Below are 108,851 nucleotides of genomic sequence, written 5' to 3'. Positions count from 1 at the left end.
GACTACCAGCAAAGTCTTCTCAAGTGCAACTTTTATGTGTCTATTTATAAAGCTAGCACATTGATTCTTCTCCCATCCTTTGATAAACTCTCCTGGAAAAATCGTTTTATTGCCATAGAACTGAACACGTAGGCAGCCCTTGCCTTTTTGGGTCGCTCCAAGAATACTGGGAAGAAAGATGTCGCTTCAAAGTTGACATAGAAGACAATCACGCAAGTTGGGTCTCATTTGAGTAAAATCTTCAGTGGTATATATACTCACGTACTTATGCAAGGCAATTTGGCTTTCAGCTGTAAGACTGATAACCTAGTTGTCTCTGATCTGTTAGGAACAGAGATTATGCCAATGCACAAAAACAGCAGTTCTTTCACTGCCCAAAAGCATATCTTGTTTCTATATCATGCTCAAGAGATAAACAAAGTAGACTTCGTTTAAAGTAACATATTCTGGTTTACTCACAACTTTCATGTATTCAACATACAGTTACATAACTTGTCAATCCAATTACATACAGGTTTGAAGTCTATCTGTGCAGATAACACAGGGTGTCTTTCTTACAGTCTTAACAGTGCATAGTCTCATGGTGTCTTATGGAACCTGCACTCCATGCAGTCTGAAGTCAAAAGCATCTCTGTGTTAGTGCTCTAATGAAATCTAAGGCACCTCTTAGTTCTCATGCTCTAATGAAGTCTGTAGTCTAAAGCATGTTTGAGTTATAAAATGCAGTCTGAGATCTTATCATGTGGTCTGCAGCCCCTCCCACAACCTTAAGAAACGGGAAAGCTGCATATCGAACCATGCATATACAATACAGTAAACAAACAGAATAGTATACAAATTACTAGTGGAGGCTTGAGAAGTTGCTATTTCCAACAATATATGCAGTGTGTGTGTATAGTATGCACCTCTGTTCCTTGTATTTCAAAAACATTTTCTACCACTTGAACAAAGACATAGCATGCCAAAGCTCCTATTCTAGCAGTATTTTTAAAACCAATGTATATTCTTTGATTTTATGGGATGGATCAATTCTGACCCCTCTAGTTGTTAATACACTACAATAGCAATCTCCGGCTGCGTAACAGCTTTCATTTTAAAAAAAACCTAAAAGTTATATATAAATATCATTCATACCTACAAATCTATGCTGTCAGAATCTAGCCAGGATATATGTGTTTCTACATCCAATCAGGCTGAATGTGATGGTAAATAACTATAGGGTTTAACATACCAAGTTTGAGCATGTTAGATTATACAAGTCACATGATGGCTGTGTGCTGAACAGAAACTATTCCAGTTTTGTTTTCCGTGTGATGCCACATTTCCGACAGCAAAACGTGCAGCATTTTACAATGATGAACATGAAAAGTGCCACACAACTGATCAAAAAGGCAATGACATCAAGGCAGTGATACTGGTACCAGGTCAAGTCATGGGCAGCTACTCTCAAATGCTTGGCACCTTTGTGGCGCATGACAAACTCAATCCAGAAGACAGCTCGGTCTAGAGGCTTCATAGGTTGATCATGATGAATCTTCGACAGACGTACTGCATTTTCCTTATATCTATAGGGTTGAGGAAGAAAGAACAACAAACAGTAATGGAATCAGGAGAAAAGATGACCCACCAGTTCTCATTAACATCCTTATTGTCTTAGTTTCTGTGGAACAGCTGCTTAACTGAAAGCTATTTACTATTTTGCGAAATATTTGCGAAAAATTGCACAAACATTTTAAATGAAGTGAAATTAAGTAAATTGTACAGTTCATAGAATCATTGAATCATAGGGTTGGAAGAGATCTCATGGGCCATTCAGTCCAATCCCCTACCAAGAAGCAGGAAATTGCATTCAAAGTGTTGGGAAATCATCCTGGACTACTCAAGTCCAAATGTAGTTAGATAGATGATAGAGTTAGATTGAGGGAATCCTTTCCCTGTTTCCAAAGCATGCCTAGACAGGCTTTACTGTGTTTCACTCTATCCTGTTTACGTCACGTCCCTTACTTTGAAGTTGGTAGAAATGTGAATCTTTAGGGACACTAACTTCCAATTGGTCAGAGTGTCTTTTATGGCCCCAATAAACTGGACCATGAGGTTGGAACCATTTTGGTTCTCTCTCTTCTCCCTTTGTTCTTCAAACTAACAAGCAGCATCTTGCCATCTCTCCTGGCAAGATGTAACTATGTAGATGTTTGTTATTTTTCCTTACTTATTTTTCCTTAGAATCCAGTCTATAGTAATCTAGACAGCTCCCAAGGCTTTCTATCTACAATGGAGTTCCTTTTACCTGAATAAATACTTTTTGAACTTTTATTGAGACTCTGCAGTCCATTGCAATCCTAAAAAGGCTTCTCTTGCTCGCCAGTGTAAGTAACTGTTGCATTTGAAAGCTTTGCTTTTGCTACTCTGCTGATTTTGGTGGAATCTCCCCCAGAGAGGGTTAAATTGAGTCTAACCGCTCAGAGATTACCACAACAAAGGGTTATGGGCCCAGACACTGCAAGCTGAGCAAAAGGGAAATAGCCTGTTTTTTAAAAGGATTGAATTGAAATAAGGAGCAGAGGAAAGTTCTCAAAAGATTTGAGACTTAATTTCAAGATTTTTAATTTTTTGATTTTTCTGGATTATTCCAAATATTTTGATTTTTTTGGAGATTTTTAATTTTTTTGGAAATTGAAAGGATGGAGCAAAACAAAGAAACCTCTTGGAGCCTACCCAAGCTGCAGGATAATGGAGAGAACTACCTGAACTGGAAAAGAAGACTGGAAACCATGCTCAAACCAGCACAACTAAAAGTGCTGCAAGAAGGCGGGCCACCAGAAGGAGCCGGGGAGGAGGCTATCCAGACGTGGCGGGAAGATGATCGTTTGGTGAGATGCATAATAATAAATTCCCTATCAGAGAGAGTTTTTCAATTTGTAAGAGATGCTTCTAATGCAAAAGAGATGATGGACTATTTGCAGACTAATTACAGTAAAGGGTCGGAGGCAGATATTATATTGGCATATAAAAGACTCTTTAATTCAAAAATGCATTCAGAAGATGATTTGAATGATTACCTGCAACAGATAAGATCTCTAGTTGATCAATTGAGATCTAGCGGAGAACCAATTACTGAGAGAATGTGCATAGGATTAGTTGCATGTGGGATCCATCCATCTTACAAAAGTATTATTACAATTTTACGTAATACACACAGACTTGAAAGTGAAGAGCTTACTCTTAAATCTATCACGGCTGAGTTGAAATCGGAATATCTCGAAAGAAATGGATCTGATTCCAAAAATAATATGCAATCTGAATCTCAGTCAAAAAGCATGGCTCTGAAAGCTGGGCACAAATTTAAACTCAAGAATAAAGTGATTTGTAATCTCTGCCAAAAGGCAGGACATTTGCAAAGGGACTGCTGGTTTGCTAAAAACAATCAAACTAGTTCTACAGCTTCTCACAGCAGGAGTCAAGGATCAAAGCCTAGGGTTTTCAATACCCAGGTCAGAAGACAAAGCCAGTCCTTTGCCAGTGAAAATGCAAATGAGAGATTAGGTCAGCACACCTCTGCAAAGCATGCAAATTTGGTGTTACCAAGTGACACAGCTGAGTCAGAAGGAATTAATGATTTCTTTGGAAGTCTTGCATTACATGTGACCAATAAGCTTGTTAATGAAAAAGATATCTTATTAGATTCTGGAGCGACGGACCATTATTTTTGTCATTTGGATTATTTTATTGAAATCGAGAAAGAAAAATCTACTGTGAAAGGAATTGGATGTCAAAAAGTTAATTGTACAGGGCTAGGCAAAGTGAATCTTGCATGTGCAGACTCTGGGATCAATCTAACTCTCAGCAATGTTTACTACAGTAAAGACATTGGAACTAATTTGATTTCTGTGGCAAAGCTGATGCGTCATGGATGTAAAATTGTTTTTGAGAATGGACTATGTAAAGTGCTGAAAGATGGAAAACTTGTTTTAAAGGCTGAAGAATCTCATGGGATATTCAAAGTTATGTTTGAGCCAAAGTTTTCAGGATTAGCCTTACCAGAATGTGAGAAACGAAATTGTGCTCGTTTATGGCATGAAAGATTTGGTCATGCAAATGAGAAATATGTCTGGAATGCAAAAGAAGTATGTAGAGATATGGAAGTAAATTCATGTTGTAAGGAGATATGTGAAACTTGTATAAAGGCCAAGGCATGTGCTCCAAATGTTCCAAAAGACAAAGAGTTTGAAGCGCAACGCCCTCTGCAGGTCATATCCAGTGATGTATGTGGCCCCATGTCTACATCATTGGGGGGGTCTTTGTACTTTGTGGTTTTCAAAGATTCGTTTTCTGGATATACCAAAGTGTATTTCATGAAGCACAAAAACGAATTATTTAACAAATTAAAGGAATATTTGGCCATGGTTGAGAATCAATTTCAAAGGATGCCAGAAATTCTGAGGACAGACAACGGAGGAGAATTTTGCAATAAAGCAGTGGATGATCTATTGAGGAAATATGGGATTAGACGCCAATATTCTCTTCCCTATTTTCCACATCAGAATGGCATTGCAGAAAGAAAGAATAGAAGTTTGATTATAATGGCAAAATCCATGATTTATCATGCAGGAATTCAGCGTAAATTCTGGGCTGAGGCCATTAATACTGCTTGTTATTTGCAAAATAGAATGCCCAATGCAAAAAGTCATGTAACCCCATATGAATTGTGGTTTGGTCATTCTCCAAGTGTAAAGCATTTGCGTGTGTTTGGATCCAAAGCCTATGTGTACATCCCAAGAGAAAAGCGAAATGGGAAGTTTGATTGCAGCTCTAAAGAATGCCTACTGGTTGGTTATTCTGATGAACATAAATCTTACCGACTTTATGATCCAGAAAAGAATATAATTTTTGTAGGAAAGACGGTTTACATAGATGAAAGAGTTGGAAGAAATTTACAGCCTCCTGTTGATGAGCCTTTGTTAAGAAATGACTCTGATGACTTAACATGCGGTCTGCAGAGTGGAAATGAGCCAATTGCGCCATCTGCTGGAAAAGTCCTGCCATCGCTGGTCAGAAGGGCTGATCAAAGAAATGAGCCAACGCCACCCAGTGGAGAGACCCTGACATCTGAGGTCGAAGGACCCGATGAAAGGATTGACCCACATAGTGGCATGGCAGAGGAACATCAATGGCACCCTCAAGGACCAGATGAAAGTGCAGAGACACCCGATGGACAAAATGAGCAATTACCACGCAGATCTCAAAGGACAAATTGTGGGGTCCCTCCCCAGAGATTTGCTTATCTTACCAATGAAGCTGAACTACAGGAACCATCATCCTGGAATCAGATGCTGAAGTTTCCAGAGGATGAAAAAGAAAAATGGCTTACTGCTGCATCAGATGAAATAGAGTCATTACATAAAAACAAGACATGGACACTTGTACCACCACCAGAAAATAGGAATGTAGTTGGCTGTAAATGGATTTTCAAACTGAAACGTGATGAAAATGGACAGATACAGCGATACAAAGCCAGACTTGTAGCTAAGGGCTACTCACAACAATATGGAGAGGATTATGATGAAGTTTTTGCACCTGTTGTAAAACACACCACCTTGAGGACATTGCTTGCAATTGCAGCCTCTAGAAAAATGAATGTTGAACACCTTGACGTTGCTACAGCTTTTCTTCATGGCGAATTAGAAGAAGAGATATTTATGCAACAACCACCTGGATTTGAAGACAAGGCACACAAAGGATATGTATGCAAATTGCAACGATCTCTCTATGGTTTAAAACAAGCAGCAAAATGCTGGAATCAGAAATTAAATCAAATGTTAATTGAGAAGGGGTTTGCACAAGGGAAAGCTGATCCTTGCCTTTATTCTAGATTCAAAAACAACAGATGGACATATGTTCTAGCCTATGTAGATGACATAGTGTGTTGCTTTCAACAGAAATCTGACTTTGATGATCTTGTACAACATTTGAGCCGTACCGTTGAAATCAAACAACTTGGCAATTTGAGTCATTATTTGGGAATACAGGTTGAAAGAGAAGAAGATGGGAGCTTTCTCCTGAATCAGAGACAAAAGATTATTGACTTGCTAAAACATCTTGGACTCTTAGAAGCAAATACAGTGACTACACCCATGGAAGTGAACTATTGGAAAAACACTTCAGAAAGTGAACCATTGAGTGACAACACCTTGTATCGAGAGGCAATTGGGAAAATGTTGTACATCTCTCGAATCACAAGACCAGATATTTCAGCAGCGGTTGGGATACTATGCAGGAAGACTAGTAAACCAACCAAATATGACTTAATTGCAATCAAAAGAGCTGCTAGATACCTAAAAGGCACACTGAACTTCAAATTGAGACTACAAGCCACCAGCAACCCTACACTGACAGGGTATGTGGATGCTGACTGGGCCAATGATATTACAGATCGCAAGTCTACCAGCGGCTATCTATTCTTCTACGGAGATGCACTGATAGACTGGACAACACAGAAACAAAAAGTAGTAGCTTCATCTTCAACAGAAGCAGAATATGTTTCCGCATCAGAAGCGTGCAAACAATTGAAATGGCTACATATGATGTTATTTGATTTTGGAATCGAAGAACCAACACCAATACAAGTTTTTGAGGACAATCAAGGTTGTCTGAAGTATACTCAAACAGAGAAGATCAGTGCATTGCTCAAGCACATTGACACAAGATACCACATCGTGAAGAATGCACACGAAGAAGGATTTATGAGGTTGGAGTTTTGCAGATCTGAAGACATGATTGCCGACATTCTGACAAAACCCCTGCCTAGACATGCTCATGATAAGTTGAAGAAGATGTTGAACCTGATGGACATGAGCAGCCCAGGCTGAAGAAGGGGATTGTTGGGAAATCATCCTGGACTACTCAAGTCCAAATGTAGTTAGATAGATGATAGAGTTAGATTGAGGGAATCCTTTCCCTGTTTCCAAAGCATGCCTAGACAGGCTTTACTGTGTTTCACTCTATCCTGTTTACGTCACGTCCCTTACTTTGAAGTTGGTAGAAATGTGAATCTTTAGGGACACTAACTTCCAATTGGTCAGAGTGTCTTTTATGGCCCCAATAAACTGGACCATGAGGTTGGAACCATTTTGGTTCTCTCTCTTCTCCCTTTGTTCTTCAAACTAACAAGCAGCATCTTGCCATCTCTCCTGGCAAGATGTAACTATGTAGATGTTTGTTATTTTTCCTTACTTATTTTTCCTTAGAATCCAGTCTATAGTAATCTAGACAGCTCCCAAGGCTTTCTATCTACAATGGAGTTCCTTTTACCTGAATAAATACTTTTTGAACTTTTATTGAGACTCTGCAGTCCATTGCAATCCTAAAAAGGCTTCTCTTGCTCGCCAGTGTAAGTAACTGTTGCATTTGAAAGCTTTGCTTTTGCTACTCTGCTGATTTTGGTGGAATCTCCCCCAGAGAGGGTTAAATTGAGTCTAACCGCTCAGAGATTACCACAACACAAAGCACCTATGTTCTATGGTTTCACTTTGATACTTGGCATTTTTTCTCATTTTCATGAATATATTGTTACACTTTTATATAAATGTTATATTTTTCTGTAAGTACAGTACCTCCAAATATTGGTCTCCAATTTCTAGTCAACATCTCACTATCATTCATGCTGAGTGTTGATGGAAGAATAGTTCAGAAACATCTAGAGCAGTGGTTCCCAACCTGAGGGTCTCCAGGTGTTTTAGCCTACAGCTCCCAGAAACCCCAGTAAGTTTACCAGCTGTTAGGAGTTGAAGGCAAAAACATCTGGGGACCCACAGGTTGAGAACCACTGATCTAGAGGGCCAGACAAATGAGTTGGCTGTAGCTTAATTTGACATTCAGTACTTTGTTGTGAACACCAGAATGTGAATGTGACAATTTTTTTAAACTACCCAATAAAGAAACGACACAATTTCAGAATTCTTTTTAGTTCAGAAACCGAAACAAGATTTCGGTCCACAAGGTTCAGTCTGAGATGCAAAGTGGAATGATGCTAGCTTTAAATGTCCTTATGGCGATAAGATAAATATTTGACGGGATAGAAGTGGATACTTGGTAATCAGAGAGGACATTCACAAGAGCAAATAAAAGAAGATGTAAAAGAGGCAGATCAAAGAACCTCGATATGGAGTCCACATTTTTCTTCTCCAAAATACACGGGCAAAATACTTTCCCCCAAATATTTCCTATAAGATTTCTCTTTCGGAGAATTTCCATTAAACTTACGTTGCATTATGAATAACGGTATTAACAGCATCCACTAAATCTTGTGCTGTCATTGTGTGGATATTCAGCTCTACAGCCATTCCCTTTGCACGCATGTGAGCAATGTTATCAGGCTGGTCTCCAAACATGGGAGTTCCTACCATGGGAATCCCATGGTAAATAGCTTCATAAATCCCATTTGTTCCACCATGAGTGATAAAGGCTTTTGTCTTGGGATGTCCTGGAATGGAAATATGAAAATAAATGTGTAATACATGAGAAGGGTGATAAAAATTTGTTATTGCAACTACAGTAGAGTCTCACTTATCCAACACTCGCTTATCCAACGTTCTGGATTATCCAACGCATTTTTGTAGTCAATGTTTTCAATACATCGTGATATTTTGGTGCTAAATTCGTAAATACAGTAATTACTAATAGCATTACTGCGTATTGAACTACTTTTTCTGTCAAATTTGTTGTATAACACGATGTTTTGGTGCTTAATTTGTTAAATCATAACCTAATTTGATGTTTAATAAGCTTTTCCTTAATGCCTCCTTATTATCCAACATTATGCTGGCCCATTTATGTTGGATAAGTGAGACTCTACTGTATTTACTAAAGTATTTCTACTCCTGAAGATTTGATTCCTGAAGATTGTCATGTACTCTAAATATTCATGTTTCCAGAAATGGAAATATGGTGTAAGATGAGCACAAATCAACAGTAGGAAAAAATACTGACATGTTTTAATTTCCAGGTCAAAAATATTTGAAATTACTGGTTATCAAATACCGTATTTCACTGCATGATAGTCGCCCATACACAATAGTCACAATCCCCCTTTTAGGGTGCCCTTTTTGATAATTTTGTTTTCCTTGCATAATAGTCTGAGATAATTGCTGTGACTATAAGCGAAGGCGGCAGGTGCTTGGATAGCTGAGGCTTCACCCACCAGCACACCTGTCCCACAGGAGCTATGGAGCTTACCTTGACTACCAGCCAAGGCAAGACTCATAGCTGCAGAGGGGAGGTGCTGGCAGGCGTGCTTCTCCACCCTGCATAACAGTACCTTTGCAAGTCTTCATAGCTTGGTGGGGAAAGATTGAGGGCAGGTGAGTTCACCCAGAAGCCTCTAGGTTGGAAGGGAAAGGCAGGCAAGTTCACCCTCCCTCCAGCCTCTCTTCTGAGCAATGGAGGCGACGGGCTTTGAGACTTCACCCGCCTGCACAGCTGTACCCCCAAAGGTACTGTTATGCAGTGAAAACGGCCCTTTCAGGTGCCTTTTTATCACATAATACAACTGCATAATAGTCCCACTCCCCCTTTTTTCCCCAAAGGGGGAAAAGTGTGACTATTACGCTGGGAAATAAAGTTCCACTTGAGGTCTAAGCTGTCCTTTATAACTAGTTATACCCTTATCACCATCCTTTCAAAATATTTAGAATTTTCAATCGAACATCAAGGTTTCCAACGCTGCCCCTTGCTTTCATTCTTTCTTTCTCTTTTTCCTCCCTCATGCTTTTCCCCATTTCTTTTCTCTTCCTTATTTCCTTCCCTCCTTTGTCTTTCTCCCTCTCCGTTCTCCTTTTCCTTCATTTTCTTCCTTTCCTTTCTTCCTTCTCAAAGAGGGCCTCACAATGTCTCCATGGCAACATGGCTCTCTTTGTGGCCCTTTCCTTCCCTCCTCTCTTCCTCTTATACACCTTTCTTTCCCAGAGACATCACAAAGGGGCACTTTGCCTAGCAACCTCCAATCCAGACAGAGTGAATGTGATGGACAAAAATGAGAAATAGTGAAAGCTATTCATCCTTACTACCCATGACAACCATAGGGATGGAAGTGATACATTTTCCAGTAATTACTTAAGCAGTTCTACAAACCCAAATTTCTCACCAAGTAGATCATTTTGTGGGATCCAGTCATAAAGTCTGGTATTAGCTCCTAGTGTTTCTGGCCTTTTCCCTTGGTACCGCCAAAAAACCTGAAGAAAGAGAAAAAGATTCCTTGTAATACAGTTTGCAAAGAAAACTATCCCTTTTTAAAAGTATGGGCACCAATGGCAATGCAAAAGAGTCAATTTACAACCCTATGAATGAGTGATACTTTTTGTTATTAACCAACTCAAAGAGGTCTTGCAAATTCAGAAGCATGGCTTCCTTTATTCAGCCTATCCACCTGGAATATAGTCCTCTTTTGCTGTTGTCCTCAATACTATTCCCTGTCATGTTGCTGTTGCTGTTGCTGTTGTTTCTTACCCACCTCTCCTTGTGGCTTGAAGCGGGTTACAGCATGATAAACATTGTAAAAATTCTATAAATACATATTCATATGTATTTCTATAAAATGCATATTAAAATGTATCTCTATAAAATACATATTAAAATACACAAAACAGAGAATGCTGGAAGAGATAGATCTTTAGTTAGTATTAAAATTCCAACAGCTGATCTAGCTGTCGGAACTCTTTGAGCAGATCATTCCCCAGTCTTAGGGCAGCGGATGAAAAGGTCCTCTGGGTGATGGTTGTTGGTCAGGTTCTGGCTGGTTGGAGTAGCTGCCCCCCAAAGGACCCCAGTGTTCAGGGCAGATTGTACTGGAGATAGCGATCCTGTAGGTAACCTGGGCCCAAACCATATAGGGCTTTAAGGGTCAAAACCAACACCTTGTACTTTGCCCAAAAACTAATTGGCAGCCAGTGGAGTGGCTTTAAGATAGATCTAATATGCTCACTCCTGCATGTTCCCATAACCAATCTGGCTGCCGTATTTTGAACCAGCTAGAGTTTTCAAACTTAGTACAAAGGTAGCCCAATGTAAAGCACATTGCAGAAGTCCAACCAATCTTCAGGTCCTCAAAATCTAAGAAGGAGTGCAGCTGGCGTATCATCCAAAGATAGTAGTAAGCACTTCTGACTGTCGCATCTACCTGGGCTGACATTTGGAGAGACGGATCCAAGAGCACTCCCAAGCTGCGGACACAGTCTTTCACGGGAGTGTAACCCATTTAGTACTGGTTGACATACCTCCATCTCCAGATTAGGACTGTTGATGTCAAGCACCTCTATTTTTGTCTCAATTCAGTTTCAATTTATTTTTTCCTCAGCCCATTATCTCCTCCAGGGATTCATTCTGAGGAGACATGCTATCCTTAGCTGAGGTTGCTTTTGAAGGCATGGAGAAATATATTTAGGTGTCATGGTACATCCAAAGTATGTAGCCTGAGTTTAGTCATTTTGAAGAAGAGTTCAAGCATCATTTGCTCTTGGATCCCATTGTTTGCCTTTTTAGTCCATTATTTGTACAACTCCTTTCCAAAAATACATTTTCAATGAGTTGATTTTCTTCCTGTCATTTATATTATTGTTCATATTTTAGAGCCATGCATAGAAAAGGCACAGGTGACTCAATTGTTTTGGCATCAAGAAAGGAAAAAAGCAAAAACAAAACAAACACAACTCCATTTAACTTTAGCTGCAGGAGGCAGAAGGACACAAACCCATTAACAAAATATTGCTCATGTTTGTTTTTAATTTTCTCTTGGGTATTCAACTCCATCATTAATAATAATAATAATAATTTTATTCTTATATCCCGCCCCATCTCCCCGGAGGGACTCGGGGCGGCTTACATGGGGCCATGCCCAGACACGACAGCACAAATCAGATAAAACATTAAACCGAGCAGTAAAACTTCAACATGATTAAAAACAGTCACTCCCTCCTCCTTCCCACCCATGCAAGTGAATGAGTGAGCAAGGCAACATACATTGGCCCAGCTACCACACCAAGTCAGTACTTTTTGTGTTATATATGTTTGGGGGTGGTGTCTTGAGATATTTATGTTTTTCAGGTTTCCTTGGGGTCCTGCTCCCCAAACCCCATAAAAGTGAAAGGCAACAACAAAAACCATTATGCATCGACACAATCATAATTCCACTTTTATTTAAAAGGTTGTTTTCAAATGTCAATGTCCATTCCTAAACATTAATTCACTGAGGATATGATAGTATAGGTTACTGGTTAGAGTTCAGCTACAGTGCTATAAAGGTAACTTGCTCAAGATCATGCAGCATCAGAAACAATTGTGAAGATGGAGCTCTGACATTATGGTTATGTTTGATATTGCCATCTCCAAAAAATAACTTTCCCACAAGTTAGTACCAACTGAAGGTTTTCCCAGGTGCTGTAAATCAAGGTGCTAGGAAATGTCTGCTGCACTCTCCCAGTCATAGAGCACACTGAGAACATATAGCTGGATAGACTCTTCATGGTCTCTTACAACATTTTCTCTCCATGTGCCCTATAATTGAGGGAGAACTACAGATGTCATTTCCAGTGTCTTGCTGAGCAGCACTTCAGAAAATGTAAGTTAAGTTGGCTACCTTAAGAGGTAGTATTTTGGGTCCAGATTCAGTTGGCCCCAAAACACTAGCTCTTTTTACAAGAAAGGAAAAAAGATCTAATCCCTCAAGTGATAGACCTTAAGTGTCTTCTAAGTGTTATCAGCAAATAATAACAAACTTTTTAAAACAAATGAATTTACATCCATCAAACTGACCTTCTGGGGAAGCTGGCTGAGTGCCAGGGCAACCATGTTACTCTTGTCGTCTGTTAAGTTTTTAATCATTGAACCGAGAGAAAATACCACAATGCCATGTTCTCCAGAACTCTTGACAAATTCTTCCATTTCCTATTAAAAGATAAAAACCAACAACAATACTAATGATAGCATAAAAAGCAACATGTGCGACATCATTTTGTGACCATTACAAAACATGGTACTGTTTGGAACATGCCATGTTGGCCAATATCTTGCTTTGGGGTGTATTTTGTAAGATAATGACAGAACTACCTTTCTCTCTTATTCCTTTCTACAGAACTTTCCTTTCTCCTGCATCAGTTTAGGACTAGTGGGGAATTGTAGAAGTATATGATTATGTCTCTGTGGCATCCTATAGGACCTCTAATGGACTTCAAGAGATGTCAGAGGACATCTTTGTCATTTGTCAAATCTAGCGATAGGGAAATAGGCAGATAATTTTCCAATGCCCCTCACTCTCTACCAATCACAAAATGGATATGAGAGGATGCAATCAGAAGGTGAGTCCTGCAGGGGTTTTTATTGTTGCACAAGGAAGGTAGTGAATTCTTCTTCTGTCACAATAAAAAAGCCTTATGTTGATGTAACTTTCAGTTATGACTTCATTGTCACTAAGGACCTCTTCACACTGACTGTTGGAATCGCCACACAATGTGGCAAATTTGGTGACTACTGTCGGAGGGTGTACTCGTAGGATGATCCCCTGAGTGGAAGCATCAATCATCTGACTTCTCCCTGTTGCTCCAAGGCAACATGGGAAGTCTTTCATGTTTATGCCACTGTGGCATGCTTCACTTCTCACTGGAAGTATAGCACTTTGTGTAATGGGAGCTAATGAGCTCCGTGCTTAAAGGGGCGGTGAAGTGGAGCATGCCACCGATTCTTCCCCCATCTGATGAGATTGTAATAGAATGCTAGTTATTATCCAATGATACTCCACACTTCCCAGATTTTTTAATAGAATTCAGTCCATTGATAACTAGGGGTATGCATGATTTCATTTTTGTGTACCAGATTTAAATAATTCAGAGGATTTGGTTGCCTAATGCATGAAAACGAGCCTAGCACAGTGCAGCTTAAGCCTTAGCTGGAACAGATCACAGCAGCTAGATCTGTGGGGGCTAATAATATTGTTGTCATATTCAAGTTGTAAGCTGCCCCGAGTGTCCACACGGAGATGGTGGCAGTGTATAAATAAAGTTGTTATTATTAATAATAATGGGAACCAATGGGGCTGAGCAGCATTCTACCTGAGGCTGCGGCAGCATGTGGGCAGAGCAGCCTCGTTAATCAGGAAAGTTGCTGCTCCTCCTTTGCTTTTTTACTTAGCAGGCTACACTGATGGAGTTTGGAGAATATAAACCTTGTCATTTTGGAGTTGTAGTTGCTGGGATTTACAGTTCACCTACAATCAAAGAGCCCCTTGAACCCCACCAATGATAGAATTGGGCCAAACTTCCCACACAGAAACCCCAAGACCAATACTAGAGGAATTTGGGTTCCTAAAACCATCAGAAATATGTGTTTTCTGATGGTCTTTGGTGACCCCTCTGAAACCCCCTTGTGACCCCTCCAAGGGTCCCGACCCCCAGGCTGAGAAACACTGCTCTAAAGTTTCCCCATTAGATCCAATGGACATAATTTTTCAAGCATGAAAAAGTTGGAAAGTTCCTTAAAAACTGAACAAGGGCAGCCAAAAACTGGATACCGAAAAGGGCATGGGGTTTTGCTGAATTTTACACCCCTACTGATAAGCCAAAATTGCAGTCAGTACCTGTGGCTGTAAATGAGAAAATAGTAATAATACTTTAAAAAAACATGCTTAGTTAGTCTTAAAATCATGACAGTTTACAGGGGAGAGAGTTGATTCATCCCTAAATGTTCTGTGCAAAAAGGATGAACTGCCATCCATATTTCGAAAGATTGGATAGCAAATGAGAGGGTGTATTAGCACACTGAAATGTATCAAATATTGCTTGGCTGGACAGAGAGAGAACATAGGGTGGACAAGAGAGAGTAGAAAAAAACAACTGAAAGGTGAAGATTAAGATCTGAAAGTAGGTAATTCATGTGGGCAAGAAAGTAGACTATACAGGGATTTTGAACAGGAAACATTGAACAAGAAACAGTTAATTTTATTATCAAGGGAGTGGCCCAAGAGAGAATTACCTTAGGCAAAGGCTTTGCTGGCTGGCAATGCAGCCCTCCTACAAATTCAAAATTTGGTAGTAATGGCCGTGGAAATTCAAAGTCCCAGTAGGTTCGGATCAGCCATATTTCTGCTTTGCCCATTGTTTCGCACAATGTTGTAGGTCTCCCTGTTGAGAAAACAAGTGGAATTTAATTTAACTTCTTTCCTCTTTGCAGATATGCAAGGACTCGGGAAATCCTGTTTCCACAACTGAAAAATAATTCAGATTAGTTAACTTTCTGTCAATGACATACAAATATATAAGCTCACTACACATGTGGAGTGTGGTTTTTTTTTGTTTGTAGAAAATGACACTCCACTGTATTTCCAATAGAGATTCAAAAGAATATAAATGAAATTGCCACCAGTTTCCCACAAAGCATAAATTAGTCTGAAACAAGGACACAAAAAGTTACTGACAGCAAATTCATGTCATGTTCAACAAAATCATATCACATATAATTATATTCCTGTACAATAAATCCATTGCAAAGTCATAACCTCTGATAGAAGGTTTCCAATTTTTTCCTACAAGATTCCTGGCAGAGGATGCACTAAATCACAGTATTCCTGTATTTCTTTAGGAATAGAATTGGGATAAGTTGAAAAAGCAGAAGTGTTCTTAAGTTAGCTTCATGGTGGAGTGAAGGCAGCATCATCATTATTTGGTGGCCTCAGTTGTGAACCCACAAATGACAGAATCCAATTTGATGCAGTAGCTGTTGTCATCTCACCAAATGAAATCATTTCTACTGGAAGCCCAACCCAAAAGCAATGCTATTAACACACGACCTCATCAGATGGGGTGAATTTGGTGGCATGTGCTGGTTTGCCTATCCTTTTACAACAGACAATGTATTGCAACTTCAGGCAGGGCTTCATCGTAAAAGAGAAGGTGAACCAGTGCATACCGCTGTGGTGGCAACATGAGAGGCTTCCTGTGTAGCCTTGAATCAATGGGGAAAGCCTGGTTGCAGACACTTCCCTCCGTGCAATGGGGAGTCAAGTGAGTTGGGTGATGCAGGGTGTGGGGTGACGGGTTCTCCATGCCCCCGATGGGCACTGCCGAAATTGCCATAATCCATGGTGATTTCAATGGGATGTTTGATTAATAAATAAATAAATAAATAAATTTTTCGTGTCAGGAGCAACCAGAGTTGCTTCTGGAGTGAGAGAATTGGCCATCTGCAAGGACGTTGCCCAGATGTTTTGATGTTTTTACCATCCTTGTGTGAGGCTTCTCTCATGTCCCCGCATGGAGCTGGAGCTGATAGAGGGAGCTCATCCGCGCTCTCCCCGGGTGGGATTCGAACCTGGCAGTAGAAATAAAATTTATTTATTTAATAAATAAATAAATAAATTTTATTTCTACCCCACCACCATCTCCCCGAAGAGACTCGGGACGGCCAACAAAATACAGCAAAGTGCTGCATATAGATAATACATAAATCTGAAATGATAAAAACCACAGAATTACAACCACACACATACATAATTATAATGTAAAACATTAAAAAAATCATAAAATGCAGTCATAGCTGCAGATAAAAACAAGTTGTTTCAATTGACATAGCTCAGTGCTGACGCGATGCCCACAGTAAGTCCTTGGACTAATCCTTAAAAACCTATGTAAGATGTAAGGCTTGTTTAAAGAGCCATGTTTTAAAGCTGGAACGGAAGGCTTGAAGCGAAGGGGCCAGGCCGATCTCTCTAAGGAGGGCATTCCAGAGCCAAGGCGCCACCACCGAGAAGGCCATCTCTCTCATCCCCACCAACCGTATTGGAGACAGTGGTGGGACCGAGAGAAGGTTGACGGAAGGCATGAGGACCCATTTCACAGACATTGTGCTGATTCTTTTCTCTGCTTGAATAGCGATGCTGCATTGCAAAAAGAAAGGCTGGGCTATAGCTTCCATATGAAATATTTCAAATATTTCACCTTTACTATTACTTGATATGGAGGTTATTAATTAAATGAATGTCTCAGTGCAAGAACAAAACCTTGTAATGAATTGCAAGCCTCATTATAGTCATACCAAGACACCAAAATATTTCACTTCCTGCCCTTCTTAAAATACCCCCCTGTTCAAAGCATAGCTTTGATTGACTTGGTAACAGGCTGCAACACTTTCTTGCATGTGAAAACGTGAACACTACATGTGGTTGATAGTTTCTAATTGACCAAAGAGCAGAAATCAATCTATAAGCTATATTAAACATGAGGAGCCCTATTCCACGGGGATAGTTGTGTATAACAGGACAATGAGTAAAATGCTTCCCTTGTGCCATCGTGTGTGATGGGTCCTTCTAAAAATGCAGTGTCATTGTGAATGTCAGGAGCTGAGGCTAAAGTTCATTTCTTCTTTGGCTCAGAAATACCTCGCATAATCTTACAGATAAAAGTGTGCTCATGGTTGTAATTTTAGTTTTATATATAAATGAAAAATATTTTTGTAGTGGTGGTTTTTTCCGTTATTTATTTTTGCATTCTTTAATGGTTTTGTCTTTTCTTTTTGGATATGTCTGTAATTTTATTGTATGTTTGAATAAAAATATTTTTTAAAGGAAAAACATAATATAACCCAACCTGAATAATAATCTGTTTTGGTCACCAGAAATCACAAAGGATGCAACTTTTATGCATTAAAATCATTACTATATTATAGAAGATTTGTTGGGAAATGAAACCTTGACTTAGATGCAATTATAAGCATTTAATGGAGGGAAAGTGTATATAATTTGTGGTGGCAGAGTCTGATCCTGGGGAGAAATAATTTGGCAGGTATATTTGTTTTTTTTCTTACCCCATTGCCAGCCCTCTACATTTGCTGAGGGTACGGGAGCAAAATCCTTGTTAAAGTGGAGGAAGCCACAGATTTAAGAAATATTCTCTATTTTGCCTGAGTGTAACTTACAAGTGCAGTTAATAAACATGGGAATTGGTCTCATCATACTAGAGCAGGCATGGGCAAAGGAAGATCCAGGGCTGGATGCGGCCCTCTGAGCATTTAGCTTAGGTCCTCCTAAATTTCCCTGCCCTCTTGGCGTAAGGACATGGCACCCGGACCTTTAGATCACTCTCAGCCACTGCATGTCTTGACCTCCTCCATAAGGATGATGCAAGTGGCCTCATCCTTATGCCAGGAGGACAGCTTGAGGAAGGCACGAGGTGGCTGAGTGCCCTCCATAGCACTTTCAGCCGCCGTCTATCTCGCTCTCCTCCCAGCATAATGACATAAGTTTGCCCATACCTGAACTAGAACATGTATCTACTTTAAATCCATTTTCAGCCTCCTGCAGAATTCTGGGGCTTGTAGTTTAGAGAGGGGCCTTTAAACAGCTCAGCCATGCAGGTTCCCAGCATCACTAAACTGCAAAAACCCAGAATTCTGCAAGACGCAGAAATGGGATTTAAAGTGGATCCACGCTCTGGTGTGATGAGGCTTGTTACATGAAAGAGTGATTAAATAAAAGAGTATTGCCAGCAATTTGAAGCAGATTCTTGTACAGGAAAAAATTATCTTGATACATAGGCTCCATTTTATGAGAATCTGTGCTGAGAAGAAACATCTTCAGTTCAGGTAGATCCACCAGAACAAAGCAACCAACAGACCACTTGCTTATCAAACATATTGCATTTGTCTTGTTTGTACTTATCTGTATGTGCTATAAGTCACCTATCAACTTATGGCAACCTCATGACTTTCATAGGGCCATTTGGGGGGGGGGGGAGAAATTCTCAGAAGTGGTTGTCAGAGTATTAGCAGCGCAGCAGTAGTTGGATGGAATCAGTGGAACACAGAACGAAGAGACATCAGAGACGATGGTAAAACTATATACAAGTTTTACTGTAAGCAGTAATAAGCAAGACAAACAGGCTTGTAGACAATGACACAGGACTTGACTCTCACTCTAGGCAGACAGCACTTGACTCAAAACAGAACTGAACTGATACAATCAGCAATGCACACACACTTGTGTCTGGACACTCCCTGGTTCCAGCCACACATCAAGGACATCACAGCTTCTCAGTAATTAACTCTTTCCAGACTATGTTACACTCTGGATGATGCAATCAGTATGCAAGACAGGCAAGACACAAATTTCATTTAAACACTACCAATACACAAATCCCACATTAACAGTGGTTTACTAGTTTTTACTTTGTAAAATATTTATTTATTTATTTACATCATTTTTACCCCGCCCTTCTCACCCGGAACGACTCAGGGCAGCTTACAACAGACGGCAAATTACATTGCCCAAAATACATTCAATAAACCAACGGCATATTAATAAACAATAAAACAGTACCACATCAATTAAAAGTCTAATTAGACTCTATAAAACCATGACTTATAAAATTTAAAATAGCCTACAGCACCTGGCATTCCTTGACAGCATCTCATGCAAATACTCTGCTACCATGAGGGTATTTAAACCTTTAAACTGGACACTTTGCTGAACAGAAAATAGAAGTGGCTAAGAAAATCCCTCACCTGAGCACGTTAACAGAGTACTTGACATCCACACTCCCATAAACTCATCTCCAGGTCAACATGCTTCTTGTCTAGATTAAGAATTTCTTAATTTGGCCCAATCCATTCCAGTGTCAAAGGAGACTGGTAGCTTACCCAGAATGCTCCATGTGCAGGCATTAAAAGGCTAAAAGAATTGTCTCTGTGTGTGTGTGTGTAAGAGAGAGAGGGAGGGAGGGAGGGAGATACAGAGAACTTTAAAAATCTTCTTTTCCCAGCTCTCCGACCTTAACATAACCATCACATTCTATTTGTGTGTTTACAGAAAGAACGGTTCTATTCCAACCTTTCATTCCTAAAACCTTTCTCTCTTCTACATAGGTAAGGTATCCTCCCTTTTTCTTATGCTATCTGAAGTTTATCTCTTGCTAGTCTAAACACATAACTGAATTCTTTTGAACCCTCTGAAAACATAGCCTCACAAGCCAGAAGTCTCCTTTGAAACTGAGAACAATCCTATCACTCCTAGAATGGTCGGTGGTTCGAATCCGGAGAGTGGGGTGAGCTCCCGTCTATCAACTCCAGCTTCCCATGCAGAGACATGAGAGAAGTCTCCCACAGGATAGTAAAAACATCCAGGCATCACCTGGGCAACGTCCTTTCAGATGGCCAATTCTTTTACACCAGAAGCGACTTGCAATTTCTCAAGTCACTCCTGACATACACAAAAAAATCTTCCTAAAATGTTCAACCTGGGAAAATAGTTACATAAAAAGAAAAATGATTATCAAAGAAGCAGGGCTGGGAACAAGCAGGGTATAAGGACATTATGAAAGAAATGCATAACTTAGAGACCATGTAGGTTTTTCAAGATTATCATTGGTTTCCATACATCTTCATAATCACCATGCAAACACTGCAAAGGGGAATTTGATCTCAGACTGGGCTTATGGATGTGGGCATTAAAAACACTGAAAATGGAAACAGGTTCTTACCTAGGACATCACTAAAATATTGATTCCATTCTTTGTACAAAAAATTATGGACCACCATGTCCATTACAAGGTAAGTGAGCATGTTTGCCGTTCTCTCCATGAAAGACATTTTGTCCGTTAGCCCTCCCATGCTGGCAGGTACATATGATGGTGGAGCTGGGGTATTGCCACAAATACGTTCCATTGTGTTTCCAAAAGAAAACCGTAAAGAATATAGAAATGGAACATGAAGTTTCTCAGCTAGCAGTTCCCCTCCTGGCATTACTGGGTCTGAGATAAGGACATCAAACGCAGCAGACTCCAACTTTTGTAGCAGCTTCTCATTCCAAAAAAGATTGTCACAGAAACTCTTGTATCCATAGAAGATTTCCCTTACAATGCCATACAACTTGATGAAAAATTCCCAGAAAGGTATTTCATGCTTCTCAAAAGACCATAAATTGATATTGTCCTGCATCAAAATGTCCATGTCCTTCCTTGAGAATGGTACAGGTATCACTTCCAGGTGGAAGTTGGGAGGTCCACTTGATTCAGATGCCTGGTAGAATGAAGGCATTATGACTGTCACTTGATGGCCCCTGGCTGTAAGCTCGTGAATTATAGATTTCATGTTCATCCAATGGCTATAATCAAATGGCCAGACCAAAACATTCCCACCGGAAGCTGAGTCTAAGAGGAACATCATCATTAAAGGTACAACCAGCATCCGTTTCATAGACATTGTTCTCCTGATTCTGTTCTGCTTGATTAATGGTATGGCAAAAGGTAAGACTAGGCTCTTCTGGGATACGCTTGCATTTCAAAACCGTTCAGAATGGTTAACCTTTGAGACTGGCATGAAAACATTGGACTCTGTGCTACAGCAAAATCCTATCATTTGATTTTTCTCCAAAGTCCAAAACAAAGGATATATCAACGAATGAACTCTTGTGCCAGAGGAAAATCCCATTTGGCTTTCTTCCCTCATGAGCAGACCACTGAAAATCCCGGCTTGCATATGCCGTGAAGGCATGGACTCCCAGGGAATGGAGAATAAAAGCTGTATTGGGAGAAAAAGATTCTCCTAAAACTATTCACATCAGAAGAGCAGGCAGATAACTTGTTTCCTTTTTTTTCAGTTCTTGTAAATATGACTGCAACAATAATATAGGAGGACACTAGATGGTATTAGTGTCTATTCAGTTTCCTCGCTTCTAAGACTTCCTGGAAGGAATACCTGGCTTCTCTATCTTTTCCCAAGATCAGTCCCAGGAGCGCAAGGCATTCCTTCTGCTAAGTCCTCCCCCTGTTAGAAGCAGTCTAGTTCTCACCACATCCTTTCTGTCCTTCTGCTCCCTTTCTGTGCTGCTTTGTCCAGTTTCCTTCCTTTTCAGACTCAGTTTCCCAGTTTGTCAGCCCCACCCTCTCTCACACTAGGGCTTTAATGGGCAGCCCCACATTTTGGGCTTCTTCTGCCACCTGCATAATTCTGAGAAAAGTAGTTTAGGTTGGAGTTTTTGAATTCTCAGCTACAAGAGGTCCTTGTCTTCCCAAACTAAATTTCCCAGAATTCAGCAGGCGGCAGAACACACAATAAATGTAGGGCTGTCCTCTTAAACACACCCTCTGAGCACACACACTGCTGACAATTAACTCTTTCTTTCCTCTTGCACTCTTTCCCTTTCCACTGCCTTCCTTGTCTCCAATTTCCTCTAGTCCTTGACTGTTTGCACTGTAAGGGCAACTCTCGAGCAACAAGTTAAAACAATAAGCTAACAATTAATTCCTTATGGGATAGAACATTCTTCATGAATTTGAATGAACATGCATTCAAATATGGAAAACACAAGAAAGGCCATCAAATTGGGAAAAAAATCAACGGATATCCCCATACAAAAAAGGGAAAACACTAAAGAATGCTCAAGCTTTTGTACAGTGGCACTTATTTCACATGCCAGTAAGGCAATGCTCAAAATCCTGCAAGGCAGATTCCAGCAATACACGGAGAGAGAGCTGGGTTTAGAAAAGTCAGAGGAACAAGAGACCAAATTGCCAATATCCACTGAATAATGGAGGAAGCTAGGGAATTACAGAAAAACATCTATTTCTGTTTTACTGACTATTCTAAAGCCTTTGGCTGTGTGGATCATCATAATTTGTGGCAAGTGTTAGGGAGTGTGTATAGCGGAACCAGCAGCGTCCAGTTAACACCATGTGCAAAAAACTCACACCAAGCAGAGGAATTGAAAGAACAAAGGAACTTTACTCTTGCTTGTTGAGTTGAAATATAAAACAGTTCTGTAATCGTACAATGTCCATGTAGTTGCATAAGATCAATAACTAATCAATCAGCATTCAATATATCCAGCATAGCATATTCAAACTGCTACTTGACTGTAGCTGGAGAGCCTGTCTTTTCTGTGCTCTCCCTGGAAGCCCAGATTCCCAACTGACAAACCCAGCCATCTGCCAGCAAACCGATACATTGTTTGAGGCGTGGCTTGCCTCTGCAAAAGCTTGACTCCCTTTTTGTAGAGATCTTTTGCAAACAACTTTGCAAGGATTTCTTTACACACACACAGATAGCAATTTGGCGCAATAGCAAGTTCTTGGTGGTATGGGGAAACCAAGTCATCTTGTCTGTCTCCTGAGGAATCTGTATAAGACCAAGTAGCAACAGTAAGAACAGACCATGGAACAACAGACTGGTTCAAGATTGGGAAAGGAGTACGGCAGAGCTGTATACTTTCACCCTCCCTATTCAACTTGTACACAGAACACATCATGCGTACTCCGGGCTTGACAATTCCAAGGCCGGAGTTAAAATTGCTGGAAGAAACATTAACAACCTCAGATATGCAGATGATACCACTTTGATGGCTGAAAGCAAGGAGGAGCTGAGGAGCCTTCTAACCAAGGCAAAAAAAAGAAAGTGCAAAAGCTGGGTTGCAGTTAAACATTAAAAAAAAAACCCCAAGATTATGTTAACCAAACTGATTGATAACTGGCAAACAGAGGAAAAAAACGTGGAGGCAGTGACAGACTTTTTATTTGTAAAGCTCTTCTAGTGTGCTTTCAACAATTGATCACAAGAATTAATCTCCTCAGAATCTGATATGACCGGGCCAGATGCAATGTTTCTACTACCCTTATTTGGTAACTCTATCCTCATTTATCCTACCTCAGATTTTCTCCTTCTACTACAGCACCTTTTCTCCTTCTACTACAGCACCTTTTCTCCTTCTACTACAGCACCTGCTCGATTTTAAACCGATAACTCTTTGTAACACTGCCCAGCCTTTTTACTATTTTAACCTATTGTATTGTTTTTATTGACTGTCCTATCCGCCATTTTATTGTTGTTAAAATGCTTATTTAATATTTGTAATGTTAAATGTTTATTATGTTCATTTTATTGTAAATGTATTTTATGTTATTTTGTGTATTGGAGATAATTGGGCTTGGCCCCATGTTAGCCACCCCGAGCCCCCGTGGAGAGATGGAGGTGGGATATAAAAATAAAGTTATTATTATTATTATTATTATTATTATTATTATTATTATTACTATTTCTAAGCTCAAAGATTACTGCAGATGCAGACTAATGCCAGGAAATCAGAAGACGTTTACTTCTTGGGAGGAGAGCTATGACCAACTTCAATTAAATAGTGAAGAGTAGAGACATCACACTGGCAATGAGGTCCGCATAGTTAAAGCAATGGTGTGAAGAAGTGTATAATTATATTTTGTTTATAGATGATATGTGTATTTGATTTTGTTTAAACAGCCAGGTTTGGCTAAGTTAAAATGGTGAGTATTTAAGTTGACAATATGTATGGGGGAAGGTAGCCATCTTAGAGTGCTAGAACAGGTTACCATAGCAACAGGGGCGGAGCCAACCGCCGCCTGGAAAGGAGAAGGGGGAATATTTTAAAACCCAGCAGTTGGTGATTCTCTAGTCACAGAGAAGGATCTGATTCTTGTGTGGAGAATCAGGCTGGCTTAAATAGAGAGATTTGAGTCAGATTTAGGATAGACCAGACTAGGCAAGTTAGGTGATTTGTCTAGGGTCAGTTGTAGAGTCTGTGGATTAGAGAACATTAATCCCAGGGGATCCAGTAGGATCAGGGTTTAGTGTAATCCAGAGAAAGAAGTGTTTTGAAAGTTTAACCACCTTATAACCGTTTGTAACCATTAAGCGAAGTGCCTTTACCAAGTTATCTGAAACCATCAAGCTCTGTACCTGCAATAAACTTGTTTTGATTTTATTCAAATCAAGCCTCTGTCATACTCTTATATTAAGTTAAGTAACATCAACACCTGAAGTGGAACAAATAGAGAAAGCTTATAAGAACCAGTACCATCTGCCTGACGTCTCCATTGGTGGCAGCGAAGAAGAAGATAATCAAACAAATAATTAATTAACATCATCTCTCATAAAACATCTTTATTAAGTGGTGGTATCTGTGTGTGTGCGTGTGTGGGATCAAAAGGGTTCCATCCCGGCCTCACATTCCTGTCAGACACCTCACCTCTGTACAATATTGGTGGCTAAGCTGAGGGGATTCAAAGGGGATTCCATCCTCTGCCCCATTAAGTCTCCACATAAATTGGTGGCAGCGGTGGGATTCAAAGGGGATTCCATCCTCTGCCACCTCAGCTCCTTACAATAATTGGCGGCAAGCGGCGGGATACGTATAACATCCCTAATTTGGTGCCTGAGATCGCTCATTAAAAATTTTCTGAGGTAAAAGTTATAAAGAATGGCCACCAGAAAGCAGAAAAGAGGAGCAGGAGAGGTAGAGGTGTACCAAGAGGGATTCTAAAAGGGACTCCATTCCCTGTCACCCTCAGCATCTCCACATTAAGTTCTTTACAAATGGTATTCTCCGTAGCAACTTATGGATGCGAGAGCTGGACCATAAGGAAGGCTGAGCGAAGGAAGATAGATGCTTTTGAACTGTGGTGTTGGAGGAAAATTCTGAGAGTGCCTTGGACCACAAGAAGATCCAACCATTTCACACTCCACGAAATAATGCCCAATTGCTCACTGTAAGGAAGGATATTAGAGGCAAAGATGAAGTACTTTGGCCACATCATGAGAAGACAGGAAAGCTTGGAGAAGATAATGATGCTGGGGAAAATGGAAGGAAAAAGGAAGAGAGGCCGACCAAGGGCAAGATGGATGGACAGTATCCTTGAAGTGACTGGCTCGACCTTGAAGGAGCTGGGGAACGGCCGACAGGGAGCTCTGGCGTGGGCTGGTCCATCAGGTCATGAAGAGTTGGAAACGACTTAATGAATAAACAGCAATGTTTACAAGAACAATTCAGAATGGTAAACCTTTGCAACTTCTTGGCATGGTCACTCTCACAAAAACAATGTGCTCTGTGACAAGCAATATTCTATCTTAAATCACACAGCCTGATTTTCATCCAAACTGTCAAAACACACAATTACTGTAAACTGAAAAACATCTGTGTTCAGAATACTACTTTATTGGCTATATATTGAATTATTGTAGGCAAATAATTAAAAAAGCTACCTATTGACACCGTAGGGCTCAGAACAGTCTTACATGAAGCAAATGATATTGTTTACCATCTAATGATTTGCACAATCCCACAAAGGTGTTAGACTTTGCCTGAAAGAAGGGTAGAATATGAAGATCAATGCCCCCGGCCTGGCATCCATGCTTATTTTCCAATTGATGGCTTGCTATATATTGAGAGTAATCAACATTGCAAAATTACTCTTTTTCTGGAGTAATATTTCTGTAATTTCCCCAAGAATCTCACCTGAGGACTCCATAAGAATCAGTGGGAAGAAATAGAAGACAATTTAAAAAAAATGGGAACAAGTGACTTCTTCCACAATCACTGAGAAATCAAAGGGAAATTTAATTCAGTTGGTGTAGCAATATATAAACAATAGTACACAATACTAGGCCAGGGACATCATCACATTAAGGCAATGTAGCAGCTCAGTGCTTTAACACACTTTGCCACCGGGGCTACTTGTAGTTCAATGTATACAGACCAAATAGATTCAAAGTTTAATCAAATATGCCAAAATAATGTTACGATTATTCCAAAATAATGGGCCCCTGGTGGTGGCTGTGACACCTTAGGCAGCGTGAGCACTGGGAATCAGACACGAAGGCCAATAAACAGTCTAATATCTTTATTAAGGAAATAAAGGAGACAACTAAAATAAGCAGAGTATGTAGTCCAGCAGTAGACATTTCAGGAAAGGTCAAATATAGTCCAGTAATATGAAAGGAGATATCCAGTATTAGAGTTCAAAGTTTTAAATCCAATAACCGAAACACACTCAACCCTTTAGGCTGTTTGAGGGGGGATTAAGGCAAGATCTGTCAAGAGTTCCGGGGCTCATTCCGAGGCTAGGATGCAAGGCAAGGCAAAGTTAGTCGTTGTAAAGCTGAATCGCTGTCCAGGCTTGACAGGGAGACGAGAGGCAATGCCGGTCTACTTGAGAGTAGCGCGCTGCAGAACTAGAGTCGATGTGAATCCCTCAACTGACACGTTGAACACCGCGAAATCTATCTGGTACCCAGATCTTTTATGGGACTTTGCTCTCCTCCTCAGCCAGGTGTCTGAACTCTTTCCCAAGGGAAAATGACCAAAGTCAACAACTTTGCCAGATGCAGTCTTCCCTGAAAACTCTCAAGGGAACCAGCTTAATTAATGCTTGCTTTCTCCGCTAAATGAGCGCTCCTTCTGGAAATCTGCTTTTCCGCGCGCAAAGCCTCCCAAAACAATCGGCGGTCAAAACTAACATTCTCTGGAGAACCGGGCTGAGAGCCAAGGCCCCTTTTAATGAACTGTGGGCTAGAACTGTCAACAGGGGACATCTGGAAAGGAACGGAATCAGGCGGAAATGGCAAAAAACCCATCTCTTCTTCGGTCTGCTCCGTAATGACAACGGGGTCATGACTCGGGGGTCTCTGAGACACTACAGTGGCACAGTGTGTTAAAGCGCTGAGCTGCTGAACTTGCAGACCGAAAGGTCCCAGGTTCAAATCCTGGGAGCGGAATAAGCGCCTGCTGTTAGCCCCAGCTCCTGCCAACCTAGCAGTTCGAAAACATGCCAATGTGAGATCAATAGGTACCGCTCTGGCTGGAAGGTAACGGCACTCCATGCAGTCATACCGGCCACATGACCTTGGAGGTGTCTACGGACAACGCCGGCTCTTCAGCTTAGAAATGGAGATGAGCACCAACCCCCAGAGTCAGACAGGACTGGACTTAACGTCACGGGAAAACCTTTACCTTTACTTTAATGTTCCAGAGACTAGAAATATTTGATATATTTTACAGTCACCAAAGAAAACAATGATTGGATCATTGCACTGATTGTCAAGGTTGTATTATCATATATGGAGCAGGAAACAGCACGTGTCCAAGCCGAATTCAGAAAGGGAAAGAGAAATGATATTGCAAACATGCATGTAATACAAGGAAATATTTTAAATATACAACTACACGCAGATTAATTGCGCAATATGACAGTAACAACATATCCGACATAAAATATTTGCTGATGCAGCGGCAGCATTTGGTTATAAGCTTGTCAACATATGTAAACATTATGATTTTTATAGAGTTTTCTGAGGCAAGGAATAAAAATCCGGAGCTGTCTTACCATTTCTTACTCTGAAGTAGTCTATAGCATCTGGTATTCATTGGCAGTCTTCCAGCCAAATAATAACCAGCCATGGCTGACCTCAGACAGGATTTGCTAACGTTATGGTTTTTTGCCATTGATGTATTGGTGAAGCCCTTCAGAAATCTAGCTTATTTATAAGTGAGATTAAAAGGACCTGTATCCATTCTGATTCTATTGGTTCCCCCACACACATTCTACACACATCAAAATAAGAGATCTTCCAGAGTTTTCCACATTCTTGGAAAATGTCTGTGTAATATTGCAATTGCAATAAGGTTTTTATGAAAAGTATGATATCTTTTTCCCCTCTTCCCCATACTCTTATTCTATTCTATGCATAATTCTATGCATCTGCCAAGATTAAATAAGACAAAAACAAACATGTATTGCGCCAAATTGCTATGTGTGTGTGTGTGTGTGTAAAGAAATCCTTGCAAAGTTGCTTGCAAAAGATCTCTGCAAAAAGGGAGCTGAGCTTTTGCTGAGGCAAGCCACGCCTCAAACAATGTATCGGTTTGGTGGCAGATGGCTGGGTTTCTCAGTTGGGAATCTGGGCTTGCAGGGAGAGCACAGAAAAGACAGGCTCTCTAGCTACGGTCAAGTAGCAGTTTAAATATGCTATGCTGGATATATTGAATGCTGATTGATTAGTTATTGATCCTATGCAACTACAAGGACATTGTACGATTGCTGAACTGTTTATTTAACTTCAACTCAACAAGTAAAGTTCCTTTGTTCTTTCAATTCCTCTGCCTGGTCTGAGTCTTTTGCACATGGTGTTAACTGGACGCTGCTGGTTCCGCTATACACACTCGCTAACAATATGCACAGGTTAACCAGACTTATTAAAACATTAAAAATGAAAAAAAGAATTAGGCTCTTACCTAGAACATTACTGTAATATTTATTCCATTCTTTGTAGATCAAACGATGGAACATGATGTCATGTGAAAAGTAAGTGAGCATGTTTGCCATCCTCTCCATGAAAGACATTCTGTCCGTTAGCTCTCCCATGCTGGCTGGCACATATGATGGTGGAGCTGGGATATTGCCACAAATACGTTCCATCGTGTTTCCAAAAGTAACCCGTAAAGAATATAGAAATGGAATATGAAGTTTCTCAGCTAGCAGTTCCCCTCCTACTATGGCTGGGTCTGAGATGAGGACATCAAACGCAGCAGACTCCAACTTTTGTAGCAGCTTCTCATTCCCAAACACACTGTCACAGCAAAGCTTGTAAATGGACATAAGTTGCACTATTAAGTCATACAACGTAATGGAAAACTCTCAAAAAGGTTTTTCATGCTTCTCATAAGACCATACATGGATGAAGTCCTGCAGAAAATTATCCATGTCCTTCTTTGAGAATGGAACAGAGATCACTTCCAGGTGGAAGTTGGAAGGTCCACTTGATTCAGCTTCCTGGTAGAAGGAAGGCAGCAGAACTGTCACTTGATGGCCCCTGGCTGTAAGCTCATGAATGATAGATTTGATGTTCATCCAATGACTATTGTTAGCTGGCCAGACCAGAACATTCCCACTGGAAGCTGAGCCTAAGAGGAGCATCACCATCAAAGGAACAACCAGCACCCATTTCATAGACATTGTGCTCCAGTTCCGTTCTGTTTGATAAATGTTATGACAAAACGTAAGACTGGGGTCTTCTGAGACACTCTTGCAGTTCAGAAAAGTTCAAAACTGTTAAACTTTGGAGCTCTTTGGCATGGACGCTATCAAGTAAACGATGCACTTTGTGCTGGAGCAAATGTCAAGATAATAAAAGTTAAAAAATTAACTCCTTAGAGTTCTGAACATTTTTATATGAAGCAAATTATATTATTGTTCATCTGTCAGATTTGCAGAATGTGTGAGACCAAGCATGGGCAAACTTTAGCCCTCTGGTTGTTTTGGACTTCAATTCACCCACAATTCCTAACACCCTCCTGTAGGCTGTTAGGAATTGTGGGAGTTGAAGTCCAAAATACCTGGAGAGTCAAAATTTGCCATGTCTGTGTTAGACCCTGATTGAGTAGGAATAGAAGTAGTTTCCAAGCAACGACAAGTGCACAGAATCGTCTTCCATTTGGATAATAAATAAATTGAAGTTTATTGCTATAATCAAATGGCCGGACCAAAACATTCCCACCAGAAGCTGAGCCCAAGTGGAACATCATTATCAAAGGTACAACCAGCATCCATTTCATAGACATTTTCCTCCTGCTTCTGTTAAGTTTGATTAATGGTATGGCAAAGGGTAAGACTAGGCTCTTCTGGGACACTCTTGCGTTTCAAAACAATTCAGAATGGTTAACCTTTGAGCCTGGCATGAAAACAATGGACTCTGTCCTAGAGCTAAATATTATCATCTGATTTTTCTCCAGGGTATATCAAAGGGTATATCAATGAAACGATGATTGCTTGTGCCAGAGGAAAATCCCGTTTGGCTTCCTTCCCTCATGAGCTGACCATTGAAAATCCCAGCTTGCATATGTCACGAAGCCATGGACACCCAGGGAGTGGAGAATAAAAGCTTTTCTAGGAGAATAAGATTCTCCTAAACCTAATCCGTTGTTATAGCACAAAATAAAATTCTCCTAAAAATGCCCTTGTTATAGCACAAAAATCTTATTGGGAAACTTTTCAGTCAAGATGACCTAAGGAGGTTGAGAAGTAATAAATGCCTTGAGTAAATAATAACCATATAATTGATGAACGAGACTCATTTTCACTTCTATTTTGGCCCTTCCTTGTGGCATTTGGTGTAGATGTTTGGATATTTTAGCAAAGAGTTCTAAAATGCTTAGAAACCCCTTTTTGGAATCTGACAATGAGATAATTATTTACTATGATTAAAGGCTGTATAATCCCCAGTATTTAGTTTAGTAGTCCTCATATGTGGTTCATAAATTTTCTGCCTCTTTCTTAAGAGAAATAATACATTGTGGGGCTGAGGGACTATTCAGTTGTGAATAAGAATGTCACTATGGCAACAAGGAACCCCAGTGGTGCAGCGGATTAAACCGCTGAGCTGCTGAACTTGCTGACTGAAAGGTTGGCGGTTCGAATATGTGGAGTAGAGTGAGCTCTTGCTCTTAGCCCCAGCTTCTGCCAACCTAGCAGTTTGAAAACATGCAAATGTGAATAGAGCAATAGGTACTGCTCCAGCTGGAAGGTAACGGTGCTCCATGCAGTCATGTCAGCCACATGACCTTGGAGGTCTCTACAGACAACGCCGGCTCTTTGGTTTAGAAATAGAGATGAGCACCAACCCCCAGAGTCGGATACAACTAGACTTAATGTCAGGGGAAAACCTATACCTTTACAACCTAAAACTACAGTATTCACATCAGAAGAGCAGGCAGATAACTTGTTTCCTTTTTCAGTTCTTGTAAACAAGATTGCAACAATAATATAAGAGGACACTAGATAGTAGTAGTGTTTATTCAGTTTCCTGGCTTCTTACTAGAGGGATACGACTTCCTGGAAGTTATACCTGGTTTATCTATCTTTTCCCAAGATCAGTCCCAGGGGTGCAAGGCATCCTTTCAGTCAAGTCCTTCCCCAGTCAACAGTCCTGCCAGTCTAGTTCTCACCACATCCCTTCTGTTCTGCCTTTTCAGACTCATTTTCCCAGTTTATCAGCCCCACCCTCTCTCACACTAGGGCTTTAACAGTCCGCCCCGCATTTTGGGCTTCTTCTGCCACTTGCATAATTCTGGGAAAAGTAGTTTAGATTGGGGTCTTTTGAATTCTCAGCCATAGAGGTCCTTGCCTTCCCAAACTAAAATTCCCAGAAGTCAGCAGGCAGCAGAACACAGAAAGAAATGTAAGGCTTAAACACGCCCTCTGAACATCCACACTGCTGACAGTTAACTCTTCCTTTTCTCTTGTGCTCTTTCCCTTTCCACTACCTTCCTTGTCTATCCTTTGTCTCCAATTTCCTCTATTCCTTGACTGTTTGCACTGTAAGGGCAACTCTTGAGCAAAAAGTTAAAATAATAATCGAACAGTGCATTTATTGATTAGCCCTTAGGCCATATTCACAGTACCAAACAAAACAAAAAGGCTTGAAAAAACATGATTGCACTCCATATACAGTAGAGTCGCACTTATCCAAAACTCACTTATCCAACATTCTGGATTATCCAACGCATTTTTGTAGTCAATGTTTTCAATATTGGTGCTAAATTCGTAAATACAGTAATTACTACATAGCATTACTGTGTATTGAACTACTTTTTCTGTCAAATTTGTTGTATAACATGATGTTTTGGTGCTTAATTTGTAAAATCATAACCTAATTTGATGTTTAATAGGCTTTTCCTTAATCCCTCCTTATTATGCAACATATTCGCTTATCCAACGTTCTGTCGGCCCGTTTATATTGGATAAGTGAGACTCTACTGTAGTAAGTTAAAGAAAACACTTATAACAATACAGTAAATAAATATGATAAAACTGAATATATACATCACCTTTCTGTGTCACCCCTGCAGTTTACCCCGGTTCGGCCCAACTAACCTAACAATTAATTCCTTATGGGCTAGTTTCTTACAATAAGAATCATAGGATCATAGCATCATAGAATAGTAGAGTTGGAAGAGACCTCATGGGCCATCCTGTCCAACCCCCTGCCAAGTAGCAGGAAATCACGTTCAAAGCACCTTATAATGTTTACAAAAACAATTCAGAATGATAAACCTTCGCAACTCTTTGGCATGGCCATTCTCACAAAAACAATGTACTTGTGCTAACCAATATCTTATCTTAGATAACACAGTGATTTTCACCCAAACTGTCAAAGCACATAATTGCTATAAACCGAGAAACATCTGTGTTCAGAATACTACCTTATTGGCTATATATTGAATTATTGTAGCCAGGTGAAGAGAGCCCAATTTGTGGTACTCAACTCAGGCAGGGGGAAATCCTTTTTTTAATCCCACCACTGCCTCCAATTGAGGAGATGTGCGCGCGTGTGAGAGGGAGGGATGGAGGATGTGTGAATGTATGACAGGGAGGATTTAGTGGATAAGGAAGGATAACGGAACTGATTGGGTTTAAATGAGTAAAGATGGTAACTTATATAGAAAAGTACGGTAACTTATATAGATAGGTACGGTAACTGCCACCAACGTGAGGTAACAGGCTTACAGAGAGGCAAGGAGACTTATCTTTATGAACAATAACAAAATGCAAGTTTATTTTGGTACATAAGCGTGTGTGGTTTCAATCAGTAAACGTTCCGGATCTTAAGTTACAATGCCGTCTTGTTTGAATGGATATTTCTTAAATAACTTCTCTTAAAACAGTATACTAAACTCCCGGTCAACTTATATTCCCAGCCTTTCCCCTGAGTGACCATAAGCTGCCGTCCTTAGCTGATTTCCCCAGCTCCTAATCTTTCCAAAACCTAACCGCAACTCTCCTTTTTAAACCCTCACAGCAACTGAACTTTTAAAAGGGAAATATGCTCCAACTGTCATCTTAGCCACGCCCCTTTTCTCCCAAGGGAAGCTGTGTTACCATGGCAACCTACCAAATGCTGCTTCCAGCTAGTTTCCATGTTAGGCTTTTCCTTGCTAATATATAACTCTTTTTTCCCTTAACAAACAAATAAATAAAATCATATCAATAATCTCTGTTTAACACATAACATCCTTACACCAGGTAATAAAAACAGCTAACTATTGACTCTGTAGGACTCAGAACAGTCCTACATGAAACAAATGATATTGTTTATCATCTAATGATTTTCACAATCCCACATAGGTGTTAGACTTTGACTGAAAGAGGGGTAGAGCATGAAGATCAATGCCCCCGGCCTGGCAGGCGTCCATTTGATGGCTTGCTACATATTGAGAGTAATCAACATTGCAAAGTTACTCTTCTTCTGGAGTTATGTTTCTGTAATTTCCCCAAGAATCTCACCTGAGGACTCCATAAAATTAGTGGGAAGAAATAGAAGACAACAACAAAAATTAGAACAAGTGACTTCTTCCACAAGCACTGAGAAATCAAAAGGAAAATTTAATTCAGCTGGTGTGGCAATATATAAACAACAGTACACAGTACTAGGCCAGGACCAGACAAACACACCTAAGAACTGTACAAAACATAAGAAAAAATGATAGACTTCTTCAAGACAGAACCTTTTAAAAATGAGCACAGAATTTTAGAAAGTAAAATGAAAGTTGCTATCAAATAAATAAATCACCAGGAACACACGGAATGCCAAAATATTTAGTTCAATGTATACAGACCAAATAGATCCAAAGTTAAATCAAATATGCCAAAATAATGTTCCAGAGACTAGAAATGTTTGATATATTTTACAGTCACCAAGGAAAGCAATGATTGGTGATTGGGGAGAAATCACCAAAGAAGAATTCAAACGTATAGCCAACACCTGTAGGGAAAAGGTTCGCAAGGCTAAAGCGCAAAATGAGCTCAGGCTTGCCAGGGACATAAAAAACAACAAAAAAGGCTTTTTTGCTTACGTTGGTAGAAAAAGGAAGAAAAAGGAGGCGATAGGGCCATTGCAAGGAGAAGATGGGGTGATGGCGACAGGGGACAGGGAAAAGGCAGAACTACTTAACGCCTTCTTTGCCTCGGTCTTCTCACAAAAAGAAAGCCATCTTCAACCTCAGCAACATGGAATGGACGAAGGATTGGGGGAAATCCAACCCCAAATAGGGAAACAAGTTGTCCAGGAACACCTGGCCACTCTAAACGAATTCAAGTCCCCAGGGCCAGATCAGCTACATCCAAGAGTACTGAAGGAACTAGCGGAAGTTATTTCAGAACCACTGGCAATTATCTTCGAGAGTTCTTGGAGAATGGGAGAAGTCCCAGCAGATTGGAGGAGGGCGAATGTGGTCCCTATCTTCAAGAAGGGAAAAAAGAACGACCCAAACAATTACCGTCCGGTCAGCCTCACATCAATACCAGGCAAAATTCTGGAAAAGATCATTAAGGAAGTGGTCTGCGAACACTTAGAAACAAATGCGGTCATTGCTAATAGTCAACACGGATTTACCAAAAACAAGTCATGCCAGACTAATCTGATCTCTTTTTTCGATAGAGTTACGAGTTGGGTCGATACAGGGAATGCTGTGGATGTAGCGTACCTGGATTTCAGTAAGGCCTTCGGCAAAGTCCCCCACGACCTTCTGGCAAACAAACTAGTAAAATGTGGGCTAGACAAAACTACGGTTAGGTGGATCTGTAATTGGCTAAGCGAACGAACCCAAAGGGTGCTCACCAATGCGTCGTCTTCATCATGGAAAGAAGTGACAAGTGGAGTGCTGCAGGGCTCCGTCCTGGGCCCGGTTCTGTTCAACATCTTTATTAACGACTTAGACGAAGGGTTAGAAGGCACGATCATCAAGTTTGCAGACGACACAAAACTGGGAGGGATAGCTAACACTCCAGAAGACAGGAGCAGAATTCAAAACGATCTTGACAGACTAGAGAGATGAGCCGAAACTAACAAAATGAAGTTCAACAGGGACAAATGCAAGATACTTCACTTTGGCAGAAAAAATGGAAATCAAAGATACAGAATGGGGGACGCCTGGCTTGACAGCAGTGTGTGCGAAAAAGACCTTGGAGTCCTTGTGGACAACAAGTTAAACATGAGCCAACAATGTGATGCGGCTGCTAAAAAAGCCAATGGGATTCTGGCCTGCATCAATAGGGGAATAGCGTCTAGATCCAGGGAAGTTATACTCCCCCTCTATTCTGCCTTGGTCAGACCACACCTGGAATACTGTGTCCAATTTTGGGCACCGCAGTTGAAGGGAGATGTTGACAAGCTGGAAAACGTCCAGAGGAGGGCGACTAAAATGATCAAAGGTCTGGAGAACAAGCCCTATGAGGAGCGGCTTAAAGAGCTGGGCATGTTTAGCCTGCAGAAGAGAAGGCTGAGAGGAGACATGATAGCTATGTATAAATATGTGAGGGGAAGTCATAGGGAGGAGGGAGCAAGCTTGTTTTCTGCTGCCCTGCAGACTAGGACACGGAACAATGGCTTCAAACTACAGGAAAGGAGATTCCACTTGAACATCAGGAAGAACTTCCTCACTGTGAGGGCTGTTCGACAGTGGAACTCTCTCCCCGGTGGAGGCTCCTTCTTTGGAGGCTTTTAAGCAGAGGCTGGATGGCCATCTGTCGGGGGTGCTTTGAATGCGATTTCCTGCTTCTTAGCAGGGGGTTGGACTGGATGGCCCATGTGGTCTCTTCCAACTCTACTATTCTATGATTCTATGATTCTATGATTGCCAAGGTTGTATTATCATATATGGACCAGGAAACAACACGTGTCCAAGCTGAATTCAGAAAGGGAAAGAGAAACCATATTGCAAACATGCGTGTAATAGAAGGAAATATTTTAAATATACAGCTGCACACAGATTAATTACGCAATATGACTGTAACAACATAACCGACATAAAATATTTGCTGTTGCAGTGGCAGTGTTTGTCAACATATGGAAACTCCATGAATTTTATAGGGTTTTCTGAGGCAAGGAATAAAAATCTGGAGGCAGCTTGCCATTTCTTATTCTGAAGTATAGTCTATAGCAGCGGTCCTTAAACATTTAAAGTGAAGGGCTGGTTCACGGTCTCTCAGACTGTTGGGGGGCCATACTATGCTGAAATACTAAAAAATTAGGATTGTTGTTGTTGTGTGCCTTCAAATCGTTTCAGACTTAGGTCAACCCGAAGTCTAAAGTTTAGGACAGGGGCCAGGTAAATGAACTTGGAGGGCCACATACGGCCCATGGGCATTATTTTGGGTACCCCTGGTCTATAGCATCTGGTATTCATTGGCAGTCTCCAAGACAAGTAATAACCAATCATGGCTGACCTCAGACAGGATTTGTTAATGTTATGATTTTTTGCTCTTTATGTGTTGGCGAAGCCCTTCAGAAATCTTGCTTATTTATAAGTGAGATGAAAAGGACCAAATCAGCAAAATTTGTCTTTTTTATATTTCCCTATAGCCATTCTGATTCTACTGGTTTTCCCACACGCATTTTACGCACCTCAAAATAAGAGATCTTCCAGAGTTTTCCACGTTCTTGCAATTTCTGTATTATGGAGCAGTACTCTAATATGGTTTTATGCAAAGTATTTTCATTCACTCCTTCAGAAACATTTAAGTGAATAAGAGGGATTTTAGAACCTTTCATCTTCTATCTCTCTCTGTTTGTGTCGGTATTTCTAAAACAAGTGGATCTTTTGCAACCTTCCCTTCCTTAATCTTTCCTTGCCTTTCCATTCACTCCCTTCTGCACAAATATTATGGACAGCCACATATTTGAAGTTCATTTCTTGGTAGTCTAAACAAACAAATGAATTCTATTAAACCTTCTGAAAATATAACCCCCACTTGACCTCACTATGGTGTACACTCCCGAAATAATCAATATAGTCAGTCAGTCAGTAGCCTTTATTTCAGTCAACAAACCATTAGCTAGGATCAAGTTACAGTACAATGATGGAATACAGCATTTGAGTAATTTATGACATTGCATTTGGCTTATGGTTAATAACAAGTATGTCCAATCTCTATTGGTTATTTGGCAATCTTTATAATCTAAAACAAAGACTGATTACAGATTAGTAAACTGTCCCCTAGATACTCTTTGTTATATTCTCAACACTTACAGATTTTTCATGACGCACTTACGGCTTTTAGCCGCTGAAAAGAGAAATTTAGCCACCTGCTCCGTTACCCTTTTGTCAAGATCAGACAGTAAATAACTGCAGTACCAATTTAGGGTTCTTCCTGGCTATTTAGTGAGTAGAGGGGATATTAATCTTAATCTATCATCTTTGTACATTGTACAAATAAAAAGTACATGTATTAGAGTTTCGACATTACCCTCCCCGCAAGGGCATGCTCTGTGTTCGTATTTAGTGCCTTTGTATCTACCCTCTAGTATGGCTGATTTGAGTGTGTTGAATCTTATCCAGCTAAAAGCAAGGCGAAATTTTGGTATATTTAAGTTTTCTAGATATTTAGCACCTCCCATAGAATTAAATGTTAGGCCTAGAGTCAATGGGGAGCATGTGGAGCGCACCCGAGTCATTGAGGTCTGTTTGTCTATGTCACTAATTTTCAATATAAGAAAATGGTCAGGTGAAAATAAATAAATTATCAAAGAAGCAAAGTTGGGGACAAGCAGAGTATAAGGCATAATTTAGAGACCATGAAGCAGTTACTCACAATCACCATTGGTTTCTATGCGTCTTCATAATCAGCATCATAATTCTATGCATTTGCCAAGCATTAGACAAGACAAAAACAGATATGCACAGGCAGGGCCGTAGCCAGAAAAAAATTTAGGGAGGGGTTTTGAAAATTTCAGGGGGGGTTTAACCCCTAGCACACACCCCTCCCCGCTACAAACCTGTCAATATCTGCTTGAAATAGTGCCTGGAGGGACTCTTAATGTTTTGTGTCTCAAAGACTTAGCATGGGGATTTGGTTAACCAGTTAAAATTCATGAGTAAACCAGGTTTTTTTATAACCTGAAAAATTTCAGGGGGGAGGGGTTGAACCCCTAACCCCCCCCCCCCCTCGCTACAGGCCTGTGCACAGGTGAACCAGACTTACAAATGTAGGTATTAAAACACTGGAAATTAAAACGGAAACAGGCTCTTACCTAGAACATCACTGTAATATTTATTCCATTCTTTGAAGATCAAATGATGGAACACGATGTCATGTGAAAGATAAGTGAGCATATTTGCAATTCTCTCCATGAAAGACATTCTGTCCGTTTGCTCTCCCATGCTGGCAGGCACATATGATGGTGGAGCCGGGATATTGCCACAAATACGTTCCATCGTGTTTCCAAAAGAAAACCGTAAAGAATATAGAAATGGGACATGAAGTTTCTCAGCCAGCAGTTCCCCTCCTAGCATGACTGGGTCTGAGATAAGGACATCAAACGCAGCAGACTCCAACTTTTGTAGCAGCTTCTCATTCCAAAAAACATTGTCACAGAAAAATTTGTATCTGGACATAAACTGGATTATAAAGTCATACAATGTAATCGAAAAATCCCAGAAAGATTTTTCATGCTTCTCATAAGACCATACATGGAGGAAGTCCTGCATAAAATTATCCATGTCCTTCTTTGAGAATGGAACAGAGATCACTTCCAGGTGGAAATTGGAAGGTCCACTTGATTCAGCTTCCTGGTAGAAGGAAGGCAGCAGAACTGTCACTTGATGGCCCCTGGCTGCAAGTTCATGAATAATAGATTTCATGTTCATCCAATGACTATAGTCAGCAGGCCAGATCAGAACATTTCCACTGGAAGCTGAGCCTAAGAGGAACATCATCATCAAAGGAACAACCAGCACCCATTTCATAGACATTGTGCTCCTGCTCCGTTCTGTATGATAAATGGTGAGCCAAAAGTAAGACTAGGCTCTTCTGGGGCACTCCTGCATTTCAGAACAATTCAAAACTGTTAACCTTTAGAGCTCTTTGGCATGGACATTATGAAGAAAACGATGGACTCTGTGCTAGATCAAATGTCAAGAAAAGTTAAAAATTAACTCCTTAGAGCTCCGAATATTTTTATATGAAGGCAATTATATTGTTAATCATCTGTCAGATTTTCAGAATGTGTTAGATCAAGCATGGGCAAACTTTGGCCTCCAGGTGTTTTGGACTTCAATTTCCACAATTCCTAACACCCGGTAGGCTGTGTTAGACCCTGATTGAGTAAGGGTAGAGGTAATTTCCAAGCAACGACAAGTGCACAGAATCATCTTCCATTTGGATAGTAAATAAATTGAAGTTTATAATTTGCCTGTGAAGAGATTAAATTATCAGTCTTTGTGGCCAGAGCAAAGCTAATTATAGCTGTTGAAATGTTGTGTGGGCCCTATACTACTGCGAACATTACTACAAGGGAAGTGTGAAAGGAGGATAATCCTGCCCACCAATGTCATGATGTTTACATGCTTCATCATTGGCTGAATACGTTAAAGCCAAAAGAATCCCCAGGGTGTAATTGATATTCAAACCTCCAGGTATGTTCAATCAAGATGAGTCTTTCAATCAGAAATGGGTGGCTATTCTTAATAAGTGCTCACAGGACTTGATGTTGTTACTCATTGAATATTTTCATGAAGAAATTGCCAACATCAAAAACCAGTCCCAATCTATATTAGATAATCTCAGTTCTGGGGAACAATTTAAAATGGAATTAGATACCCTCACTAACAAGCTCAAAGAATTATCTCAACAACTTAGATCCTTCAAACTAAAAGAATTTGAAAGAGATCGTAATGATTATAGTAACAATCGAGTATACAAATTGCTATTATTCAAATAAGTTCTACCCCAGAAAACAAGTCAGATTCAGTGACCATACCTCAGAAGAAGAAATTGAATCCATGACCGATAGCTCAGGCAGCAGTGTGACCTCTAGAAGAAGAGAATATACATTGGAACCAAGATGCACCGGTCGCATCAGAAGCAAACCCAACAGGTTTTTTCAAGGGGCTGCGGATGTGAGATGGAAGACCTGATAGTTAACTTGTCAAAAAGGGTGTTATCACCCATGAAAGATCTATAGTTAATAGAGGTTAGTTTTTTGTCCCTAAACCTAAGAATAACCCATTTAAGATGTGCATAGAACTGACGCAATTATTTCTTTCCATTAGGCTAATTATAACAGATTTTCTTTTTAAATGGTAGCTGCCACCAACCTAAAATGTCTTTAGGATTTTTGTTGTTAAATGTGTCTGAGGCAAACTTCATTCCATTTTCTGCCCACACCATTTTCTACCCCGGCTCCCAAACTGATGTTCACTATGAGGCTTTTCTGTGGTATTTTATTGTTGTATTGCTGGAACTTTTATTAAGACTTCTTGATGGAAAATATACACTGTGGAGGCTCTTAAAAGTTGAAAAATAGAATAAAAATTTATTTTCTTGAAAACAGGTAAATGATTACTTCAGAGAGGTTCATAAGCGTAATTGGTTACAGACGTTCTTCAGCTTAACTTAGTTGTATGTTTCAGGTTTACTTCACTTAGTTTCAAACAGTTCCAACTAACTAATCTATCTATTGGTCACAAAAACCCTCGCTCTATTTGCTGAGAATAGGCACGAGTTCCCCTGGGTTGTTAATTAACTCTAACCTAGAGTCCTTCTATTAACCAACCCAGTATTGAGAGACAATCCCTTGAGTTATCTCCCCCAAGAGATCCAAATTGCCTGACTTAGCCTGTCAGTTTCCATAGCTTTCAGTTCTCTCTCTCACACACACTCCCAACTCCAGAACCAAACTGCTCTTTTCAAACCCTCAAACAGAACTGCCTTCTTCAAACCAGAACTGCCTGGAGCTCTTTTTTTTCTGCACTCTAAGACTTGGCTCCTACCATCTGCTCTGGTTGGCCAATCCTAAGAATCTCTCTCTAAGCTCCTCCCCCTTTCTAACCACACTCAAGATGGCTGCCTGGCATTCCTCAACAAAATGGAGGCTGCATCAATCACTGTTACCAAGGCTTCATTCTAGGCCTAATAGGTAAGGTTCACTACACCCCTCCATTGCTACATTCCAATCATGGGTTTCAGTTATGCCCATTCCATCGTAATTGTTTTTCTGTGCTAAGAGTTCCAGCTCATCTTGATTATTCCCCATGCTCTGGACATTGATGTAAAGATATCTAAACTCGTGGGACATTCCCCTTAGCTGTTTATTTGAGATTATTGTCCCCTTGCTGCTTGGTACTTTTGTGTTTGTCCAACCCTCTCTTTAGCCTTTTGTCTGTTCACTCCAGGTCTCGATAAACTACTGTTCCCAAGGATAATGTCACCCTCCCCCACACAACCTAGTTTAAAGTTCGCCTGATCAGGATTGACAGTCTCTGAGCAAAAACATTCCTTCCTACTTCTGTGAGGTGCAGCCCATCCTGTGCCACTAGGCCATCTTCCTGGAAGAGCACACCATGGTCCAGGAAGCCAAATTGTTCTTCCTGACACCATCTGGGAAACCAGTAATAATAATAATAATAATAATAATAATAATAATAATAATAATAATAGTACTTTATTCTTATATCCCGCCCTATCTCCCCAAGGGGACTCAGGGCGGTTTACAAAGGGACCATGCCTAAACAATATAAAAATACAACAGTAAAAACAAATCCAAACACAGCAATAAATACATCAAGAAAAAGAATACAACAACAACAATTTAAAACAATTAAAACATGTCCAATGCCCTGGAGCGGTATAGTTGGTACTTCAATCTTCAGACTAAGGGCGAGGAATAAGGTTAACAAGGTGCAATGCATTATAACTTCTAGTGGAATGGTATAGCAATAAGGTGCAAAGTGTTGGAATAAAAAGCGGTAGGGGATCACTTTGATGTTCTTAAGTTAAAATGGTTTGAAAAAACCAGGTTTTCAGATCTTTCTTGAAGGAGGTCAGCGTGGGCACTAGTCTGATTTCTTTCGGAAGGGAGTTCCAGAGCCGGGGAGCCACAACCAAAAAGGCCCTTTCCCTCGTCCCCACCAAACGCGTTTAAGATGATGGCAGGAGTGAGAGAAGGGCCTCCCCGGTGGATCGTAAAGTTCGTGCTAGTACATAATAGGAGATGCGGTCACAAAGATAGGCAGGACCTGAACCATTTAGGACTTTATAGGTAATAACCAGCACTTTGAATTGGGATCAGACATTTATCAGCAGCCAGTGGAGCTGTTTCAATAGAGGAGTGTCCTTTCCCTATAATTTGCTCCAGATAACAACCTGGCCGCTGCTCATTGTACTAGTTGGAGTTTCTGAGCCGTCTTCAAAGGCAGTCCCACGTAGAGTACATTACAGTAATCCAATCTGGAGGTAACTAAGACATGGACTACCATGGCAAAGTCAGGTTTCTCGAGGTATGGTCGTAGCTGGCACATACATTTTAACTGTGTGAAGGCCCTCCCAGCCACCACCGACACCTGGGCTTCAAGTGTCAGTGCAGAGTCTAGGAGGACCCCCAAGCTGCAGACCTGTGTCTTCAGGGGGAGTGTGACCCCATCCAACACAGGTTGCCACCCAATACCCCGATCGGCCATACGACTGACCAGGAGGACCTCTGTCTTGTCTGGATTAAGGTTCAGCTTGTTCACCTGTATCCAATCTACCACAGCGGACAGACACTGGTCCAGAATGCAAGGGGCTTCCTTGGAATTTGGTGGGAAAGAGTAGTAAAGCTGGGTGTCATCTGCATAGAGATGGCACCCAACTCCTAAACTCCGGATAACCTCACCCAGCGGTTTCATGTAGACGTTGAAAAGCATGGGAGAAAGAATGGAACCTTGCAGGACCCCACAGGTCAAAGGCTAGGCTAGCAGGAGTCTCCCAGCTTCACCAACTGAGAGCGACCCTCCAGGAAGGACTGAAGTCACTGCAGAGCAGTACCCCCAATACCCATTCCAGAGAGCCAACTCAGAAGGATACCATGGTCGATGGTATTGAAAGCCGCTGAGATGTCCAAGAGAACCAACAGGGGCACACTCCCCCTGTCAAGTTCTCAGCAGAGGTCATCCACCAAGGCGACCAAAGCCATCTCGGTACTGTAACCAAGCCTGAAACCCGACTGTGATGGATCCAGATGATCCATCTCAACCAGGAATCCCTGGAGCTGTGAGGCGACCACCCGCTCCAGAACCTTGCCCAAAAATGGGAGATTGGAAATCGGGCGGTAGTTGTTCAGCACCAGTGGATCAAGGGACGTATTTTTCAGGAAGGGTCTAACCAATCCCTGTTTAAGGTTAGATGGAAAACGTCCCTGGTCCAATGATGCACTCACAATCATAGCCAGCCACGACGCCAATCGCCTGCTGGCAGTTTTATTAGCCATGAGGGACAAGGATCTAGAGAGCAAGTAATCACTCTCACAGCCCCAAGGATCCCCTCAACATCATTAGGGCGAAGAGTCTGAAACAAATCCATTAAAATCGGACAAGCAGATGCCTCAGTTATCTCCTCTGGGATTACACTCAAGCTGGTGTCTAAGTCGGAATGTATCCGAGCGACCTTATCTGCAAAATGATGGGCGAACTCGACGCATCGAGCTGCCGGGAGGTCGGTGGCCTCCCCCTCCCCATGAGGTTGGAGGAGCTCATCAACCACCCGAAACAGCTCAGCTAGTTTATTGATTGCAGATGCAATGCCAGCAGTCGAAAAAGCTTTTCTGGCTGCCCTCAAAGCTGCGGAGTAGGCTTTAAGTGAGGCTCTAGCCTATGTTCAGTCGGACACTTTCCGAGTCGTCCGCCAGAGGCACTCTAGTCTCCGCCTCGCTCGCTTCATCTCCGCCAGCTCCTCGGTGTACCAAGGAGTTGGGGTGACTCTGCATAACGAGAGGGGATGCTCAGGGGCGATCGTGTCTACAGCCCTGGTCACCTCAGTGTTATAGAAGTCGACCTCAACAGGATCATCTGCTTGCATGTCAGATGCATCCCCAAGAGACATCAGGAATCCATCTGGATCCATAAGTCTCCTGGGACGGACCATCTTAATCAGTCCTCCACCCCTGCAGAGGTTTAAGGTCACGATTAGTCTAAAACTAATCAGGTGATGATCAATGACAATGGGAGAATTTTTTTGCTCTTCCACACCGATATTTACCCCATCCACAATAAAAACTAGGTCCAAAGTGTGTCCAACATTATGGGTGGGTCCAGAAATAACTTGGGACAGACCCATGGCTGTCATGGCAACCATGAAGTCCAGAGCTGCTCTTGATAGATTGGACTCTGAATGAATATTGAAATCTCCCAGCACTACCAGTCGCTGGGAATCCAGTATCATGCTGGAGACCATCTCAGTAAGCTCTGGCAGGGAGACTGCTGTGTCGCGGGGTGGTCGGTACACCAGCAGAATTCCCAATCTGTCCCAGTTACCCACCTTTAGAAGGATGCATTCAAACCCAGAAGACTGTGGGACAGGGCACCTGATCAGGGGGATGGTATCCCAATAGACAACCACTACCCCACCTCCCCACCCCCCGAGCCTGGCCTGCTGAAGCACTCCAAAACCTGGCGGACACAGCTGGGTAAGATTTACTCCACCCAGCTCATCCAGCCAGGTTTCGGTAATGCAGGCTAGATTCGCATGCTCATCTCGGATTAAATCCTGGATTGCTGAGGTTCTCCCATTCACGGACCTGGCATTTAGCAGCAAGACCTTGAGCCCAAGGGGACTGCCATGCAAGCTATCTTGCCTATATTTTTTCAGGGTCGCAAGAGTTCTGATGCGCTTCTCCCTGAGTTGACATAATGGACTGCATCTTCTCCTTCCCAGTACTATTTCAATTGGGCTCCCCAAGTCCTGGAACCCCCCTCCTTGGGAGACTAATACTAGAGGGGCCGGATTTAAGGGGGGTAGTCAGCTCTCCATAACTGAAGAGTTTGAGGAGAAGCTGAGGCACAGTTCCAGAGGGGGTGTTTCCTGATGAGGGAAGGAAACGGATTTGTTTTCAGATTCTGTGAACAAAGTTTGACATTGGGACGGGTATTCTTGTTGTTGGACTAGGTCTGGAATAATTTCTGAAGTGTTCAGGTCTACTCGGAATGACTGAACAGGTGGAGTTAAGGATTTCTGGATATTATTTTTCCTATCTTTTGAATGGGGGGGGGGGGTCTATTTTGAAGCTGGCTATATAAGGCCGGATAAGCGTATTTAAAAAGATCCTTCTTATGTGAATCCCGTAGCGACAAAGCCACAATTTTTGAGAGGACAATATACTTGGTATTGAGTCATCCTCAAAGGTAATAAAGAGGCGTCGCACATGATCATAATGGTCTCTGCAAGGCCATTCAATGGCTTTGGGTGCATCCTTAAATTTTGACACAAAGACTTTTTAATTGTGCTCATGGAACACCACCTACCGCTATTTAAATTAGAATCTAAAAATTTGACTGCCAGTTTATTGGTTAATAGAATCTGGCCACCATGATATGGTTGGTCGTGGTCCAGTTATTCACCTCTACTATTTTTCTTCCTGTACATTAAGATCTTTTAGCTTTCTTCCAAGAGCTTCAAAATCCTTTCTGATCTTTTGAATACTATGCTTTGCAGCATCATTGGCTCCTACATGAATCAACATGAAAGGAGAAAGTTCAGTGGGCTTAATGAGTCTTGTCAGCCACTGTTATGTGGTGGATTTTTGCGCAGGAAGGCAGCATAATTCTCCAGACATCCTATCAGGTTTGCACATCACTGTTTCTGTTCCTCTCAGGAGGGAGTCGCCAACAACCAACACCCATCTCCTTTGAGGATTGTCAAGGTCCCATTCCTGAAAGGTGTTCTGCAGATCTCCTGAAAACTGACCCTGTTGCTGAACCAGATTGTGTAGCTCTAAACTGGCCTCCTCCTTGGAAACATCCCCCCTGCATTCATCAAGGATAATCTAAGGAAAATTGGATTTTAAAAAACAAAAGCAAGTAGTACTTTTTAACAAATTTCTATTTTATTTATAAAACCCGAATTATATTCTATATAAAGCGTCCAGCTAGTTTACCACGCAAAACACTACTAGCAGCAAATGCAATATAATAAATGTCTTCTTCTCATTCTTCTCATACCAGAGATCAGATAGCATAATATTTAAATTTACTTTTGGTAAATGTCAGTGATTCAGATGTTGAGATTCTACCAGATGTGTAATAAAATCACAGTAAAAGTTACCAACTACTAGTTCCTTGCTTCTTAAAGTTGTGTGATAATATAAAGTCTCTCCCTGCTATCAAAAAAAAAAAAAAAAAGGCAGAGTGCCTCCTAGGAATGTCTCCTGTGGCAGAAAATTCCAAAACTTGGAGACACTACTATTGGATATATTTTGTTCTTCTCCCTGAGTTCACTAATTAAAAGGGGTTATTAAGACCATTCATCGTATGCAAATAAATGAGATAGATAGATGGGCAGAATGACATATGCATATGTACATTTTTGTTTGTGCATGTGTATGTTTAGAAACTCCTGGCTGTTGGACATTTTAGGGTTTTTAAAAAATTCACTTCAGATTTTGTTTTTCTGAATAATCTCTGAATTAGTAGGAGCCCTTTAGACAAGATATCCCTATGAAATCACTACAGCTTTGATCCAAGTTACTAGAATAACGGTATCTCTGCAGGTACAGCATTATCTCAACCATGCATTCATTATATATGTAAAAGGTAAACACGTCTGTCCTCTGTATTTCAAAAACATTCTACCGCTTGAACAAAGCTCCTACTCTAGCAAGAATTTTTCAAACATTATATATACTCTTTGATTTTATGAAATGGACAGACTCTGACCCCTTCAGATAGTTGTTGCTTGCTACATTACAACAGCAATCTCAGACTGTGTAACTGCCTTCATTAAAAATAAACCTAAAAGTTTTATATACATATCATAATTCATACCTACAAATTTATGCTGTCATTTTAATGGAGCCAAGCAAAGATAGATGTGCTTCTTCATGAATTAAGCTGAACATTATGGTAAATGACGATAGGGTTTAACATATACAGTCTGAGCATGTTGAATGATGTAAGTCACACAATGGCTGTGTGCTGAGCAGAAACTATTCAATTTTTGTTTTCCGTGTGATGCCACATTTCCGACAGCAAAACGAGCAGCATTTTACCATGATGAACATGAAAAGTGCCACACAACTGATCAAAAAGGCAATGACGTCAAGGCAGTGATACTGGTACCAGGTCAAGTCATGGGCAGCTACTCTCAAATGCTTGGCACCTTTGTGGCGCATAACAAATTCAATCCAGAAGACAGCCCGGTCTAGAGGCTTCATGGGTTGATCGTGGTGAATCTGCGACAGTCGTACTGCATTTTCCTTATATCTGTAGGGTTGAGGAAGAAAGAACAAACGCTAATGGAATCAGGAGAAAAGATGACCCACCAGTTCTCATTAACATCCTTAGTGCCATAAGTTCTGTGGAATAGCTACTTACTATTTTGCTAAATATTTGTGAAAAGTTGCACAAAACATTTTAAATGAAGTGATGTAAGTTAAAATACTGGTCTATGGTTTCACCTTGATACTTTAATTCCCCCCCCCTCATTTTCATGAATGAATTTTTATACTTTTATAATTATTATATATATTTTTTCTGTAAGCACAGTACCTACAAATGTTGCTGGCTTCCAATTCCCAGCCAACATCTCAATATCATTTATGGTGAGTGTTGATGAGAGTGCAGTTTAGCAATATCTAGACTCTAGAGGGATAGGCATTAGATGTGTCAGCTGTAGCTTAATTAGACACTCGGGTCTTTGTTGTGAACACCAGAATGTGAATGTGACAATTAAATTGTTTTAAACAACACAATAAAGAAACTGGCCACAATTTCAAAATTCTTTTTAGTTCAGAAACTGAAACAAGGTTCAGTCTGAGATGCTAAATGGAATGATGCTAGTTTCAAATGTCTTTATGAAAATAATATGAATATTTGAAGTCCTAGAAGTAGACATCGGGATAGTAATCAGGAAGGACATTCACAAGAGCAAAGAAGAAAGAGAAGATGGAAAAGAGGTTGGTCAAGGAACCTCACTACTATGTATTAAATATTCCACATTTTTTTCTCCAAAACTCATTGGCAGAGTATTTTGCTTTAGATGTAGCCTTAATGATCTGTCATTCAGAGAATTTCTATTAGACTTACGTTGTGTTGTGAATAATGGTATTAACGGCGTCCACTAAATCTTGTGCTGTCATCGTGTTAATATTCAGCTCTATAGCCATTCCCTTTGCACATACGTGAGCAATGTTATCAGACTGGTCTCCAAACATGGGGATCCCTATCATGGGAATCCCATGGTAAATGGCTTCATAGATCCCATTTGTTCCACCATGAGTGATAAAGGCTTTTGTCTTGGGATGTCCTGCGGTGGGAATAAGAAAATACATGAGTAAGACATGTAAAAGTTGATAAAAATTTGTTATTGCAACTATTTACTAAAATATTCCAACTCAATTCAGTTCCTGTAGATAATCATGTGCTCTAAATATTCATGTTTCCAGGTATGGGATGAACATGTGGCATGCCCTTATTTTATTGTTCTTCTGATTTTGCCTAATGTAGTGTATATTATCATTTATTGTATTGTTCAATGTGTTATGATTTGTTGCTCTTTTTATATTCTATCAAATTGTATTGTTCTGGGCATGGCCCCATGTAAGCCGCCCCGAGTCCCCGTTGGGGAGATGGTGGCGGGGTATAAATAAAGTTTATTATTATTGACACAACGACGTTGTATGACACAGCAAACAAGATAGATATGCTGGATTTCGTTTCACAAAACCACAAGTCGAACACTTCCCAAATGTCTAGGACTGTGTGATGTATTTTCGGATGATGCGTGCAGATCCCTGTAGGGTGGCCTTTTGCAGTTGGCAGATCGTAATTTTGTCAATGTCTATTGTTTCCAAATGCCGGCTGAGATCTTTTGGCACGGCACCCAGTGTGCCCATCACCACCGGGACCACCTGCACTGGTTTCTGCCAGAGTCTTTGAAGTTCAATCTTGAGGTCCTGATAGCGGCTGAGTTTTTCCTGTTGTTTTTCATCAATGCGACTGTCACCTGGGATGGCAACATCAATTATCCAAACCTTGTTCTTTTCCACAACTGTGATGTCTGGTGTGTTGTGTTCCAGAACTTTGTCAGTCTGGATTCGGAAGTCCCACAGTATCTTTGCGTGTTCATTTTCCACGACCTTTGCTGGTTTGTGATCCCACCAGTTCTTTGCTGCTGGCAGGTGGTACATGAGGCATAAGTTCCAATGGATCATTTGGGCCACACAGTTGTGCCTCTGTTTGTAGTCTGTCTGTGCAATTTTCTTACAGCAGCTGAGGATATGATCAATGGTTTCGTCAGCTTCCTTGCACAGTCTGCATTTTGGGTCATCAGCTGATTTTTCGATCTTGGCCTTAATTGCATTTGTTCTGATGGCTTGCTCCTGGGCTGCAAGGATCAGGCCTTCTGTCTCTTTCTTCAGGGTCCCATTCGTGAGCCAGAGCCAGGTCTTCTCCTTATCAGCTTTTCCTTCAATTTTGTCAAGGAACTTTCCATGCAGTGTTTTGTTGTGCCAGCTGTCAGCTCTAGTTTGTAGTGTGGATTTCTTGTACTGGTTTTTTGTCTGTTGTGTTTTGAGGAGTTTCTGATTTTTGACTTCAATCAAAGGAGGTTCTTCACTTTGCTTTACATATTCTGCCAGGGCATGTTCTTCTTCTTTGACTGCTTGTTTTACTTGTAAGAGTCCTCTGCCCCCTGATCTTCTAGGCAGATAGAGCCGGTCAACATCACTGCGAGGGTGCAGTGAATGATGAATGGTCATGAGTTTTCTTGTTTTTCTGTCCAAATTGTCCAGTTCCACCTGTGTCCAATTTATAATGCCAGCAGTATATCTTATGACAGGTATGGCCCAGGTGTTTATGGCCTTGATGGTGTTGCCTCTATTGAGCTTGCTTTTGAGAATTTTTCTGACCCTTTGTGTGTATTCTTTGCTGACCACAGTTTTCACATGTTCATGCTTGATGTTGTCCAGCTGTAATATGCCCAGATATTTATAGGCCTCTGGCTGGTGACACTTTATTGTTTGGCCATTGGGCATATTTATGCCATCATTTTCAATGATTTTTCCCTTCTTCAATGCCACTGTCGAACATTTGTCCAAACCAAACTCCATGTTGATATAAGTGCTAAAAATTCGGACAGTGTTGGTCAGAGACTTATTATTATTATTATTATTATTATTATTATTATTATTATTATTATTATAAATCAACACCAGGAAAGAATAGAGACATGTTTTAATTTCCAGATCAGAAATACTGGTTATCTAATACTATATTTCATCGCATGGTAGTCACCCTTGTATAATGGTCACAACCCTCTTTTTGGTTATTTTTTGTTTCCTTGCATAATAGTTGCACCATTGGATAACTGGTGTGACTGTTATGCATAGGGGGCAGGTGTGCGGGTGGCTAAGGCTTCACCTGCAAGCACAACTGTCCCCCAGGAGTTATGGAGCTTGAAGCCTCGTAGCTACATGCTTCTGCATCCTGTGCTTGCCTTGTGCAAGGCAAGCTTCCATAGCTTAGAGGGGCTCAGAAGGCAAAGGCTGGGGAGTAAATGAGCTCACCTGCTTGCTAGCCTTTTCCTTCCAAAATACAGAGCTTTTGTAGCTCAGAAGGGAAAAATCTGCAAGCAGTTGAACCCATCTGACTACCTGTCTTTCCCCTGCAAGTTTACCCACCTTCCAGCCTCTTACTCCCGAGCTATGGAGGTGACGGGTGCTTTGAGACTTCACCTGCCTAGATAGCTGTGCCCACAAAGGTACTGTTATGCAGTAAAAAGGCCCCCTCAAAAGGGCTTTTTCAGTGCATAATACCAATGCATAATAATTCCTCCCCCCCTTCCCCCAAAAGGAAATGGATCGGCTCTAACCCAGTGCTTCTCAGACTTCTAAGGGAAAGTGAATATTATGCCATGAAATACAGTACAACTTGGGGTCTAAGCTGTCCTTTATAGCTGGCGTTTCTCTTACCAACATACAAATCAACACCAGGAAAGAATATTGACATGTTTTAATTTTCACATCAAAATACTGGTTATTAAATGCTTTATTTCATTGCATAATAGTCGCCCTGGCATAATAATCACAAACTCCCTTTTCAGGTGCCCTTGTTGGTATTTTTGGTTTCCTCGTATAATAGTCGCTCTCCCCCTTTCCCCCCAAAAGAAAATGGATTGATTCCAACCCAATGCCTCTCTGACTTTTAAGGTAAAGTGAGTATTATGCCATGAAATATATGTTGTCAGGTGGGTCATGGGTGGCCTGTGTTCCAAGTTTGGTCCAGGTCTGTCACTGGTGGAGTTCAGAGTGCTTTCTGGACGTACAATGAACTATAAGTATCACCTGGGTGGGTCAGTCCTGCAGACCCCTTCAGTATGTTCTGTTGGTCATCAGGGTTCTTTGTGTCAAGTATGGTCCAGATCTGTCATTGATGGGGTTCAGAGTGCTTTCGGGATGGGTGGTGAACTAACCTCTCCAGTAGGGTAAATTAGTCATGTGGGTTCTGTGTGCCAAGTTTGGACCAAATTCCCTGGTTGTGGGTAAACTACAACTCCCAGGAAGGAAGGTCAGTTCCCCCAAACCCCTCCAGTAACCAAATTTCAAATTTCAACATATCAGGTATGTGTGCCAAATTTGGTCCAAATCCATCGGTTTTTGGGTTCACAGTGCTCTCTGGATGTAGGTGAACTACAGCTTCCCTAAATCAAAGTCAATTCCCTGCAAAGACCTCAATATTTTTTGCTGATCATGGTGGCTCTGTGTGCCAAGTCTGTTCCAATTCCATCTTTGGTGGAATTCTGAGTGCTCATTGATTGTAGGTGAACTATAAATCCCAGTATCTAAAACTCCAAAATGTCCAAGTCAATTCCCCTCAAAACCCACCAGTATTCAAATTTGGGCATATCGGATATGTATGCCAAGTTTGGTCCAGATCCATCATTGTTTGGGTTCATAGTGTGCTCTGGATGTAGGTGAACCACAATTCCTATAAATCCCTCTAAAGAGCTTCAGTATTTTTGTTGGTCATGGGGGTTCTGTGTGCCAAGTTAGTTCCTGGTACATTATTGGTGGAGCTAAGAGTGCTCTTAGATTGCAGGTGAACTATACATCCCAGTACATACAACTCCTATAAATCATGGTGAATTCTCCCCAAACTTCTCTAATATTCAGTTGATGATAAATTCCTCTGTTTGGGTGTGCCATAGAAAAGAATAGGAAAGGGTTAAGGGGGAGGCAGTGGGCAGGGTCATGCAAATTCCATACCAATGGAGAGAATAAGGAACACTGGGATGTTTGTGGCAGAGGAAAAACAGAAAATCTAGGATGAAATTGTCTCCATGTGAAACCCGTCACTTGCGTGGTGGCCAGTATGGTGTTTGTGGAGGACATTGGCGGGGCTCTTGGACATGTTCATGGCACTTGCTATAACCTGCAATGTCATTAGAGGGAGGGTCATTGGTGTCTCCTGGGTGGTGGGAGCTGTTGCTATTTGTGGAAGTGGGAGCTGCACGATGTCTCCACAGCAACATGGCTCTCTTTGTGGCTCTTTCCTTTCTTCCTTCCTTGCTTCCCCTTATGCACTTTTCTTTCCTAGTGACATCAGAAAGGGCCACTTTGCCTAGCAACAGCCAATCCAGAGAGAGTGAATGTGATGGCCAAAGGTGAGAAATGGTGAAAGCTATTCATCCTTACTGCCCATTGACAATCAAGAGAGAAGAACATAGGGATGAAAGTGATACATTTCCCACTAATTACTTAAGCAGTTCTTCAAACCCAGATTTCTCACCAAGAAGATCATTTTGTGGGATCCAGTCATAAATTCTGGTATTGGTTCCTAGTGTTTCTGGCCTTTTCCCTTTGTATCGCCAAACAACCTGAAAATAAACAAAATAAAGACATGATTCACTGGCAGCTGTCATCTGTCAAACACCCCAAACAGCTGAATGTCTGTAATCCTTATTTGTGCCACGGCGTTGCTTTCGCTTTCTAGCTCTGAACTCCTCTGGCTGTTAAGCCATCGGAATGGTGCAATATCTCGCTGCTTATTTCCTCTTTCTCGCAGGCCTGTCCTCGGTCAAGGAAGGAACTTTCTTATCCAATTGGCTATCTGCTAGGGCTGTGCGATCAACAACAACAAAATCTTTCAAAACTCATTACAAAATTAGGGGGCACTTGCGTTTTGTTTCTAAAATGTTTCTAAAGCATCGTTAGTGAAAATTTTGTTACTATAACAAGAGTAACAAGATTTAGTTACTTTTCGAGTATAAGCCTAGTTTTTCAGCCCTTTTTTTAAGACTGAAAAAGCCCCCCTCGGCTTATACTCGGGTGAGGGTCCTGGTTGGTTTATATTTGGGTCAGCTTATACTCGAGAATGTATGGTACATTTATTATTTCACTCTAATCTTATTATTATTATTGCACTTATTATTTTATTCTATTTATTATTACTTGTATTATTTTCCTGTACAGTAGAGTCTCGCTTATCCAACGTTAACGGGCCGACAGAACGTTGGATAAGTGAATATGTTGGATAATAAGGAGAGATTAAGGGAAAGCCTATTAAACATCAAATTAGGTTATGATTTTACAAATTAAGCACCAAAACATCATGTTATACAACAAATTTGACAGAAAAAGTAGTTCAATACACAGTAATGCTATGTAGTAATTACTGTATTTATGAATTTAGCACCAAAATATCATGATGTATTGAAAACATTGACTACAAAAATGCGTTGGATAATCCAGAACGTTGGATAAGCGAGTGTTGGATAAGTGAGACTCTACTGTATTTATTATTATTGTTATTACATGTATTATATTGCTCTATTATTATTAAAAGGATACATAAGCACATTTAAATTGAAGAAGATGAGAATAATGATTTGATCAGAGTTGGGTTATCTCATCTTATCTTAAATTTGAGCTTTATGTAAATACTCAAAAACATTTAACTTACTTGTGCCGTCCGCCGGACAATAAAAAACTATAAAACTGAAACGTGCTGTCCTTTATCCGGGCGAACTGCAAATCCCTATAAGCTGTCCTATAGATATTGAACGACTGAGTCTGGATAACTTCAAAAAAGGATGTTTATTCATACAAGGTTGTAAACCTGGCACAGATCTTAAAGTTGCAGAAAATGAAACAAATTTCTATAGGTTTTAGGTACAGAATTATCCCTGGTTCCAGAAAGCAAAGGTGATTATAAAACCACTATACCCTAATCACGCTGCCTATATTAGAAGGAGAAACTCTTTCCTTCCCTATCTTTACAGCAAAGATTAGTTCTAGAAGCGACAGAATAACCCTGCTCCTATAACTAGATTTCCTATTCCAGATCAATATAATTCAATACTTATCTAATTTGGATAGGCTTAGATTGGCCTGGTTTTGAGGATGATTTGTCCCAGTTAGCCTTGCACAGCTCCAGCACGTTGGAAGACTATAGCCAGAATGAAGCTCCAAAATGGAGACTAGACCCTGGTAAAAAGGGCGGTCCTAAGATGTTGCATTCTTTGACCAATCACTGCAAAGAAAACTGCAGCCAGCTCTTGCAGATTCCAAGCCATTTTTCCTAGGCTTTTGCAGCCAGAGGCTCAAACAAAATGTAAAGGAGGGGAAACAAACAAACGACCAATAGGTAAGGCAAACCATCGTCCTGGGGGACGGAACACTCCCCGCTAAATTCCCAGGATGTGGGAATTTACCAATCAAAAACATACAAACACCTTTGTATACACAACAATACAAACACTAGAACTTTAAACATCTCCAATAAGCAACACGAGGTCACTAATTGGTCTGTCCAAAATGGACACTTTGCCTCTGTTGCAAGTCTTTAATTGAACTTTCCTGACCTTACCGTCCGGGCAAGGAAAGGTCTTTAATACAATGCCCATGGGCCACGCATGGCGGGGCAAGTCTTTGTCCTTTAACAACACAACGTTGTTAACCTCAATGTTGTCCTGTGGGCTTTGCCAGATTCTTCTAACTTGAAGCTGGCTTAAGTACTCAGCTTTCCACCTTTTCCAAAAGTGGTTGGCCAAGGACTGCACCTGTTTCCACAGGGCACGGTGAGTTCCGTCCGGAACTGGCAACATGACGTCCTTCCATCCTGGCACCTTTTGTGTCAAAATAAGTGCAGGAGTCAGTGGTTGTAAGTTCTCAGGGTCACTGGTAAGGGGAACCAGCGGCCGGTTGTTGATAATTGCGGTAACTTCCGCCATAAGTGTCACCAAAACATCATGCGTCAATGACCTATGACTCAAAAACATGGCATTAAGGATTTTGCGACTAATACCAATCATCCTCTCCCAAACACCACCCATATGGGAGGCGTGAGGAACATTGAAAGTCCACATAATTTGTTCAGTATTCGTAAAGTTCTGAACCTTTGGGTCTCTCCCAAACCTAGACACACAATTGAGTTCTTTGGTCGCACCTACAAAATTGGTGCCACAGTCCGACCGAATTGACTTAATTGGCCCTCTGAGGGCTATGAACCTTTTTAATGCGTTTAAAAATGATGAAGTGTCCATCCCTTCTATGACTTCTATATGGACAGCTCGTATTACTAAACAAGTAAACAAAACTGCCCACCTCTTGTTATTTACAACACCACCCCTGGTTTTCCTAGTGACAACCTCCCAAGGACCAAACACATCGATTCCCACATGGGAAAAGGGTGGGTCTGTCAAAGTCCTATCCTGAGGTAGTTCTGCCATCAACTGACTTTGACAGTTTCGTCTGAGTCGCCGACATTTGACACATTTGAAAATACAACTGTTGACCAACCTTTTGGCATTAACTACCCACAGACCTTCATTTCTAAGGGCTGCCTCAGTTAGAGTTCTACCCTGATGATGGATCCTTTCATGGTGATGCCGAACGAGCAGCAATGCAGTGTGACTATTAGGGGGTATGATGATGGGGTTTTTTATGCACGCCTTGAGTTTAGCTTTGGCTAACCTTCCTCCAACTCTCAAAATACCCTCCTTGTCTAGAAATGGGTTTAACTCATTTAGAAGACTTTGATTAGGGATGTTGAGCCCTTGCTCTAGCCTAGCTATTTCCTGCTTGAAAGCAGATCTCTGCACTGACTTGAATATGACGCTCTTAGCCTTTATCATATCCTGGATCTGTAAAGGCTCACTATCTTTGCAAGCTAAACGATGTATAAGCCTAGCTACTGCTCTAAGAAGACTGTGCCACTCCGAAAAACGTTCAAAACGGTGTGGTTCCAGGCAAGATCTTTGGCCCATCTTGATTTCTGTGGTTGATTTGCAGGCTTTCACCTCTGCACTTCGTGAGACTTGAGCATTCATAATGTCCGAAAACCTTTGCTCATCTTTCGAGAGCGCTGTGGCTTCGTCTCTCTCAGAGACTTTGAAAATGGAGGAATACTCTGGAGTTATTGCTTGGCAGTAGACTGAGATGTGACTTAGGCAACTGCGCACAAGTGTAGGACGTCCACCTTTAAGCACCTGTGCTTGATTGGAGTCCAACGACGATGGTGGGTGCATCTTGTTTATGCACACTGGGCCTGTAACTGTCCAGCCTAGTGGTAGCAGCTGAGCAATGGGCGCCCCTGGAGGTCCCTTAACTTGGTCGTTCACATAGAACAAGTTCGGACAGTCCGCACCAAGCAGAAGGGCAATGTCCACATCTGGACGGAAAGCAGGTATGGCATTCTTTAATCGTCGCAAATGTGGATGAGCCTCCACAACTTCTCTACTTACAATTTGTTTTTTGTTCCGAGGGATGGAGGAACACTCAATCAGGTCTGGCAACTTGAACTGCCTCTTCTGGTCGCAAGAGGAAACAACAAAGCCGGATGCTATGCGACCCTGCAACTTCTTCTTCCCTACACAGGTGGACATGGTGTAGTCGACCGTCTGGGTTTTTATGTCAAACAGTTGGAAAAACTCTGGAGTCGCCAGGGAGGCGTCGCTTTGTGAATCCAAAGCCACGTAAAGTCTCTTTTTAAGCCAAGGTCTTCTGGCTGGATATACATCTGCTAGGCAGATGGGATGGCAGACTCTGAACTGGTGCACGTCAGAGCATAGTTCAGTGCAGGCGACCGATGGAGCATCCTCCTGCATCCGTGACGCGGCCTGCATGTTGGTGGCTTCAGTAGATGACCCTTCTTTGGAAGACGTGTCCCCTTTGACGCGGGAGACAGCGTCAGAGTTGTGCATCGCGGTGCAATGCTTAAGGCTGTTACACCTTGCGCATTTGACGTCCTCTTTGCAGTTGGATGCAAAGTGAAGAGTTGCTCCACAGCACCTAAAACATATGCCCAGCTTCTGTACAATCTGTTGTCTTTCTTTATAAGGCTTCTTGTCAAATTCCCGGCAGTTGGCCAAACTGTAAGGCTTTTGGTGAATGGGGCAGAGCACCTCTTTTACCTCCGACCTGGGTTCATCAGTCTTGTGTTGAGTTTCGACTGCCTTTACGCTGACAGGTCTATTGGCCTCTCTAGGTGGTTTCTTGTCCACTTCAGATGCCTTCCCTGGATGGGTCCCTTGGTATAAGGTGGGGAGGCCCGTCTGCGGATCATTCCTTTCTCTGGCCGCCCTGGTGATGAACTGGACCAAATGAGAAAATGGAGGATATGCCTGGGAGTGGGCCTCCTTGTAGTTGAAGACCTCCTGTCCCCAGCGTTCTTGCAAAGTGAAGGGCAGCTTGGTCAAGATCTGCCTCTGGGACAGGTGCTGATCGAGGCACTTCAAACCGGGCAGTTCTGGATTCTCCTTGGCCGACTCTAATTCCGTAAGGAGATCGCTGAGGTCCCACAAGAGTTTGAAGTCTTTGAGTTTCAAAGCTGGGAACCTTTGGAGCTTGTCCATAAGAGATGCTTCAATCTCTGTGCTGGCCCCATACCTCTGCTGCAACCTGGCCCAGGCCTTTTCCAGGGCTTTGTCGGGATCAGCTACGTGGGCTGCGTAGATCTTCTTAACTTGTGAGGATGAGGCTGGGCCCAACCATGCAGCCAGAAGAGTCAGTTCTTCCTCAGGCAATAACTTTAAGTCTCTGATTGCTCTCTGGAAGGTGGCCTTCCAGAGAAGAAATTCCTCAGGCTTGTCCGAAAACTTTTCGACACCCTTGTCCTTAAGATCTCTTCTGGGGCTTCTGATGATGGAGACAAGCTGGGACTCTGGCGTCGAAGGGAACAATTGAGGAGTTTGCTGTTGTGGAGTGGACTCCCACCGTGCACCTTGCGTCAACCTTTGGCCTCTTGGAGGGATGACATCGACCACTGACGAATCGGTGGCTCCCTGTGCAGCTGTCTGTAAGGGCCAACTAGCACTTGGCCTTGAGGCCCTGATTGACTGACCTAGGGATTTAGCAGGAGGCACAGGTAGCTCGGGCAAGGGTGAGCTCCCCGCTATGACGCTCTGCTCTGCAGGAAACTCAAAAGTGACTTTGGGGCCCTGCTCTGGGTAAGGAGAGAAGTCTCCCTGTTCCTCATCCGAAAACTGGCTGTTCATGCTGCCAAGGTGCGCAAACACTTTGGCAGAAGGATCCTGTATTGGTAACTGGCTTACATTTTCTTCTGTGAGTGGCTCAATTAGGGCTTTGGCCAAAGTCTCAGCCCTTACCCTTTTGGCTGCGGCATCCATCTTTATTCTAAGCATTTCTATTTCACATTGCCTTTGGGCCTGTTCTATTTGCATTTTGCTTTGCAGTCGTTGCTCTTCTTCTTTAAAGGGAAGGGTGAGATCAGCTGCCTTAGCATCAGCCTCCGCCCCCGCTACCTTGCTCTTTAGCTCCAGACGTGCAGCCTCCTTAATGTGCAAGGCAGCTAGGGAAGAGATGGCACTCCCAGCAGCAGAAGACTTGCTAGAGTGGCTATGTTTAGATGATGCACACTCCCTTAGTTTAGATACCTGGCTAGAGCGGTTGGACTTAAGACTAAGTGCCACAGCAGGTGATTTTAAAAGATTGGTCTCATGGCTGCATAAGGAAGACTGCTTTCCTTTTGGCTCAGACCTTAGATTAACAGGTGGAGAACTAAATTCCAAGGCATCTAGAATTGCCCTCACCTTATTTTCTTTCTCATTAGTGTCAGCTAAGACACTCACTATTTCTAACTCTGAATCCTTGGCGTTAATGCGCTCGAGGACCTGGACTATCTTAGACACCAAACCCCTCCAGAGACCGAAGGTCTCTTCAAGGTCGGTCTGTAATATGGATGGCACCCTTGTAATACCCAAGCTCTCAATTCTGTCCATCAATGTTACAATTCGCTCCCATGCCGAACCTAACCTCACATGGAGGAGCTCCTTTTCATCTATTAGATGGGCTAGCATCTTGGCTGAAGGGTGCTTTATCCTTTGGGGCCTTTCATTCCTACTTTCAGCCTCAGAAGGAGGTATACCATCTGTATCATCTTGAAATTGCATAGACATTATGTATTCTTAATAGCAAGTAAATTTACAACAAAAGCAAATACAACATACCAGCAAGTAAATTTACAATAAAAGCAAATGCAATATATAATACAATGCACAACACTTAACCATAGCAATATATATCACTAAGTAACTATACTTTACAAAGATTGTGACCTTTGGCGCCAGATTTTAGTGGGCAAGCTGCAAAATGCCAACTGACAGCAACTTGCCACTTGATACCTCCCTTGCCCGAGTGACGTAAACTGCCAAAATGGCGACTTCGCCAAATTTTCAAGCACCTCGTGCTCTGCGGCTCGAGGCCTGCCGCCGAAGGAGCACCGAGGCTGGCTTTGGAAAGGAGGAGAGAAAAGACGCCTCCTCCCCGCTGTAAAGGGAGGTCACCACCGCAGGACGATGAAGCAGGTCACCACCGCAGGACGATGAGGCAGGTCACCACCGCAGGACGATGAGGCAGGTCACCACCGCAGGACGATGAGGCAGGTCACCACCGCCAGGCGATGAGGCAGGTCACCACCGCAGGACGATGAGGCAGGTCACCACCGCAGGACGATGAGGCAGGTCGAAGCCGGCCGAGTGCTCCGGCCGAACTCGCAGCAGCGTTGCCAGGCCTGTCCAGGTTCTAGCCTGGTTCTGGTGGGCTTCACGCCTCAGAGCCAGCCAAAGAACTGTCGCTGGTGCTCCGCGGCTCGAGGTCTACCGCCGAGGGAGCCCTGGACGTTGCTGGGAACTGCACAGCCTGTGCAAACCCAGAAAGCCACTGGGCCACGTGCGCACACGCGAGCCAAATAGCAAGGAAATAGAGCCCCACTATTTGACTCCTTCAGGTCTGAGAGCGGGCTCCACTGCCTCAGACGCTGGTAGAGTCTTTAGGTATGCAGACTGAGCTCAGGCGGAAAAGCCGCGGCCTAAACTAAACTTCCTAAACTATAAAAAACTATAAGCCGTGCAAGCTAGCTCAAGCGGAAAAACCGCTGATCTACCTCAAAACTGTGCCGTCCGCCGGACAATAAAAAACTATAAAACTGAAACGTGCTGTCCTTTATCCGGGCGAACTGCAAATCCCTATAAGCTGTCCTATAGATATTGAACGACTGAGTCTGGATAACTTCAAAAAAGGATGTTTATTCATACAAGGTTGTAAACCTGGCACAGATCTTAAAGTTGCAGAAAATGAAACAAATTTCTATAGGTTTTAGGTACAGAATTATCCCTGGTTCCAGAAAGCAAAGGTGATTATAAAACCACTATACCCTAATCACGCTGCCTATATTAGAAGGAGAAACTCTTTCCTTCCCTATCTTTACAGCAAAGATTAGTTCTAGAAGCGACAGAATAACCCTGCTCCTATAACTAGATTTCCTATTCCAGATCAATATAATTCAATACTTATCTAATTTGGATAGGCTTAGATTGGCCTGGTTTTGAGGATGATTTGTCCCAGTTAGCCTTGCACAGCTCCAGCACGTTGGAAGACTATAGCCAGAATGAAGCTCCAAAATGGAGACTAGACCCTGGTAAAAAGGGCGGTCCTAAGATGTTGCATTCTTTGACCAATCACTGCAAAGAAAACTGCAGCCAGCTCTTGCAGATTCCAAGCCATTTTTCCTAGGCTTTTGCAGCCAGAGGCTCAAACAAAATGTAAAGGAGGGGAAACAAACAAACGACCAATAGGTAAGGCAAACCATCGTCCTGGGGGACGGAACATTACTGATGCCTCAATTAATGTAATTTTATTGGTATCTATTTTTATATCTGAAATTTACCACCCTCGGCTTATACTGGAGTCAATGTTTTCCCAGTATTTTTGTGGTAAAATTAGGTGCCTCGATTTATATTCGGATTGGCTTATACTCAAGTATATACGGTAATAGCAGAAATGGGGTTCCTTTCTACCTCATTTTTACAGCTATTGGGGTGGTAGAACCTATTTATCACTGTTAGCCCATCAAGTTTCAAAATGTTTCACTTACCCATAGATGTTTAGGGTATTTTCAAAATTTTTATAAACAACTTAAAAAAGCTACAAGAGCTATCTCCTTGAATCTTCTATACAATGACACAAGATAGCAGGGGTTAATTCCCCACAACTTTCAGAAATATTCATATATCTGCTGATTTTAAGGATTTTGTTAAAGTTTTGACAAAAACATTTTTAAAAACCACAACAGCTATCTCTTTGAATGTCTCTCAATATTAACCAATATAACTTCAATTTAGGGGTTTCTTCCCAGCCCAGCACTGATTTACATACTTCTATTGAAGTATCAGTCAGTCCTCTTTGCAGAGTTAACAATTCACTGGAATTCTGGCTGCTGCTAGGAAGGAAAAATCTCTCCCCTATCCTAATTGGAGCTTTCTGATGCTGAGCAGAATTCTGGGAAATGTAGTTTAGGGCAGGCTCCTCTACATTTCCCAGAATTCTGTGCTCTTTCAGTCTCTTTCCCAGCTCACTCAGTTTGCCCCACCCTGCTGCTTTCCTCTCCTCATGACGAGAGGCCATAAAGAGGAATGGCAGCCTTTTTGGCTTTGCCTTGCACTGAAAATGAAACTGACTTTGATAGGCTTCCAGGAATTACAGAATTAAAACAAAAAAGTATTGGATGAGATTTGATTCTTAAGTTTTTGGTACAGGCGATGTCCACATGTCGGATATCACATTGTAAGTATGGATGTAACTAATTTGATCTGACTTATGACGACTAACAAAAAAATGCACACTCCTACTATCCACTAAACACTTTTTTTTTTGCAAGATTTGGCTCAAAAAGTCCTGAATACCAATGATTTCTGTCTGCTCAGTGGGCTCTCTGCCACTGATTTGTTCTCAACTTGTCTCATTGGTGTGCCTGAAAAATTGGAATCTTTCAGAAGTTTTATCATTTCAAGACCATCCCCCACCAGGCCAATGTCTTATGGGGATGTCCCATTCTGGGGACGGATAGCATGTGAAAGGGGCCCAGGGATGGTGGCAATGAGGCTGGCCCACAGAGTGCTTGAGAGTGGCCACCTGACCTTCCCCATGTCAAAAGCTGCCCTTGGACACCTCTTACATCCATGCAGATCATCTCCTACATGAAGGTACATTGTCCTGACCACCGGATGGTTTTTTATATGTGACCAGACAGCCTATTCATACTTGCCAGACAATTCCGCTTTTGGGAAATACGCCGTGGGTAGGCTGTCACTTTTCCTGCCTTCTCGAAATGACATGGAGCTAGCATACTCCCCTGATTGAGCAGTTAGATGCAAAATTTTGGTCCCAAAATTTTTGGGCCCTAAACAACCCAGTTTGTGGCAGCTGCTTTATTCACCCCAGGGGTAGCAGCAGCCATGAACTACTGGGCAGTACAAAAAAACTTTTTTTGTACATTGGTAAAGAACATAAATAACACCTCCCAGGCATTGGCAGCCCTGGCCTCCGAGATACGTGATCTAGGGAGGCCATGCTCGATAACAGCAGGCCACTGATTACTTGCTACTCAGACACCATACAGATGTGAGAATGTTCAAAAATATGTGCTGTTTTAATTTGACTGACAGTTCCCAGCTGGTCGATGACAGGGTTCGAAAGATAAAGGTTCTTACTGTTGGTATCCAGGAGGACATAGGTCTGGACCTATTGTGAATTACAAATTGGCTTCCTTCTTTGAATTGGGCAAGATAGGGATTTCTAGTTTTTTGCTTTGTGGTATCTTTGCCCTGCTGCTGCTCAGCTGCTGCTGGTCTCACCTCCCGTCACTCTTTAAAAGGCTCACCAAAAGAACATGGCTAGATCTGTCTCAACAGATGCCCCTGATACAATTGGAAGCTGTGAATACGAGGCCTTAGAAATGGAAGCCTCAATTTAAAGGCCTCAAGGAGGGATTTATTATTAAACACAACCACCTGTACCCCTAATAAAAAGAAAACATAGTTCAACCTCCGAGGAAGTTATAGTTTCCCAAGGATGGAGGGCCAAATGATAGTATAGGATACTGCTTAGAGTTCAGCTGTAGTGCTATAAAGGTGATCTTGCCCAAGATCTTGAGTCATCAGAGCAACTGTGAAGACAAAGCTTATAATAATTGTTAAGGAAAGAGAGCAGTCCCAATTATATAGGATGTGAAGTTTTTTAAAACTGCTTCTTTAGCGGGAGAAGAGCCTTATGTGATACATTTCCTGGTCTACAAATAACAGGGTTTTTTAAAATAAAAAAAACAAATTTACATCTATCAAACTGACCTTCTGTGGAAGCCGGCTGAATGCCAGGGCAACCAAGTTACCCTTTTCATCTGTTAGGTTTTGAATCATTGTCCCGAGAGAAAATACTACAATGCCATGTTCTCCGGAACTTTGGACAAATTCTTCCATTTCCTATTAAAAGATAAAACCAACAAAAATAGTAGTAGTATAAACAACAACATGATCAATATCATTTTGTGACAATTATAAAACATGGTACTGCTTGGAACATACCACATTGGCCAAAATCTTGCTGTGGGGTGTCTATTGTAAGACCATGATAGGACAGATCTGCATTTCTCCCTTATTTCTTTCTACAGAACTATCCTTTCTCCTACGTCAGTTGAGAGTTAGTGGAGAATTGTAGAAGCATCTGGTTAAGTTCCTATGGCATCCTATAGGACCTCTAGAGGTCTTCAAGAGATGTCAGAGGACACCTTTGTCATTGCGCATCTAGCCTTAGGGAAACAGCCAGATTCTCCAATGCTCCTCACTACCAATCACTAAAAGGATGTGTGAGGATACAGTCAGAAGGTGAGTCCTGCAGAGGTTTTAATTGTTGCTCAGGGAAGGTGCTGAATTTCTCTTCAGCCACAATAGAAAAACATGTTGGTGTAACTTTCAGTTACGACTGTGCATTGTCACTAATAGAATGCTAGCTATGATCTGTTGATACTCCACTACTTCCTAGATTTTGAACAGTCCATTCATAACCCAAATCACAGTCAGTAGCTGTGGCTGCGAGTGAGAACATATAGTAATAATAATATTTTCAAAAATCTTTCTTCGTTATTCTTAATATCATGACAGTTTACAGGGGAGATTTTTGAATCATTCCTGAGTTTTCAGTGGAAAAAGAATGAGGTGTCATCTATATTTAGAAAGAGTGCACTCTCAAATGTTGAAAGATGTCAGATTATTAAAGCATGGTTTCCTTCTCAAATATGCATCTTGCAGTTCCTAACATAACTATGTGTTTAGATATCTACAGACAGTCAAATGTTTGTCAAGAGCTATATTCTGATGAAATGTAGGATCTGCGGGGAGCAATGAGTGGCAAAAGCGGTTGAGAAGAGGAAGATAGAAAACACACAATACAGATATACACCAAACTATGTCCTTTCATTTGAAATGTTTATTTCTAAAGGCAGACATTTCTATCCATACCTGCCTGAAACATGTAGTTGTCCTAAAAGAGGGATCTGGTAGATCCTACATTCTCTTTTTATCTGCTTCGCATTTAAGCCTGCAGGGTACAAGGGAAAATTTATATATTCCAGAGAATAATAAAAGATATGGTGTATTAGGACACTGAAATGTACCAGATATTACTTGGTCAGAGAGAGAAAACATGGGGTTCAAAAGAGAGAGTACAAAAACAACTGAGAGGTAAAGATTAGGATCTGAAATTAGATAATTCATTTGGGTAAGAATAGAAAGTAGACTAGGCAGGGATTTTGACTAGGACAATATTTGAGGTGATCTTCTGAAACATAAAAGTATAAAAATAAGTAAATATAACCACAAGTTTATACGGAGATGCTTTTAATCAACTTGGATATTTTCCATATTGTTATATAGTAGTTATATTACCACTATGACTTCTAATTGATGAGAGGTAGCAAAGTAAATTGTGCTAATTTACAAATAGTACTACTGCTTTTGAAGAGTGGATTCTGGCACAGATGATGTATTTCTATGTTATTCAGAGCGAGGCCAGAGAGGAAAAATCTACTCCTCCACATATTGAAAGTAACCATGTCACCTACTTCATCTCGTAATTTTCTTCAAGGTGCATTGAACAAGAAACTGTTTATTTTATTCTTATCAAAGGAGTGGCCCAAGAGAGAATTACCTTAGGCAAAGGCTTTGCTGGCTGGCAATGCAACCCTCCTACATATTCAAAATTTGGTAGTAATGGCCGTGGAAATTCAAAATCCCAGTAGGTTCGGATCAGCCATATTTCTGCTTTGCCCATTATTTCACACAATGTTGTAGGTTTCCCTGTGAGTAAAAAGAAGTGGAATTAAATTTAATTTATTTCCTCTTTGCAGATAAACAAGGACTTGGGAAATCCTGTTTCTACATCTGAAAAATAATTCGTATCAGTTAGCTTTCTGTCAATGACATACAGATATATAAGCTCACTACCCATCCAGAGTGTTTTTTGTAGAAAATGTGCAACTGTCATAATCAGCTGACAGAAAGCAAATTTGTGCATTCAAGACAATTGCCTCTGTAGTAGCACATTTAAATATATAGTATATTTAAGTATTAATGTGCACTTTACCTATGTATTGTCGTTGTGCATTGTGCATAGTAGCTACACAGTGGATTGCCCGCCATACGGCTTGATTATTGATCCAAATATGCTTTGCTGCAGTTTTTAGGGATTGCTTGATGTCTCATGTTCTTGTCCGCTTTCAAGAGATTTATGAAGATCCTTAAACAAACCCTTCATAGGGTTTTATGGTCAAAATGTGTTCAGAAGGGAGCAAATTTGTTTTCAGGACTGAGCAGGGATTTCATCGCTGGTCTAGCATTCAGATCTCTACACTACAGTGAATCTCAACAAATTTATCAGCTTAATTAGCAGCAGATATTTATGCTACACTGAAATGGAGAAGGATTCTGCCACCCTACGTTTTCAGTTGTTTCTTGGACATCACATTTCACACAAAAAAATAATCAAAATCTTCTCATCAATTTCTGGTATAACAAGCGTTTATTCCCTCAGAATGCCAGGAATGATGCTATTAATTGCTGTCAAGATGATAATAACTTATAGCAACCCTATGAATGATGACCAAGACATCCTGTCATCTATAACCTTGCTGAAATCTTGCAGACTTGGAACTGTGGCTTTCTCAATTTGGTCAATTCAATAGTAGTGCAGTTTGAATTTTTCCTACTACTTCCCATTTGCCAACTGTTATAATCTTTTCGAATGCGTCATGTTGCCTCATGATATGTATATGATAGTATGATAGCCTCACTTGGGTCACTTTAGTAAAGGTAAAGGCTTTTCCCTGACATTAAGTCTAGGTGTGTCCAATTCTGTGGGTTGCTGCTCATCTCCATTTCTAAGTCGAAGAGCCAGCATTATCTGTAGACACCTCCAAGGTCATGTGGCTGGCATGACAGCATGAAATGCCGTTACCTTCCCGCCCAGAGTGGTACCTATTGATCTACTCACAGGTACATGTTTTCAAACTGCTAGGTTGGCAGAAGCTGGGGCTAACAGTCAGGGCCAGCCCATGGTAATTTTCAAGTGTAGGCGAACAGAATTTTGGTGCTCCCTCCCCCCAAACCTTCAGGGTGAGAAGGGCGGTACACAAGTATGGAAAATAAATAAATAAATAAATAAAATCAGGACAGTAAAAAAAGAACACTCAAAAACAGGGGAATTCCAGACATGAAACCATCAGGGCCAGCTAACACCTTTCAACAAAGGATCCCCCAGGCAGGAAGCAGCCAAGCTTTGAAGCTGCAAGGCCATTCAAAGCTAATCAAGGTGGCCAACTGCAACATCCACACATGCCTCGGACAGACAAAAGTTCTTTGAGTTCTTTCTCCCAACCTTGACATTCCATAGATATACAAACTCCACTTTCCAACAAACCTCACAACTTCTGAAGATGCCTGCCATAGATGTGGCCCTCCTCTGGACACATTCCAGCATCCTTTGGCAGAGAAGGATAAAGAATTTGGGCTCTTCCACACAGCTCTATAACCCAGGATATCAAGGCAGGATAACCCACAATACCTGCTTTGAACTGGATTATCTGAGTCCACACTGCCATATATCCCAGTTCAAAGCAGGTAATGTGGGATTTTAGTCAGATGCATGGAAAGGGCCTTTATGAAACAACTCGAAGGATTTTTTGTTGAAGGTTTTCATGGTGGAATGACTGGGTTTTTGTGCATCTTCCGGGCTGTATGGCCATGTTCCAGAAGCATTCTTTCCTGACGCTTCGCCCACATCTATGGCAGGCAACTCCCAGGCAGGAATGAAGCTTGCAAGGCCATTAATGCTAATCAAGGTGATTAATTACAACACTCACACTTGCCTCCAACAGACAAGAATTCTTTCCAGTGGGGTGGGGCCTCCACTGGAAGTCACACAACATCATATGATGCCAGCATGGGGCTCCATCCCTCTAGAAGGCTCAAAGCGTCCTTGGAACACATAACTGAATTCTCTTGAACCTTCTGAAAACATAGCCTCACAAGCCAGAAGTCTCCCTTGAAACTAATTCTATCACTCCTAAAATGTTCAACCTGGGAAAGTAGTTACATAAAAAGAAGGAAGAATGATCAAAGAAGCAGAGTTGGGGACAAGCAAGGACATTATGAGAGAAATGCATAATTTAGAGACCATGTCATGATCATCATTGGTTTCCATACATCTTCATAATCGCCATAGAAATACTGCAAAGGGAGTTTGATCTCAGACATTCAGTTCCACACATGCATCTGCCAGTTACTACATATAACATAAATGGATATGCACAGATGAACTGGGCTTATGAATCTGGACATTAACAACACTGGAAATGGGAAAAGGTTCTTCTTACCTAGAACATCACTAAAATATTGATCCCAATCTTTGTTGAAAAAATGATGGAACATGATGTCCAGTGAAAGATAAGTGAGCATGTTTGCCGTTCTCTCCATGAAAGACATCCGGTCTGTTAGCCCTACTAGACCGGTAGGCACATATGATGATGGAGCTGGGACATGGCCACAAATACGTTCCATCGTGTTTCCTGGAGTTAGCCGTAAGGAATACAGAAATGGAACACGAAGTTTCTCAGCAAGGAGTTCACCACCAGGCATGACTCCATCCGAAATAAGGACATCAAAAGCAGCAGACTCCAATTTTTGTAGCAGCTTCTCGTTCCAAAAAACATTGTCACAGAAACTCTTGTATTTGGATTGCATTTTCATTAAGTGGCTATAAATCTTGATGAAAGAGTCCCAGAAAGGTATTTTATGTGTCTCATAAGACCATAAATAGAGGGCATCCTGTGTTAACATTTCCATTTCCTTCCTTGTGAATGGTACAGGGATCACTTCGACGTGGAAGTTGGAAGATTCACTTGATTCAGCTGCCTGGTAGGATGAAGCCATTACAACTGTCACTCGATGGCCCCTGGCTGTGAGCTCGTGAATTACAGATTTCATGTGCATCCAATGACTATAATCATATGGCCAAACCAGAACATTGCCAGTGGAAGCTGAGCCCAAGAGGAACATCATTATAAAAGGTACAACCAGCATCAATTTCATAGACATTGTACTCCTGCTCCGTTCTGCTTTATTATTGATATGGCAAAAGGTAAGACTAGGCTCTTCTAGGACACTCTTATCTTTCAGAATAATTCAGAATTTAACCTTTGAGACTCCTTGGCAGGAAACGATAAACTCATGTGCCAGAGGAAAATCCCGTTTGGCTTTCTTCCCTCTTGAGCTGACCAGTGAAAATCTGGGTTTGCATGTGTTGTGAAGGCTCTGACTCCCAGGGAGTGGAGAAGAGAAACTTTATTAGAGAACAAGCTTCTCCTAAAACCATTCGCATCAGAAGAGCGAGCAACAATAATATAGGAAGAACACTAGATGGTACTAGTGTGTGTGTACTCCGTTTCCTGACTTCTTATTAGAGAACGAAGACTTCCTGGAACTTATATTTGGGTTATATATATTTTCCCAATATCAGTCCTAGGTGCACAAGACATCCCTTCAGCCAAGTCCTCTCCCTGTTAGAAGCAGACAAGCAGTCCGGTTCTCACCACATCCTTCCTGTCCTTCTGCTCCCCTCCTGTGCTGCTGTGCCCAGTTTCCTGCCTTTTCAAACTCAGTTTCCCAGCCCTACCCTCTTTAAAACACACCCTCTGGACATCCACACTGCTGACAATTAACTCCTTCTTTCCTCCTGCACTCTTCCGCTTTCCACTAGCTTCATGTCTAGCCTTTGCCTCCACCTTCCTCTGGCCCTGAATGGTTTCCCATATAAGGGCAACCTTCTTGCAACAAGTTAAGACAATCAGCTAGCAATTAATTCCTTGTGAGCTAAGAACATTATTACAATAAGCAAACGATAGTGTTTACAAGAACAATTTAGAACGGTAAACTGTTGCAACTCCTTGGCATCGTCACTGTCATAAAAACAATGTACTCTGAGCTAAACAGTCCTATCATAGATCACACAGTCTGATTTTCATCCAAACTATCAAAGTACATAATTGCTATAAACTGAGACACATCTGTCTTATTTGCTATATATTGAATTAGTGTAGTCAAGTAAACAGCTAACTGTTAACACTGTAGAGCTCAGAACAATATTGTTTACCATTTGACTACTTGCACAGTTGCACATAGAGATTAGACTTTGACTGAAAGAGGGGTAGAGCTATTAGGGCAGTGGTTCTCAACCTTCCTAATGCCACAACCCCTTAATACAGTTCCTCATGTTGTGGCGACCCCCAACATAACATCATTTTCATTGCTACTTCATAACTGTAGTTTTGCTACCTTTATTAATCATAATGTAAATATCTGATTTAACGGCGCTCCATGCAGTCATGCCAGCCACATGACCTTGGAGGTGTCTACGGACAACGCCGGCTCTTTGGCTTAGAAATGGAGATGAGCACCAACCCCCAGAGTCAGACATGACTGGATTTAATGTCAAGGGAAACCTTTACCTTTACCTTTAAATATCATATATGCAGGATATATTTTCATATCTGATATGCAGGATATATTTTCATTCACTGGACCAAATTTGGCACAAATCCCCAAAACACCCATATTTGAATACTGGTGGGGTTGGGTGGGGTTGATTTTGTCATTTGGGAGTTCTAGTTGCTGGAATTTATTGTTCACCTACAATCAAAGAGCATTGTGAACTCCACCAATGATAGAATTGAACCAAACTTGGCACACAGAACTCCCATGACCAACAGAAAATACTGGAAGGGTTTGGTGGGCACTGACCTTGAGTTTTGGAGTTGTAGTTCATTTACATCCAGAGAGCACCGTGGACTCAAATAATGATGGATCTGGACCAAATTTGGCACGAATACTCAATATGCCCAAATGTTTTTGAATTCTGGGAGTTGTAGTTCAACAACACTACCCAACATGCCAAACTTTGAATACTGGTGGGTTTTCAAGGGAACTGACCTCAGAATTTGGGAGTTAGAGTTCACCCACATCAACAGAGCAACGGGCACCCAAATGATGGATCTGGACCAAACTTGGCATAAATATCTAATATGACAGGGGGGGCTGACGCAACATGATGGGAATTGTAGTTCTCCCAGAATCCAGAGAATCCTATGACCCCCACCGATGATGGATCTGAACCAAACTGAGCACACAGACCCAACATCACCAACTGTGAATACAGGCGGGGTTTGGGGGTGATTGACCTTAGCATATGGGAGTTGTAGTCCACCTGCATCCAAAGAGCACTGAACTCAACTGAAAACAGATCTGGACCAAACTTGGCACATAGAACCAACATGGCCAACTGTGAATACTGGTGGGATTTGGGGAGGATTTACCCATGATTTTGGGAGTTGTAGTTCACCCACATTTTTATGTATTTTGTAATGGAAGAATTAATAAAAAAAACAAAAGGAAAGACTACTTTGTGTCCCCTTCATTCCTTCCCTGGCTAATATGCATCTCCCTTCACTTCTCTCCCTCTTCTTCTTATTTTTTAATTTATTTTCCTTCTTTTGCAAACGTGCACATAATCAAATACTGTATATACTTGAAGATAAGCAGAGTTTTTCAACCCTTATTTATGAGCTGAAAAAGCCTCCCCCGCTTATATTCGGGTCAAGGTCAAGCCAGCAGCGGAGCCTGGAGGCCACAGTATGTTTTCTTTTCCAAAACCTCCCTCCTCTGCTTCTCCTCCCAGGCTGGTTATCTTATTTTTTTTGAGAGAGAGACAGAGAAGAAGAAAATGTTTTCAAAAGCGAAAGGAGAGCAACCCTTGCAAGCCCTTGCAAACCAGATTGCATGGGCAGAAGGGGAAGAAAAAAAGATATTCTTGCAAATTTGCACGATTCGTTGCTATTACTATTACTATTATTATTATTACTACTACTACTACTACTACTGCTGCTACTACTATTATTGCAAGTCCAAAGGGAGGGAAGGAGGGAAAAGAGAGCAACAGAAGGTGTGTATTTCTTTTTATTCCTAAGGAAACAAAAATGAGGTGGGTTTTTTTGGGAGGGGGAGAGAAGTTTTAAAAAGCCTTTTCTGACTACTTTTAGAGTTTGAAAAAGGGTGAAAGAAAAGAGGTGGGAAAGGGCAGGAGAAAAGAGGACAAAGTTGTTTTTAGGGGGGCTTTGCTTGCATTTCTTCCTTGGGTAAATGCGTGCCCCAAAGCTTCTAAATATTTATATAGATGTTCCCCCTACAAATACATTAATTATGAATTTTCCCCTCATATGTTTACAGGTGTTTGCAAATCCTATGTAAATATAGATAACTAGAGATTTCCATGTACCTGTATATCTGTTCCTATATGTATACATTAATTTTATATATGAATTCGCGCGCGCACACACACACACAGCGATGTCTAGATAGATATAAACATTGATAAATCGGGCTTGGAAATATTGCAGGAGGAAAATGCACATAGAGGATTTGCAAAGGTTTCAGGGAGAAATACACATGTGAAATTAGTATATATAATGATGTTATAGACCGCGATTCAGTATGGATCAGCCCCATGAGGGAGATCCGATCCATCTCTCAGATGAGGGAACGAACCTTGGCAAGCCGACCGAAAAGTAGAAAATAACCCGGAATATAATTTACCTGAGACCGAAAGGAAAAGGCTCTGCCAAGTTGAAGGAAAAACCGTCAAAGTGTTTATTAAAGCAATTCAGCTGAAAAGGACATCAAGCCGCGATAGTTCGACATGAAAGATGTAACATGACAGTGAAAATAAAGCCATTTTATACATTTCCGAGTTTGAAGTCTGTTTGAACTTCCCGCCCCGTCCCTCCGCCCATCTGGCTGCTGATAGGTCGAGGGCGGCGCACTAGGCGGGAGCTTGGTTTCCCGCCCTCCGCCTTGGCCAATGAGGAACAACCTTCGTCTCTGTCAGGACCAATTGGGGGTGAGGGAGGCGGGAGTCAGCTAGACAATGGATTTTGGTGAATGAATCAGTGGAGATATGCAAAGTGACTACCTGAGGCTAGCGCCTTCTAAGATAATCTAAGATTATTGTTGTTTTGAATAGAGCCATTTGGAATGTCCGGGGTTTTACGCACATACACAGTTCATGAACACCTAAGGTGTGGCAGAGGTGACAGCAAACATTGACACTATGGGGTTATGGTGGCTGGACCAGCGGGGGGCCTTCCTACAGCTCCCCAGGGGTCCGGATGAGTTAGTGGTCAACATTACCATTTGAGATTTTATCACCTGGGGGACTGCTCCGATCTGGGGTGGCTCAATCTCTTGCTATGGGCCATGCAGATGCAACATAGATTAAATTTTATGGTGACAGTTTATCCTCTTTTGTGTGTGAAGCCCAGAATACAGGGTGAGGAAAGGCGGGAATTTTCGGGGTTAACTAGAGTTCAGGCTATGCCTTCATTGATTAAAATATACCAGGGAGTGATATCTAAAGTAACAATTAAAATAATATCTAAGATATGCCATACATACACCGAGGGGAAGTTCATGTAGAGTATTTGGGGAATTCAGAGTGTGTGTACCAGCAATTCATAATATAGTCAAAGTTCATGCACAGAGTTCATAAAAATAATAAAGTGAAGGAATTCCTGTTGACTTCTGTTCTTGGGAGCCTGGCGTTTCATAGAACAGAAGGCAAGTATATGAATGAGAAGTCCGATCATTCATAAAAATGAAGATGAATGAATGAACGGAAGAAGTCCATCCGGGAGTCCTTGCCATCATGGGGATCACAGCTGGTCCTTGAAGAAACTACATTTCTCTCCCAGGGAATGGCAGTCCACCACCAGCAGCCCTGGGAGAAACTTGTGTCCCCGCAAAGGCAACCTGCCGGCCGCGGGAGCCGAGAAGCAAAAGAGCAATCGGAACTGGCTTTTTGACAGTCAGCTGATTCGAAGTTTTAAACTGGACCGATTCTGGCACTGTTGGTTGTCCCGGAACCAGGAGCCTCCAAAAGGGTTAGATATAAAAGATAGGCATGCTTGGAGTATTTTCGAGGAAGTTATGGGTCAAATTGTTCCGTCCGCCATGTTACTCAATGGCAGGGAGAGCGCGGAAGGCTCCCCGTCAGAGTTTGAATGGCGGCTGAGTTAGTGGAGGAAAGGAGAGAGGATTTCATGCAAAGGAGTCAGAAAAAGGGATACAAAATAACTACTTGAGAGGATTTCAAGTTAAAAGAAAGGATGCTTTTTATTGGGGGGTTAGTTACAATGTTAGGGCTGGGGGAAAGCAATGAAAATAATTTAATAATAATTTTTGCGGTCAGAACACTTTCCCACTTCGTTGGCGATCCGGATCTGTGGAACTCCCCGCTGCAGGTCAGATGAGTTTAAAAGCGGGGGTCTCCGCTATCAGTGATAGATCTATATCTAGCTCTGCATTGTTTATGTAAGCATTATATGTTTGCCTGTTACTATGTTGGAAGCTGGCCTGAGTTCCCCAGGGGGAGATAGATAGGGCAGGGTACAAATGAAGCTGTTGTTGTTGATGATGATTATTATTATAAAGTTATTGTTGCTTTTCCACTTATAGAGTTAGTTTACTGTTTTTCTTTGAAATACAGTAAATATTCAAAACATTTAACCCACTGATGCATCAATTAATGTAATTTTATTGGTATCTAATTTTATTTTTGAAATTTACCAGTAGCTGCTGCATTTCCCACCCTCGGCTTATACTCAAGTCAATAAGTTTTCCCAGTTTTTTGTGGTAAAATTAGGTGCCTCGGCTTATATTCGGGTCGGCTTATCCTCGAGTATATACGGTATATGTATAAAAATGTCTGCTAGTTAATGTATTTTTATGCTTGTTGCTCTTCAAGTATCCGTGCTGTACAAGCATCCATTTTGCGCAAATTGGATAAAGTCTCTGTTGCTTGCCTTCATCATGGTAAGATCTTCGGTTCTTGATTTCTGATTCGGTATCTATATTAGCGACTAACCAGGCATCCCTTGGGACATAGCTGAACTACAAATTCCAGCATCAAATAGCAAAGGCAACAATTAGATCATTGCACTCATTTGCAAGGTTGCATTATCAAATATGCAGAAGAACACATGTCCAAGCTGAATTCAGAAAAGGAAAAAGAAACCATGTTGTTAACCTTATTTCTCACTCTTAGTCTGAAGATTGAAGTGCCCATTATACCGCTCCAGAGCATTGAACATGTTTTAATTGTTTTTAAATTGTTGTTGTTGTATGCTTTTTTGATGTATTTATTGCTGTGTTTGAATTTGTTTTTCCTGTTGTATTTTTATATTGTTTGGGCATGGTCCCTTTGTAAACCTCCTCAAGGCCCCTTGGGGAGATGGGGCAGGATATAAGACTATATTATAATTATTATTATTATTATTATTGACACAACGATGTTGTATGACACAGCAAACAAGATAGACACGCTGGATTTTGTTTCACAAAATCACAAGTCGAACACTTCCCAAGTGTCTAGGACTGTGTGATGTATTTTCGGATGATGCGTGCAGATCCCAGCAGGGTGGCCTTTTGCAGTTGGCAGATCGTAATTTTGTCAATGTCTATTGTTTCCAAATGCCGGCTGAGATCTTTTGGCACGGCACCCAATGTGCCCATCACCACCGGGACCACCTGCACTGGTTTCTGCCAGAGTCTTTGAAGTTCAATCTTGAGGTCCTGATAGCGGCTGAGTTTTTCCTGTTGTTTTTCATCAATGCGACTGTCACCTGGGATGGCGACATCAATTATCCAAACCTTGTTCTTTTCCACAACTGTGATATCTGGTGTGTTGTGTTCCAGAACTTTGTCAGTCTGGATTCGGAAGTCCCACAGTATCTTTGCGTGTTCATTTTCCACGACCTTTGCTGGTTTGTGATCCCACCAGTTCTTTGCTGCTGGGAGGTGGTGCTTGAGGCATAAGTTCCAATGGAACTTATTATTATTATTATTATTATTATTATTATTATTATTATTATTATTATTGCAAACATACAAGTAAGACAAACCCCCTCAATGTATTGTCACCCTGTAGTGGTGAAGAGGCTTCTGTGTTCCAATTAACCTGGGGGCGAAGCCTTTGGAGTCACATGCTTCCTGGGCCGTAGGGCCGCAGGGGAGAAACCAGACCAAGCGCAATCTGAAATCCTCAGTAGCAGAGCAGGCAGATGATAACATGGTACATGTTACAAGGGATGTGAAGGCTGAAGAATGCTGCAACTGAAGGGATGCCACCGGTTGTTGGATTAATCATACCAATGGATATGCACCTCATTCTGTGAAGACTGTGTTGAATTGTTGTGCACTGACTTCCAGACATAAATCAAATTCAAGCGCAGGCATCTTCCAAGAAAAATAAAAATAAAACAAAATCAACAAATGTCCCATGGCAATCAGCAAGTGGTGACAGGGGCAAGACTGTGAAATCTGGAATTTTCTAATCACAGACTGCATATGGGTAGTGGATATGGATTCAGTCATTCTAGCTCAAGGTCAGAGGCAGTTAATGTCAGGAATAAAGGGTTGAGATGAATCAACTTCCTTATCTCAGCTGCTTCGACCTTGAGAGTTCTACCTGAAGGCATGAAGTGGTAAAGACACCAGACTCTCCCATTCAGCTTTCAACCGAAACTGGCTCCTTATCTTTATTATATATACAGACACAGCATTCTCCGATAATGTCTGCTTACATTGCCGGCACAGAAGCTTCTTTTGATTCTAGAAGCCTCTTTTGATTCTAGAAGCTTCTATTCCAGCAGGAACAGGAAACTCCAAAAAGGGCACTCTACCCATTATGCACATCTCTATTATTTTATAATAGGAAGTTCTTCCTAATTTTTAGTTGTAATCTTTTTTCTTGCAACTTGAATCAATTGCTCTGTGTCCTATTCTCAAGACCAGCAGAAAACAAGCTTGACCCCTCCTTAATGTGTCATTCTTTCAAACATTTAAACATGGCTATTGTCAGCTCCCTAGGCTATTCATCATAGGACTTGGCTTCCATTTTATCATTTTGGTTACCCTTCTCTGGACACATGGCTTCTTAATATTATTTTTGAACTGATGCCCAAAAATGGGTACAGTATTCTGGAGACTTCTGATCAAAGCAAAATAGACTATGACTTTCCTCAATGTAGCCACAATATTATTAATGAAGCCTAAAATCATATTGTCTTTTTAGCTGCCACATCACACTGTTGACTCATTTTCAGCTTGGGGTCAACTAAGATCCCTATTAAGTTGTACCGTTTTAAAGCAAGAGTGGAGTAAATGGATGTTAATGTCTGTTTTCATGCATTGATTTGGATTTTAAAAAACAAAAGCAAGTGATACTTTTAACAAATTTGTATTTCTGTATTTTATTTATAAAACCAAAATTGTATTCTATATAATGCATCCAAACAATTTACAACCTGAAACATTACCAGCAGCACATGTCATATAATAAATGTCTTCTCGTTCCTCTCATACTGGAGATCAGATAGCATAATGTCTCCATTTTCTTGTGGTAAATGTCAGAGATTTGGATGTTGAGATTCTTCCAGAGTTGTAATAAAGTCACAGTAAAAATTATGAACAACTAGTTCCTTGATTCTTAACGTTGTGTGATAATATAAAGCCTCTCCCTGCTATCAAAAGAAGGCAGAGTGCCTTCTAGGAATGTATCCAATGGCAGAAAACTCCAAAACATGGAGACACTACTATTGGATATATTTTGATCTTCTCTCTGAGTATTAAGACCATTCCTTATATACATATAAATGAGATAGATGGATACATACATACATGGACAGACATATGCATATACAGTAGAGTCCTGCTAATTCAAGTTCTGCTAATCCGACACTCTGTATTATCCAAGGCAAAGGAGCGAGCGAGCGAGTGAAAGAGGGCGGCAAAGGCCCTTCCGTGCCCACTCGCCTGTTCGCTCACTCCTTCGCGAGGATGGGCCCCGGGAATACCAGAGCCTGGCCTGGTGAAGGAGCCGAGGGATGGCAGGCGGGCAAGTGAAGGAGGGCGGCAAAGACCCTCCCTCGCTCGCTTGCCCGCTCGCTCCTTCGCCAGGCCGAGCCCTGGTGCTGCCGGGACCTGGTGTGGTGAAGGAGCTGAGGGACGGAGGCAGGCGAGCGAAGGAGGGCAGCAAAGGCCCTTCCTCACTCTCTCTCTCACGCACATACTCACTCACCTCGCCAGGTCCTGGTGCTGTCATCGCCACTGCTGGGACCCAGCCTGGTAAATGAGCGAGGGAGGGAGGGTGGGCGAATGAGCACCCGCCCTGTTATCTGTCAGTTTCGCTTATCCGTCATTCTGCCTGCCAGTTTATGACGGATAAGCGGGGCTTTACTGTATACATTTATGTCTGTGCATGTGTATATTTAGAAACTCCAGATTGTTGGACATTTCAGGATTCTTTAAAAATTCAGGGATCCCCAAACTAAGGCCTGGGGGCCACATGCGGCCCATCGAAGCCATTTATCCGCCTCCTCCCTTGCCCGGTGTGCGCCTTCCAGAGCTTTGCTTGTTTATAATGGTATTTTATTTATTTATTTATTTATTTATTTATTTACAGTATTTATATTCCGCCCTTCTCACCCCGAAGGGGACTCAGGGCGGATCACATTATAACACACATAGGGCAAACATTCAATGCCCATAAACACATCAAACAGAGACTGAGAGACACACGCAGAGGCAAGTTAACCTTCTTCTGAGGGGATGTTTGATTCTGGCCACAGGGGGGAGCAGCTGCTTCATCATCCACACTGACAGCACTTCCTCATTCCAGGTCGTAAATTAGTTAATCTTGCCTCCCCACTTTATAAGTGGTACCTTATCTCCTACTTGATAGATGCAACTATCTTTCGGGTTGCTAGGTCAGCAACGAGCAGGGGCTATTTTTAATTTTTAATTGACGGGTGCTCACCCCGCCACGGGCTGGCCTCGAACTCATGACCTCATGGTCAGAGTGATTTAAGGCAGCTGCTCAACAGCTGCGCCACAGCCCGGCCCCCTTAATTTAATTAATTATCAATGAGTGCTTTGCTAGAGCTTTTGGAGCACAAAGGCAAAAGAGGGCTGGACTAAGTGGCCCAAGGGGTCTCTTCCAATCCTCATTATTATTATTATTATTATTATTATTATTATTATTATTATTATTATTATTGACACAAAGACATAGTATAACACAGCAAACGAGATATATATGTTGGATTTCGTATCACAAATCACAAGTTCCCAAGCGTTTAGGGCTGTGTGATGCATTATTATTATCATTATTAACAACATTGAGGCTGGGTGGCCATCTGTCAGGGGTGCTTTGCCTGTGCTTTTGGTGCACAAAGGTAGAAGAGGGTTGGACTCAATGGCCTAAGGGGTATCTTCCAACCCTCTTTATTATTTTTATTATGATTATGATTAACATTGAGGCTGTATTTGTTCCCGTTTGGTGTTTTTTTTTTACTGCAAAATAAGAGATGTGCAGTGTACATAGGAATTTGTTTATAGGGTTTTTTTCAATTATAATCCAGCCCTACAACAGTTGGAGGGACCGTGAACTGGCCCCCTGTTTAAAAAGTTTGGGGACCCCTGCTCTAGATTATGTTTGACAGAAAAAGTAGTTCAATACACAGTAATGTTATGTTGTAATTACTGTATTTACGAATTTAGCACCAAAATATCACAGTATATTGAAAACATTGACTACAAAAATGGCTTGGATAATCCAGAGGCTTGGATAAGCGAGGCTTGGATAAGTGAGACTCTACTGTATATTGATTCTTCTCCCACCCTTTGATAAACTTTCTCCTAGAAGAATCATTTTATTACCATAGAACTCAACACTTATACAGCCCTTGCCTTTTTTGGTCGCTCCAAGAATAATGGGAAGAAAAAATATCATAGCTTCAAAGTTGATATAGAAGACAATCCAGCAATTTGAGAATTATTTAATTTTTAATTTTAGTTCCATTGACTCCAAACTGATTCCAACCTGCATGTACTGTATTATGACAATCATACATTCATTTAATATATATATATATATATATATATATATATATATATATATATAGTAAGCACCTCTGTTTCCTGTATTTCAAAAACATTTTCTACCACTTGAACAAAGACTTATAGCATACCAAAACTCCTACTCTAGCAAGAATTTTTTCAACCAATATAGACCCTTTGATTTTATGAAATGGACAGACTCTGACCGCTCCAAAAAGTTGTTGCTACACAAAACAGAAATCTCAGGCTGCAGATTTATTAAAAATAAATCTAAATGTTGTATATAGGTATCATCCTTCATACCTACAAATCTATGCTCTCAGTTTAATGGAACCTAGCAAGGATAGATGAGCTTCTACATGCAATCAAGCTGAACATGATGGTAAATGACTATAGGGTTTAACATACCAAGTTTGAGCATGTTAGATTATACAAGTCACATGATGGTTGTGTGCTGAGCAGAAACTATTCAATTTTTGTTTTCCGTGTGATGCCACATTTCCGACAGCAAAACGAGCAGCATTTTACAATGATGAACATGAAAAGTGCCACACAACTGATCAAAAAGGCAATGACATCAAGGCAGTGATACTGGTACCAGGTCAAGTCATGGGCAGCTACTCTCAAATGTTTGGCACCTTTGTGGCGCATAACAAACTCAATCCAGAAGACAGCTCGGTCTAGAGGCTTCATAGGTTGATCATGATGAATCTTCGACAGACGTACTGCATTTTCCTTATATCTATAGGGATGAGGAAGAAAGAACAACAAACAGTAATGGAATCAGGAGAAAAGATGACCCACCAGTTCTCATTAACATCCTTATTGTCTTAGTTTCTGTGGAACAGCTGCTTAACTGAAAGCTATTTACTATTTTGCGAAATATTTGCGAAACATTGCACAAAACATTTTAAATCAAGTGAAATTAAGTAAATTGTACAGTTCATAGAATCATTGAATCATAGAGTTGGAATAGATCTCATGGGCCATTCAGTCCAATCCCCTACCAAGAAGCAGGAAATTGCATTCAAAGCACCTATGTTCTATGGTTTCACTTTGATACTTGGTATTTTTTCTCATTTTCATGAATAAATTGTTGCACCTTTATATAATTGTTATATTTTTCTGTAAGCACAGTACCTCCTAATTCCTAGTCAACATTTCACTATCATTCATGATGAGTGATGATGGGAGCATAGTTCAGCAACAACTAGAGCAGTGGCTCTCAACCTGTGGGTCCCCCGGTATTTTGGCCTACAACTCACAGAAATCCCAGTCAGTTTACCAGCTATTAGGATTTCTGGGAGTTGAAGGCCAAAATGATCTGGGGAACCCAGGTTGAGAACCACTAGGACCAGATGTTTGATCTAGAGGTCCAAACGTTAAATGTGTTGGCTGTAGCTTAATTAGGCATTCAGTTCTTGTTGTGAACACCAGAATATGAATGTGACCATTTAAATTTTTAAAACTACACAATGAAGAAACTGGCCACATTTCATTTTTTTAGTTCAGAAACTGATACAAGAGTCAGTCCACAAGGTTCAGTCTGAGATGCTAAATGAAGTGATGCTAGCTTCAAATACAGTTATGACAATAAGGCAAATATTTGAAGTGGTTCAAGTAGATATTGGAATGGGAATCAGGGGGGACATTCACAAGAGCAAAGAAGAAAGAGAAGATGGAAAAGAGGTTGTTCAAAGAACCTCACTACTATGTACTAAAGATAACACATTTTTGTCTCCAAAACTCATTGAAAGAATGTTTTGCTTTAGATGTAGCCTAGAATAATCTCTCTTTCGTAGAATTTCCATTGGACTTACGTTGTATTGTGAATAACGGTATTAACGGCATCCAATAAATCTTGTGCAGTCATTGTGTACATATTCAGCTCTACAGCCATTCCCTTTGCACGCATGTGAGCAATGTTATCAGGTTGGTCTGCAAACATGGGGATCCCTACCATGGGAATACCATGATAAATGGCTTCATAGATCCCATTGGTTCCACCATGAGTTATAAAAGCTTTTGTCTTGGGATGTCCTGGAATTGGAATATAAAAATATGGGTAATACATTAAAGGGCTGATAAAAATTAGTTATTGCAACTATTTACTAAAATATTCCAACTCAGATTAATTCCTGAAGATTGTCATTTACTCTAAATATTGATATGTTTCCAGAAATGGGAATATGGTCTTGGGTGAGCACATAACAAAAAGTAGGAAATACTGACATGTATTAATTTCCAGATCAGATATCGTATTTCATAGCAGAATAATCACCATCACAGAATAGTTGCACCCCTATTTTGAGTACTCTTTTTGGTATTTTTTGTTTCATCACATAATAGTCATGGGTATGACTATTATGCAAAGGAAACAGGCGCACGGGTAGGTGAGGTTTCACTCACCCACACACCTATCCCTTTCAGGTCTTGCTTCGGCTGATAACTGAAGCAAGCATTGTAGCTACAGAGGGGAGGAGCTGGTAGGTGGACAAGTTCAATTGCCCAATCACCTCTGTATCCAGAACTATGGAGGGGAGAGACAGGGGACAGGTGAGTTCACTCGCAAGCTTCTGTAACTCAGAAGGGAGAGGCTGGTGGGCAGGCTGTTTCACCTGCCCACCAGCCTTTCCCATCCAAGCTACAGATACTTCGTGGCTCAGAAGGGGAAGGCTAGCAAGTGGGTGAACTCATCCACCCACTAGCTTTTACAGAGGTTTTGTAGCTCAGAAAAAAAGCTGACAAGTGGATGAACTTGATTGTCTGCCAGCCTTTCCTTTCCAAGTTAGAGGATCCTCCATAGTTCAGAAGGGAAAGGCTGGCATGCAGGTGAGTTCACCCTTCCGAGTTACAAAGGAGACAGGTCTTTGAGGGTGCAGGTGCGCCCTCAAAGGGACTATTATGTGGTGAAAAAGGCCCCTGCAAATAAGCTTTTTGAGCGTGTAATACCATCACATAATAGTCGCACCACCACCATCCACAGCTATGGATAGGGCGTTAGCTGGCTCAAGTTCGGAAGAGGACTTGTAAATAAAAGTAAGTTTGTTGCTAATGTAACCTTGCAATCGGCAAGGTGTTTGTTGGGCGCTTTCGGGATTGTTTCAGAAGACGTGTTTGGAAGACTGCTTTGAGGCCTGCTGGCTTGCCTCCGTCACTTTGGCTCTTTGTGTTGACCTTGGACTGGAACTCAATGCCTGTGACTTCTCCCTAACGACGCGGATTGGAACTCGATGCCTGTGACTTCTCCCTAACGACGCGGATTGGAACTCAATGCCTGTGACTTCTCCATAGCGACGCGGATTGGAACTCGATACCTGTGACTTCTCCCTAATGACGCGGACCGGATGTGGCGGCTGTGACTTCTCCTTTACGGCGCAATTTGGCTTCACAACAACGTTTTGGGGCACAGTGTGGCCGCTGGTCACTGTGGGTAGTTGCTGGTTGCTTTCCTGTGATTGTTAAGCTCCATTGAGTAGGTGGAACAAGTTTTCAGCTGTTTCGGCTTAGTTTGTTTTAATCTGGATTATTTCCCAGGATAATCTGGATTATATCCCAAGTTTGGGTTTTTTGAGTTCTTTTTGGACATTGTTACTTCACACTGAAGAGAAAGTGTTTTGAGCCCTTTTTTATTGTTTTCTAGGCTCTTTTATGTTGTTTTGCAATAAACTGAGTTATTTATATTGACTGGCATCTGACTCGTAACACCCTTTCCTTTTTGATCCTCCTTTCCTTACTTTCTTTGTCTTTCTCCCCCACCCCTTTCCCTTCATTTACTATTTTTCCTTTCTTTTCTCCCTTCTCCAGCTCTGAGAAGGCCTAACAAGGCCTCCACAGCAACATGGTTCTCTTTGAGGCTCTTTCTTTTCTTCCTCACTTCCCCTCATACACCTTTCTTTCCTAGTGACATCACAAAAGGTGACTTGGCCTTAGTAATATCCAATCCAAAAAGAGTGAATGTGATTGACAAAAATAAGAAATAGTGAACTCTATTCATCCTTACTGCCTATTACCACCAGGAGATTAGAACATAGGGATGGAAGTGATACATTTCCCAGTAATTACTTAAGGCGAGCTGTAAACCCAGATTTCTCACCCAGTAGATCATTTTGTGGGATCCAGTCATAAAGTCTGGTATTGGCTCCTAATGTTTCTGGCCTTTTCCCTTTGTACCGCCAAATAACCTGAAGAAAGAGAAAAAGATTCCTTGTAATACAGCTTTCAAAAACAGCTACATTTCATCCTTAACAATTTTCCGAGAGCATGCTTATTTGGAAGCTTCTCAAATAGCAATTGTAGGTTAAGGTGAAAGAAGCTGTCAGATCAATTCCTGCCCTTGCCTTAAATCATACACCAAAATAGGCAAAGAGTGAGGGAATGTAGTGTCTGCAATGCTGGATACTGATAACCCCCTTTTAAAAATATGGACACCAATGGCAAGACAAAAGAGTCAATTTACAACCCTATGAATGAGAGACCTCTCAAACCCTTGTTATTAATAGATTTGCAGAGGTTTTGCAAATTCAGAAACATGGCTTCCTTTATTCATCCTTTCCACCCGGAATACAGTCCTCCTCTATTGCCCTCTATGCTACTTCATGTCATGAAATCTCATGGTATGTCCAAAGTATTTAGGCTCAGTTTAGTCATTTTGGTTTCTAAGAAGATTTGCTTTTGGATCTATTTGCAGTAGAGTCTCGCTTATCCAGTACAAACGGGCCGGCAGAACATTGAATAAACAAAAATGTTGGATAATAGGGAGGGATTAAGGAAAAGCCTATTAAACCTCAAATTATGTTATGATTTTATAAATTAATTACCAAAACATCATTTTTACAACAAATCGACAGAAAAAGCAGTTCAATACAAAGTATGTAGTCATTACTATATTTACAAATTTAGCACCAAAACACCGCAATATATTGAAAACATTGACTACTAAAAATTGACTACAAATAAAGATAATTGCATAAAGTGAACTTACAGTAACAACATTGTTCGAAGTTAAATCCATAAAAAGTTCAGTCCTGTGAAGATTTTTAAAAATGTATGATCCTTGCCTGCCTAGAGAAACAGCTGTGGATCCAGGCGGGAGGCAGACTGCATTGGATAATACAGAACATTGGATGAGCGATGGTTGGATAAGTGAGACTCTACTGTATCTGCCTTTTTAGTCTATTCTACAAACTTTTTTGGAAAAGCGTTTGTAGAACTCTTTAAAAAACACACTTTCAATGAGGTTATTTTTTTCCCTGTCACCCTGTCCATATTTCAAAGCCATGCATTGAAAACGTATACGTGACTCAACTGTTTAAGTGAATTTCCCTTTCCAGAAGTAGATTTCTCTCACTTTCTGTTGTTCTACCCCTGTTCTTAACTAGGAGTCATTTGTAAGTCAGGTGTTTATAACTCAGGGATTGCCTGTGGTGTGATTCCAGTATGATTCAATAGGTCCCAATTATATAGTGTGTGGAGTTTTTTTTAAAACAAAACACATGATTTTTTAGCGGGAGAAGAGCCTTATGCAATAAATTTCCTAGTCTACAAATAACTATTTAAAAAAGAATTTACATCCATCAAACTGACCTTCTGCGGAAGCTGGCTGAGTGCCAGGGCAACCAGGTTGCTTTTTTCATCTGTTAGGTTTTTAAGCATTGAACCGAGAGAAAATACCACAATGCCATGTTCTCCGGAACTCTGGACAAATTCTTCCATTTCCTATTAAGAGATAAAACCAACAATAATGATAGTATAAACAACAACATGAGCAACGTCATTTTGTGACAATTACAAAACATGGTACTGCTTGAAACATGCCATATTGGCCAAGATCTTGCTTTGGGGTGTATTTTGTAAGATCATAATCGGACAGAACTACATTTCTCCATTATTCCTTTCCACAGAACTGTCCTTTCTCCTACATCAGTTGAGAATTGTATAAGTATCTGATTATGTCCCTATGGTATCCTATAGGACCTCTAGAAGACATCAAGAGAAGACGTCACCTTTGTCATTGCACATCTAGCTTTAGGGAAATAGCCAAATAATTCTCCAATGCTTCTCACTACCAATCACTAAATGGATATGAGAGAATGCAGTCAGAAGGTGAGTTCTGCAGGGATTTTAATTGTTGCACAAGGAAGATAGTGAATTCCTCTTCTGCCACAATAAAAAAGCATTGTGTTGTCGAAGGCTTTCATGGCCGGGATCACAGGGTTGTTGTATGTCTTTCGGAACATGGCCACACAGCCCAAAAGACATACAATAAAAAAGCATGTTGGTGTAACTTTCAGTTATGACTGTGCATTGCCATTATCAGATGATATTCCACTAATCCCTAGATTTTCGAACAGAATTTAATCCAGTGAGTAAGTAAGTAAGTAAGTAACTTTATTTTTCTATTCCGCCACCATCTACCGGCAGGGACTCAGGGCGGCTAACATGGGAGAAAGCCTGACAACAATAACCAAAATACAACAATTAAAACATTACAAAGAGTAAAAACACAATAAAAACAACATTATGCAGAACAATACATCAATCCATAAAAACTCATTTAAGGCATAAAATGAATAACAATACAATAAAATAAGATGGACCACCAATTTGGTGGAGGGGGATAGCATGGAGGGGCTATTTAAACTAAAGTGCAATGGTATGATTGTAAAGTGCTTCGGGGCAAGAGCACAAAGTGCAAGCATATCTCAACTGTTGGGGAGGGGGACAAATGTCCAAATTAATTGTAGGAGAAGAAAATGTATTAATTTAAATTACGATCATGGGGACTAAATTATTCAAATGCGCAACAAAAAAAACAAGTTTTAAACTCATTTTTAAAGGATGCAAGGGTGGGTGCCTGCCTGATCTCCCTAGGGAGGGAGTTCCAGATCCGTGGGGCCACAACCAAGAAGGCCCACTCCCTCATCCCCGCCAATAGTCTGCGATAGAGGCGGAAGCAAGAGAAGGGCCTCCCCAGATGAATGAAGAGATTGCGCAGGTTCATAGAGGGAAACATGGTCACTAAGGAAGGCAGGTCTCAAACCGTTTAGGGCTTTATAGGTAAGAACCTGCACCTTGAATTGGGACCGGAAAATAATCAGCAGCCGATGGAGCTCCTTGAACAGGGGGGGTTGACCGATTCCTGCAATTTGCTCCCGTTAGCAACTTGGCTGCTGAACGTTGGACTAATTGTAATTTCCGGGCCATCTTCAAGGGCAACCCCACATAGAGTGTGTTGCAATAGTCCAGTCTAGAGGTGACTAAGGCATGAACCACTGTGGCCAAGTCAGACTTCACAAGGTATGGTCGCAGCTGTTGCATGAGTTTTTGTTGTGCAAAGGCCTTCCCGGCCACCACCGACACCTGAGCATCAGGTGTCAGTGCCAAATCCAAGAGGACCCCCAAACTGCAGACCTGCGCCTTCAGGGGGAGTGTGACCCTGCCAAGCACAGGTTCCCACCCTATATCCCAGTCAGACATATGACTGACCTTGAGGACCTCTGTCTTGTCAGGATTAAGCTTTAGCTTGTTTGCCCTCATCCAGCCCATCACAGCGGCCAGGCACTGGTCCAGTATCCGAGGGGCTTCCTTGGACTTCGGTGGAAATGAGTAGTAGAGTTGGGTGTCATCTGCGTAGAGATGGCACCGAACTCCAAAACTCCGGATGACCTCTCCCAGCGGTTTCATGTAGATGTTACAGAGCATGGGGGATAAAATAGAACCTTGCGGGACCCCACAGGTCAATGACCAGGGGTCCGAGCGGGCATCCCCCAGCTTCACCAACGGCCCTCCAGCAAGGACTGGAGCCACTGCAAAGCAGTACCCCCAAAGCCCATCCCGGAGAACCTTCCCAGAAGGATACCATGGTCGATGGTATCAAAAGCCGCTGAGATGTCCAAGAGAACCAGCAGGGTCACACTCCCCCTATCTAGCTCTCTGCGGAGATCATCCACCAAGGTGACCAAAGCCATCTAAGTACTGTGTCCAGGCCTGAAACCAGACTGTGAATGGTCTAGAAAATCGGTGTCTTCCAAGAATCCCTGGAGCTGAGAGGCAACCACCCATTCCAACACCTTGCTCAAGAAAGGGAGGTTAGAAATCGGCCTATAGTTGTTTAGAATAGAGGAATCAAGGGATGCCTTTTTAATATAGGCCTAATTATTGCCTGTTTCAGGTTAGATGGAAAAATCCCTTGCTCCAGCAAAATCGGACAGACAAACGCGTCAGGCACTTCATCTGGCATTGCATTAACACCAGTGTCCAACTCAGAGCGTAACCGAGCGACTTTATTTGCAAAATAGTGAGTGAAATCGCTGCACTGAGTTTCCGGTTTGTCAGGGATCTCCTCCCCCCCCACCCCCGAGATGCGTGGAGGAGCTCCCCAACAACCCAAAACAACTCTATTGGTCTATTAGCTGCAGACGCTATGCGGGCAGTCGAGAAAGCCTTTCTGGCTGACCGCAAAGCCACGGAGTAGGCATTAATAGCGGCTGTAGCCCGTGCTCAGTCGGCTACCCTACGCGTTTTCTGCCTGTTGCACTCTAGACCCCTCCTCATCTGCTTCATCACAGCCAGCTCCTCTGTGAACCAAGGAGCCCTAGTGGGTTGGCGAGTTGAGAGAGGACGTTCAGGGGCAATCGTGTCTATTGCCCTAGCCATCTCACTGTTATAGCGGTTGACCAAGGCATCGACAGGATCGTCAGACTCTATGACAGGAAAAACCATCTGGATCCATAAGCCTCCTGTGGCAGACCATCTTAATCGGACCACCACCTCCGCAGAGGTTAGCGATTATGGTAAGTCTTAGAGTGACCAGATAGTAGTTGGACCATGACAATGGAAGAATGTTTTGCTCTTCCACCCCAACCACACCACCGTCCGCAATAAAAACTAGGTCAAGTGTGTGTCCCACCTGATGGGTGGGTCCAGATATAACTTGGGACAGCCCCATGGTTGTCATGGCAGCCATGAAGTCCTGTGCTGCACCTGTTAAAGAGGCCTCTGTGTGGATGTTGAAATCCCCCAGCACCACCAGGCGACCAGCACCAGGCCAGAGACCACTTCTGCTAGCTCAGGCAAAGAGACTGCTGTGTCGCGGAGTGGACGGTACACGAGCAAACTGTCCCGGACTCTCACTGTGGGAGGTGGACACATTCAAAACCCAAGCATTGTGGAACGGCACACCTGGCCACAGCAATGGACTGCCGAAAGACCACTGCAACCCCTCCCCCTCGCCCCCCGAGTCTGGCCTGCTGGTGCACCCTGAAACCAGGAGGACACAGCTGGGTGAGATTTACCCCACCCAGCTCGTCCAACCAGGTCTCAGTAATGCAGGCCAGGTCCACCCTCTCCTTAAGGATTAGATTCTGGATATAGAGGTCTTACCGTTGACGGACCTGGCATTCAGCATTCAGCAGCAGTACCTTAAGCCTGGGGGGGGGTCTGTCATGAGGACTACCACACCTAGCCTTCTCCAGGGTCGCAAAGGTTTTGTTGCACTTCTCCCTGGGATAAAGGCAACTGTTCTTCCTCCTCCCCCACACGACCTCAATATCCCCTCCCCCCCCCCCCCGGAAACTGTCCCGTCCCCCAAGGGAGCCAGGCAAGGCAGAACTACCATCTAGGGGACCTAGTCAGCTCTCCATAGAAGGAGAACCATATGAAGACATGTCTTGTGTTGAGGCTAGGGATATTTCTTGTGAAAACAGTAATACTAAGAATATTTTAAAAACCTTTCTTGGTTAAAATCATGACAGTTTACAGGCGAGAGAGTTGAATCATCCCTAAGTTTTCGGTGGAAAAAGAATGAGATGTCATCCATATTTAGAAAGAGTGGACTCTCAAATGTTGAAAGATGTCAGATTATTAAAGCATGTTTTTCTCCTCAAATATGCATCTTGCCGTCTCTAACATAACTATGTGTTTAGATATCTACAGACAGTCAAATGTTTGGCAAGAGCTATATTCTGATGAAATGTAGAATCTGGGGGGAACAATGAGTAGCAAAAGCGGTTGAGAAGATGAAGATCGAAAGCACACAATGCAGACATACACCAAACTATGTCCTTTCATTTGAAATTATTTCTAAAGGCGAACATTTCTATCCATATCCACCTAAAAATGTGTAGTTGTCCTAAAATTGAGATCTAGTAGATCCTAAATCCTCTCTTTTTTTCTCTTTGTATTTAAGCCTGCAGTGTGCAAGGGAAAATGAATATATTCTAGGAAGTAGCAAAAGAGTTGGTGTATTAGGACACTGAAATGTACCAAATATTGCTTGGCTGGAGGGAAAGAACATGGAATTGAAAGCAAGAGTACAAAAACAATGAAGGTTGGGATCTGAAAGTAGAATAGGCAGGGATTTTGACTAGGACCATTTTTGAAATGATCTTTTGAAACATAAACATATAAAAATAAGAAAGAATAACCACAAGTTTATACGGACATGCTTTGCATCAACTAGTATACTTTCCATATTATTTAATAAAATGTGTCTGAACAACTATGGATTCCTTTTGGCATTGTTATAAAGCAATGCTTCTCAACCTGGGGGTTGGAAGGGAGTGTCAAAGGGGTCATCAAAGACCATCATTTCTCATGGAACCCCTTGGACAGAGAAAGCTGAAGATCTCTCCCCCTGTTTGGCCCAATTCTATCATTGGTGGGGTTCAAAGGGGTCTTTGATTGTAAGTGAACTATAAATCCCAGGAACTATAACTCCCACATGTCAAGGTTTATTTTCCTCACACTTCACCAGTGCTCACATTTGGGCATATTGAGTATTCATGCCAAGTTTGGTCCAGATCCATCATTGTTTGAGTCCACAGTTTTCTCTGGATGTAGGTGAATTACAACTCCAAAACTCAAGATCAATGCTCACCAAAACCTTCCAGTATTTCTGTCGGTCATGGGAGTTCTGTGTGCCAAGTTTGGTTCAATTCCATTGTTGCTGGAGTTCAGAATGCTTTTTGATTGTAGCTGAACTATAAATCCCAGCAACTACAACTCCCAAATAACAAAATCAACACACACCCCAACCCCACCAGTATTCAAATTTGGGCGTATCTGTGCCAAATTCGATCCAGTGAATAAAAATGCATCCTGCGTATCAGATATTTACATTACGATTCATAACAATTGCAAAATTACAGTTATGAAGTAGCAATGAAAATAATTTTATGGTTGGGGGTCACCACCACATGAGGAACTGTATTAAGGAGTCGCAGCATTAGGAAGGTTGAGAACCATTGTTATAAACCAACAGAAGAAGAAACATTTTGATATGGTGGTAACTCATGAGAGGTAGCAAAGTAAATTTTGCTAATTTACAAATAGTACAATTGCTTCTGATGAATGGATTCTGGCACAGAAGATATATTACTCTGTTATTCAGAGCAAAGTCAGAGAAGAAAAATCCACTCCTCCACATATTGGAAGTAACCATGTCACCTACTTCCTCTCGTAATTTTCAAGATACATTGAACAAGAAGAGGTGTGTTTTATTATTATCAAGGGAGTGGCCCAAGAGAGAATTACCTTAGGCAAAGGCTTTGCTGGCTGGCAATGCAGCCCTCCTACAAATTCAAAATTTGGTAGTAATGGCCGTGGAAATTCAAAGTCCCAGTAGGTTCGGATCAGCCATATTTCTGCCTTGCCCATTGTTTCGCACAATGTTGTAGGTCTCCCTGTGGAGAAAAAGAAGTAGAATTAAATTTAACTTCTTTCCTCTTTGCAGAAATGCAAGAACCTTTCTTAATATAGAACTCTAACCTTGCTTTTACTTTCTTCTTCAACTTTCTCAATAGTGATTCCAAGTCTTCATTATTTTCTGCTTTGAGTATTGTCTGCATCTTAAATTGTTGGTGTTTCTTCCTACAAATATCTTGCCTCCTTCCTCTGAGTCTGATCCAGTTTTCTGTATAATCTGCACCCCTGTCTATCCCCCTTGCTAAAGGAAAACACTCGTTTCTTCATATTCTGTTCTTAAGGTAAAGGTAAAGGTTTCCCCTGATGTTAAGCCTAATCGTGACCAACTCTGGGGGTTGGTGCTCATCTCCATTTCTAAGCCGAAGAGCTGGCGTTGTCCATAGACACCTCCAAGGTCATGTGGCTGGCATGACTGCATGGAGCGCCCTTACCTTCTCGTCAGAGCGGTACCTATTGATCTACTCACATTTGCATGTTTTCGAGCTGCTAGGTTGGCAGGAGCTGGGGCTAACAGCGGGCGCTCATTCCGCTCCCAGGGTTTGAACCTTGGACCTTTCAGTCTGCAAGTTCAGCAGCTCAGCGCTTTAACACACTGTGCCACCAGAGGCCCCATTCTGTTCTTACAGTGACCTTTTGTCTTGAGTACACATTATGCACCAGGACACTCAAATGTGGAGGCACACCCATTTCTTCTGACGTATGCCAGTCAAAGAGAAGGAAGGAGGCAACAGTAGAGATGACACAGGGGCATATAATCCAAAAGTTGAATAATAAAGTACCAATAAAACTTCCACTCCCTCACCCCAATCCCGAAAGACATCAGGAGTATACATCTAACATACTTCTGTGAAAAAATAATCTAGAACACATCAGTGAATCTGTAAAAGTCAAAACTGCAAATGTGGTGGGATGACCATATTAACATTTATTATAATCAAAGATAGGGGGCCCCTTGTGGCGCAGTGTGTTAAACCGCTGAGCTACTGAATTTGTTGATCAAAAGGTTCAAATCCGGGGAGCGAGATGAGCTCCCGCTGTTAGCACCAGCTTCTGCCAACCTAGCAGTTCAAAAACATGCAAATATGAGTAGATCAATAGGTACCACTCTAACAGGAAGGTAACGGCACTCCATGCAGTCATGCCGGCCACATGACCTTGTGTCTCAGAAAGAACAGCACTGGAATCTCACAACAAAAAGATATAACAGTAAACAAAAATAATTTAATTGTATGGAAGATCAGTATCCAAACTCCTACTACTACCCTAACTGGACCATAAGGAAAGCTGAGCAAAGAAAGACAGACGCATTTTAACTGTGGTGTTGGAGGAAAATTCTGAGAGTACCTTAGACCGCAAGAAGATCAAACCAGTCCATACTCCAGGAAATAATGCCTCACTGGAAGGAAGGATATTAGAGGCAAAGATGAAGTACTTTGGCCACATAATGAGAAGACAGGAAAGCCTGGAGAAGAGAATGATGCTGGGGAAAATGGAAGGAAAAAGGAAGAGGGGCCACCCATGGGCAAGATGGATGGATGGTATCCTTGAAGTGACTGGCTTTACTTTGAAGGAGCTGGGGGTGGCGACGAAGAGTCGGAAGCTACTGAATAAATAAACAACAACCAAAAGCTACTGACTAACTCCTTCAGCAAATTCATGTTCGACAAAAGCATATCACAAATTATTCTATCCCTGTACAATAAATCCATTGCAAAGTCATACCGTCTGATATAAAGTTTCCAATTATTTTCACAAGAATCCTGGCAGAGAACATACTAAATCACAGCATCCATGTATTTCTTTGGGAATAGAACTGTGATAAGTCAAAAAAGCAAATGTGTCCTTGAGTTAGCTCTATGGTGGAGTGATGGCAGCAGTACTATTATTTGGTGGCCCCAGTTGTGAACTCACAAATGACACATTGCAAATTGATGCAGTGGCTGTTGCCATCTCAACAAATGACATTGTTTCTAGAGGTAAATGTAAAGGTAAAGATTTCCCCCTGACATTAAGTCCAGTCACGTCCGACTCTGGGGGTTGGTGCTTATCTCCATTTCTAAGCCGAAGAGCCGGCGTTGTCCATAGACACCTCCAAAGTCATGTGACAGACATGACTGCATGGAGCGCCGTTACCTTCCCATCGGAGTGGTACCTATTGATCTACTCACATTTGCATGTTTTTGAACTGCTTGGTTGGCAGAAGCTGGGGCTAACAGTGGGTGCTCACTCCACTCCTCAAATTCAAACCTGTGACCTTTTGGTCTGCAAGTTCAGCAGCTCAGTGCTTTAATACGCTGCGCCACCGGGGCTCCGTGACATTGTTTCTACTTGAAGCGAACTCAAGAAGAATGCTGTTAACACAGAAGGCATGAGCATCCATTTCACAGACATTGTGCTGATTCATTTCTCTACTTGAACAGTGATGACGCATTGCAAAAAGAAAGGCTGGACACTAGCTTTCATTTGAAATATTTCATAATGATTCACCTTTACTATTACTTGACATGGAGGTTATTAATTAAATGAATGTCTCAGTGCAAAAGCAAAACCCTGTTATGGATTACAAGCTGTATTGTAGTCATACCAAGGCACCAAATTATTTCATCAACTTGTCCACCTTAAGATTTTTTTTTCCTATTCAAAGCACAGCTTTTATTGACTTGGTAACAGCCACACCTTTAGGAGTGTCCTCAGTTAAACTCATAGAAAGGCTGCAACACTTACTTGCATGTGAAAACATGAGCACTACAATTGTTCCCATGTGGCTGATAGAGTCTGATTGACCGAGGAGCATAAATTAATTTCTAAGCTATATTAAACGTGAGGAGTCCTATTTCACTGGGATAGTTGTAAATAACAGGACATCATGTGCCAGCATGTGTGTGATTGGTCCTTCTAAAAATGCAGTGTCATTGTGAATCTCAAAAGCTGAGGCTAAAGTTCATTTCTTTTTCGGCTCAGAAATACCTCACAAAATCTCGTAGATAAAGGTGTGCCCACAGTTGTAGTTTTAGTTTTATATATAATGAAAAAAAATTGGTTTTTTTGTGGCCGTGGATTTTTTCCTTTATTTATCGTTGCATTCTTCAATTGTTTTGTCTTTCCTTTTTGGATAAGTCTGTATTTTTATTGTTGTATGTTTGAATATGGGAGCCCCGGTGGCGAAGTGCGCTGAGCTGCTGAACTTGCAGACTGAAAGATTCCAGGCTCAAATCCCGGGAGTGGCTTGAACACCCGCTGTTAGCTCCAGCTCCTGCCAACCTAGCAGTTCGAAAACATGCCAATGTGAGTAGATCAATAGGTACCGCTCCGGCGGGAAGGTAACGGCACTCCATGCAGTCATGCCGGCCACATGACCTTGGAGGTGTCTATGGACAATGCCGGCTCTTCGGCTTAGAAATGGAGATGAGCACCAACCCCCAGAGTCAGACATGACTGGACTTAACGTCAGGGGAAACCTTTACCTTTACTTATGTTTGAATAAAAATTATTTTTTAAAAAAGGAAATGCGTAATATAATCCAGCTCAAATAATAACCAAGATGATATATTTTGGTCACCAGAAATCACAAAAGATGCAACTTTAATGCCACTGTTATGCATTAAAATTATTACCGTATTCTAAAAGATTTCTGTGGAAATGAAACCTTGACTTAGATACAATTCTAAGGATTTAACAGGGGGAAAGTGGGGAACAATAATTTGGCAGGTATATTTGTTTTTTCTTTACCAGCACTTCATATTTGCTGGGGGAACAGGAACAAGATCCTTGTGAAAGTTGAAAAAACCACAGATTTAAGAAATATTATTTTATCTGAGAATATATCCCTCTGGGAATCTCCAGGTCCTCTGGTATGACTTTATGTTCAATTTCCACTGGATGCTGGAATCTCTCTGTTATCACTTTCCACCATTCAACCCTGCTACACACTTGCCTCCACAACCAGATGAAAAGCCACAGGTTGCTTATGGTAGCAAGCAGTCATGGAGTACCAGTGCCCCTGGCTGAATACTTCACAAATAATAACTTTAATAATAATGATTATTCTTATATCCTGCCACCACCTCCCCGAAGGGACTCGGGATGGCTTACAGACGGCACAAGGTGCGTAAAACAACATAAAAGTGAACACAGTATAAAATACAATAAAATAAAACATATGCAACATATAAAACATCAATTCATACTCAAACAAGCTGCGATTCTCTAACCATGGCAGTAAATTACCGGCACCATGGTCAGGTTGTGAACACTAGAATAAAATAAGTGCCGGTTGCATTAATGGATAGAAAGCATGGGACAAAGTGCTGGATGTGCAATTAACTATGTAGGACAAATTAAATTGTGAAAGTGCATTTAAGTACAACATTTTCTGTGTTCAATGGCATACACAAATGCTGAGGTTTGCAAGAGCTCAAGACTGCTGGGCTTGGTGGAACAGTGGAGGGCTACAGCAGAGAGGCAGCCACATCATCACTAGAGGTCGAAGCAATTTTTAATCAACCTACAATCCTTTCTTTGGCGGGGGAGACCATTTAGACCCAAGTTAAAAAAAAACAGTGTGTTTCATGCTGAAACACACATGAAACTAATGTGACCTGAGGTCAAGGCCCTGTGAAAGAGGTGCAAAATTGAGAAGCCATGAAATAGCATTTACTGATATTCATAGGTGTTATTATTATGTTAAGAGCCTCCGGTGGTGTAGAGGATTAAAGCCTCGTGACTTGAAGGTTGGGTTGCTGACCTGAAGGCTGCCAGGTTCGAATCCCACCCGGGGAGAGCGCGGATGAGCTCCCTCAATCAGCTCCAGCTCCATGCGGGGACATGAAAAAAGCCTCTCACGAGGATGGTAAAAACATCAAAAACATCCAGGCGTCCCTTGGGCAACGTCCTTGCAGACGGCCAATTCTCTCACACCAGAAGCAACTCAGGTTGCTCCTGACACGGAAAAAAAATTATGCAGTGTCAAAAAAAGTCTATAACCATGAGCCCTAAACACTCACAAGGTGCCCAGGACACATGTAAATAAAAAACCCTGCTATTTGTTTTACCTAAGAGAGCATTTCTTTAGGCATTTCTAAATTCTCCAGCAGAACTTTATGGACAACCTTCACTAGAGATATTTTCCTTAGGAATCTCTGGATCCTCCAACATGAGTCTGGGAGAAATTGACCACAGATTAGAATTATAGAATCATAAAAGTTGGAAGAGGCCACACTGGCCATTCAATCCAACCCCCTGCCATGCAGGGAAAGCACAATCAAAGCATCCCCAACAGATAGCAATTCAACCTCTGTTTTAAAGCCACCAAAGAAGGAGCTTCAACCACACTCTGAGACAGAGTGTTCCACTATTGACCAGCTCTTACAGTCAAGAAGTTCTTCCTAATGTTAAGATGGAGTCCCCTTCCCTGAAATTTGAACCCATTGCTCAAAGTAGCACTGGAGAACCTAGAGATTCCTAGAATAATAACAATAATAATAATTTATTTTAGTACTCAGGGCGGATTCCAGAATACAAAGATAAATGTAAATGCTTCCTCTTCCTACCTATTGATCTGTTCACATTTGCATATTTTCAAACTGCTTGGTTGGCGAATGCTGGGGCTAAGAGAGGAAGCTCACCCCGTCACACAGATTGGAACCGTCAACTTTCCAGTCAGCAAGTTCAGCAGCTCAACGGTTTAACCCGTTGCGCCACTGAACTTTTAAATCAAATTTACAAATAATCCATATTTATTTATTTACAGTAGAACCCCGGTAGTCCGAGTTAAATGGGCGGACCTCAACTCGGTCAACCGGATAACCCGGATTACCAGGGGGGACGGAGGCTGGATCAGGAGGCGCTGCAAACGCCTCCCAATCCAGTCCTCGTCCCAACCACGGGGAGGCCTCTCCGTGGGGACGAAGGCTGGATCGAGAGGCGCTTGCAGCACCTTCCGATCCAACCCTCGTCCCCACGGAGAGGCCTCCCCGCGGTTGGGAGCACCTGCGGAATGAAGGGGCTCTCCCTTCCTTTGACCGAGGCTTGGAGCCAGGGAGGCAACTCCTGCTTCCCTGGCCCCAAGCCTCTGCCAAAGGGAGAAATCCCCTTCCTTCAGCCGGTGTTTGGAGGAAGCATTGGCTGAAGGAAGGGGCTCTCCCTCCCTTTGACTGAGGCTTGGAGCCAGGGAAGCAACTCCCGCTTCCCTGGCTCCAAGCCTTCGCCAAAGGGAGAAAGCCCCTTCGTTCAGCGGGTGGGTGAACGGGGAGGGCCGCAAAAGCCCTCCCCATTCACCCACCCACCCGCCTGCGCCTCGGCTCCTTCGTCACGCTGGGGCCGGCAACACCGGTGCCCGGCGTGGCGAAGGAGTCGGACGTGGGTGTTGCTAGGTAGATAGCAAGCTACCTAGAAACACGCATGGGGCGCTCGCCCCTTGGGAGGTGCCCCCTGCGTGTTGCTAGGTAGCTTACTATCTACCTAGCAATACGCAGGGGCCACCTCCCAAGGGGCGAGCGCCCCGTGCATGTTGCTAGGTAGCTTGCTATCTACCTAGCAACACACACGCCAGCGAGCAGGTGAACGGGGAGTGCCTTTGCGGCCCTCCCCGGTCACCTGCTCGGATTGCAGGGAGGCTCGAACGAGCGGGGCTCGAACGAGCGGGGTGTTACCGCATTTATTTACAGTATTTATTTTCCACCCTTCTCACCTTGAAGGGGACTCAGGGCGGATCACATTGCACACATATAAGGCAAACATTCAATGCCATAACATAGAAGAGAGACAGAGACAAATGCAGGCATGGACTGGCCTCGAACTCATGACCTCTTGGTCAGAGTGATTTGTTGCAGCTGGCTGCTAACCAGCCTGAACCACAGCCCATTCATATGGAGGGCCAACAGTAGACCTAGGAGGATAGCCATTGTGGAATAGTGGTTTGAGCATTAGTCTATGACTCTGGAGACAAGGGTTTCCTGCTCAGCCACCGGGTGATTTTGGGCAAGTCCCACCCTCTCAATGTCAAAGGAAGGCAAAGGTAAACTCTCTATGAACAAATCTTGCCAAGAAAATACCATAATCGATACATGTTAGGGTTACCATAAACTGGGAATAATTTGAAGGCACACAAAAAGAAGTAGGTGCAAACTCTTACCTAGAACATCACTATAGTATTTACTCCAGTCTTTCCAGAGAACTTGATGAAACAAAATGTCATGTAAGGCATAAAAGAGCATGTTTCTTGTTCTCTGCATGAAGGACATCCTATCGGTTAGACCTCCAAGACTGGCAGGTACAAATGATGGAGGAGCTGGGATGACACCGCAAACACGCTCCATTGTATTTCCAACTGAGAATCGAAAAGTGTACACAAACGGAAGGTGAAGCTTCTCAGCCACTAGCTCTCCACAAGGCAAGAGTGGGTCTGCAATGAGGATGTCAAAACCAACAGACTCTAACCTTTCCATCAATGTCTGGTTCAAGACAACCCTATCGCAGAGAATTCTGTTCCTGCGCTCCATCTCCCTTGAAAAGTCATGTGTCTTGATGAAAAACTGCCAGAAAGAAAGTTCATTGGACTCATAAGACCACATAAAGAGGAAGTCCTGAAGCATAGTATCCATGTCTTCCCTTGAGAATAAAAAAGGGATCTCTTCCAGCTGAAAGGGGGAAGGCTCGCTTGCCTTAACTGCCATGAAGAAGGAAGGTAGTAGAACTGTCACTTGGTGGCCTCTGTCTGTGAGTTCATTCAAAATAAATTTCATGTTGATCCAATGACTGTTGTCAACTGGCCAGACAAGGACCTTCCCAGCAGAAGATGAGCCCACGAAGCATGCCGTTGCAATAGGAAACACCAGCATCCATTTCACAGACATTGTTCCTGTTTTATCTGCTTAATTATGATGCAGCAGAGAGAGAGGCTGAGCTCATACCAGGCAATTTTGAGATTTAAAAGTTTCACGTTAGTTGACTTTGTATTCCTTGGCAGGCAGAGTGTTTAAAAAATGTAATTCTCTTGTGAAAGCAAAATCCTGTCATGGATCACACTTCCTTATTCTAATTTGATCACAACATCAAATTATACTCCATCTACTGGAGAGCAAATAAACATGCTCTGTCCAAAGTACAGCTTGACTAACAGAGCACTGCATGCCTGGTTCAAGAAATGCCCTCATCTAACCTACCTAGAAGAATCATAACACGTGGTCACAGGTAAAAATGTGAAGCTGTTCGTTTTAGAAAATTATGCACACACAAATAATCACACATTGCTGACAGTCCCTGATTGATGCAAAATCTATCTATATATATATATATATAAAAGAGTGATGGAATCACGGCAACCAACAAAACAACAAAACTAAACACCCCACAACCTCAAAAATTGACAGTACAACCCCTCATCCATGTCTCTAGGTTGATACAACAAAAAGAAAAGAAAAATAAAGTCCTATTTACAGGGAGAGGAATATTATTATTATTATTATTATTATTATTATTATTATTATTAAACTTTATTTGTACCCTGCTAGCATCTCCCGAAGGACTCGATGCGGCTTACAAAGGCCAAGGCCTCAACACACAATATAACAATACAAAACAAAAAGCAAATTAAAAACAATTAAAACAGTATAAACAACAAGCAATAACAATACGCTAAAACACAATAGAACTGGACCGGGCCAGAGTAATGGGTACAAGATTAAAAGTGCTGATGTGACAGGTTATATATAAGGCTTATAGGGCAAGTGCAGAGTGCGATATGCAATCTTAATTCTAATAAAGTGCTTATGGGACTTGGTATTGGAGATTTCCTATTAATCTGGGAAGGCACATTGGAACAGCCAAGTCTTCAAGTTCTTTCTGAAGACTGCCAATGTAGGGGCCTGTCTGAGATCCTTGGGGAGGGTGTTCCAGAGTCGGGGGGCCACCACAGAGAAGGCCCTGTCTCGTGTCCCCACCAACCGCGCTTGCGACGCAGGCGGGATCACGAGCAGGGCCTCTCCAGATGACCGAAGTGAACACGTGGGTTCGTAGCAGTTAGAAAGCTAAGCTCTGCCCACTTGGTCTCCTAGCAACCTAATCAGCCCAGGGGACAGGCAGAGTTAGGCCTCACTTAGGCCTGATCCACACTGCCTATAAAATACAGATTATCTGATTTGAACTGGATTATATGGCAGTGTAGACTCAAGGCCTTTCCACACAGCTATATTACCCAGAATGCCAATGCAGATAATTCACAATGATTCCCATACAAAGGAAGTAGCCAGGCTTTGATTGGCTCTAATTGGCTCTTGGATTGAAGGTGCTACTCCAGCTACTCCAGAAAACGGCCAGGCTTTGAGGCTGCAAAGCTATTCATTGCTATTCCACCTGGCCAACAAATGATTCCCATAAGCCACAGCAATGCGTGGCCGGGAAAAGCTAGTACTTCTATATTACAACGACAAGCCAAAATAATGTCTTGTCATTCCAAATGAGTCAAATTCCACATGAATCACACTTCCTTAGCTCACCGACAGCTCCTTGATCACCCAACAAAAGGGATTTAAAGCTAAAATCGGTGTCTGGGTGACCATTAGTTTCCTAATTCAGTATCCAACAATATACTGATTTTCCGGTATTTATATTATCACATTTCTGATATAGCTGAAATTATTGGTAACCATTCTAGTGTACACCAAAACCTAGTATCACCAAGATCCCCCCACCCTCCAAAAGAATAAGAAAATTTCCCTCCAGTCTCTTATATATGTTTTCTCATTGTACATAGATATATGATCAGGTATATGAGCCTCGGTGGTGAACTGTGTTAAAGCACTGAACTGCTGAACTTGCAGACCGAAAGGTCACAGGTTCAAATCCCGGGAGCGGCGGGAGCGCCCGCGTTAGCTCCAGCTTCTGCCAACCTAGCAGTTTGAAAACATGCCAATGTGAGTAGATCAATAGGTACCGCTCCGGCGAGAAGGTAATGGCGCTCCATGCAGTCATGCCAGCCACATGACCTTGGAGGAGTCTACGGACAACACTGGCTCTTCAGCTTAGAAATGGAGATGAGCACCAACCCCCAGAGTCAGACAAGACTGGACTTAACGTCAGGGGAAACCTTTACCTTTTATATGTGCTCAAAAAATTATACAAAGAAGCTTTGGGTTGTTCATGGAGGTTCCTATCACATTTGTCAGTTGTTTCAACCCATTCTGCTCAAAAATCGCTTTCCCATACTTAGAAATGTAGCAGAACAGCAACACATTTTTTCACATTTTAGTTCCATTAAGTTAGTTGTATTTGCTATATCACACATGAATAACGGCAATATAATTTACACCACCATTTTCTCTATTTCCTGCCAATTGTGCAATTATGGGTAAATGATTGATATTATGGGAGGCAAAATAATTCCCCACCAAGATCTAGAAGATAAACATGCTACACCACATCCAGTGTTTTTTATGTGCTTTTTTCATATGAACCACTATTTGACCAGTTTTGCTTTTGTATATTTCTCTTCAACATCTACATATTTATTTACCCTTTAGACTTTTCTTGGACTCTGTGGTTTTTCTGGGCATTCATCTTTAATAGAATTTCATCATAACTGTGAAACTGTACTGGTGTGTTTTTTACAAATATATTTTAATACAATGTAGGAGAATATTCTGAAGAATTGAGAACAAATGATCAGCTATTGTCTTGAGCAATCTTGAAAATCCCATGACTGCACAATGAGTTATTGGATGTAGTGTGAGATTTCCTTGCTGGAAATCCCCAAAGAAACCTCAAGACGGGAGAGGGGGGAACCACACCCAATATGATCCCAATATTGCAATGAAGTGAAATAAGACATCTTTACCCACAGTGATTATGAAACCATAACAGCATAGCAGAATATTTCCAGTGGCGAAAGACTGTTTTCAAAGACCCAATATGATACTGCACTGGAAGAGCCAGAAAACTATGTGATAAGCTCCAAGCAAAGGTAGAATTGATACAACCTGTGTTGTTTTACTCCACCAAGGCAGTTGTGGCTGGGACAGATATAGCTCGGTTCCCATTGCCTGCACAGGCAGAGGAAAGTGATGGAGGACAGCCTGGCCTTTCCCAGTGGAATAAAGGGAAGGAGAGTACTTGCTAAGGTGAGATACAGTGTTCCTTCACTTATCACGGGGGTTAGGTTCCAGGACCATCCGCAATAAGTGAAAATCTGCGAAGTAGGGACACTATATTTATTTTAATATTTATACATTATTTTAGTAGTTATACACTGTTTTAAGTCTTTATGTGTTGATAAATTGCCTCTTTCTCCTCCTGTTGTCGCTTGGGCTCCTTTCCTCTCCCCTTGGCTTCTCCTTCCTCCCTTCCTTAGGCTGTAAATTGTAATTTTTTATGATTTATAATAGTCTTTTAGAGTTTATTCAAAAACTGCGATACAGCGAATCCGCGAAAAGTGAACCGCAAAATAGTGAGGGAACACTGTAATTCATTTGGACTCTGAACATGAAAACAGTGTTCCCTGTTAGCTTGAAAGTACACTGTTGCAATATTCTGGCTCCTCCCATCTGCTCTGGCTGGCCAATCCTAGGAGTCTCTCTCTAAGCTCCTCCCCCTTTCTAACCACACTCAAGATGGCTGCCTGGCATTCCTCTACAAAATGGAGGCCTGTTACCCAGGCTTCATTCTTGGCTTAATAGGTAAGGTTCACTACAGCTTGGTTGTGAAAATACAGTGAAGGTTAGAAATATTTCTAATAGAAATTATCACAACGTATACATCAAAGGTATTTTAAAAATATGGTAAACCTAAATTAAGATTATCCATTGAGTTAGTTTAGTATGACTATATGGATTATATTGTAAATGAGAATTTATTTCACACCAATATATCCAACAAACAGAGACTGTAGATGACCCTGTTACTTCCTACCCTGAATCAATAAAACTGAAACCAGCTCATCAAAAAAAAAAAAGAAGAAGAAGTAGTTCCAAGTTGATCCCCAGATTTCCTAAGGAAAAGTATCTGAATTAGGCCACATTGGGATATATAACTCGTGATAAATTATACAAACTCTAGAGCAGGGGTTCTCAAACTGTGCTCCACTGAGCCCTTGGGACTTTGCAGGTGATAGTAAGGGGCTCCACAGCACCATGCTACTTCCTGCCTCCTTCTCTTTCTTTCTCCTGAGAAATGCCCGGAAATTAAGGTTTTGAGCTTCTAGAAACAACAGCAGCAGCTACTGCCTCATCACAGACCGCCTCCCTTACTGCCTCTCCTTTTCTCACTACCCAGACCCTCCCCTGCCCGTTTTTTTTTTTTTTTTTTTTTTTTTTGCTATCAAAACTCTATTTCCCTCCCACCACTCAAGAGTGCTTTGATTGTGTTTTTCCTGCATGGAAGAAGGGCCTCTAGGGATGCTGCTATTATTGTTGTTGTTGTGATAATTATTATTAATATTACAAAGGCTGGGGTGCCATCTGTTGGGGGTGCTTTAAATGTGCTTTTTCGTCATGGCAGAAGAGGGTGTGGACTGGATGGCCCCTGGCATTTTCCACTGAAATACTGTTAAGTTTGTGTCAGTTAAAATTGTTCTTATCTGTGAATCCGGCCATGAAAGCCTTCGACAACACATTGTTCTTCATTTTAAATATTGCATCATTCTTTCTTTCCCTCCTTTTTTTGCACTGTGTGAATTAGTTCACACAAACACATTCCATCCATCTGCCACTAGCCCAACCCATGCTTGATATATATACATTATATACATTATATATAATATAATATATATTGTATATACTCAAGTATAAGCCTAGTTTTTCAGCCCTTTTTTAGGGCTGAAAAAGCTCCCCTTGTCTTATACTCGAGTGAGGGTCCTGGTCGGCTTCTAATCAGGTCGGCTTATACTTGAGTATATACCCTGTTTCCCCTAAAATAAGACATCCCCGAAAAACAAGACCTAGTAGAAGTTTTGCTGAAGTGCTAAATATAAGGCCTCCCCCGAAAGTAAGACCTAGCAAAGTTTTTGTTTGGAAGCATGCCCAGTGCCTGCCAAATAGAACACCAGAGCATACAGGATTGGTAAATGTACATACCAGTTGTACATGGAAATAATGGTAGTAACAAGAAATTCTTGATAGGATTCAGTTTGTCTGGTTATGCTGGTTTGTGATGACAGCTACTGTACAGTATATAATAAATGTTCATTTTTTTGTTCAACAATAAATGTGAATTCTTCTTCATGGAAAAATAAGACATCCCCTGAAAATAAGACCTAGCACATCTTTGGAAGCAAAAATTAATATAAGACACTGTCTTATTTTCGGGGAAACACGGTAGGTATTCAGAGTTGGATAGTCTTATCTTATTAAAGTCTTATTATTATCTTAAATTACAGTTTTATATAAATATTCAAAAACATTTAATCTACTGATGCCTCAAATAATGCAATTTTATTAATATCTATTTTTATTTTTGAATTAACCCTAGCTGCTACATTTCCCACCCTCGTCTTATATTCGAGTCAATAAGTTTTCCCAGTGTCATCATTTCAGTAATATCCTGATGAACTAATAAATCCAAATGCCAACATTAAATCTCCCAATTGGCAAACAACCCAGAGGAGCATTAGCCTCAACAACCATATGACCTTATCACACAGGGAAGCGCTGTGCTATTTTGCCAGCAAGTTTAACAAAACGGCAATGTGAATGCAATCTTCTTTACGTAGGTATGACCACAAGATCTATCAGGACTAGGATCTTAGAACACCGATCACGCATAAAAAACAAATACAGTGATAGTACTTTATACTCCCATTTCCTAGAGAAGGACATCCCCCATCAAGCCTAAAATTCTGTGTCCTAGAAAAAATCAACTCAAAACAGCACATAGACACAAAAAATCTTCTTCTACAAAGGGAGGCGTTTTGGATATTTAAGTTGAATACAGTATTTCCTACTGGCCTTAATGATAAATTAGAATTCAGTTGTTTTTTGTAATTAAATTCCTTTCCTTTATCTGTTCCACTGAGAAGCCACACCAGCTGCTTCTTATCATTAGTCCTTAGATATAAATTACTTTCCTTTAGACAATCTAGCTGCTCACTATGGAAAACAAAAAAAAACCTCAGTACTACACTCTATGTAGAGCAACGCAGGAATTGAATGTAAGTTATCATATGCATGTTTTATTCGTTGACATTCATAATATCATTATTTAGCCTTCATTCTGTGTTAGTGGGTGCCTTTTGGCATATCTATTGTTTTTTGTCTATTGATATTTATGTAGGAATGAGAATTCAAGGAGAATATAGAGTCTCTGCAACCTAATTGTCCTTTAAAAAAACCTGAAGAAGGGCTTGACCCGCAACAAAGAAGAAAAAAACCCGGGGCTCTTTGTCGTGCATCCCTTTAAGGACACAACAAACATTTCTTATATCAGAGACTTCCTTCATTTCTACTTACCAACCTCCTCCTCATATGCAAAAAAGAAAAAGAAGACAACTACTTGCAACATACTGCGCAACTATAATATTGCTATAACAAGTCGCAAAGGAGTGAATTGAACTCTAACATTTTTGTTACTTATGCATATATGAGTAAAAGCTTAACCCTGCACTATATGCTTTAAGCAGCAGAGTGTATTAAACTCAAACTGCTTTGTTATATGAACACATACTTGTGAGAATTTAATCCTGAAATATCTGTTTTAGAAACACTACACTGCTACGTGTCTATATTTTGGTGGATATATATGCATAATATTACTGTGACTTAACAGACACAACCTTTGGTTACCTCCCCAATTTTAGATTACCCTATAGGATCCCGTTATATGGCCTGCAGCAGCAGCACTCTTCTTAATGGCAAGGCATGGAGGTGGTCATCTCACCTCGCTTCGTCTCGGATTGCTTCGCTGACAGGCCGGCAATCCCATGAAGGGAAATGAGATGCACGCGCAGTGTGCGTGGCTTCCCTCTGCCGCCGAGGCAACAAAGGAGACTCCCCATGTTACCAGCTCCATGGAGCCTCCAGTGGCCTAGGGGATAAAAGCCTCGTGACTTGAAGGTTGGGTTGCTGACCTGAAGGCTGCCAGGTTCGAATCCCACCCGGGGAGAGCACAGATGAGCTCCCTCTATCAGCTCCAGCTCCGTGCGGGGACATGAGAAAAGCCTCCCACAAGGATGGTAAAAGCATCAAAATTCTCTCACTCCAGAAGCAACTCCAATTGCTCCTGACACAAAAAAATAACCCAGCTTCATGGGGGGAAGCAGCGTACACTACAAGCACACCTTACTTCCCTTTGTATGATCGCTCTGCTGTCCGGTGAAGCAACTCGAGACAAAGCGAGATGAGATGACCACTCCATGCCTCGCTATTAAGAAGAGCACAGCCACTGTTGGCCGCTGGCTGTGTGACAAGGTCTATAAATTCATGTATAAGTCTAGAAAAGTGAGTCAAAAGATCAACTTCACAAGCTTATCTCCAGGTCAATATGCCTCTTATCAAGATTAAGAATTCATGAATTTTGCCCATTCCACTGCAATTTCAAAGGAGACTTATAGTTTCCACAGAATGCTCCATGTCCAGGCCTAAAGAGACTGAAATAATTGTGTGTATGAGAGAGTGTGTGTGAGTGAGTGTGAGAGGAGAACTTTTAAAATGTTCTTCTTTCCCCAGCTCTCCAACTTTAACATAACCTTCACATTCTATCTGTACGTTTACAGAAAAGTGGCTCTTTCCAACATTTCCTTCCTAAACCCTTTCTCGCTTCTCCATCTCTCCCCTCTGTATAGGCATCCTCCCTTCTTCTTATGCTATTTAAAGTTTGTTTCTTGTAAACACATAACTGAATTTTCTTGAACCTTCTGAAAACATAGCCTCACAAGTCAGAAGTCTCAATTGAAATTGAGAATAATCCTATCACTCCTAAAATGCTCAGCCTGGGAAAATAGTTACATAAAAAGAAAAAAGAATGATAAAAAATCAGGGTTGGGGACAAGCAGAGTATAAGGACATAATGAGAGAAATGTATAATTTAGAGATTGTGTTACAATCATCCATTTAAAAGGTGCTTTTAGGATGTTTTAAAGATGTTTTTAAAAGATGTTTTAAAGATGTTTTTAAAAGATGTTTTAAAGATGTTTTTAAATTGTTGATTTTAGCCGGTTCTTGTAAGTCGCCCCGAGCCCTAGGGGAGTGACGGCATATAAGTTTGAAAAATAAATAAATAAAATAAATAAATAAAATAAATTATTAACAACATTGAGTTACTTCTGGAGTGAGAGAATTGGCCGTCTGCAAGGACGTTGGCCAGGGGACGCCCGGATGTTTTTTTGATGTTTTACCATCCTTGTGGGAGGCTTCTCTCATGTCCCCGCATGGAGCTGACAGAGGGAGCTCATCCGCGCTCTCCCCGGGTGGGATTCGAAAGGGTTGCTCCTGACACGAAGGGAAAAAAAACAACAACATTGAGACTGGGTGGCCATCTGTCAGGGGTGCTTTGCTTGTGCTTTTCGTGCACAAAGGTAGAAGGGAGTAG

At 41.6% G+C, this 108,851-nt stretch overlaps 3 protein-coding genes across 10 annotated transcripts; all 3 read right to left on the bottom strand.

The window, feature by feature from the left end:
• Positions 1–430: 430 nt before the first annotated feature.
• On the bottom strand, positions 431–39,652 carry LOC100566109 (UDP-glucuronosyltransferase 2A1). 5 transcript variants are annotated; one of them, XM_008113052.3, is made up of 6 exons: positions 38,851–39,652; positions 15,013–15,161; positions 12,802–12,933; positions 10,139–10,226; positions 8,260–8,479; positions 431–1,565 (listed from the first exon to the last, which is right to left on the bottom strand). In XM_008113052.3, exons 1-6 carry the CDS (start codon positions 39,569–39,571, stop codon positions 1,289–1,291), a joined length of 1,587 nt encoding a protein of 528 aa, XP_008111259.2. In that variant the 5' UTR covers positions 39,572–39,652; the 3' UTR covers positions 431–1,288. The 5 variants fall into 5 exon arrangements, with proteins under 5 accessions (XP_008111259.2, XP_008111261.2, XP_008111260.2 ...); XM_008113054.3 differs by lacking the exon at positions 38,851–39,652 and adding an exon at positions 38,412–38,506; XM_008113053.3 differs by lacking the exon at positions 38,851–39,652 and adding an exon at positions 20,508–22,061.
• LOC107982994 (UDP-glucuronosyltransferase 2B2-like) lies at positions 23,471–29,939 on the bottom strand. Its single transcript, XM_062957008.1, is given in 2 exon segments — positions 23,471–23,490; positions 29,060–29,939. Coding segments are annotated over 2 exon segments (741 nt in total). The 5' UTR covers positions 29,781–29,939.
• A 1,454-nt stretch (positions 39,653–41,106) lies between the features above and the next one.
• Positions 41,107–100,704, bottom strand: LOC100560189 (UDP-glucuronosyltransferase 2A1). Of its 4 annotated transcripts, XM_062957674.1 has the most exons (8): positions 99,472–100,693; positions 72,336–72,342; positions 69,005–69,627; positions 66,283–66,431; positions 64,428–64,559; positions 53,573–53,660; positions 48,872–49,091; positions 41,107–48,049 (listed from the first exon to the last, which is right to left on the bottom strand). In XM_062957674.1, exons 1-8 carry the CDS (start codon positions 100,190–100,192, stop codon positions 47,773–47,775), a joined length of 2,217 nt encoding a protein of 738 aa, XP_062813744.1. In that variant the 5' UTR covers positions 100,193–100,693; the 3' UTR covers positions 41,107–47,772. The 4 variants fall into 4 exon arrangements, with proteins under 4 accessions (XP_062813744.1, XP_003222407.1, XP_003222439.2 ...); XM_003222359.4 differs by lacking the exons at positions 72,336–72,342; positions 99,472–100,693 and having other exon boundaries at positions 69,005–70,309; XM_003222391.4 differs by lacking the exons at positions 41,107–48,049; positions 48,872–49,091; positions 53,573–53,660; ... (2 more) ...; positions 69,005–69,627; positions 72,336–72,342 and adding exons at positions 77,971–81,375; positions 82,454–82,673; positions 84,730–84,817; positions 86,220–86,351; positions 92,169–92,317 and having other exon boundaries at positions 99,472–100,704.
• Between the last annotated feature and the right edge of the window lie 8,147 nt (positions 100,705–108,851).

This window comes from Anolis carolinensis, chromosome 6, assembly GCF_035594765.1.
Source record: "Anolis carolinensis isolate JA03-04 chromosome 6, rAnoCar3.1.pri, whole genome shotgun sequence".
Classification (NCBI taxonomy): Eukaryota; Metazoa; Chordata; class Lepidosauria; order Squamata; family Dactyloidae; genus Anolis; species Anolis carolinensis.
The sequence above is the reverse complement of the archived record's forward strand: the minus strand, read 5'-3'. Positions and strand labels throughout refer to the sequence as shown.

Bases quoted from the DNA above. Each gene is read 5' to 3' on its own strand.
- LOC100560189 (XM_062957674.1), bottom strand. From the start codon at position 100,192: ATGTCTGTGAAATGGATGCTGGTGTTTCCTATTGCAACGGCATGCTTC. The intron at 49,092-53,572 runs GTGAGAAATCTG...TTCCCACCGCAG, and splicing joins CCCACAAAATGATCTTCTTG to GACATCCCAAGACAAAAGCC. The intron at 48,050-48,871 runs GTAAGTCTAATA...TCAACCCTACAG, and splicing joins ACCATTATTCACAACACAAC to ATATAAGGAAAATGCAGTAC.
- LOC100566109 (XM_008113052.3), bottom strand. From the start codon at position 39,571: ATGTCTATGAAATGGGTGCTGGTTGTTCCTTTGATGATGATGTTCCTC. The intron at 12,934-15,012 runs GTAATTCTCTCT...ATCTTTTAATAG, and splicing joins CAGCAAAGCCTTTGCCTAAG to GAAATGGAAGAATTTGTCAA. The intron at 8,480-10,138 runs GTGAGAAATTTG...TTTCCATTCCAG, and splicing joins CCCACAAAATGATCTACTTG to GACATCCCAAGACAAAAGCC.